The sequence below is a fragment of the Schistosoma haematobium genome, chromosome 6 (genome assembly GCF_000699445.3).
Source record: "Schistosoma haematobium chromosome 6, whole genome shotgun sequence".
Taxonomy (NCBI): domain Eukaryota; kingdom Metazoa; phylum Platyhelminthes; class Trematoda; order Strigeidida; family Schistosomatidae; genus Schistosoma; species Schistosoma haematobium.
In genome coordinates, this window is record NC_067201.1 from 17,411,426 (window position 1) to 17,555,604 (window position 144,179).

The following is a 144,179-nucleotide window of genomic DNA, read 5'->3' on the forward strand; positions in this document are numbered from 1 at the left end:
ACATTAACGGGAAGATTTAAGTAAACAATAACAAATGAATTTGACAAAAAATACTTATTCGAACTAATTTCAATAAATCTACTTTTATTATGAAATCGAGTGTTGTACAATTAAATCATTTCTATATCAGTAAATGGAACATTATGAAATCGAACAGGTTTTGTTATGTTGTACAATTTCATTAAGTCATGATAGTAAATTGAAATACACGTTAAAATTAGCCATATTCTTGAAAGAAACTTGGTTATTACTTGAGCATTCATTATATTTCGTGTGAATTAATACAAATGAATTATATACTTGAAATCAAAATTTCTTTAAAAAAGTTAAACGTCAAAGCATTAACTGATGATCTGATAAAAACAGTTTGAAGTAATTGGGAATCGCACAAATTATTTGATAATTTTGGCGAGACTATAATTAATGGACGAACCAATCAGATTTAGGATAATGGGTATTGGATTTTGGCACGAAATTCACTGATCCATCTGGCCAAATAGCATGTTGGCATTTTAGCTGATGTCAGTTCGTGATGAAAACCCTAAATCTAATTCCTAATCTTTACCATCAACTGTGATACATAATTCTTATTTTTCGAACCGCTTAGTAACCCTTATTTAGCCCTAGTAAGTAGGTAGACACTGTCAAAGTCACTTTGGCGTCACTCAAAGGTCGTTCATAAACTATAGTCTCACCATAATTTTAAATAAATTGACAGTTGAGCAAATTATTCAAATTAGAAATGAGTACAATCACCAACCTTTAATATTGTTTATTTTGGGAACCGAAACTTTTATAAGTCAATAAATGTTTGACTGCAAAAGTAAATGAATCGAAAATGAAGGGATTTAAACATACTACTGCTGAGTTAGTCAAAGTTTAATTCTCGTAATTAAACAACAAATATACATTTAAATTAAAACCCACCAATATACTCACTAATTAACATAAAATATCAGACACGTATAACAGTAGTAAGTTAAATCAAATTCTGTGACAAAGTGTTATACATTCAATAGTTGAGATCATGAGTCAATGGAAGCTGGACCAATATGGGAAACCTGAAAGCACGGTTTGACGGCTGTTTCGTCCTATTGTGGGACGCATCAGAAGTGCGCATCCACGATCCTACCTCACGGGATTCGAACTCAGGACCTATCGCTCTCACGCGCGAGCTCTTAACCACTAGTCCACTGAGATGGCTGGCATCAATCGGTGTCAAGGTCTAACACATTATATATTTCTTCGAGCGTTTATTTCATACATATCTTTATTTGTTTGTGTTTATCTGAGATTTTACAATAGTGTTTTAGTGCATCACTCAATTTTTAACATTTACAAAGATTTATCTTCAAATCACTAACTGTGTTTTTATATCACAAATCATGAATAAAATAATGAAAATGAATGTCCAATCCCTGTTAAACTTCAAAATATAAGACTTCAGATAACCTTCAATCCAATTAGTAACTGTACGCTCACTAAGGACTTAGTTGAAGATGAATTGCTGAATTCATAGTGAAAACCTATTAGTGGTTTTTTCCGTTTGGAAATATAACAATATATCAAAAGTGACACAAATATCGACGGTGCAAATGGATGGTGTCACGGAACGTGGAAAATTATATCCCGATAATATGGTTCAAAAATATCTCATTAACTAAATGATTCAAGTTCAATTTCATGAGTGGTCACTAAAAATGAAGAAATAAGTAGTTTATGTTTTACAGTAGTTTTTTTATCTGAAGTGAACCCGTGAAGTAAATTATCTTTAAACTGAGTTACTACCACAAATTACATGCTCCAGATAGATATATAAAGTTTCTGATATGGATCAGTTTGAAACAATATATTCAATTTGATCCTTAAATATCAATGTAATATAATTTATAGTTGTCATTCATTTTATTACGAATAGCATTTCTATCACTTACAATAAGCGGTAGCGTAGAAATAACTGTTACCAGTAAAATTAATTAACTACTCACATGTTTACATGAAGTATTTCTAAAACACTTATTCACTATATGAAAGGAAAAAAGAAATAGTTTCATGTGACGTCATTAATAACTAATTGTTAATAACGAAAGAATAGAATACTTGTTCTACTAGCATGTCAATTGTATTAATCAAATAAATATTGTGGGGTATGGTTTAACATTGAATTAGATAAATACTGATTCATCTGAATGATATCCTTCCTTTTTTTGGTAACTTTCTATAAATAAACAGATTCGGTCGATTTTGACATATAGTTGACTCTCAGGGACAAATGAATTTTATGTAATATTTTATGGTACTTTAACAGATGTTTGAATGCATGAATCGGCAAAACAAGAGCAGCATATTTACAACTGAAGAACATACGGAACTCAAAACAACTGTCTGTCAACCAACACCAAGGTCAGGATTTTCAATACAAATGTCAAGACAGTTCTACTGTATGGGGCAGAAACCTGGAGAACTTCGAAAGCCATCATCCAGAAGATACAAGTGTTTATTAACAGTTGTCTACGCAAAATACTTCGGATCCGTTGGGTCGATAAACGGAAGTAGACATGAGAACAATGCACAAAAATTGAACAGAACTGGAAAGGAAGGCCCCGGACAGAGTGGGTTAGAGAATGCTGGTCGGTGACCTATGCTCCATTGGGAGTAACAAGCGTAAGTGTAAGTGAAGTGAAGCTAAGAGATGTTCATAATTTTTAATGCTGTCATTAGTAAAACTGTACTGTGAAACTGTATTATCTAGCTTGAAAGAGAAATATGAACATCTATTAAACCCGTTTACTGAAAAAGGTTCTGGCAACTTGTAAATAAACTAAATACACTCATTATAAATAGAACAAGAATGAAGTTCAGAGAAAGGTTATCCTGTTACATGTATTGATGGATGTTTTCTATTTATTTAACAATGATTCATTATATAGGATAAATGTCTCTGACCATCAATATAACTTAACAACTGATTTGAATGAACATGAAAACATTGTGTTATGTGTAATAAAAAAACGTTTCTTATTGTTTTCGGCTAGAAAACATCGACAGATTTGTTCAAAAACTGACTGTTTTACACATGTCCGTAGTGTTTTACATTGCCATTTATGTTTATCGAACACTAAGTAGAAGCCACCGATATCATGTTTGTTTAAATTTTAGTTATAGATTCATTAGCTATCAGTCAGAGCAAGTGTTACAGTATTATCGGAAGTCAGTATCAACTGGAACCGCTCAGCGGATTGACTGCAAAAAATGGGCAATGGTGGTTTGAACCTCGAGGAAGACAATGATCACTTTAAAAGTGTAGACCCGATTTGCCGAAAATAACCAGAGGTTTATATCGATCGACTCCAACATAATTATTTACTAGCTGAAACTACCGAGAACAGTAAACACATAACACACTACATTTAATTACACCGACGTTGAGATAAACATCATTAATAGTACTGATTAAAATTCTGAATATGAACCATATGATTTTAAGTTAGTCATTTGAAAGCATTTTATACTTCGCCTGACCTGATGGTTTTGATTTCGATCCTGTTTGATATCGTAAGAACAAATAACTGAGAATTTATTCCTTTGTAATACACAATTTTTCAGAGGTCTATAATCCTAAATGGTTCTTTAGTTGAGGTCGATTTGGACAGAATACCAACTTCAAACGTATCATTCTCAAAAAAATCCTTCCTTTATGTCAATACTATTCTTGTTGTTTATCCAAATCTAAATAAGTCAATGTAGACAAGAGCGAATTTGAGTGTTTTGATTATTTTATATTACCCAATAACATTCAATAACTTGAATAAGTTAATAGTAACGATTGTCAAAATTTACTATGAGGTCAGTGGACTAGATTTATTAGAATATAATGTATTTATGCTGCTTAAAATTCCAAGACTGAATCACTAATTAATAGCTACTTTATTAGTGTCAAGTAGCATCATTATTTGGGTCAGATGAAAACATACTTATGAGAGGTGATTGAATGCTTTTTTGTATAAAAAGCTTTTAACTGGATTTTACATTTATCATCAATGACCTGTTATGATATCCTGCAACCCCAAGAAAACTGATGTTTTCTAAATGACACAAATATTTATGTCGTGGTATTGAATTCTCAAGAATGTTATCAATGAACTATATCAGCTGTCCTAAAATTCTCTTATTTTGCTAAGTTGAGAACGGTGTGTATGAATGGTGTAAGACTATTTCAACCTTATCGCAAATCTGCTTCGTATAAGCAAACTTTCTTACTATTAAGGTTAATCGGTAAAATAAACAAAATAGGGGAATTAGACGAAAATGGGTGGAAATAAACATTGCATTTTCAACAATTTGCATATTTTACTCAATCGATGACCTTATTGGTGTTTGCAAACTTTTGACTGATAGCCTCAGTTTAATTTTGTGAGTGAATGACTCAGTCTCAAGCTCGCTGTTTGTGCTTAGCATGATATCTAAAAAAAACTGAAACGAAGTATTCAACTCGTAAACAATCATATTTCAGGCAATATTCTGTATTTTGATCAGAGACATTTGTATTTAAGAAATGGAGATATATCAAAGAACATTAACAGAACTATCCGTTTTCATATCTGACAATCGAAAAACTTTCAGCTCAAATTCTATCAGCCATGGATTCCAGTCGAAGAATTTTGTCAAATTTTCCGAAATTTATGACCTATTAGTAGTTCATATGTACATTTTTTAGAGGCCACAAGCTGTTAGTTAAACAATAACAGTCCGTCTTCACCATAATTTGACGTAAATGTAAGTCGTAAATGTATATACCACCAGTTTGTTAGGTAGAAATAAGTAATCTTTCATTTGGTGTGTCTATAAACTCTCGATGGTGAATACCTTAAAACTTTTGACTAGAAGCTATGAAACCAGATCTATCGTCTATTAAATTTCACTAACAACATTAATTTTACTCTTGAATAAACTTACGTTACTTCTATGACTAAAACCTGTGACCTTCGGATGTGTAATCAAAAAACGCTGAAATCAAACAATTCAGATCTTAAGTGCTCTCATAGGGGTGTGGCAGAATATCCATTTATTCACTGGTTTATAACCATATGTATAACGTAGTACCATGAACAGTATTGTTTTATGTACCATAAAATCAATTTGTTGATTAGAGGATTGGGCAACAAGCACAAATATCAAAATCCATCGAGTGTCACTCATATGTTCAAGAAAACTAGACTACTTCATGATCAGCTACTTTAATTGAATTTTACTTCTTTTATTTACTTTATATTTGACCTGGTTTTTAGCCTATGAATAAATTCAGTGAATATTATTCAATAAATCCACATAGCTCACACTTATTTGACAACAATTTGCATATGTATCAGTTGTACAAACATAAATAAACTTGGTTTTCTCATAATCACCTTTTTTGTATTTTCACATGTGTGTATGAATAAAGAGACTAGATTGCTTCTACTATAGTATTTATTCTGATGTCACATATTACTTTCTTACAAACCTAATGTCAATAAAATTTATTCACTTGAATAAACTAATTAGTTCATATCACACCAAAATCCTAATCTGACTTATTCATCATATCAAACCGTTATACCAAGTTGCTCATTTCGTATGATATTTGTCATTAATTGTGGTAATCTCCATTCTCTCGTTCGTTGATACAAATGTAAATCCATCTAGTTACTTAATAAGTCACAAATAGAATTTAGCAAACATTCTGTTTGTCATTATAAATTACTACTGAAAAGGAATTGGACTTGAAAATCTAGGAAATATTCAGGTATCCATTTAAATACACTATATATCATCAAAGATGATAAATTAATTTTGTCTTGAGTGTAGAGAGCAAAAAAATATCATTTCTTATGAATATTCAGTAATCATTTTACTAATGAACATATTGCTTTCATACTAAATTACTTTTTCAAGACTGTTACTATGACATTTTATTGATTCGTATTCCAGATATTACAAATAACTGCCTTTAACTTATTGATTAGGCACTGATGTATAAGTAAACAATATCAACCAGAACGAATGGTAAATAATCCTTATAGAAAGAGGTAACCATTAATAGTCAGTTACAAAAAAAATAAAACAATTATATACAGTTGATGAAACCAGTGAAATATTACCAATTGTGTGTGAATAAGACTGAATATTTTCGTATATATTTAATGTTCAATCATAAATATACGCTTTAAATAAATGAACTATTCATCTGAGCGGCAAATAGTTGTAGAAACATTTGACCATCACAAGTATTAATCCCTGAATATCACTCAACCATTAACTCTTTTAATTACATCATACTGTTTAGAAAAATGTTTATATTAACACAATTCATGTAATAAGTGTTAGTGTTTAAAAATAGGGTTCTTAGCTATGTATATTGTTAGCACGACAGTTACAGTTTGCTCTTAAAAAGAATATATTTAAGACGATGGTCTGTTTTGATTTGAGTTATTTTGTCACTTATGTGTTTTCTAATGTTTTCAAAATATTGAATATTCCTTGTTTCATAATTCTTCTCCAGCTGACATGCATTCAACTGGTATACAGTATACAGTTCCTTAATGAACAAATAACTAACTATTCAACTACATTTTTATGTTCCACATGTTACCTCGAAATATTCATTACTTGGTTGTCAATGTGTGTATGTGACAAATAAATTTAAATGTTTCCTTTTAAAGTTAATTTTTTTTAGTTATAAATATAAATACTGTTTATTTCCTTATTTTCAGTACATAAAACAATTTGTAGATTAAATATCGCGGCAGGGTACTAGTTCACCTTACAAACTATTTTATACAATAATAAATATGAATTGAATAAACACAAAATGACATCACATGATAGTTGAAATTTCTAAAATCATCATTTAATAATACAGATTTGAAGGTAGTTATAATCAACTGAAATACCATTGAATGTTAGCTAGTCGTAAATAATGTTACATCCTAGTTTGTGACCATTTGCCAATAATCATTTACAAGTATATATGGAATTGAATTAAGAACATTTAGATTTTACAGTGATCCATATTTTTTGACATCAGACATTTCGCAATATATCGTGTTTCCAATATGATGAGTCTCTATAATATTCCGAAATATATACAGCATCTCTGTAAAAAAAAGACAGTTAAATTAATGAAAATGTAAATTTAGGGAATTGTTGGGATTATTTTTATTTGTATATGGTTTTCGTCCTAGACATACACAAAATAGAGAACCATTGAAAATCTACAATTACTGAGGACTTCAATCATTCTCGTTTGTTACTTTTCTTGAATGAAGTTATAGACTTTAATTACTGAGAAGAATCGAATTCGGATAAAACAACCATATAGTGTTTCCGCTAAACCAGTCACTGATGCAAAATGTTAGTGGTTAGCACTTATTTGGATATCGTTTTGTCAAAAAAAAGATTGTTAACTTTTATGGTGATTATATCAGTCACAATGGCTGAAATTAATCAGTTCTTTCTTTGAGTTATTAGTAGTTGATAAAATTTGAAATTATCAATGAGTCAATTAGAAACATTGATTTAGTGCCAAAAGATTAACGTGTGTCCGAATGATCACGATAATTTTAACCGAAAGCACAAGAAATTTGAATTATATTGATTATAGGTACTAAATAAGATATTCTATTGGAGTTTTTATGATGATTAGAAGTATTTGCACTAACTATGAATTCCCGAAACAGTGCAACTTAAACTAAACGGAACTAGATGAGCACAGACGAAAGTTATGTATTTGGAATTCGTAATCAGCTGGCAATCCAATACAAAAGAATCATTAGTCCATACAAATACTATAGTTTTCTAAAATAATATCACTAATAACTAGTTGTTTTTGTTATGGGTTGATAAAATTAAGTTTTGTGGAAATACTTCCATAGAATAATGATGGTTAACATATCAGCTAGTAAACCAATAAGAAATTTCTGTTTTATCCTATTTTGAAATTAATTCACAAATATACAAACTTCCAATAATCTAACTGGTTTTTTTTAACAACCACATATTACTCTCATCATTCACAAATTTCTCATTCTACATCGTTTGGTAAAAATGAACAAATATACATTGAAATCTATGGACATAAATCTAAACACAAAAGCTGTACAGTAAATTATCTTACCCAGCATATGTACTGTACAAAAAGAAAAGTTCCATGAAAACTACACTGTATAAATGTTATTACCATTCATATCTGATTTATTTTGCAAAACAAATAGTATATGTACCAGCAAGTTGATTGTATGTACCATTCATTCACCGGTTATGTTAGTCTGTTTTGATTAAAATGTTGTTCAGTTTTCTAATGAGATTTTTATAGCTTGTTCATATAAGTACTTTAATAAATAAAATTAAGCTGATATTTTCATCATAGAAATATTTATTGAATGAATAATAGTGAACATAGTCTGCCTATTCAAATCTAACCAAAGGTTAACTGTTGACATTAATGAAATATCAGATATTATTTTGTTATCAACTTTAGGTTAATTAAAATAAACTCAACCCAGACAATTGTGGTGTTTGCATGAACTAATGATTCCTTTGTATTTGATGACTGTCTGATTTTGAAGTCCAAATACAACATGTTCGTTCGTGCTCATCTAAGTACTCTTTGGTTAGATTACGTTATTTCTGGGATTCCTAGTTTGTACTGTAATTCAAATGCTTCAAATCATCAGAACAGTACACAAATCAGTATATAACTCATAATGTTATGTATTATGATGTAAACACATTTGTTCCATATGAAATGTTGACTTGTATTTCTTAAACGAGTAAAACATCTTTTATACAGTCAATATCTTTGATATACATCAGCAACAAAAGTAAGAAAGAACAAAGAAACATCAATATGTTGCTTCTTTTTAAGTTCGATCTTTACAATAAGATAAGAACTTCATTCTGCACAGATTCAATTCAAACATTTAAAACATTTTCGACAATCACAATAACATTTTCAGGATCATATTTTTTTATTCATAGTGCAACGTAACTACCATACAATTTAGAATTCACTTTGGGGATAACTAGGAATACAGAAAACATTAAACTTAAAAATTGCATCGCTGTCAAGTGTAACCTTACAATTTGCCTAGTTTTGTTAACTTGTAATTAGTCATCTGATTGTTTTTATATTTCCTTACTTTTCAAAGATTTTAATCATGAGATACGAACACTGGTCTAGATCTAGTGAAGACTGATCATGTACGTTTAGTACAAAGCATCATTTTGTTTTGTTTTGTCTAGAATAAATTGATTTTAAAATGTTTTTCTTTTACCAGACAAGTTGTTCATTATGAACTTAAAGGTAATCAATATCCTAATTACATGAATCACTTGTTGAATACAGAAACATTATCATATTTTCCATCCGACAGGTTTGAACAAACAATAACTTATAGCTATACAGATCTGACACTGAGATAACCAAGACGCTCTACAGAATGAATAGGTCCGCAGTACCTTTTTTGGTTGTGATATTGGCTGTGATGAAGATTTCAAATGTATTCCTTCTACTTTGTAGTCAGGCATTATAATCTTTCTTACCGTTAATTTAACGGTTTAACTAAACGAATGCTTACGACTGCTAACTATTTACATCAGTATATTTTAATTCTGGTGAATGCACATGGTTTGTCTCTTTTATTATTTACCTTTTTGGATATTCTTAATCGTCTGACAAATGACGGACAATCCTGCCTTCCACAAACTTGATTCGGTTAGTGTTAAAAGGCTTTCTGTATCATTTTATAGACTAAGACCTGATTTCAAATGATTCTATAGTAGCCCTGTTACATAGATCATTGAATGAATCTTTAGTCTTTAACAACTACACTTGCAGTGTCGTTTATATGTACAAGAATGACTGAACATATCCTACATTACTTCCTTAATTTGTTGAACTCTGTCGATGTTGATTCAGGTTTTATTGTCTACTGTATTCTCTTGAAAAACAATCTGTAAACAGCTCACATTTTCAACCTTATTTGATTATATCATAAGTTTTAGTTGGGAATATCCAATTAAGTCTGAGAAATGCTAGTGAACCAGTGAATTATGTATTTATAACACCAAGTCAGATAATTCTAGTAGCAGTACCCTTTGATTTTGTTTCTCTGAAAGGTAATAAATAAATAAATAATTAGTTGTACTTTTTGTCGATATCATTATGAGTAATATTAATCCATAAAAAAGGATCTGTTATGTTCTGCTTCGTAATTTCTTCATTACATCTAATATCCTACTGAGTATTTAACCCGTTATTATTGCAATTAAAGTGAAATATGAAAGTTAATACCTCGATGACTTACGCAAGCACTCGTAAAAAGTAAACGAAATATATTAACGTGTAAAATATATACTTGCGGTGTGATCTGTCAAAAAATATATTTCAAATTTCATTAGAGTTGCTTCGTAAACATAAGAAGGAATACAGAAGTCCAGAACTTGCTTTTCCTACCATTTAGGGCTCATCAGAAGGATGTTCCCATTTTCCTGCACCTCATCTAGTTATATAGATGCAATACAGATCTTCAACTCATCATTAGTAATGTGTCATATCATATGCATAAGATTTATAACTAATAAACATTAATGCGCCAGTTTCATACTCAACGCTCTCCTAGAAAACTTAACAACATTCTCGTCAAACAGACCGTTACAAGTGATCGCTAGACAATTTTGTGAAGAATTAACCAATAGCTTGGACGACCGATAATAGTATAATGTAAGATTTTATTATATGTCTAATCTTCCATTCTTTTTGAATCACAAGTTGTCATTTCATTCACTCATTCTTGTTCTAATTTTGTCCCATTGTCTAATTATTCTGACTACATAAATCCCCCCTACCCCTCCCTCCACTAACCAAATTAAAAAGCCAGAGAAAGCGAGAAGAGGGGATAAAATTACAATCCAAGTTGTCTATCACTGGAACTACTGAAGCCGAGTGTCTAGACAATACCCATTAAACTCAACCAAAGATTTGAAGCCGTTCCTTAAAATCGGGAGTTGATCTCAAAGAAATTAACTGTCCTAAAGTTGATTCTCACAAAAATATTAAATGTCTCTAATAGCAGCACTTGCAACGGGTGCTTGTTCATACTGAAGGTATTAAAATGGAACATGCACCTAGTGGATTAACTTATCTTACTGAACCTAAAGAGTCCAAGTTTGTGACACCGAAGAAAGCCGTTCGAAACCTTCAACGGTTACTCATGTTTATACATGACCTTGTAGTGACTCACATTTATCACGAGAACACGACTGGTTTAATAAAAACAATCATTATTATAACCAACTGTACCAGTGTTTGTTTTAATGTGCTTTTGTTTGACTGTGCTAATGACAGCTATTTCGTGCTTCCATTCTTATTCTCACACTTTGTAACTTCGCGCGAATTCGGTTATGTTCTGTAACCAAGCTTGTATCCTGGCACGATCTCGGTATCCTTTCGATACCACGAGATCGCCAGCAAATATATATCTCGATTTGGTCCATTAATTGCCTTCTGGTATTTGGCTTCTCGGAGATTTTATGGGTTTCTTTGGTTACGTTCAACCCTCGCCTTCTGATTTATTTGGCACGTGTTTATTTGTAGCGGTGTTCATAGTCAACCGCGACTCGACGCCACGCTACAACCTCTTAGGAACTTCCAGTTCATGGGTCCTTCTCTATGCGGATGAAATATTACTGTATTAAGGCGGATGGATGTAAGCTCTAAAAAGATCTGGAGCACTGGTTACATAATTAATTTGAAATTAAGTACTCTATGATGTCGAACGACGTTATCTAGCACAACTGTAAGGCACAGAACTACCTTTTACTCAGACTAAGTTGGGAGAGAAAAGAAATCGATTTGAACGGAACACACCAGAAGCGTATCGTCTTGACAATTTACTCCTTTGAACCTATTACGAAAATATTAATAACACTGAATGTTACATAGGCCTAAACTAGCATAAAATAACACACAAAAATAATAGAAAAAGAGGATCCTCACTACAGTCTATAAAGGGGGAGACAGGAAATATCCTGCCTGTGATAGACCAGTCAATACTGGAAATCATTCGGAAGTGTGTTATTGGAATAAATCGTCATTCCTTTCTACTTGAGCCCTGTTTCGTATTTAAACTTTTACACAGAACCCTTGTATTCATGTTTTATGTTCATCAGCCATCCTTGATCGAAACTTTATTGTTTGACTTTGATTAATATTCACACTTATTATTTCATTTTTCATTGCACGTTGCTGGTCCATTGATAATAAAGTCGTGTTCGACAAAAATCAAGGTTACGGCGTAGTTCGACCGATGATTGTTGATCTTCGAATATCTTCTGTAAATAATTACTCATGTCCTTGGAGGTAGATATTTGATTCCATCTTGGTCGGAGTACCCTTATTGACCCTCAGACGCCGAACGCTTAATTTTTAACCATCCCTTTAGCTACTTAGCACTCCATTTCTTGCTAGAGAACTTTTTTGCCGCATAGCGCAGGTTGTACCGTTTGAGATATTTTGTACTTATGATATAATTTATTTCGTCAAACTCGGAGTATCCGTGGCATTTTTATAACCAATGGAGAGCATAATTTGGTCTAATCGAATAAGCGCTAATTCGTTAGCTGTGTTAAGATCAAATACAGGAACTTTGGTCGTTTCACTTTTCGATATCATCTGTGAAAAGTCCACTCAGTAGTCAGTCAGGACAGTATATGTACACATCAATCTTGAGATGAATTTAACAATGACAGGCTATTGGAGTCTAGTCTCTCCGTAACATTAGGCGTATGGACAACTTTTCAGGATTTTAACTTCTTCAGACTTTAAAAAACAACCTCCCGGACAACCGTGGTTAACCAGGCCTCATCTATATCACTGATATATGAAGGTCCACGAAAACGAACCCGTTAGAGCTACAAACATACCATACGTTACTGAGGAACTAGGTGGAAGATAACTTTCAAATTCATCCTATCTATGAATGAACGTCGAACCATATGTGACATTGATAAACTATGGTCTGTGTAATCATCCTCCACAAGTTACCACCTCAGTTGATGATCCAAACGCACTAACCTCATAGAGCTTAGGTGCTGGTGGAAAATACAGTGGAGACGAAATAAAAAGATATCCGCCTAGTAGAGGCAAATAATTCCTTGTAAGAACTTGCCATTTTGTGGTGTTTGTATAAACTAATGATTCCTCTCTACTTGATGACTTTCTGATTTTGAATTCAATATACAATAAGTTTTTTTTGGGCTCACCTCGCTATATTTGATCTAAATTGTGCTATTTAGGATAATACTCATTGGTATAATTCAAATGCATTTGAATTATAGAAGCATGCTTCTATTCATCGCATTGGCGTAACGATGGAGTCCATGGTGGAACAGTTAAATATACATTCAAATTATGTAGCATTCTGTGGTGCATTTCTTCGCATCCACTGGAAGAGAAGCCCATAGTTCTATAGTGTGGCGTCGAGTCGCGATTGACTCTGATCATCACTACAGGAAGACTACGTGCCAGTTAACCGACAAGATCCCCCGTAAGCCAAATATCAGAAAGCAGTTCATGGCTGTAATCGAAATGTATTTGTTGGCGATCTCGTGGTACCAAAAGAATACCGAGATCGTGCCAGGTTACAATTGTGGTTACTGAGCGTAACCGAATTCGTGCTAGGTCACAAGCAACGGAAGAATGTATGTGTTTTGGTACAGTTAAACAATCAAGTACGGTAAAACAATCCTCGGTACAATTGGTTATAATAATAATTGTTTCCATAACACCAATCGCGTTCTCTTGATAAACGTAGGTCACTACAGTTCATTGAAACCATTTGCACTTCCAGGACAGCCTATCTCACTTCCTCATGCAACTTCTAAGAAACTATTATTAGATCATTTAAAGTGCACGAGTTTTGAATGTGGTAAGAGAGTGAAATTTCATTAAATTATTATTCAGAATAACCAGAAGGTTTGGGAATTCGCCTTTGAATTGCAAAAACAATCTGCCAAATGCGATTTCGGCGACCAACTTCATGTGCAGCTGCGAGATCTATTGGTTACAAGAATTAGCATACCGAGTCTGGAAAGAGAGCTGTTAAAAATGCCAAACCGTTCTTTTCAAGATGCTGGGACTGCATATACCAACTATGAGGCAGTTAAGGAACTTGATTTCTAGTTAGTGAAATTTTCTAACACTTTACTCAGTCGTCATGATGAAATACACTCTTAGAGTCTAGCAAACTCGAGCTTGTCAAGCAATAGTTCCTATTCTCGAGGGATCATGAAAGGTGATTCAACGCGGAAATGCAAAGCAGATCACAAAGATCGGAATAAGGCATCACGTTTTTTTATTGGATCTGTTTTATCTGAAACTGTTGAAGTGTCGGTTATTATGTTAAGCCTATATACCTTATTCTAGCTTGCGGAAAGTCCATTCTATTCATTCTACTTGAGTCACATTTTGACTTTTTTAATTATTCGCTTATCAATCTTGACTGTTTTTATTTGAGCGTATGTGAGTCTGCACTTCTTATCCCATTACTCCACATGTCTGTAACTTACTTTTGTGCAACCATAAATATTGATTAACGCTCGACCAAATGGAGATGGCTTACCCGCAATCTCCACTGCGCGTCGTTTTGCTTCATATATAAAATATATGTATTCAAAAGTTCATTCTCGTTATTTGACTTACATGATTCCGTTATTGACTAACGCGATTTAAGTCGATGATTATATACAAGGATAGACGATATATATATTTCGAGAGCAATCGTTCATACGATCTACTTGGAGTCACATCTCGGGCCACTAAACTGGAGAGCCCCTCAACAAACACCATATGATCTAAGTGATGACGAAACGAAGAGCCCCACACTATCTTCCCGATGAAATGACTAAATCTCCACAATAGTCAGTTTTAAAATACAACTTGTCAATCATTTATGCACACAGAACTTCAGTTTGTTTACTTGGGTGGCTAAAAATAAAAGTTCAAGGCATGGAAAGATGTTTTTGCACCCATTATTTGATTTCACTTTCTTGTCTTAACACACTCATCTGATATATTTGTTGTTTTTTTGCTTATCTCGATTTATGTTCTTTCTCTGCACCTTAGGGTTCTAATTTTACAATTTTCATACTTCAACCAACGTACGTCTACTCCGTGATGTGATAGACGCTGTTTTCAGTATTCATATTGCCTTACAACAAATGCATACACTTGAACGAAAGGTAGGCCGGTCCACAATTAACTGCTGTATTCACTCGCACTACAGCCATCTAAAAGCTTGACTACCTTCAATAGACTAAACCAAAGACCGAAAAGAGCGTTGTACTACTAAAAGTGAACTGAAAGATGCAATTTCGGTTTTCATTAGAAAGTCATGAAGATATTGCATTCGAGATGTTGAGTGCTTGCGAACATTGATTCTGCAGAGTTCTGGTGAACCGAGAACTTAGTATAAGAAGATGCAAAATATTGGTCCCTCAACCATTTGCAATTCTAGAAGATTGTGTGAAGAGAAACTTGTCATGGAGTCTGTAAAATGCCCTGAACGCTTAAATTTATACATGAAACAAAAAACTAAGAGAAGAAAAAATATCCTAGCAGAATGAGTGAACAGTATCGATATATCCTTATGGCAAACTATGGTATTCTCAAATTAATTTAGTGACGTATATACTGTGAAGATCCCTTCCCCTTCAGTTCATATAAACCTACTCATGCACACTCTGGACACTGTGACTATTGAGGAAATCGATATATTCTGCCTGCTAGCTAAGCTTCATATGGATAAATCCGTGAGATCCGATGAAATTCAACCAAGATTAATAAAGCAACTTGCGAATTTCGACACAAACCCCTCAATCATATGTTCTAGTCTGTCTGTAAACCAAGGTAGATTAATGGAAGACTAAGGGAACGCCATTGTTAATCCTGAAGAGTTAAAAGACGCAAACGTAGGAACTACTGACCCATAGGCTTAACCAGTTTAGCTGTTAAAATCTGGAAAATATTATTCGGAAGTTATCTAAGTGTCCAGAGGAAAGCCGGTTTCTTTCAAAAAGGCAGAATGGTCTTAGAGCAAGCTATTCATGTCCCATACATTTGATTGTGGGTCATGAGAGCTGACGCGCTCTTAAAGATGAAAAGTTACCTACAGACATATCTTACATTGACTTCAGTAAGGCTTTTGACAAAGGTCCTCTTAACTGTCCGATATCCAAGTTAAGCGCTATCGGGATAGGAGGCAACTTACTTGTGTGGAAAGAGGAATTCATAGTTGGGCATCAGCAAGGAGTACGGGTAAACTCGAAGTTGTCCATCCGGCAATCTGTGTCTGGTGGAGTGCTTCAGAGGACAGTTCTGAGTCTGGTGTTGTTTCCTCTGTAGGTCATTGATCTTCCTAGTCTCCTATCATGACTGGTTTCGCTATATGCTGATGTCATGATATGGAGAGCGGTAAAAAGTGAACGTGAAAGTTTGGAGATTCAAAATGACCCTGCAGAAATTATTGGAATGGTCTAGAATTGGACAGTTGCTAATAGATGTTTCCGAATACAGTGTAATGCATACTGGCCACCAAAATACATATAAATACACGCTGAATAAAAATGGGCCACCTGTTGCCCGGACACATAATGAGCTAAGAGCCATCGTTAACTGAGACTTAAAAATTGCTCAACACCTGCAAAGGGTTTAGATTATGTGGTTCACACATAGAGGCACTAGACATGTAGATACCAAAACCTTTTCCATCTCGTGTAGTGTTTAGTAGTTCCAAACTTGAGTATTGGATACAAGAGGTTACCCCCTGCCTAAAAAGAGACAGTGAGTGGTTGTAAAATGTTCAAATAACCACAAGAAAGCTGTTTTCCAGAACTTTTATATCCTGTATGAAGACCAGTGGTGATTTGATCTCAGCCTTTAAAATACTTGATGATAAACGTGCATCTGGTATGCCTTCGTCTTTTGGCTTTACGAAAAAGAGTTAGTGAAAACGATTGCCAGCTGACTATCAACCTTAACGTCGATTCACCAACAAATGTAACTCACTACCTTAACGCGCGTTTGGAAGTCCTTCTTTCGACGTTTCCTTAGGCAAGTTGGATCAACTAAGAGACTGTCACCGCCAATACTAATAAAGACTATTAAGCTTACTGTCCTTTTTACAAAGTGAAGCTGAAACTGAAACTGAATCAAGTCGCCCGTTTTAAAAATGACCTTGAATTGAATGGATAACTATATCCAAGCCGGTCGACGTCTTCAGTCTTCAGATGATCACGAGGACGCGATTAGCAGTACTGATGACGGGTCCCAGCCGATATCTCAAAGCGTCCAAGACTTGGCAAATGATATATATAAGGAGTTCGAGTCCCTGATCAAATTATATGGGAATGGCTTTCTTCATAATTTAATGCCGTTGGTCATCCGTGCACTAGAGAACCTCGATAGCTTGCATTCCGAAAACTCTGACCTCCATCTAAAGTCACTTGTGTTAAGCGATGACCATAGACTACTTTCGGGTGAATATGAAAAAGAGAAGAAACTAAGAAAGGCTGCTGAGAATGTTAGTTGCTGTTGTTATATAAATATTCACTTTATAAATATAGAGGTTATTCCGCTTGGAAGATGATCTGGAAGAGGAACGTAGACAGCACGAAGAAAAAACTGTGTCGTACGATGCTAATGTCCGTATACTTGAAAACAGAGTGAAAAGCCTGAATGAACAAAGTGAGTCACACACCATCTGTTGATACCATGTCAAGTTTCGAAGTTTGAAGAACAAGAGGCGGAAATGAAAGGAGAGTATCAACGTCTACATGATTTATACACCAATCTTTTGCGTGTGTACCTTGAATATGTAGAACGTGTTAGGTCAATGTTTATCAAAAGCAAATTAGACAGTCATTGTCTTCCTGACTGTCCCTATCCCGGTGATAATGCTTGCTTTGAAGTTGGATTGGCTACTCAAACACCTGACCACAATACAGGGGTTGACCAGTTGAACCGACTGGGAAATATGCTGAATTCAGAAAGTTTGACTCATTGAATGTTTTTACCTGCTTAATCACAGCTTTAGAGACAGAACGACAGAGAATTATGAGGATTATCATGGAAACAACACCTGAGCTTTATAGTGGCGGGAGAATTTTCAATAATCCATCGTTTGTTTGTTGTTTTTAATTCTCATTTCCAGCAAAAAGGCTTTCAGAACCATGTTTCGATGAATTGTCGCAAGGTGATCTACCGGAAGACGAAGGGCACGATATAAAGAGTAAGCTCCTTCAACTATTATACAGCGTTCCAAAGTTGTCTTTTCAATATTTATAAGTTTAATTTAAAGCATATATATATCACTACACGTTATGAAGCGGGTGCATAGATTTTTCATAGTTTATCCTATTAAGTGGTCTTCCAGTACTTGACTGTGAGAATTTGTTACTAATTTGTTTGTAATAAGTCAGGCCAATCGGGACTGGAGAAGTAAGTGCTTTATTACGATATTTCACCTCGCTTTTGACATTTTTACAGTTGGTTCTCACTAACATACTTGACATTGTTTATTTCCAGGTCATGATGGCTCATGTACTACTCCACAACCACAATCTAGTGAGCCGTTAGGCAGCGAGTTTGCTGGTAAGTTCGTTCGTATGTTATATTCCGAGAATATGTTAGAACCACATCCTTGCTCCCCTATCATCGCTACTGCCTTAAGATAGTGATTGGGCTTGCATGTTCTCAGGACCCAACCGAGTTGTACTTGCTAAGACACTTTCCTTGAAGTCTCCACCTTTCAAGCAGTTTGGTTGTATAGGAGTGAGACTAGAGGCGCCAAGTTTGATATTATAAAGGCGAAGGTGTACTACCGAAGGTACGTGGATGTAGTTGTAGCGAAGCGTTTTTAACGGATAACCAGTGTTTCTGATAATGGTACGTTACCGCAACCGAAATTGGATTTTAAAAGTCTAAGCCAAAGTAGCATTTTCTATTAGGTCACGAATTTCCAGAGCCGATTGTGAAGTCTTCAGTAGTGGAGTTAATAGGAAACAATCACTCACAAAAATGTGGCATATGGTCGACCTCAGGAAGTCTTCCTCTGGACTCTACAACCCTCTTCCAATTCGACAGGACCATCAGCGCTAATCCAGTTTTTTTCTCAGGTCTTTCATGAAGGAGTTTCATTTTGTGTTATGGGCAGTTAGGTGATTTCTATCCTCCATACGCTTAACAGCGCTCGGAGTAACAATAATCGAAATTCAACCTCTTCCCTGCTTCCTAAAACTTCTGTTCCCATAGCATACTGTCGCCCCAGTCGTTTTTGTCCACCTCCACTGACTGCGGCTTAGATAATGTAAACGATTATTTCTATGGGATTTTCTGACTTAAAATCTGGACTCTCAGATCTATTAATCGTGAATGGTGAATTTTATTTCCGAGTGGGCATGTTGATATAGATAATCCTTAACAGTGAAGTACCTGATACAAATGTTCATTGGTTTGAATTGTTACACTACGTCAGCACAGCCGGATTAAATTATTGAAATTATTACTTAAGTAGTAGTGATGGTATATAGTCTCAACGTTGCTCACCTGGTAATCCTAACACTTAAGCAATGCTTTGAAGGCATTTATAATCAAACACTTGCAGATATCCTCCATTTTTAAAGGACACATATCACATCTACCTAGTAGAACCTAAAGAACTGGTGCACAATATATTTGTCCTTTGGTTGGGATACAGATAACGCAAATTATCAAGTGTCAAACAAGATTTCTTCGGACACTGGCCCATCAAGTTTGACACGACTTCTTAAATAATTGTAACGTGTTTACTTGGAACTTGTTCACTCCTCGTGGTTAGACTAGGCACCGACGTAGAATTATCTTGAATTAACACCAAACAAACTTAGATTCTTCCTCAAGGTGGTTAGAGGACTCAGGATTTCGCCTATCAGAACTATATTGTCTTCATATTTTGAGTCGCTAAATTAATCTCCTAGCAGGAGATCAGTGCCTTAAAAGTTGGATGATAAGAATGTGGTCCCTAAGTGAATATCTGCGTCAAATTTATATAATGATCCAGAAAGTGGACAACACTAACGAATACAACTTGATCTTTCCAATTCGACTGACAGTTCTCCAAAAGCTCTGTTTGGTGTTGTAGCGTTCGAATAAAGACTCTTCACAAGGTTTATGTACTTTTTCGGTATGCATTTTAGTTTAAAAAAACACTGCCGCAAAACGTCTGTCGATTAAGTCGAATGATCCCTCGAAGTTGAAAGATACCACTATTGTTGCGCTTCAGTAAGCATGGCTGTGCATCCACACCATTATATGAAACCGATCTGATTTTCCTGGGTCACTACATTGAACTACTCCAATAAATATGTGTGAGGAAGTTCAACACAGACTTTAACTTTCTAAATTAGCAATAAATCTAGAAGTTTTTTCAAACCATAATCTTTACACACTACTCATACTTACGACTCGTATGATATTCAGTGTGATTAGTATTTATATCAGTTGGCGTTGAAGTGTACATGGCTTTAACTTCTCTCATGTACTTGAGCACTTAGACGGCTAGTTGGGAATATACTTTTGTGGACTGATGAACTTCAGCAAGTAATGTCTCCGACTCCCCTCTTAGTTACCGTTCTTGCCCACATTTTTCTTATACATAGCTAAGAAAACCATATTTAATCCCAACTAGTGATGATATTCTTTAGCTGAGAAACTTATCATCTTTGACCATCTAGAAGAAGTAGTCCTGATGAGCAGAGACATTGATAAACACAAGATCTTTTAAACATTCTAGGGGAAAAATGAAGTTAAACCGGTTAGATGTACTAAACACATCCATATTCGGTTACTGGGCAGTTAGAAGTTATCCCTATTTTTTTCCAATACTACTAAGCCCTACCTTTTAATTTTAAGTATTTTCATTACAAATATTCTCTCGTTTAATCGAATATCAGTCTCCCTCTAATTTATTTGTTGCACCCCAAACAGTTTCTCAAATAACTATTAATTAACGGTTAATTAATGGTTAAGAAACTGACTTAGATGGACAGCAATTTGATAAACATATCTAACTCTACCTGTTATGGATCGATAATAATACACTTACGTTTAGGTTTACTTCGAAAGAAAACAGAACCATCCTTTATTCATTTACAAACCCAACAATTATTATCAACACGAATGAATGAATCATGTCTTTGCATTAACACAGTGGTATTTCCACACTAAGATAGTACAATAAATATGTTGTTGTCCATTCAACTCGTGGTCTGTTCGATAGTTTTGGTAAGGTTCCAATGGTTTATCGGCATTGGCTAGTTTATATAAATTTTGCTTAGATACTAAGGCTTCCAATGAAATAAATTCTTCTGTAGTATAAACACTAAAACCAGTTTCATGGACTTCGTAGTTGTTTGCTGTTTCAATTTTCTAGTGTCATTTTGTTGAAAATCCGCCATAAATTCACATTTTTAACTTCATTATTCATCATGCAGTTGATGCACTGTGTAGTCTGATTTTTCTTTTTTCTTAAGTTGTCTGTTTGAAAATTTCAAAACAAGTAGATGCAATGAGACCTGTGATTAATAGATAGGTTGCATTATCAATCGTTATTTATATTACGACCTGAATATTTTATTTCGAAAGTATTACTGTATGACACTATACTAAAGAGTAATATCAGATTACTTCTGTATAGTTGTACTAGCACTTTTAAACTTCATTGATTAGTGTTACGTTTTCCACATCACCAACACTGAATACATCAACTCCGCTACTGCGTTTTTTCGTACATTTGTAGGCCACATGATTTCCCACTTTTCTAAACCTTCAAATAAAACACCGAAAGGTCATATCAGAGGGTTACAAGTGCCTTTTACCAATCTAATTCATAATTGTTATGGTTATCCAAGTAAAATACTAAACCACAGGTACATCCAACCGACGAGCCTTAAATAGAGCAGAACGCGTGTCATGGATTCTACTTCTAGCTACCATCCATCTTTACTAGATTACCTCGTTCCGCTATTTATAAACCTCAACAGGTAATTAAGACGAATTTACAAAGTTGATTAACTCCTCTAGTAGCTAGCAAAATTAAGGTAAATCAGACAGCTTATTCAAAAACAAAAATAGTCATCACAGTTTACTCCCAACTCAATATTTGCTTTCAAATGATACTTTAAGTGAACAGACGTTAGTTACTTTTTGCTAATATTCATACTTTGGCCATTTTTAACAAAACTTTAGTTTCCGGTATATTGCTCATTCACACAACTTAAGTCGGTTAGTTCTGAATAATGATGTAGTATTTATATGAGCATTGGAGTTAGTCATTTTTACATAATTTCTATAGAACCTGTTGAACTGGAGGTAGATGGTGACCTTACCGATTATGCTGGTGAGTATTCAAATGTCTCGTTGTCTTTGTTTTTTTCAATGTGAACATCTAGATGTATTTTGTCTGGTGCGTTACAGTTTAATGCATGTTTGTTTATCAGGTTTTCGTGACCATATCCCCCCTTCTTTTTGGTTATCACCGAGTCCATCTAATTTTGTTGATTTGATGTTTGTCCATCATATATGTATTTTGAAATGGTGTACTTTTTGTTCATTCGTGCATGTATAATTTTTTTTAGAAATGTAGCTTTCTTTTCTGCCTTTTTTTTGTTAGTTATATTAACATAGCTATGTGTAGTGGTCATCTGTTGTCTCTACGTGTGACTTCCGTTGTACTAGTTTTCTATTTTCAAAATTTGTTTATCAAATGTATTAGCTATATCAATGTAACTTTCGTTAATAAACCTCATTAGTACATAATCTAGATATTATATAGTCATTTTTGCTTACCGTTTTATAAAATTTCTAGTTGATGAGGTTATTTATTTAGTCTGAATGCAGGTAACTAATATAAAGTTTTTCTGTGGCACATATGTGTCTGGTGCCCCCTTGTACCAATATTTATGTGTTCAAATAAATAAAATGTCAAATTTATCGAATGGTGAATTTCTGTATGAATATGATTAGTTTGCAATTTGTTTCGTTTCCCATGAATCGCATACAAGTTCATTAATTCACATGGATTGGATCTTTCAGTTTCAATAAGTAAAGTAAATAATTTCGAAATTTTTCATTCAGGAACTGATCCTAACTAGACCACTATTAAAAACCTGAAAGCCCTGGGTAACCTCCTTACCATAGTACAGAACTCGCCAGCGGTGGACATCCATGATTCCGCATTCGGAGATCGAACCTGGGACTTTCGATCTCGCGAACGCCTAACCACTAAACAGGTATTCCACGATGTTAATGTTTAACTCCGATCAATTAACGATATAACCCGACCCTCATCCATTGCTTGAGGCGGACAACTGTTTCACAACTGACATAGTCGGGTATGGGCACTGCTTGAAAATCCCACACTGGAACGAAATGGCCGTCCATTGCTCCCAGGTTCTCCGTGGTGGTCTAGCTAAGATCAGTATGTAATTTAGACCTTAAAAATTCTACCATCACATAATCCCTCTATTAAATACTTTTAATTCACTAGATATATTTTTAACCAATACAAGGGTGCGTTCATTCGTACTAGAATAAAACATGTATTTAATGCCCAACAATTTTTATCCGAGTTTGGAATTACAGAAATTCACACCCATAAATCTACAGATCTCATACGGAGCGCATTTCATCCTCAATCTTTGATTTAAGATCGAGCTGCTCACATTTATAACTTTTAACACTTTGAGTTTGTGCAAAATATTCATAGCTGGTGGGATTCAACCATGTTAGGAATAAGACAAGTAGATGTTATCGCAATATATCACGAATTTAAACCGTAAAAACACGAATTTATTGTCTGACTGTACAATCGTGTATACACTTGCTCATCATCTTAGGTTTTCACTTCCCACCTGCATACCGAATTAAATACCAAAGTAGTAGAAACATCAGTATCTATAGAAGTAGAAAACATCAGATACAGATAGTGCGATTTGGTAAGAATGGATGAATTGGTAGTTTAAATGTATAAACACAGGTTCTAAGGGATATAGTGAGTATATACATCTGCACCAGTACTACCGATTTCGAGCCATATCGTCCAACGTCTGCCGCTACTGGTCAATATAATCGCACAGGTTAAAGCAAGGTAACCTGTATTTAACAACATGGCTCAGTCCGATGGTTAATGACTTCATGTGTTGATGGCGCGTTGTGCTTTTACCGCTCGTTCATTCGACTGAAATTGTCTCGAGAAACGCGTTGTTCAACTTTCGTTTTTAAAAGTTTGAACCTATCGACAATAATAACGTCTTTATAGATTACATTGGCTAATGTGATTAATCGTAAAAACGCTCACAGCGGTTAACAGCTGTTGATGGGCAGTGTTTATAACATCAATTTATTGATTTATCTTTGCCGAACTTATTTATCGGGAAAATTTGCTTAGTTCAGACAGTGAATTACTGTTAAAGAATTTGTTCAACTAATAGTATTTCCAACTTTAATATGAATTGTTTAAACAGTAAAGTTCTTTAAACTGTGTGACTCCTAAAATATGATTTAAAAAAGTATTGAAACGTGAATAAACATTTTTCGTCATATCTCAATGAGCGGAAAAATAGTATTTCTGACGTTTCGTAACCTAATGTAAGCCTTTTCTTCGGAATAAATAAATAACCGAGATTAAATTAACACAAGTTTACATAGTACAAAAGAAACAATGCAGAATATTTTCAGTAGTGTTTCGTTTGCATCATTCGAACTTGTGTTAATTCCGGTTATTTATTTACTCTGAAGTGGCTTACATTAAGTCACAAAACGTCAGAAATACATTTATTATTAGCTCTCTACCCAATCCTCAATTTATTTGAAACTATCAACCTTAACCCTACCTTGGCATTGAGGCCTATCGAAACGTTTTCTTTGTTTGTAGTGCAACTAACGAAAACAACGTATTTGCTTTTGATTGATTTTTAATAATATCAACTAAACAATCTTTTTCATAACATGATGATAGTATTTAACCTCACTTGATAGACTCTTAAAGCATTTAGTTATTTATTTCAGATATCCATCATAGACAAGATGTTTTTACTTTTACTATTCAGTTAGGAAGTTTAAAATAGGTACTCTCGTTTCGCTCAGTTGATATTTGCGGCCATAAAACCTCAGTACAACCCTGTCTACGTACTAAGACTTTAATGGACATTTAATATTTTACTGTTAAAACAGAAACATGGTCATCACAATCAAATAAACATGAGAATTAATCAAATCTGGAACCTGGTGGTTAGGTTATGTATTTGTAAATTATTGAGACCGATTCACACAGACATTTTAATAATAATAATAATTTCACCAACTATAGACAGTTGTTAGTTCAATCCGAAAATGTAAATCTTATACCTAAATTCAATAGTTCAATATTAAACAGTTGCTTACAAATAATTATCAAGCGTTTTATAAGAACATCTATTACTTTATTTACACGTGTTTGTATGCTTTAGATAATTTTATCTGTCTATATCGATTCTTATATTTACTGTTACTAAATAAATAACGTCTGTTTTGTGATGATTATGTTCACTATCGATTAGAGCGAGATCGAAATCCGTTTTACAAAGCACATGATTAGTTGATCACGTGATTGGTTAAGGCTTCCCTTTATGAAGTAAAGGTTCAATGAAATAATGATATGACAACTACTTGAAAGCAGTCATTTTATGCCTTACTAAATTATCTCTATTTAATCCAGTAGCACCAATATAGATTGAATTTAGTTACTTATGTATTAGTTGCGTCACTCAATACAGAATGAATAGGTTAAACTATATTTTTATGGGTGTTTTCTTAGTAAGTTTGACTGATTTTTGGAACTGTCATTGCGCGCCATGCTAACATTCTTTGCACACTTCTGATGGGTACAAAACATGTCCAATGGTCTTTACTTTTTCTTGCTTCTGCAGTTGCTGTCATTATCCGATATAGACTGGTTCTGCAAGCTTGTAATGGCTTATAGTTGACTCGATACTCTGAGAACGTACTTTGCAAATGTTTAAACTGCAGGTTAACGTTTGCCTTACATCCATATATTAGTGACTGATTACATTTTTAGCAACCAGTGGAATACACTAGTCTTTGAATCTTCATTTGCTTGAAGCTATCGCAACTCATAAATATTTATGACATTGCAATATATAGTAATCAGAATTTCTGACGTTTTGTAACATGTCATTTACATACTTAGACCTATTTTTTATTTGTACTGGTTGCTTGAATCTTCCAATTGATGTATAGGAGTGCAATCGATCATCCTGCACGGATCGCCCCGACATTTCCATTAGGTAGCAAGCATTATAAGCAGGGCTGTATGGTGTTTAGCAGTGAAATCCAAGATGCATGTTTTGGATTTTGTGGTCTGGACTTACCTCCAATACTGTCCTTTTAGTTCAACAACATATATGGTATGTTTTTCTGGGTATGAAAAAGTACTTAACTCCTGTGCAATGAAAATCAAGTCTGACGGTTATATTATAGGCCAACTTTAGGGTCGAATATGTGAATCTGACTCACAATGCATATATAACTCTAACAGCAGCTAGAACATTATTTACATAGTTATCTGATATCGCACAGAGTAGTCGAAAATTAATTTCAGGTATAATTAAGTAACAAGTAAAACTAGTGAACGAAAACACAAGTGGGGACAATCGAATGTATTTAAATACATCATTGCAGAATGTCTTAGTAAAATCTGAGAACCATACAATAAATAATTCATTTGCAAAATTTCAATCAATCGTCCCAGACTTTATTGTTTCTTCATTCTTACACCAATTCTCTGTTCTCGTTCTCTTTTCGATCTTCTTAACCTTGTGCTGACAGGTGTTTCTTTCTCGATTGATGACACATACTACTTATATCTGTCGACATCAGTAGTACAAACCGCGAAACGACTAAGAAAGTGATAGTGCTGTAAGTTCTGGGAATTTAGTTAATAAGTGTGACTCACTCTGAGATACACTGACATCATTGTTGATTTATTTACAGTTCGTTTCCTCAGTCGACATGTATGGTTAGCGTATCAGATTGGACATGTTGAATGTTTGTCAAACTTAGTCAATAGGCTGCCTCTGGGGATATTCACACTTTATAGTTTTTGAGATGGTGGAGAAAATTTGTAGCTCAGGTGGATGATTTTGGTGGAGTTTTGTTCTCTGAGCTGCATCCAGCTCAGAGAACAAAACTCCACCAAAAACACTTTATAGTTAAATTACTATACCATAACTACTTAACTTCCAGACATGTCTACCTGAATAGCTCGTTTACTCTTCTTCTTCCTGATGAACCTTGACATGTACTACCAGTGATTTAACGTTAGGTAGTCATTCAGTTTATACAGAACTATAAAAATGTCATGTACTGACTTGACTACTAATCAAACCCTTGTCTTTCTTTAACATCCGGCTTGGCTGTTTTTGTTGGGATTTGTGTATGTTAAGTTCTCATCTAGATTGTACCGAAAGTGTAAGATGTGCCTTCGTTTGCACACCTGCTGTATAAATACGAATTTAAACTGTCTTTACATGGGAAAGTAGTAGAAATAATTACGAAATTACTTACACCATAACTTAATTTTCTGAAATGACGAAATGGATAGCGATTTTGTGGCACGTTTCTAAAATAAACGCGTTGATTCAAATCGTTTCTAATAATAATCAACAATGTAGTTGACAGGCTCCCTAAACCATTAGCTAAATATTTAATTACTCAATAGGATGTCCAAGAGTCATTTGCCAGTTGGTTACCGATCACTGATAGTCACTACTGTATTACACAGTGAGTCGTGTGTCATTCACATCTTAGTTGGGCATAAAATTTATCGTCAATAATAATGATTTATAAAAGTATCTGATCACTGTTCTTTCTTTAATGATATTTCATCATAATTTTGCCGCATTTCCTAGGTGTGCGGAGAGAAATACAGAACTTAATAAAAGAGAATCAAGAATTAATCCAAACAAAGTAAGAATGAAAATTCATTTTTTTATTTAAAAATTGATAAATGAATAGTTTTTCCATTATACTTTCTAAATCAAACTAATCTTTCGAACGAATATTGTACAAGTTTCACGACTGATTATTACATTTATTACCTGTCGTGCTGTATTTTATGCCTCCAGCTGTTTCGCTACAATTTAGGACCACAATTATATATTACATCTAAACAATCCGGGCTGTCCACTGCATGATAGCCTAAACGTTCATGTGTGACTTAGTTTTCATTTGAGATTATTATTGGAAGTTAATTTCTGAACCTAAAAGAAAATATATCTGCCCACGTTAGTGAGCCATCTGTATTGTTATGATCCTCGAAAATGTGGGAGGTACTTTTGTAGTGAACAGAACACGAGTGGGGACAATCGAATGTATTTGACACAAAATTACAGGACTTGTTAATAAAATCTAACAATCAAATAGTAAATACGTAATTTGCAAAATGTCCATCAGTTGTCTCATAATGACTCAAACTTCATTGTTCTTGTATTTTCATTCTGCTTCCATTCTTTACTGTTCGATCCTCTTGTCTCTGCTGCCAGACATTCTGTTCACGACTAACATCATCTACTACTTATGTCAATATAAGTAGCACACACCACACTTTGTGTAGTGTTAAACCCATACTAAATGAACAAATTTTTTGTCTAAATTCAGTAGTGATTTGTAGTAACAATTGTTATCAATTTGTGTTAAGCTGTATTGATAAGCGTAATAAACTGGCTTCTGCTATTACAAAAAGCACATTTTCACTTTCATCTCTTTATTGATTTGTTAATTAAGTACTGCACTATTAGTGTTTAATTAATGTTGATTTACTGAATATTGGCTCCGGAAATCCTTTCCGGTAATAATTTTGATAATTCTTTTTGAATATTTTACATAATTCGCACTATGGTACGCCTTGTTGATTGAAAGTAAGATCATTTTAATTTATGTACTTAGAGCTGAACTCTGTTATTACAACATCCATTGACTGGTAATATTAGTAAGCATTTTGTGCAACATTTTTATGCTGAACTTATATTTTTAGACTAGAAATTTAGAGTAATCTGTTTTTATTCGATTGATTCACACGTAGAATGACACTGTAATTACTGGTGTGTCGAGCGCATAACTTGGTTATTTGAAAATTCCTCTCTAATTTCCTGGTTAAACCACTACTCTGTTTAAAATAAATCCTTAATAACTTTAATATTATGTGCATTAGTTCTATCGCACAAACTTTTCTCAAAACTAAAAAATCAAGCAAATAATGAACACAGTACCAGGAAATCTCCCCCAATATTGAACTTCTTTAGGTTATCATATCCCATACGACCACTGGAGGTAAAGTGAAAATCAGGGAATGGTCACAAAAACAAAGGAAAGGATGTTCTATATACTTGTTATTATTTATTTTTTATTTATTTTAACACATGGATATTGGTATAAGCAGGCACCAAATACATATGCGCCACGCAAATCTCATATGATATGTGAGAGCTGTGGTACTGTCCGGGTGCCCAAACCGAAGCAGGTGGTCTTCTTGGGGGACCACACCTAGAGCCCATGACCTAAGGGTCTGATCCACAAGGTAGTGGAGCAACGTAAGGAGATGCATTCCCATGGTAACCGCTTACCAACGATTGGTTCATACGCCATTTGTTCCTTTAGGATACTGGAGCCCATGTACACCATTGGTCTGGAATCAGGGTTTTCCAACTCCCCTAGGTGGACTCTCCATGTCCACCAACCCGGGTAAAGCCCTGGACATTCGCTTTTCGTCCTCTCAATTTCGTAAACAACAATAATGCCACGAGAAGGCAGTGAGTAGGACTTCCCTGGCATTGGTTGTATGCATGTGGTCATGTGAGAGCATTTCGAGAGGGAGAGCGAACTCTCCCCACTCTCGGCCGTACCAGGGCCATTATTTTGTTACCAGACCAATTTTATTAAAAGTGTTTTTCATTGTAACTCTAAATTCATAAATGTTTTTTAGTATTTCATGAATACAGTAAACGGCCAGGTGATGTCTTAAGTTCCGATTCTAATACATGAATGAATCCTGGTCAATATTTGTACCGCTACTTTACTAAGTATTGTTTAAAGTTGTATTATGTAGATAATTCTCTAACTGAACAGATGAAAACTGAATATTGTGGGGCTTCTTATCCTGCATATACGTTAGTCGTGAAGTAAATACAGCTGAATATGACTTTTTTCAGATAAATCATGCATGTCTTAAACTTACTACCCTGGGTGACACTTCACTATCTGCTTACTAGATTTAAAAGATTACTTGAAAAAATTTTTTCCAACAAATTCTCTATTTCGTAAATTTAAAAAACCATTCAGTAGCAGTTTTGTTATAATTTGTTTGTTCACCAGTTATCAGTATTTATTCCTCGTCTTTCTATGTTTACTATATTGCTCATTCATTTTAGAAATGCACTTAAAATAGTTACAAATGACCTAATCGGACGGATTGATGAACTTTCATGGTTAGTGAAATATTGATTTTGTTTTTTTTATTTTTATCGTAAAAAATGTAATCATTTTAGTTCTGCACCGTAGATGTCGTATATATTCATTCATAAACCGGTAATTTATTTAATAAAGCACTCTAGTTTTAACAATTAAGTTGTCCGGTGCAGACCCCTGAACATTTGCTTTGGATTAGCCAACCGAGTAGTATCATTAGTTTTCACATAAAAAGTATGATTCATATTAATTGCATAAACCTTGTGCTTGGTAAATGAATTATCTTGAGTTAGGATAATCTCACTGATACTTGCTGTCTTTTCATGGATTAATTTATTATGGTGTTTGTATGGGATCAATATGAGCATTGTACAATGAAATGACTTATGAAGAATGATCTATACATTTGTTTGTACTATCCAGTTGTTAACATGTTCTAAATTTTTCCTATAACTTGAGAAGTAATAGTTAAAACCCAAAATTATATTTCTTGTAGTGTGTTTTAAATCATTATTACTAAAGGGAAAATTGATTAGTTCACACGTTTCAGCCTAACTGAAGGCAGTCAGTTATGTCAGTTTTAGATCCAATTAGTGGAAAAAACATCACTAGCTAATATACGTCAATGAGTTCCAACGAGCACTCAACTTTTGGAATACGGAGTACATGTCATTCACATAGTGAGATAGGCGAGATGTTTGAAGGTAATCGATCTGATGTCCTCCTTGACTAAATATGATTCCTATTTACTTAAAGCCATTGATGTTTTTCACGAAGTGTGAACAATCTTTACTCAAAGCCTCAAGTAGATAAATATAGTCATTTGGCTTTTTCTGTAGTTCCGAAAAGTTTTTCTTACTTGTGTTATGACCAAATTAACATAATCACTTGACGTTCAGCATACAACATGATTAAATCTTTGTACACATAAGTTGGGGAATTTAACCCGTTTCACCTTATGTCGATATCTCAATCTAATAACAAAACAATCTATATGGATAATTGTTAACTCGTTCACAATCTCATCGCTTCACCTCCTTATGATGTTATAAACGCATTCATGGTGATAAATAATTAAATCAATAAATTACTTGATGTTACAGTATGTACTTATTTCTAGCCTCGTCATTCTGTAATCCTTTGATTGAAAGCCTATCGAAAGAAGTTCCAAACGAAAAAATGTGACTTTATTTTCAGGTTTGTGAGCGTTTCATGGAATAAGATAGTAAACTTGAAAATGAGATTAGTTAATTGGAGTCTTTCTTATATCCAGTTGACATTGTCCCCAGCTGTAATAAAGTGTAATGAGTATAGCAGGTTATCCGACCTTCTATATCTATAAACTTGAATGCTTTAGATCGATAGATATTTTTTTCACATTTAAGCGCGTTTTATAACAGCAAATAAATCAATACTTCTATTTTATCTCTCTACTTTTATACCATTTGTGAGCGATTTTTTTTTGTATTGATTTTATTTTTCAGCCAAAATTTTCAGTTCTCATCTGAACTGAACGCTTTGATTACAAATCGTGCAAGTATGCTATTACGTATAAAAGATTTAGAACAAGAAAATGGTCAATTACGTCGAGAATTTGAAAATTCTGATTTGTACGGAAGTTTACCTGGTGATGAAATATCTGACAGTGAAGTAGGTCTTTTATTCCAAGAACTTTTTTCACCATAAAGTTATTCTTCGTTTACACGATATGATGCTTGTTTTCCCTACATTTTCTCATTTCAATATAAACTATCACAGAACATAATTTTGTAAGAGCTTTTACATATAATACTCGCAATATATATTACTCAAGTGTATACAAGTAGCTGATATTTGGCTGTTATTATGATTCATTTCAAAGACGGTTTTGCCATGCAACACTGACCGGTTTAAGTTGTCAACATCACCACTGTTTTCAGTTTAATGAATTATTCATTTTATAAATGACAACCAACATTAGCTTAATTAGTAGTTTTTTGTGCATTTTTAGTAATCCCTACATTGATAGCATTACCTACCAATGATCCATATAGACTGAATCAAACCAAATAATTTATTCTGAAAATAAAGACTGGTATATTGCTAAACATTTATGGGATATATATATATATATATATATATATATATATATATATATATATATATAATACACGGAGAAAGAAATGTATAAATTAATTTTAAACTCACAGTTTAAGGAAGGGAAGCTGGTCCAGATGGGTTGGCTCCAGAGATCTTTAAGAATTAGGTTAACTAATATTTTAGCTAAAATCTGGGAGTTGGACGTAATCCCATCTGACTGGTCACAATCACCTATCGTCCCAATATATATGAGAGGGTCAAAATCATACTGTTACAACCATAGAGGGATTAGTTTAACTAATATAGCATCTAAAATACTAGCCTCCATAATTATCGGACACCTAAGACTCGTGAACTGCAAACATGAGAGAATGAAGCTAGCTTCAAACCTGGTCGTGGCTGCATCGACCACATCGGCCGGTAACAACGTAGAACGTAGTGTCAAATGTTAATAGTTATGTTGCTCTTTGAAATTTTGGTGGTTGTTTTTTGTTATTGATATATACGTCCATTAATTATTCAATAGTTGAATATGTTCATATTCAATGTACACTGTTTTTTTTATATTTCACCTAATATTTTCCTGTAAACAAAAAAAATCAATCGATATTTTGTACTCATCTCTTATTATATGTATTTCAAGTTTTCCCTTTTTTTATTTTATCTTTTCAGCATCTTCCATTATCTATGCGTTTTCGATTTTCACGTGTAGAAATGGCACGTGTTTTGCTAGAAAGAAATCAATATAAAGAACAATTATTAGAATTACAAGAAGCTGTTCATTCAACGCATAATTTAAAAGTTCAACAAACATCAAAACTGGCAAATACCATTCATGGTACTAAACGTGGACGTATTAGAGCCTTGTAAATTGTTTGTTTTTTTTTTACATTTTTAAAAATTAATTTGTATATATTTATCTTCCTTTTTTTTGAAATCTAGTTTTGCTAAACTATTCAACTCACAACAATCATCTAGTAAATCATTTAATCTATCAACATCTATGAACACTTCTCAATCAACAATACAATCTATGCATAATTCAATATCCAGATTAAGTACACCAAATGAATTTACAATATCTTCATCACTATCACAGATAAATGAAACAAATAATCCAAATACATCTATGTCAATTCAAAAGACTACAAGTGATAGTGATTTAAATCAACATCTAACAAATTGGAAAATTTCGATGAAACAAACATGTATTAGGTGAGTACCTTTGATTGGATAATAAAAGTTTAATACTTTTTTATAAAAAATACTATCGTTATATTTTACAACTCATCATTTATATTTACCATGACCTATCAGGTTTGTTGTTTGCCACTAAAATTCACTTTTAATTCATCAAGATAGTCATGGACGTTTTCAACTGCTATTGGTAAGGTGAATAATTATAGTCATTGTTCAACTAGGAATGATACTTTCCAAAAATGCTTTATAATTGAACTTTTGGATTTTATATGTTATATTACTACACAAATATTTTATGAGTTATTCTAGAAATTTTTTGGGAGATCTTATTTATCATCAACCATGAAACACTTCATTTGTACTGCCTATGAGAATGATCGGTAACTAGAAGCACTTAAGACTTTCATATTTGAGTCATCCGAGCTGTTTGTTCTGGACCATCATACATTAGAAATTTTCGGAGCAGCCCATCTAATTCTACTTCTCATGACCATGACTACTGGTCTTTACCTCTAACATGTAGTAAATTCATGTCCATATATTATTCGACCCTTTCTAATAATATTTAGTTATTATGATTGACATTAGAATCGATAGGTATGCTTCCTGTCCTCGTCAAAACTTATCAGCTAGCAACATAGATCCATGAATTACGCGATCAGTTTGGGACACTACTTTATCATTGTTCTATCGGTAACCGTTTCACTTACATAAATTATTGTTGATCGGCGTTAGTTAATGTCTATTCTCAGATTACTGGCGTTATATGCCTTTTTTCCTGTCAAAATATATATTTCATTATTTAGTTGAGCAGCTGGTAGACATTGATTCCATTCGAAGATAGTTTACCTTACAGTTTAATATATCACCTGGCAAACTATTGAAAATAAGATAGTGGGTTTTACATTCTAATTTGGGATTCTTCAATATGTCCACTCAAGAACTTCAGGTCTTGTTGTAAACCCAAAAGACTTAAGTCCTTCACATGAACCATCTTCATAAGTTTTCACTATGGATTACATAAAATTTATTCTCAACTAAATCCAGTGTATTTATATAGGGATTTAAATGATTCTACTGAGTCATCTCAAAGGAGGCATCAACGATGTACCTCTCCTATCCAGTGGTACTCGCACAGAAATGAACATACGTTGGACCGAAGAAATTTAAAAGTTGCCTACGTTTATCCATTGAATGATTATCCTGGCAGTGTAGAGGTAAGTGTATGCTATTCTTTATACTACCATTTACATCGCTCTACGTAATATCTGAGTATCACTCCTCTTTGATGACTGACTTACTAGGTTTTAGTAAAAATCAAAACATTTTTTCATCATGCTTAGCTACCATTTGTCATAATGCATAATGTTAGTTGGGATTAAACTGACTTCTATAAAGCTTCAGAAGAAAAAGAAAAAGAAATGGCATTAATACACAACCTATTATATCGATAACGGTAGGCCAAATGCTTTTAACTATGCTTCATCACTTTATTACTGATCCGGTCTGTTGGCTATGTGCACTACTTCCGTTGCGTCTCAAGATTTTTACACCCTATCTAAAATTATATCATTTCATCAGCTAATTGTTTCAATGTATCATTTTAAAAATGGAACAAAATGCCTTCCTAAGTAAAAACCAAGAAAACTATATAAGCATAACTAAGTATGAGCATTCTACTTATCATTAATATGAATTTACTATACCATATGAGACTAATATAAATACATTATTGTTACTGATCTGTGTTATATAACTTATCAGCATCTGATTACTAAATTTTGGCATATATATATATATATATATATATATATGCTTGTTTGGATGCCCTTAAATTTTTGTTGTCCAATAAATGCGTTTTACTGTACTATAACATACTATTTAATTCTATCCTATTTCCAAAAATCAAATTCTGAATTGTTTTATCGTCGAATGTTTATTGTATAGATAAACTAGTGGATTCTAGTTGTGAGCGAATCGCTCATCGTATTTATCCCATTTTATAATGAACGTTGCAATATTTTCCACAGGATAACTGCATTTTTATCTATGGAATTTTCATTTATTATGAAACTCATTATCAATAATTATCGATGAGTAGTGGAGAACATTTGCTCTATTATGTAGGAAGTTACCAAGTGTTTCTTTAATGTTCAATCAGTTAACATTGGGTTGTTTGATATATTTGAACCAACAACTTCCTTATAACTAACTTCTGTGGATATCCGGTGCTTTAACCGGGTTGGTGCCACGGAGAGTACACCTAGGGGAGTTGGAAAACCCTGATTCCAACCCAATAGTGTACATGAAGTCCAGGATCCTGAAGGAACAAATGGCGTATGAACCAATCGTCGGTCACCGGCTACCATGGGACTGCATCTTCTGACGTTGCTCCACTACCTTGTGGATCAGACCTTTAGGTCATGGGCTCTAGGTGTGGCCTCCTAAGAAAACCACCTGCTTCGGTTTGGGCACCCGGGAAGTATCCCAGCCCTCAAATAAATCGAATGATTTATGTGGCGCATATGTATTTGGTGCCTCCTTGTACCAATGTTTATGTGTTTAAATAATAATAAATATGCAGGTTCGGACTCTGCTACCTCTACTGCGGTGTAGACATCCTAGTAATATGATAATTGTGACTTGAAGTCAATCGCATATGCCTGTACTTCGTAAATCAATTACCTAGGCAGGTAAATCATTATTTCTTACAGGCAGTTTGATCAACGTTGTCCAAAACGTGATTCATCACAGAATTTGAACCAACAACTTGCTTATAACTAACTTCAGACTCCTAGTACGTTACCATCAAACAGGCTCAACAGTTTTGTAAATGCAATCTAAACTGATTAAAATATCACTGAAGTCTGCAAATTGTTGATAAAACAAACTGTTTACGATCTTGTAAAAGGTTCCAAAATAAATTGAGCTCCTGTACCAAGATTATCTTTGTATTGAAATTGAGACGCCTGATTATGATCCTTGAAAAAATTATTTCAACATATAAACTAGAACACTGTTTATTGTATGTTTCGGTGTTATTTTGATGTGAGGTTCTCAGATAACCTATCTATATGTTTACTAGTTAGTGAGGAATATCGAAACCTCAAGGTGATTTTAAGAGTTATTCATGTCCTTCAGTTCAGTACAATTACAATTACACGAGTTTTTCAGTCTTCTACATATTATTACATTTCTCATTTTGCTTCAAGCTACGTTGCGCAGCAGTCACATATCCATATCACTCTACGTCTCACTCATCTGCTTCATCACCTACCATGAACAATTTACTTTTCACTGCTTACTTCAGAAATCAATTAGAATCCTCTAAAGATGACGATTATGTCAACACTACCGTATTGTCTACATACAGTAATTCAGATCAATTAGAACATCCTAAATCACACGAACAACAACAGTCAAAAGTGGGAATTTTCAAACAATCGATGTATAATCATTCCATTGGTAATTTATCCAGTGATCATGATTCTCTTGATTTTTCAGCGGTAATCGACGATCAAGTAAATTTTGTTCATCTTCGTGTTTGTATAATTGTTAAACTCTTGTACTTATGAATTCCATGTGATTTAATCGGAATTGTTTGTAGTGATATTAATCTAATTAAAAAATAGATTTTTTTATGAGCTTGCATCACTGAGAGAACCATTGTAACTAATAGTAATAAGATACCGATTCAATAGTTTTAATTTATCACCCCCTTCATGAAACCTAAATTTCATAGGGTGGATTTTTGTGAGGTTTTTCAGTGCGCACTGCTACTGAAGTGTCCCGAATCAGGACGGTTTAATAGATGTTTGGTGGACCATAGTTTTCAGTAGTTATCTAGCTTCTTTCGGCTCGTGATCAAAAATAATAATCGACATTCTTATAAAATTTGCAAAATATATTGGAAATCCCTATCTTGTTGTTCTAACTACATGTCTGTATTGATTTGCTAAGTACATTAAAATTCTGAACAGTCTCAAAAAGCTCATTTAAGTTAAATGCATGACTATCACTTGAGTTCTAGGGTATATATCATATCATATCTTTAGCTAAGTCTATATTTTCTATAGAGTGTGTTGCCTTACTATTCGTAAATAATCGAAGTTGTACCCGAAATATGGTAACTGATTACTCAACGACAAACACTATTATATTGTCTAGGCCTTAGTACTGATTAAGTTCTATGAATCAGGTTTCAGTGACTCAAAGTTATGATAAACGTTTTATGACATAAAGAAGCTGGAGCCATTTAATAAGACCATAAATTTAAGCTTTATATTAATTGACACATGTAAGTGTGTATCTGCGTTTTTTAGAACACTATATCAATCGGTGTAAACGTTTCGGTTCTACAGAAAGCAAGTCACAGATAAAGTATATATGTTAATTCCTGTAAATGTAATACCTGGTGACTTGTATTTAAATCACATCATAGTACTGGTTTCCTAAATGCACTTTGTTGATGAATAGCAACTAGCATGAGACCTAGGTCTAGGACGTTGTTTTGGATTGTTTCTAATGACCTGAAACCTTCCAATCTTTCTCATCATGTTACCAAATCTGATTTTTCTTAAATAACCAACTCAGAATTTTGATTCTTATATTGCTAAATCACTTTGGTTTCAATCTTTAGTTTTCAGATGTTCAATCAAATATTATCTGGTTAAGTTCTTTCTCTTTGAAACATGACTTAACAGCAATAAAAGCTCCGTCTTCTTCTTCATCAACATCATCGTCATCATCTACAGCGTTCACCAGTTCAGATTATTCTGGGAGAATAAAAAGTTTAATCACTATTGTACATGTAGATTATAAATCATGTCAGTCGGTTGATTCATTTGCTATCTGTAGTTCGACAGTTTTATGCATATGCAGTGTCCCAGGTGGGTGAATGATCTCCTCTTTCAAAATTTCCTCGTATTTTATCCCACTTTTTCTTCCCGTAATTTCTAACGGTTGAGAGATTTACAAATTTTCCCTTCTGTACAAGAAAGATTAATCAATTACATTAACAGTTCAGAGTTAATTCACATCTTCAACCATCAAAATTATGCCATTTGATAAGTTTGTTTACATATGTATACTTGAGCTAACAAAAAAGGTTGTCTTCATGGAATACTAACATCGTATTATGATGAACAATCGTATTTTTCTCGTTCAAATAAAATCAATTATCAGTAGTTGTTTGGCGATTGTTAATAATCCTTTGTTTAAGTAATGAATATGGGAATTCTTGAATGTATATTTTGTGAAGCAGATGATACATTGGTGGTGATCGTAACACTGGAAATAGAACTATGCATCAATAACCAATAAATATTGTGTTACAGAAGATTTGATGAGTGAGATCTATATAAATCCATGGTCTTAATCTTTCAGTAGATATAATAATAGCTAAATTCTTTACTAGTTATTACTCACATTAAATATTGATTTCAGTGGGTAATAATAATTATGTTTAGATAATTTTGGCAAACTTTATTTATTAATGAAACTGTTTTAGCTCATGTGTATCAACTATTTATTAAAGTGTGTTATAATACAAAAAATTAATAAACATTTGAACTTTTGTTATACTACGTGATAAAGAAAAGGTTATCTAATTCAAACTTAATTTTCTAAATATATCATGTCTTATCGTGAGATCTATAGGTCTCAGATTCGCTCTCATAAGTCATCGCGTGCGCTCACTACTGAGTATTCCGTTCAATTGGACGAAAGAGCTGTGGAGTTTTCACCAATTTTCAACGATCCCGGTACTGTATACCATCTTGCAAAAAAGCCGTTTGCATTAAACCTCATTTTTATGTGTGTATTGGATTTCAGAAGCATCAGTCGAAGATTTAACCTGCTTGGAAAATACAGACCATTATTGGAAAATGTTGCCAATGGATTCATTTTCTGGTGATTTAGAAACTGGTCAGTCTTTGACTGCGGATATGTTAGAAACGAAAACAAAAAAGTACGATGTGAATGCCCCTTGTTCATTAAATGAATGTACAGAATTTAAATTCCTTGATTGTGACAATACTAACAACAACACTCCACAGAAAATAAATAAAATTGTACAAGAAAGTAAATATCATAGAACGTCAACACCAACATCATCATCGTCATCACATTTTTCATCTATTAAACAAGCGATTGATCATTTATCATCTACACGACGATTGGTTAATGCACTTGGAATTATTGGTTCAGTGAATGATGTTGATGAAGTGACAATGTCTTATGTAGCGACAAGAAGACGTTTTCTTATACATCATGTAGATTGTGACTCCTGTATTAGTAATAATGGTGATTGTGCTGTTCAGCCTTCCAAGGAAATGTTTAGTAGTAAGTGCTTATCATTCTTTCAAATGAGCCATTTTGTATCATCCGTAACTCAACAATACTTACATGCAGACAACTCCGTATATTTAACATTTATTCAACGATAAAAAAATATTCACAGTGAAATTTAAAGTTGGTTAAAACCCGTAACTATCTAAACACTGTTAACATAACCGGTGACGTTTACCTCGAATGCTCATTTTCACACTTGTGATGAAACCAGCATACAACCTTGTTAATTATTGTTATTTTGATTGATGAATTCATTTTTTGATAGGTTCCAGATGTAAACGTCCACTGATAGAAATTTTCAGATTTCTGACACTTAATTTTATAAATTATTCAGCTAATATATTATGAAAGTGAAAACTCTATCCGAAGAATTTATCAATTCACTAAAAACTGTTGTCATGATGTCATCATTTTTCCAAACATCCATGTGTTTTATAAGAAAACGTTTTTTCCTGTTATTGATGTTAAAGATTGCAAGTGACCAGCCTCTATCGGCATATATTAACCTTAAACCGATCGCCTTGATAAAGCCTTTAGTCAAAAGTTTGGCATGTAGGTAGCACTGAAATCGAGGAGGCCTATTTCATACTATTTCGGGCTCGTTAGCTAGATGCATATGCTTTCCATTGTTGATGTTCGTACTGAGACTCGGACCTAGCATCTTTCGGTTCAAGCACTAACGCGGTATTTGCTTAGTTATGAGGATGTATTTTATGTGTGAGGGTTCATATTTTTCCGTTCTTACATGTCCCAAACCGTACAAAATGTTCGTTCTAAATCCCACAGATAACCACATACCAAATTTGCTTTAGAAAAGCTTTGAAATTTGTCCAAGTTAGTTAATTATGTCTGTTAACCTCACGTGCTTACACACCTTCGTAAATAGCTTGCTACGTACTACAAATCTAATTATGTAGAAACTACCACAAAGGTAGTTCGTATATTCCCTTCTTTCTCTGTCTTATGGAGAAACAAGAAGAGATTACAACGGAATTCATACGCTGAATATATTCATTTATGGAAAGAGATATCACTGAGGATGGAATAGTCGTAAACATTTACATATTAATATGAAAGAGAGCTAATTACTGTTTAAAAACGTTTTATAAATATTTTTTGTGTATTTTTGCCCATAAAACGAGAATTATGTAGTCATTCTGCATATTTTGTGCTGAGATTTCTTTACTGAGATATAGCGAGTATTGCTATTGTTCGCTCATTTACTCCTCTATTAAGTTGCCCCCTCATTCAGAATTCGGTTAATACACTTTACTATTGATTAACTTACAAATAATATACTTTTTACTTGCATTTCCAATTTACTTATAGGTTTTTCTTGATTGTTATAATCCTTTGAAAAACTGTAATATTCAGCCAAATTTTTGTAATTGAATGAAGTTTCTACTAGTTGAATCTAGTAGAAATTATATGATATAACGGATATTTAAAATATTTTTTCCTCGCTCACGTATATTACGATAATACATTAATAAGACTAATCACGTTATATCAGAACCTGATTAATACAAGATAATATTTTATTGATTACAATTACAAGCAGTCACACTCAGTGAGTCCGGAGCAGAAATCAATGACAGAAAGGGAAATCACATATTTAATAGTCCGTAAGCTGTGGTTTTTTGTCCACGCCTAACGATTTACTGTATTTTACTTACACTACCACACATCATTATATGAAATAACTAAATAACTTTGATCACAGTGACTTAGCTAACACTAAGTTATAACGTATGTTGTTAAATCACTTTAAATAGTGATGAGTGGTGAAATCTAGTACTTGTAATTGATATAACTTGGAATACCTTAAGTAGTTCTATTCTCATTTTTGTGTTGATATTTGCACAAAACTGGGTTCAATAAGATATTGACAATATAGATGCATCTAATTAGGTATTTCGTATATCATCGAACTCATCAGAATCGGAAAGATTGAAACTTAAGCACTAAAAAGCCTTATTTTCAATAGTACATGTGTTCTCTGGTAAATTATTGGAATCCACTGTCTGTTATTAACATTCTACATTTCTACTTCTTCCATAGGTCATTCGTCTACTACTAATGACAATTTGGTGACACAATATCCTTGTTCATCATCTACACAGCATAGTCACTATCAATATTCTTCTAGAAAATGTTATTCCAGATGTTCTGCATCACCTACCAGTGCTCAACCAACTGTTTGGTTAGGTTGTCAAAATGGTGATTTATATGTTCATTCATCTGTATCTGATTGGCGTAAATGTTTACATGCAATACGTTTACCTGATTCGGTAACACAAATCTGGTGTGTTTTAAGTTTGTGATGTTTAACGCGGTTAATTTTGCTGTTTTATGTGTAATATTTGGGTTCTGCACTTCATGACCGTGTTAAGCTATTTATTTTATCGACACATTGATATCTTGTTACACTTGTTAGTAAACACCAATAGCCACTAAGAGAATTCTGTCAATTAGTTAATGTTGGAAATGAGTGATGAAACGGCATCTTTTACCGAAATATAGTTGTCTCAAGTCAATTACTGATCGGAATTCGTACAGCTCAGTGACTACTTAAGATAGTATCAGATGTAGCCTAGAATAAAGTCCAATAAGCATTCTCCCTTTAGTTTCCATTTGTATTTCTCTGAGATAGTGAAATGCGCTTTCCAACTGAATGAATTCTCCCATAGATGTGTTCTAAACTCGATTTAACTAAATTAATCCTTACTATTCGTGTATTTTCGTAAACGGTTTTTTCTCATCTTTTTCTTTATAATATTATCATTTTGATTTGTGTGACACATTTCTAGCAATTGCATTATATTATCGGTCATGTTTATGTGTTATGATGAAATATTTTGTTAAGCTAATCTATCTCCTTTCTTCTCTCAAATAATTTCCTCTGTTTTACCAATCGAATTTATTCTATTTATATCGATTTATAATTTTACCTTGTTATATGGTTTATAATAATTTTTCCAATTATACATTCCCTTTGTCTATCATTATCATTCGACAGAAATTAATTTCATCTATATACATTTCACAAAAATATGTTGAAACTGAAGTTAATTGTTATTTATTATAAGGTCGCGCACACACGCTCGTGCATGTATAATTTACCTGATGAAGTTCTAGTGTTTCACCACTGGCATCGATTTTTTATCATGCTAGATAAAACGATATAATAATAAGACCGTTTTAATGTACGAATAAACATTAATCAAACCACGTAACAGAGAAATTCACTTTTTTTCTATACATTTCGTTTCCATAATAGCATACAACTGTCATAATAGTAATAATAAAAGGTTAGTAGTAAACATAACTAATGTAAATCAACCATGTTGTAGTGAACTTTATGACTTTCATGTTTCCAGGGTTTTCACAGCTATTTTCATCTCTCTCTTGATATTGTTTCTATTTCTCAGTTAGAAAACAAAGTTTATAAACCTTTAATTGGTGATGTCCGTTATAATAAAAGTTACTTTAATTTAAGCAAGTTTGGTTAATAATGGTGAATATAAATTGTCACAGACAGCATTGTATGTTATCAATTTAGCAGACGAAATAACTGGAGACTCCACATGACATAACTCACAGACAAGCAAAATCAAGATGGTTTCATTTCCTACTATGTTTGTTTAAATCTTAAACACTTCGTTACTCGATGTCCATACATAAATTGTTTATTTTCTACTATGGTTATCTTTTTCGTTGATTCCTTTTCCTGTGTTGTTGTTAAATGTACCAGCAAACTTCACGTTATTTGGTTTCGCCAAATTTATGTATTAGCTAACCTCACAATGTTTCATATTAAGCTTCCCAGTTTTTTCCTATATCATTTCGTATAAAACTTCATTTTAGTTTTTTACTTCCTTCTGTGGTTAAGTTGACCGTCTAGGCGTTGATGACTCATTTTCTTCATACATTTGCATCTATTATCTTCACCATTCATGAATGGTATTTTTTATTTCTATCCCTGTATACAAATAATTGCTGATGTGAAAAGGATTGTATTTTCATCTGTCTTCAACATACAATCTATTTGATTTAGAAGATTCAATTTTATGCTGCGTGTATTATTATAAATATTCAATGATCGGAATGGGATCACGCTTTGTTCAGTGATTTGAGTAGTTTAACTGATAGCATTTATTAGCTTTATCAACAAATCTGTGTTCTCATTTGTATCACGAACCGATCTAAGTCAGACAACCATCTAGAACCTAAAAGCACTGAATGGCCGTTCCATTGTAGTATGGGGTTTCTCAGCTGTGCGAACCTGTGACCCCTCAACCGCAAGTCGAGTTCAGGACCTTCGGCCTCGTACTCAAACGCTTAACCTGTAAACCAATGATCTGTTATTGAATGGTGCACATGACTAACTTTAATTAATCCACGATATTGCGTGACCATTTGTGTGTAATGGTCCAAGAATAAACTTTCACCTTTATACTGATCTGTCACCTTGATGTGCTAAATTACACAACATTGAGTTAAATACGAAGCTACCGTTTGTAAACTAAGCCTGACAACTCATCTTGCTAACAATTGTAAGCTCTAAACTGTAATCTGATTAGCGTTCTAGTTTCTTCTTCCTATTACTTCATCTGCTTTCCTTTACATGCTGTTGCCGAATTGCTTTTAAGTTGATTAAGATTTTTATTGTATTTCACAGTCATCTTGCCGGACGAGTATTTGTCAGCTTAGCGAATGGTCAAATAGTCGTTTTTCGGCGTCATCGTTTTCATCGAACTAATAATGGTAATTCATGTCTAGGTCATTCATTGTCTAGTCTGTCAATTAAGCAAGAACCAATTGTCAGTTCAACATCTATGTCATCGTCATTATCTAATTTACCGGATAATCATATTACATCTACTGACCAATGCAATACTCTTCACAACTCTAATCTGAATTCATCTAATGATAATAATAATAATACAATATTGGGATCATGGGATTTTACTGAAGCATGTGTTATTACGTGTGGACGTCCTCAATGTTCTGTTAGTTGTACAATAACTGTACCATCAACAAATTCTTTATGGGCTGCTTATCGTAATCGTATCTTAGTTATTAATGCATTTACGCTTCAATTAGTTGACTGGTAAGTTTAATACATTTTTCGAATGTTTATTTGTAGTAAACTTTTTGTTTGTTCAACAGTTCATAATTTTTAATTCATTAATTTTTTAATAATTAAAAAGAAAGTCTTCAATAGTAAAGTTTTAGCTAAAAATTGAAAGTGATATTCACCAACTTCACCAACTTATTTTTAGAGTTAAAATTCTTCATTAATTTTAATATACTCAATTGAATAATAAAAACAAAACTGTTACAATATAGTTCCGTTAGGATTTTTTGTCAGATGAATACTGATTAATGTCTTTTTGTCTTCTTGTTTTTCCTTTAAAATGAAATAGTTTTAAAGTTCATGCAATTCAAGATGCACAAATACAAACAATGTCTTGGTACAAAGATGGTGTATGGATCTCAATAAGACGTGAATCTATCTTACGTTTGTATCATGTTATTAGCCATGAATTAATACAAACGTTGGATTTAAATCAAGTGATTATGAATTTATTATGTAAGTTTGTTATTCTTTTGAAATAACCTCTTGACTGATAATTTCATGTTTTCTTTTGTTTCTAAAGTTAAACACTCATTAATACAAAAATTGATGTAGATATGTTATAATCCAAGTTACCACACTTCATGTTAACACAGAAAGATAAAATTAATGAAAGAAATAGTTTCTAGTGGCATAAATAATAGTAAGTGAAGCTGAAAGGTATACTTTATTGACACTTCAATGGGCTTGAGAATGCAAAGCCAGTTTTTACACCAATCAAAATACTGACGAATTAATTGAATAATTTACCATATGAAAATCCGAGAATATGCTACGATCATGAGTTTGGGTCAAAAATTTGATCAAGATTGAAATTTTATCACACACATACTTAGTAAAGCACTATATATGAAGTAAATAAAAGACCAGTCAGACAAATTAACAGATAAGAAAAAAGCAAAGTACAAAATATGAAAACGAGGCTGGATAATAAATGATTATTACGAGAGTGAAAACACATAGACGAAGTTACAGTTTTCGTATGGTTAATGCTTCAATAAACCTTAGTATATATATAGAAAGGGGAATGCGTTTGAGAGGTTAATGGAGTAGTCGTCAGTAGTCCTTTATGATCATTATTGGTTGATGTGTTCGTAGCATATGTGGAAAACGTAGTTCATGATTTAATTCAACAGATATGTCAGCGAAGACGGTTTGTGGGCGACATTATAATCATAAATGGTAAATGTGAATATGTGAACCTCTTGTTAGAGGAATTCAACACACTTCAAAAGCGTATTTGTTTTATATGTAATGAAGGGATGAATAACCAACTCCCCTTTCTAGACATAGTGATTAGAAGAGAAAGATTTATGTAAGTATACTGTAATACTACTTCACACTAATAAGTACTATAGATCAAAGTAACAGATATTTTTTTTTATTTTTAGCTAACATAAATTCATCAGATTGTGGTAATATTTCAAAACTTAAATCATCTAGTTTAGCTATTACTACTTTAAAGTCGATGAATGACCGTCTATGGATTGGAACTAGTGCTGGGCTCATCATTACAATCCAGTTTCAAGACTCTTTATTTAACAGAACATTTCAACAAACATCATGTGAGCGTCAAAAAGGTAAATGACTTAGTGTTCCCTCAGATTTGTTTTCACTTGAGATATATGATAAGTTGTTACTCAGATTATCTTTCGATCAAACCTTATATTGCTTTCACGCACTTTGAGTGAACAAAGTCTTCAATAAGTTAACTTTTGGGTATTTTAGTTAAATGATTATCTTAAAAAACGAAACATACCTTGTACCTGTTCTAAATTCAATCTGATTACAATGATAAAATATCTATTCCTCTATTGTTTGCAATTTAAAATTGATATTGTCAATGAACTTTTATAATAGCTTTTATCTAGACTAGTTCCTGTGGGAAATACAAGCATATGTATCATCCAATAAGATAGGTCAATATTCAGGTATTTTCATATCTACCACTACAATTCATTAAGCTAATCAGAAGTTGTATATTAGTTTATTTGATAAATACATACTCATGTAGTTAATACAAACCATCAAACCGATATGGATGTAGCATTCAGAGTTATCTGTTTTATCCCATCCAACAAGCTTTATGCTTCCAGATGTCGTGTCGCACACATAGTGAAGCCCACCTAAATAAACCTAATAATTGCTTTTCAGGAAATGTTTGTGCACCCTTTATCTTTGTATTTAATTAATCCTACACTTGCGGTTACATCTTTCATATATTTTCCCTATCTATTATGTAATCAATGAATCCTAAATCCAAACTTACACTTACATTTCCCTTTCATTCTCATTTCTAAATAATCAGTTTCACGTTATCCTACGTTAAATAACATAAGTAAACACGATGAGGAGGACTTATCAGGATGTTATGATGATAGGTCAGGGAATTCCAGACTAACCGTTTCTGTCTCTACACCACATGATTTCTGAGAGGCCCAAATGTAGGTGGGCCATTCCGAGTTATTCATCTACACATGGTTGTTCCCCACATATCGCTGTTTTGATTAGTCTTGTTACTTATTTACCCACGCGTTGTGTACATTATTATTTGGTCTTTGGTTAAAAGCTTCCTACTGATCATTCACCCTCACAGCGCTCAGCTTATTTAGCATGTGTGTCTTGTAGCTGAATAAGACCAGAACACAACACACTGTTCCAAGAAAATTTAGGGTTGAAACCAAGGAAAGTATTCGGTGCAAAAAACGTGTTCACTTGTTATTTTCAGTTTCTACAAACCGACTGGTCATTATTATTGTGCATTATGTGATGTACTACTTTCACACCATTTCATCTTTGATCTCTTATGTAACGCATTGCGCAATAAACAAAGTAAATGTTATGACCGCTTATTATTGTTATCCGCACTATTTTGATCTCTATTATATCTTATACTTAGTCGGGCTAACCTTTATGGATTTTTTATTTTATGTATAATCCTATTCGAATATACTGTTAGTTACAGAATTTATCTACTCCCGTTGCTTGGCTCTTACGTCGAATTTCAAGTGACTGTCTGAATTTTCTGACTGATTACAGCATTAAGTAGCAGCTAACAGTAAAATTGAAACCATGTCGATTTATCCATATGTGATGTTTTTTTAAATCAAACAAAACACATCTTGGATTCCACTCCAGGTCACTTACTTATCATGTATGTCATCATTCACAAGTACATAAATCCTAACGCTCAGGAGATAAGTATGGCTGAAAAGCTACTGGTAAGATTTGTACTTTGGTATCAATCTGCATTGAGACGGCATATAAGAATTGTCGTATGATTAGGTTAGTAAGATTTCAGTTTTGTACATACCGTTCAATATGATGTTGTGTTAAATTAACTCATATTGTTACATTTTTTATTGCACAATTGATAGACTCCGCGAATTTATCAAAACGTATTTGTAAGGCCATCTTAGATTGCTCGTCTGCACAGGTATGTTGTTATTGTTTTCATGTATTTATTATTTTAATTTATCTATTCATTTGCGATAAAACGATTTTGTACTTGCGGACCAATCGGTTCCATAAAAGCGAATTTTAATTTTTGACGTTAAATTCAAAAATGATTGTCAGCTAATATTCACCTCATGAGAAGTTCTATACACTAATACCTTTATATGATATTTAAATTTCGTTGACGTTCTGGTGAATCTACTCAAAAACGCAATGAAGACTATGAGAGATCTTTTAAAAAAATATTTATGGTGTTATAAATAACCAAAAGAATACTTGAATTTTAAGATTGAACGAACTGATTACAAAGCGTGGAATAAAATCTTATAACTATTAGATGAATTATTTTTCTAGCAATATATTTCTTGATTTGGTCAATGTATTTATGGACTATTTATGGTATAATCCTATTCTGGCTACCTTTGTTCAGACTTGATTTTTCTAATATTTTAAGAGCTTTTTTATGTAACAAAAAACCGATGTGAACGAACAAAAAAACTATTAGAAATTTCAAGGTAACTTATGCTTATTTCTTTCTACACATTGACGACAATAAGCCTTTTATTATAATTGCAATTATATATATATATATATATATATATATATAATAACAGAATACATGGCGGTTTGCAGACATGATCAACTTTTAATTCTTTTTAAGTGGACATCCTGTTTATCGATAAACAATGTACTCAAAATCATTTTCTGCGCTTCAACGAGTCAATTAAAATAATCTACAACTAGAGAAAATAAAACTGAAAAGGGAGAGCGCGATACAACTACCATAATACATGTGCCAGGTTATTTTATGATACAGTTCGTGTTAGATATCATTCAAATTAGTTAAGGCCATCAGGGTCGGTGTTAGTGTAAAGTAACAAAATATAAGGAAGTTTACTTAGTGGGTTTAGTAGTAAAAAATAAACATTTAAAGTTCCTATTGATGTCGCTTGCGGGACGAGATATACTTACAGGTGTAAGAACAGTCAAAGCATTTTCAGAGAAGCAAGCATCGGTGCATCGAATAAAGGCTGTAAGTGAATTTATCTCATGGAAATATTGTGGTAAATTATTCCAGAGTCTGAAAAATTTACTGACAAAGTGATTGATGCAGAGAGAAGGCTTAGAATGCAATTGTTTCACTAATGACAAAGAATTACTGATGTTGTAACTACGAGCTTCTACATATTGAATTGCTTCATCTGATATAAAATATTAGATTTAACCTAATTCTCTTCCGGAAAAGATCGAGTCCAAAATTATTTCATCTGAAATTATAATTCAAGATACAATCAGTCTCAAAAAAGCGAAGTATGAATCGTCTGTGAACGGATTCCAGCCTTAATTCATTCTTTATGCGAACACTCGGAAGAATAAATGTGCAATTGGGGTTAAGCTAATGGTGCATAGCCTAGTAGTCAATCTTGTTCATCAGGAAAGTAACGAAAAATTCATATCTTACAGACTCAGTATATAAAAATTTTGGGTGCAACCGTGGGACATGTTTGTTTCTTGTAGCCTGCCTGACATTAGGTCTGCTTAGACCGAGGTTGTGTTAGTCGTTTCGTGCGTCAGTTGCGAAAACTATATTTCATCGATTTGGAAAGTGGTGTTTCGACTAGTCACCTATTGTATGTAGCTTCAGTTGGGATGAAGAAATGGTGGATCAACCAGTTCTTGTCCATGTACCCATATAACTATCCGTATGGTTAGAAGGGTCAAACCTGATGTTGGGAGTATATTCTTGTTTGGTTGAGCCTTTATAATATTTTTGGTACTGGTTTCGGAACCACAGACTTCTGTATATACGTTCTTCTTATGTGGTTTGAACTTGCTAATCGTAACAGTGTTTCGAAGAACTTTCACGTTAGGACTAGACGTCTGAGTATGCCCCTTCACCGCTATATTGGAAAATATCAGATCAGGAGGCATTAGATCTACGTCTACATTTGGTATACACTGGTTATCTGGGGTACCCATAGGCTTAAGTGGCAAGATAACTTTCTTCATTGATAAGTCACTTCACTTTATAACGCATATTGCTTAGTTGCAATATATACTGTCTACTTCACTTTGTATTATTTATGCTATTGCATCTTCATGTGGAACTCCTAATTAAATTAGATAGAGTTAACCAGCGCCATGTGTGGCTCAAGTCTCATCCAAAGATTATCGCTTGCAAAAGGAACCACTAGACATGAGGTGTTGTAGGTAATTACAGAGTTGCTATTATCAGAATGATTCGGGCTTTTCCAGACTCCCTTTTTTGATAGGTGACCCATTTCGATAATACAGTTAATCCTAATACAGTATATACGTTATGTACCAGAAGTAAATAATAACTATAGTTTTTTTCTATCAGAGAGCGCAACGATCAAAACTACCGCGATAAGATGTTGTAATTATATTATAAAAGAGAGCTACTATCCATTCAGGTGTATTCACAAAAGATGTTCATCTTCCACTATTTTTATTCGGCCTCATCATGAACTCAGTCATAAAATGAGTATTTGAGAAGTGTATCATTTTTATACAGAACAGATCAATTGTGATATTGTTCCGAATTTGCTTCAAGTGAAGCAATAAGAGCAAATGTGAAGTGCACTTGGCATTTATATATTTTAAAGTATTATATTAAGTGAAGTTGAATCAAAGCAGAGCTCTCCTCTCATTAATCATTTTAGAACATTGGTGTGAATTCTGTGACAATTGGTTTGTCTTTTGTCATTAAGTAGAGTACACTGAACGCTTGAAATACTGACTCTGTATCTGATTTCTGAACTCCCTAAAATGTTAACGTTTAAATTCCTAACAAAACTAGATGGGAATATGAACTTCCAAATTTATTTCATTTACAGAAAGTATGTTAGCACCAATATTTTTACGGATGACGTTGTAACCCTAAACGGTTTCAGATATAATAATAATATCAGCAATAAATATCATTCTGAACTATTCAGTGTAGTGGGCAATCATAACAACTTAATTTCTAGAATTTTTCGTCATTTATACAATTAAAAGTATTTACATGGAGACAATTATTTTAATGTCTAAGAAGTGTTCTTACTGAAAATGATTCAGTATAATCACCTATTGTTTTGCAGATCAGTGCACATCAGCATACAGCACCAGTGAGATTTTTTGTCACACCAACTGTTATACAACAGAATGAAGATAATGTGAATAATCAATGCGCTTCCACTTGTCAGACTACTGGTTCAATGAATAAACCTAAAAGGAGAGTCGAAAAACCAAGTTTTTTTATGGTTACCGGCGGTGAAGGTCACTTGATCGATTCGCATAAGGATAGTGGTAAGTTTTGTTGTTTATTGGAATTTTTGACTCCTACTGAATTACAATAGACTGATTTGTTTCATGGTTTGGAGTAAATATATTTTGTTGTCCACTTTTTAAAAATATTGTAATCTTACATCATAAACACTGAAAGTAACCTCATGTTAAAGTGTCTAGTTAATACAATTCTGTTAACTTGGTGACCATTTAGATTGAGTTAAGAACTTAATTTCTATATTATTTATGTATGAACATAATTGGTTAACACTGAATGATCTCGTCACCTTTGATGTAATTATATTCCTGTCTGATTTTCATTTACCTCCTTGGAAAATATTCAGTGTCTAAACTTTTAATTTATTGAGTTGTGTCGATGACCTCTAGATTCCTATGATTTTTATACATTCTAGTCAATTCGACTGTTTATTTCTTCCAATAACATAAATTTTAGTCCATGGATTCTACTTTTCATCATACAAATGAATACTGATAAAATAAGTTCATAAGCTTATTCACCATCACACTAATTATTTCACATATAAGTTTCGATAGTTTTGAGGTTAATTCTTCACCAAGTGGTTTGAAGATCATGTGTTCGATCCCTGAAGAGGTTCTTGCTTGTACACTGTTAAAGAGTTCCATACTAGTATGAAAAAGGTGTTCAGTGCTTCAGTGTTTTCAGAGTTAGTCTGTTATATGAAGTCTTCAATAGAACTTTCATTTGTGTATTACTTTTGAAAATGAAATTGTTTACAGATCAATTGATGATTAGTGCATGAATTGCATATGAAAACCTCAATTTGAGTTCAGTACTTATATAAGCCTGTTTAGATTTTAGATTAACGCTTTGATATATTTATGACAGTTTTATATCTATTTCTTCATGTTTAGTAATATCTACTATGGATTTTTTTTTACATGGACATTATGTAAATGAATGTGAAATCTTCTGACTTCAATCTATTATTTATAATGTAATTAAACTTGACATTTTCAAGTCCATCTGAAATAGATAAGCTAGTCATATATTGTTCAAACGAACTTCATATTAATAACAAATGTGGATTTTATGCAACTGATATTCTATATCTACTTAAAGTTATGTTAGTAGTATTTGTTAAGTGTATCTATCTTAACGACTGCTTCGTTTTTTCTTTACTTATTTAGCTTCGACGAATACGTTACACCAATCAGATAATCGCAGTTCAAACTGTAGTCATTTGATCATATGGCAGTTGTAATTGATCATCATAATCATTAAAACAGCTTTTCTTGTGATTTATCAATGTACAAAATTTCAGTCATATTCTATATATATATATATACTCAAATAATCTTCATCCATACAATTTCCTTTTATCTTTCCTCATTCCTGCTGTTCTCTTTCGTTAGAGCATATTAGAAATATTGACTTAATGTTTATCTAATTTGAACTAAATCAATTCGAACATGTAGTTCATTCAAATTTATGTTTTCTCTAAATTTACATAAATTATCTTTTCTTCTTTGTATATCATTAGATATTTCATCATTTCAACGTAAAATCGTACTTTTCTTTTCTTCTTATTTATATTTGTATATATATATATATATATATATATATATATATATATATATATATATAAGAAAATAATCAGTGATCCATGCATGTAAAGTACCAATCTAAAGTACATTCATTTTTTCCCTTTTAGGTTACGTTGATTAAAACAAATTTATACTTTTTCATCATTATGCAGTTAATTTAATTTGGTTTCTCCCCCCTCCCCTTCAAAAAAATTTCTTTTTCAATAACTCTTCAAAGAATTACTTTTTAAAATAAAATCAGTATTAATATGTACAACATGAAACATAATAAATATGTGTATGCAAGCACAGTTTATGTTAGTCAACCCTCCCCCTTCCTTGTAAATGAGTAAATGAATGATAAACTAAATCTATCGTTAACATGAGTTTTGCCAGCGATGCTTTTTCTCACTCTCTATCACCGTTTTGAATTGGTCAGACGGGTTAATCTCAATTGCACATATGTACATATTCGATCTTTATCCATCAACCTCAAAAGTTGTTTCAATCTACAGTTTGATACACTCTTATTAATATCACAGCGAAAGAAAATCGGCAAAGTACAAACAAAAGAACATTACTGAACTATATCAGTCAAGTTTTATCAGACAGATATCACCGTTAGAATTTAATAATCGTCTCGTGAAATCGTTAATTGATTGGTGTGAATAATGATATACTACCAAATACTAGTTTATCCACTCAGTTTTATGGCATGTTGTTTATGTAAATGATAGTGATAATACTCAGATCCTAAACTGAATTAGATAGTTCGGAGTTCTAACCTGTAACCTACTGGTTAGAAGTTGAGTCCCTTCGATTGTTCCAAAATTTTTAGTGGTATCGTTTTAATCCAAAGACCTGAAAGTCCGGAGCTCATTTTCTTATGACTTTGGTGAGCACTACAAAGATGTCACAGACAGGCGATACAACTTCACTGGTTCGAAAGCCTTTCCCTTGATACTTAAACTAGGCTCAAAACTGCTTATAACGTTTATTATAAATTGGTCGTAAGGAACTTGATCTAGGTACTTTAGTAACGTGATTTCATCTGGCATATTCTACACAAGTTTGTAAAGTAGAACTATGTTGACAATACCCCTGATCGATCATCGAATTATTTTTTTTAAGATTTAATGATGCACATCCACAACCTCATACAATGTCAAACCTGTGACATTCATTTCTCACGATAAAGGCAATGTCATTGAGTCCACTTAGCCAAAATCCAATAAACTGTGTTCTTAATCTCAACAGAATTCCGTTTAAATTTATGATGTACTTTGCTTTCATCCTGAGAATGCGCTTCTCTCAAATTAATATTTTCCAGGTATTTCATTTCTCAAGCTTAAATGCCTTAAACAATTTACTGAAAAGAGTTGATTTTTCAGTAATACTGTTCAAGATTCAATTATTAGTATCCAACTTCATTCATCCTGACTCAAATCTCAGTGATTAACAGTTTTAAAACTTCGATCACAAAGTGTCTAGATTTTAATATCATGTGTACATTGGCTCAATTCATCCAAAAAGCACCGTTTCTCCTATCTTTGGAAATTACGTTCATGTTCTAATTTGTGTCAGAAACATTCTACTAGAAAACCATACTAAACTTTTTTCAGAAAATATCATAATTCTTTAACTGCTCTAATGTTATTTTTTGTGAAAATAGCCTATTCTAAATGCTTTATTTTCTCTAGTTACCAAAGTGATCATTTATAAATATAAAAACAATGAAAGATATTACTTATTATTGTTATTATTATCCGTTTCCATTGTTCCACATTAGAATAATAGATTTCGATGTTTGTTAAACTTTTTATTTGGTTGGACTGGAAACAAACATGTATGTCACATGTAGCTATTGAAACAATGTCAGGAGTATTTGTTGATCAATCCTCTAAAGATGTTTATGAGAGAAATTTTTAGTTGGTTAACGGAACAATAAATATAGATCACATAATTTATATAAGTTCCTTTTTAAAACATACAACTTAATGTATGATTTCTTTCTAAATAACTTAAAAATGTAAGTTCTCTATACAATATTCCTCTTTTAAAGTTCCTTAACTATTTTTGTACTGTACTATCAGCATATTATTTTATAACTAACCCATAGTTTCAAATATTATATTTTTGAGACTCGCTTGAGTTTGATATTTTGATTCAACCAGTTTAAAGGTTTGTACCTAGTTGACACTTGTCAGTACGTTGTATCTATAATCATAAAGAGACTAATTTTTTCCATGATACTCGAATACGTGACATTAAATTATATTATCACTGAACTATTTGAACCACTAATGATCTCGTGTAGGATTCATTTTTACATTAACTAGTTATAGAGTAGTAATCCATGTTGTGTTCAGTAATCTTTAGTACTGATCAAGACTTATCACTCACACTTATCCTTAAACAACTAAGCATAATTATTATTAATAAAGCCTTCATTCCTTGTAAATATTCAAATTAATCAGAAATTTCACCTAACCGAATAACCTGAAAGTGTATCAATAATAAATTGCCTGGTCCACATAAGCTTGATAAAGTAAAGCGAAATGAATCGAATTCCCTTTTTTTCCTGATTGAAATAATAACATCTATTCAAAGCCATAATTGTTATTCAACTTAATAACTGTATTTTATTATTCGTTTTCTAAGTTTTCTCTGTCCACTCAACTCAGTCTCAATATATTGGTACATTATTTTGCAATTGAATCAACATAAAATGACAGTCATAAGTGAACTTATAAATTAAAGTGCTGGATATTGTTATGTGGTTTAGTTTGCTGAAAAATTAATTTACAATCTTGGTAATCATCACCTATAGTCTGTTCACGTTTATTCCAATTTAAGGAATCTTAAATAACAGGATCAATCTAACTTATTTTATAATCAGTTAATATAATCTCGGAAAACAGGCTCAAACGGTGCTGTAACCATCATTTCAATTTCTGAAGAAACTATTCTTGTTCACTTAGTTTCGTCTATACAGAAAGTATTACTACCATAAATTCATATAATTTATAATCGAATGATCATTTGTAAATCACTTTTATTTTCAAATGATATATTAACCCCCACATACTTTCAACTTTATTTCATTTCGATCTTATTTCTATAAGATGCAAAATGGGTTTTGATATATAATATAACGTACAAAGTATATCCAGTCCTACTTAGAGCCCATCGTTCTGTTATACCTACATTTCAATTAATGTTTTTACTGAAAGTAAAGCTTACTCTCTATCAGTTTTGATGTTAAAACTATGACCGTTAAGCTATTGACTGTTGATAAGAAATATTACATACTAGGACTTAAACGTGAAGTTTCCTTTTGATAACGTACATGATTTGATATGGCTCCATCAACTCGTTCTCTCCATTAAATAGCTATGCTGTGATCACTTATGACCATATCTTAATTAACATTTAACAACAGAACTCTTGATACATCTGATTACATTTTGATTTGTCACCCAGATAGAATCGAGTTATTCATACATGAAATTCATGTACCAAAAGTGGTTCGTTTCAATATATCCTACAGATTAAATAATTTATAAGTTTAAGTAAAAGCCATTCTAGTATTGTTTATATTTGTGCGAGGGCTGGGATACTGCCTGGGTACCCGAACCGAAGCAGGTGGTTTTCTTAGGGGGCCACACGCGGAGCCTTTGACCTGAAGGTCTGATCCACAAGGCAGTGGGGCAACGTAAGGAGATGCAGTCCCATGGTAGTTGGTGACCGACGATTGGTTCATACTCCATTTGTTACTTCAGGATCCTGGAGCCCATGTACACCACTGGTTTGGAATCAGGGTTTTCCAACTCCCCTAAGTGGACTCACCGGTCCGCTTAAAGCGCTGGACATTCGTTTTTCGTCCTCTCATTTTCGTAAACAACAGTAATGCCACGAGAAGGCAGTGAGTAGGACTTCCCTGGCATTGGTTGTATGCACGTGGTCATGTGAGTGCATTTCGAGAGAGAGACTACTCACCCCACTCTCGGCCGCACCAGGGCATTTGGGGACAACACAAAACGTAACGAAGTGATCATGCTCAACAGACAATAACTTGGATTCAACTCAATTCTTGTAATCATGATTTAACCATAATATTTATAAATCAAAGAATTCTAAATTTTAATTTAATAAAACTTAAATGTCAAACTTTGAATTGCTACCATAGTTTTCAGACTTGCATTAATCATGTAAATTGTTTAAAATCCACTAAAGAAATAGTTCAGAAGAAAACAATTGATTAGTGTGTATTTGAAAGACAATTACTTAGAAAACTGTATTCAGATTTAATGACAGTCTGAATATATTTTCTCCTAAGGCAGTAAGACGGTGCTTTTGTGGTGAGTATGGATAAATATCTTGTGTAGACTGTCCCCAAACATTTAATATTAGGTTTATATTATCTCGATTTATTTATTACATCATGTAATTTGACGAAGATACTCTAATTATCGTCTAAGACTGAACTGTGTTCTACCTAGTATTATCACAATCTTTTTATGTCATCACATTCATATTTCCTTAAAGAATATATATATATATATATATATATATATATATATATCCACTGAAAATAGGTTTCTTTAAGCTGAATTTCTTAGTTTATTAAACTATGTTTGATTAGAGCCCGTAGTGTCTCGTAAATATCCTACTTTATCAAGTAACTGTAGATTGTGAAAATATCCCATTGTTTATTGACAAATGCTAAAAGCTTTAAACGGTACAGCTATTCCACGTCATCTAAATTTAATGTAAACTTATATAGATCTCACTCATTTTAGAAATCTAAAGAACCTATGAATTACGTTGCTCTATTCCTTTTCTGTAATTAATTTTGAAAGATAAATAAAAATGGAGGACGTTGATTATTCTGTGAAAAATCGTAAATCACAAGTAACGAATTTGAACACAGTAAAGTTTGAAGATCAAGGTCAATTGAAGACAAATTCTAATATTCTAAATAATTCGAAAAACATAACAAATGAAAAGCTAAGAAAATCGTCAGTAGCAATTCTACGTAATCGATTTTTTCGCGGTAAGTGTTTGAAAATAAAGTCTCTGAATACATTCACATGAAACGATGAGAAAAATTCAACTGTTCAATTTTTAAAACGAGATTACAGTAAAGAACTTTTGATTTCCACCGTTACATTTTTATTTCACAGTTTCATGTTAGTTTGTAATTGCAAAATATTGATTACAGTTCTTCTAAGTACTATAAACTTATCTAACTCATGGTCAACATGAATTTAAGGAACCGTTTATGGTAAATCCAGATTCAAGTCACTATTAAACATACAAGTTATATCCTATAGAGAAATGTCTCGTTCTTCTCCAGCAATTTTCCTGCTAACACATTTAAAGATTTATTATTTCCAAATGGTTCCCAATAACGTTTTCTTTGCTTCAGATAAACACTTTTATACCAAAATATTGGCATGGATTATCAAAAATAGTATTATTAAGTACTAACTTTGTTCATTCGTAGACAATGAGGATTATTCAAACTAATTGTATTTAAACCATTAAATAATTAATTATCTTTTATTCATAAGGGATTATATTTTCCCATTGTTAATGTTTAAGATTATATGTGATTAGTCTTGGTTAATATGTGTGCATTTTGAATGGATTCTCTTATTATTACTTGGATTCACTAGTCAATAGTTAGCAATAGAATTTAAGGTGTATGCCTCATTCAATTCGGAACTCTAACTGTCAAAATCTTCATCCTACTTTTGATATTCAAGTACAATCAATCTAGTCGTACAACAAACATAGTTTATACTTGACTGACTTGAGATTTCAGGTAAACTACAAGAAAAGCTAAGTTAATTAACTGAAAAAACTTTTAAAAATGATTATATTGAGATATTGATGGAGCGTAATCTCCATTGATGTTCAAATTTTATTTAAAACATGTGAAACCGTAGGACTTGAGTTCATCAGGTCATTTATACGCTAGCGAAATCACGACTTTATTGTTGAACTTGATTCCAGTAAATTGTCATCAGAATGAAAATTATTTCTACTACTTCTATAGAATTCAGATTGGATGAACAATAGAATCACGTAAATGTATTTTGATAATTCTACTGAATAACTTTCTGATGATTTAAGTTACAGGTTTTAAACTTTAGTCTAGCCAGAAGAACAACATGATCTAAATAGCTATTCTTGGTCGCCACTTGATAACAGGAAAACCTAGGGGTAAATAGATTGAAAAATGATGTTAAAAATGGTTTAATTCGATACAAACTGTCCATTGAGCAGTAAGTCTTCGAAAATCAGGGACCCGGTTGATGTGGTTACAGCTTTGTTTTAGATTATTTTCGTGATATGTTTTTTCAATATTTCTTTCGTTTCGTTTTAAAAATTATTACAGCCATCTGGACAACGCGTAACACAGTCAATGCCACTGATCGAAGAGTATTCATAAGTACTACACTAAGAGAATTACTACTGTATATAGTGTTTTTGACATTACTACTGATAAGTAAGATTTGGTGCTATGGTTCATTTTTGTTTATTTGGTGGTTTCATTTATGATGTGTTTTTAAATATAATTTACTGCATTAATCCACTACCCTATGGCAATTGTGGGCTCGAAAAGAATTTCCTGTATTTCAAAAATGTGGACGATTGAATCCCAGCCTAGAGCTGAATGTTATAGGTTTGATCGTATACAGAGTATTAGTTACACATTGTTGAAGAGTTAAAAACTAAATATAATGGTACACCAACAGCCATGATTAGAATGAGCTTGACAAAATTATCTCTGATAATTGTTTATCCAATTAATGCTTACTTCCGTGGAATCAAGTGATACCGAGAGATCACTTGCTTATATACTCACTCATACTTATCAGTATTGATGACGACTTTACTATTCCTTCATACTTGAAAGTCGGTATATTTGAGTAAGATGACACATTTTCTTCATGACTGATGAACCAGAACAAAGACTAAATTAGATAATTTCGAATAAATTGAGCATTGGGTAGACTGTTATAAATAAATAGTATATTTGTAATATCCTAATGAGTAGAAAAATTAGATTTCTGACGTTTCGTGGCTTAGTGTAAGTCACTTCTTCAGAGAATAAGTAACCAAAATAAAATTACTTAAACTATTTAAACTTGGATTAATTTTAATTTAGTTATTTATTCTCTGAAGAAGTGACTTACACTAAGTCACGAAACGTCAGAAAATCTAATTTTCCACTCACTGGGATATTACAAATATATTATTTATTTATTTAAAGACTAAATTAGTTATCCATACTTGTTAGAATTTAAATGAAACTTCGTACCGACATTTACATTGTTTACTGAATCATCCGTGAACTATCTTAACACATGTAAAAATGAAATAAATCTGATGTCAAAAAATTCCAAATCCTGAAATTATATTTCGTTAATCAACTAGCATTATCTTTAACTGTTAAGCTTTTTATACTTTTTTTATAGAAGTAAACATTATCAATCAGTGTTACAGCCAAAGATATTTTGTGTAAACTGTTTACCTTGGGCTATTTATCATAAGATAAACGACTTTAGAACAAAAGATAATTTCTATCATGAAAAGATGCTAGTTAGATAAGTACTGAAATTTAACTAGTACTAAATAACCATTTGGTGCCTATCCAGGAATCCTTATAAGTGAGTACCCATAGATTCATATATGATTGGACCATAAATCCTTAGGTTTTCTGGTCAACGTCATACCATATGGTCAATGTATGAAAACCCGGAGGCCTATAATTTCAACTTCAGTTATTTTCTGATATACTAGAATCTTTGTTCAGTATAAAAGATGGAGTGCACTATTAAGATGTCTCAAAAGGTTTGGCAACACAGTTATCCAATGCTCTTAGTATTCGTAGTACATGATTAAACCTATCTTAGTATGAAGAGACTATTTGTTCAAGAATTTTACTTATAAGACTGATCCATACTGTTCAATGTTTACCATTATTAATAGGTGACTATTGATGAATAGTCACAAGAAGACAGGATTCTCATTTGAAGCCATTAAAGCTTCTTGATAGTCATTGGCAAAATCAGTTACATTTTCTTAGTTTTCGAAAGTTTAAAACAGCAAAAGGATGAAAATGGCAAATGATTTTTAAAATATATACATATGTCCATAAATATCGCTAAGGTGTAAGTTCATATATAAACGTGAAATGAGTAAGTTGTGAAAAATAACCCTACTCAAGTTAAATTTAGAAAACCTTAGTGTTGCTAACAAGCTAGTTCTATCATAGCCAAATGTTAAAGGTTGATTTTATCGAGTTTCGTTCTTAAATAAACTACCTTGGTAAGCGTAATGATACTTGACAGTTGAAATCACATGCCAATGAGCTCAGCCTTTCTAAGAATAGTAGTAAGGATTGTTAGGATATCCAGAGCTCCTGTTTACCCGACCTGATCTCAATAGCGGTGGATTTTAACTTACATCATTAATTCATACGATCTTGAATTTCTAAATAGATCAACGATTTGATGATTTCGATTTGCGGTCTTAAACGTTTTATTTTATTTTATCATTCTAGTTTACTTATTCATATTTTGCTACTCGAATTATATCTAATAAATGATCTTTAATGTAAGCACAGATACTGCATGTTTTAAACTATTATTCAACTTTGTTCTCAGTTGCTTTGACGACTTTAAATTCAATGACATATTTCTACAACACAAGTATTTACAATCGATTCGTAGTAACGGACGGTTCAACGACATCTGATAGTCCACAAGCATTTCAAAATATTCATGATCATACAGCTATGTGGAATGTAAGTTAGCGCTTTTAAATCTTGCAAACTTTTTATTCCTGAGAGTTTTCTATTTAAATTTATTGTATAGTTCAAACTGGGAAAGCTTAGATATCAACTATTAATTTAAATACATCTCATACATGGTTATATATTCATATCAAATGTTAGTTGTATGGATAAGTTTACTTCATTCTTAACACAGAAGACACCAGTTGTGTTTATTGTAGTAATAACTTCTCTAAAGTTTATATTCCATAAAAATTATTCAATAACTGTTCACGTTTTTGGTGCAATACCTTAAATATCCTATATTTATAAATTTAGTTACTAGTTTAGAAACAGGTCCGCTCATTATGATTTTAAAGGCCAGGTTCTATTATAATTTTCCTTACTCTAACTTCTAAATGAAATATGTTACACGAATATAGATTTTGTTAAGTGTGGAGATTTAAGTCATTTGACGGTAGTTTTTATCATGGAATAGAATCAATAGGAGAATCACTGTCAACTAGAACGTATGGGACAATGTTTTCGTCAAATTTGCTAATTCTGAACACCGATAAATGCTAAGAAAAGCTCAGATCATCTATTTTTTCCAATTAGTCAAGAACAAAGTGTAAGCAATTCAATGGCGATCTAAATTTCGTGATTACCGTCTCGACATTAATTATACTCTGTCTGGTCATTTTTTGTTATAGTTTACTATTTTATTATATGTTCTTAAGATCACCTTTGTTGTCATATAAAAAAGTTAGTTGTATTAGACTTTGACTGCTCGCTAGAATAACAACAGTTCTTTTACCAAGACCCGCCTTCTCCTATAGCGTATTGTGGTATTAGGGGGATCAAGGCTGAGGTGTTGTTATCACATTTTAAAAGCAACAACAAGGCGGAAATAAAAAGGAAACTTTCCGATATCTAACCAGTTGAAAACTGTATATTCCAACAATTCCAAACTCTACATGAACTCGAACCCAGGACCTTCATATCATACTACTTTTAGATCCATTGGTTTACATTTCTAACTTTAGTCAACTTGCGATAAGGTAGAACTGTCTTCCAATATCATCTGTGATATCTGTCTCACTTCAAACATAGCTGAAATTTACTGTTCACAACTTCTGATTAGAAGTTTTATAAATTAATCATTGGCAAGTATTCATTATCCATTTGATATGTTCCTGATGACTTATTTAATTTGAATAAAAACCATTATCGGTAAAAAAAACAAGCGAAAAAGATATCACTTAGAATATGAATATCTCTTTACAATACAAATTGGCTAATGGACCATTTGTTTTTGTCGTAGTAATCTAAAGACAACGCGCTCTTCATTAAAACCATATGTTCGGTATTCAAGTTCTAAGTAGTAGTTGTAAACTACTGTAATATGTCCACTTCATTTTGCCTTTCAATGATTCTTTTGTTGATTTCAATCAAAGATAAAAACTATATCTAAATCTAACAACTCGATAATCTTATTTATTTGGTTTTCCGTAATCTCTCTAATTATTCAAAAATAATTTTTCAGTATTATATACTCTTTTTAAAAAACAACGAATGTAGTATATAGTTCTTTACCATGAGACCTAAACTATAGCTCTACAACGATATATATGTATATTTTACAGTAAACAAATAATTGACGTCAATCAAACGTTAGATAAGAATGTGGTGGTCGGTATTCAATCCTTAACTTCGTATACAGTTCGTCCTGATAACCCTCACTAGATAATGCCCCAACGGTGTATTAATCAGAAGGCGAATATAAAGCGTTGAGTACGTTTATTATTGCAGCACACACATATATCCAAATTTACAGGTACACTAAGCAAGCATGAAATAGTAGTGCCAAGATGCAAGCAGGCAAGTGAGTGAACATGAGAATCAAATTGGCGAGTGTGCGAGCGAGTCAATGAGACAATGAACACGATTAAAATGTGCATATATATACATAGTGAAATGAATGAATAATCAAGTCAATTAAGCGACTAATAGTAAAGCTAGCAAAATGAATATAGCATAGGCAGTAAGCAAATGCTTAAGCATACATATTCATACAAGTGCAACAATAAGAAAGATAAAATGATATAGATAAGTTGTTATTGTACTCATGACTCTGTCCGTTAAATAAGTAAACAAAAAGGCTTGACCAAATTATATGTGAACAAACTCAATTACATGTGAGCTCCTGTAAGAACATTAAAAATTTAGTGGTATTCATGAAAATAATGATGTATAGTAATCACCATTATTGTAAAACTTATTTTTCAATGTACATCCATGATGGTATGGCTAGTTGGAACTTGTTTCCTTTATTTGTCGCTCTTTAAATGAGAATTTTAGTAAAACGGAGACAATTTATTTTTGTTTTCTATTTTAATAAGATTTGTTATTATCATTTTTAATAATTTTTTTTCTATTTTCAAACAATATTTATCCTGTCTCAAAGTATATCAATGGTCAATTATTGAATTCATTATATTGGGATGCATGGTATAATCGACTGAATGTATCATTCAATGAAAAAGATTTTATTGCTCATGATAATAAAGTTTTAGGTGTTGCACGTCTTCGACAGCTTAGAGTAGATCCATCACAATGTGATATACCTAAACAGATGAGAGGTGTTATAGAAAAATGCTATCCTGTTTACAGTACAAAAGCACGCTTTACAAAGTCAATACAAATACAAGGCAATATCACACCTATTTACACAAAAAATGCGTAAGTTTAAATTATTGTTGAACTATCGGATATTCGGAAAGTTACTGTCTTGTTAAATGTCCACTTTTTGAATGAATTATTATATCAGAAGGGGTTTGTGGAGATTTTTTAGAAATTTCACAGATTGAAATCATGAGTCAGTTGAAACCAGTAGGTCCTGGGTTCGAATCCTGCGGGGTGCGGGATCGTGAATGCGCACTGCTGAGGAGTCCCATACTAGGACAAAACGGCCGTCCAGTTCTTCCAGGTTTTCCATGGTGGTCTAGCTTCAACTGACTCATGATTTCAATCTGTGAATTATTATAGTTTGTTTTCGTTAATGTTGAAAATGTTATATGGCAGAGGTGATTATAAATACTCACATAATGTTTGTCTGAATTTAAAGAAGAAAAAACTTTTTCAGTAAACAATTGATCAGTCTGATCTGTATAAAGCCTTCTTTTAAAATATTTTTTTCAATATGAAATAAACTGAATTCCTTTAAAGAATATTTATTGAAGTTCAGAGGTATGTGAAGTAAGGTTACTGCAAATATCTTTTTGAAACAACAGAGACTTCTAAGCAAAGATGGATAGTGGCTAGCAGTGCAATCCAGGACGCGTGTTTCATCCTATTTGTGACTCGTCAGCTGGATATACCTGCATTTCAGAGTTGATGTTCACTCTTGAACTCGAACCCAGTACCGTTCGCTTCAAACGCCATCGCGTTATCCTTTTAGCTGCTGAGTTCTGATAGCCACTTGCTTGAGCAATGATCAATTGCTGTCCTAAACATCAATGGGAAGATTCAAGCAATCGATACCAAGCAGAAACTTCTGCTTCAGTATAAGTGACTAATAGTAACTGACTCACTACAAAGAATGTTAGACCGATAAACTTATTCAACTAGTTTATTTATTACGTGACGAAGGGTAACGAACTCAAAAAATTTGGATTCAAGCAACTACTCGATACACACACTTCAATACTGATGTAAAGGAGCAAATAAAAAAGAAGTGGTAGCTTTTGAAAGCATTTTTTGACCAATATTATTATTCAATTCTTGTCTTGTAATTGTTTGATAACCGAGCTATTGCATTTCTATATTCTTCTCAGTATGAGAGTTCGTTAGACGTTTTAACTATTGTTCTACATATTATTATTCCTAGATTACTGCTTTGTCTTGATACATTGTCAATCGGCAACTTGGTGTGCTTAATTGATAGTCAGCTTTTACTAATAGAACATCATATCCCTAACTTTCTTAAAATGACAAAGATGATTTAATACCGACTCTAAATGTCTAGAAGATTTCACTTTAATTTAAAAGTACGAGCATTAGACCTTCAGGATACTGAGACTAGATGTTTGGTAGTTACCTTCATTTGTTTATGAATACCTACCTCATTAACTGTTTCGCGCGTGAAACAAAGTCAACTAAACGAAAGTTTAAGTGCAATATAAAAATCTACTCTTGTTTTAAATTTTCATTGTAGCAACGGCTTGTAAGTTATATTAGTTTTAAAGGCAACTTATGTTGAAAACTGACATCACCAGAAAAACCATTGAAAACCAGTAAATACTGAACATCTATCTTGCAGTAATTTATGACGTCTTGGTAGTAATCATCCAATACCCAATATGGATCACCGATCTTATTATTTTTCTGATAATAGTTAAAACTCTTAGATTGTTACGACTGGAAGAAATCGTTTTAACAAATTATAATTATTAACTGAGATCATGAACTGACCAATGTAGGACCGCCACTGAAAATCTGGAGGCACTGGACAGCCGTATCGTCCTAGCATGAGACTCCTCAACAGTGCGCATTCACGAACTCGCACATGAGATTTGAATGTAGAACCGTCAGTCTCGCGCGCAAACCCTTAACCTCTATACCACTGACCTGGCATCCGACGGTGTTAGTGTCTAACTTCTACAAATCCACGATATTGCGCGATTGTCCTCGATTGTATTCAGTAAGTAAATGCCTCACACCTGACACAATTGGAACCCACTGGATTAGTTGAAGTTAGACACTAACACCGTCAGATGCCAGCTCAGTGGTAAATAGGTTAAGGGTTTGCGCACGATACCGACGGTTCTGGGTTCAAATCTCGTGTGCGGGATCGTGGATGCTCACTGTTGATGAGTCCCATACAAAAAGAGACGGCTGTACAATGCTTCCAGGTTTTCAATGGTGATCTGACATCAATCAGTTCGCGATCTCAATTAAAACTCAACAATCTCCACAACCCTATACTGAAAATTTTGATTACTTTGTAAGATGAGTCTGAAAAATTTAATACCTGGAATTCTCGAAAAGTTTCTAAAGATTATAATATATATCTTAAAAATGATTAAAAGATACACGCCAAACTATAGTATGATAATCAGGAGCAATTGAATTACAGTATAAACTAAGAATCTCAAAAAATAACCCAATTGAATTGATTAGAAAATGTTGTCTCGCAAAGATCCTGAGTTCCACTTGACTCTGTACTGCTATATGACTCTACACTGACTTTTGAAATCGTTGATAAGGATAAATGATCATTATAAATACTCAACTTAATAGAATTAGAATTCCAAGACTTAATTTTATTTGCAGCAAGATTAACAGTAGTATACAAACTGACTGAATATGTCCAATATCACCACATTTAAAGCACTTAGAATTACGAAATTTACGTGAATTAAAAGAGTGGAACCTGCCACAGGACAAACATTGACCAAACTTGTACCCATCTTCGTGAACTGCATCGCAACTCCTCAATGAAATGTCTGCATAACCTTGAGTATGCACTGGGTTGGGGTGACGTAATGTAGTGGAATTTTTTATATCCTTATGAATCATTTTACGGAATCTTCCTTTACAGCAATCGAAACTTGTATAATTAACATAGTCTAGAAGTAGTTCCTTGAGAGTTGTATGAGGAAGCGAAATGGGCTTCTCCGGTAAAGCCAGAGTTTTTAATGAGCTGTATGATTCCTTTCCGATGAATGTGAGGAAGTGTGCCACAATATTAACATCGTCAACATCTTCCTTGGTCACAGTCCAGATTTTAACCTTTCCAAGTAATCCTCAAAAGCATCGAAATATGATTGTATGTTCAACCGTTCCATCACAGGCTCAATCGCGGTGCCAATATGATAATTACGAGTATTTGGATTATAGTATAAACTAAGAATCTCAGGAATAACCCAATGGAATCAAGAAGTACTAGACAAGCACGAACGAATTTACTGTATTTGAAATTTGAAACCAAACATTCGACAAGTACAAGGGAATCATTAGTTCATTCAAACACCACATATAGCCATGATTATGTTTTGTACAAAATCAAAAACAACATTTTTCTTTGTATAAAAAAGCATTTAGTTTGGCTGTTATCGAAAAACATGCTCCGACAAGTTTCTGTACCTTAGGGAGATTAACACATGACAGTAACCAGCTCTGCAAGTGTCACCTTCATAGATGAAAAGCTGTTGTTCTGTGTCTTTAGTAATATTTCATAAATGTGAACAAATAAAACAACTTGTACACAACTAATCCATTGACTGTTGATGAAACGAAAACGATACCTTTAAAGTGAAAGTAATCACATGTTTCTTGATATTATTTTTACTAACCAAGTTTTCAACACTTATTCGGACGATGAACTTGTCGACGCTAAAGTTATTGGGCTAGTAGTCCAAAATAATGTCATTAAATTAAGTGTTTATCTGATGTTCTTTTATCTGTTAATGATTTTTTTCAACAAAGATGGAACTTTAGTGATTCTCACGTGACAGGAGCTACCAGTTATTCTGCACCATATGGTTATTATGATGGTTCCGGTTATATACAAGATTTGTCCAGATCAAATGATGAAACTGTAGCCATTTTAAATGAGTTATTTCAAGGTCAATGGATAGATCAATCAACTCGTGCATTGTTTATTGATTTTACAATATATAACGCAAATGTAAACATATTTGTTATAGTAAAGTAAGTAATGATGAGTTCGGTCTAAAACGATACAATAATATTAATATTTATATCCATTCCATTTTTGGCATCTGGCAAATCTCTTCCCTTATATTATCGACTTTCTAGTTTTAGCCGTCATGATTTTATTAAAAGTCTGACTAGTATTTCTTTTCGCTGAATTCAAATTTCACGGAAATCATGAACCGATCAAAGTTGGACAAAAATTGAAAAGCTGTAAGCACTGAATGGAAGTCTGACATTTCAGCAATATGCACCACGATACCTCAACTGGGAATCAAATCCAAGAACTTTGGTCTCACGTGCGAACGCTTGACCTCTAAATTACTGAACCGGGATCTAATGGTGTTAATGTCTTACTTCAATCAGTCGGCAACATTGCGTGACCATCTTTCATTGTCTCCTGTGAGTACCTCCACACACCCCGCATGGTTGAATTCAACTAGTTACGGCTTCTCGCTACGACTTCGAAAGTTTTCTCTTGTAGTCAGTCGCAGGTAATCACATAAAAATTGTTAAGTGTATTTTATCCCCGTATGCAGCGTCATGGATATACACTTCTGAGGAGTCTCATACTAAGACGAAACAACAATCCAGCGCCTCCAAGTTTTCAATGGTTATCTAACTCAGATGGGTTCATGATTTTAATGACATCCAACAATCTCCACAACCCCATACTGATAAATTTTATTGTTACAACTCTGAACGTAGTATCAATGGAAAAAAGTTAATTTGGATGTTAAGATTTTATAGATATTTTTTGAATCAATTACTAGACGTTTCACTTGGTCGCATTTAAAAGTTTGGAGCTTATAAGGATAAAAATGTCTGCGTTGGGCTTAGTTAGGAGGTATAAATACCGGCTCAGTGGTATCGAGGTTAAGCGTTCGAGCGCGAGACCGAAGGTCATGAGTTCGTGGATGCGCACTGTTGAAGAGTTCCATATTAGAACGAGACAAGCATACAATACTTCCAGGTTTTCAGTGGTGGTCTAGCTTAGATCGACTCATGAACTCGACCATTAAAATTTTATTGTTATGATCAAAGTTGAATATCATGCATTAAAATGTTATCATTAAATTATTGATCTCAATTAAAACTCAACGATTTCCACAATCCTATACTGACAAATAATTATTCCTTTTAGCTATGCAGCTCATCAATTAGCAACTAAACAGTTATAGAAAGATTAATAACTTCTACTAGTTTGACTAATTTTGTTTACTGATTTATTTATTTAATGGCCTTGATCTTCGACACTAACACTTCCAAATTCAATTACATTCTCATTCGCAATTTCGACGTTATAACTGGCCACCAAGCAAAATGAAGCGATTATTATTATTTGCACTATCGTAGTCCATGATAGCAGGCGTGTTTCATTCCATGTCGATTTTGCTTGCTAACGTTAAAGATGAAAAGTTATCTACGATTAAAATACTACTCTATCATGGTACATACGTTTCGCGTTTGGCGCAGTCAGTCATGATGGAACAGAAATTAAAATAGCAAAAGTCATACCTCCAATCGGTTCTATAATAGAAATGATTCCAAAATATCTACAACCGAGTGACTAAATAAATGAAAGTATAACGATAATTGCTGACTATGATATACTTGGATGACATGGCAACGTGGGATCAATGCCCGGCAAGCTTAACTATTCTTAATATGAATAGAATGTATCCTGGGACCATCGAGTAAGTAACGCAGTTGTTAGGAAACCGGTACTAGGTAAGGATGGCAAATCGATTGATGAAGTGATGAAACTTCATCAGTTGAGATGGCTGGGACACGTGCGTCGACGTGCGATGTTCAGTGGTATAGGAGTAGGTTTGAAGAAAGCTAGGGGCGGCCAGACCAAAACATCGCACAAGTCCATGAAGTCACTGACAAGTGGACTGAGTCATGTTGGTAGGTGTAGACTACCTGGTTGGGGACCGCGTGATGATAGCAACCGATGGTTAGAGACTCTGAATGATATGGCTCAAAATCGTTTGCAATGGCGCAGGTGCATCCACTCTCTATGTTCTCCCAAATTTCAATCCCCTGATTCCTCCTTGTCTCTTTTTTCTCTTCCCAAATTTATTTCACTGTATTATACTCTTTAAATAACATCTTCAAACCCTAATCTTCCCGATTACTGCTTATACTCTTACTACCTCTACCACTACGGGATTTGAATCGAAAAATGCTAATGTGGTGTGGCAACTCGAACTGATGTACGTACGTACGAAGTTCTACGTTGTAACTGACTGAGTAACTGACTTTTTATCCTTATTTTATTGCTAATATGTAAAATAATTGTAAATTGAAAATATTTTTACACTTTTTCCCTTTAAAAAACATTATAGAATCATATTTGAAATGCCTGAATCGGGTGGATTATTTGGTAGCACTATAGTTCAACCAGTCAGATTATTTCGTTATCAAACAGTGACTGATTACTTTGTTTTAGTATGTGAAATTGTGTATTTGGTTTTTCTTGCCTATTATATTATTGAAGAGATACTTGAGGTAAATATACAGAACTAATTTATCTTGCATATTTTTCATCTGGTTTAAATTATTTATTGTTTACATACATTACAGTTAGTGAAATCAGATTGAAATATCTAACAACTTTAAGATAGTTTTCATCAGTAAAGATCAACAAAATGTCGAAAAATACTAGCCATCTTTGTCAACCTTGTTTGAAATTTCTTAACAAGTGCACACCTAATTCATCATCATAGATCGAATTCAATTAATTTAATTATTGTTTGATTGTTGGGGTGATCCAGAAAACTTCCTTCAAAAGCCAAGAAATGTTCAGGAAACACTAAGAAGCATTTTGTCCAATCAGTGTTCACTAGCAGTTTAGCCAGAAACGTCAAGAAAGTGAAAAGTCACATGTAGAGTTTCTGATTAGCTGATTACTATGCTGCTACTATGTTTAGTAGCATTCCCGAATTTTCGGGAAACCCAAGGACATCTTAAATACTATAAAAACCCTATATTTTCTGTACTAAAACGAACATTTGCATTAAAGTGCTTTTCTCGTGCCCAGGTTGCTGTGTAGTTCTAGCTTGGGGGTTACGAGAGCAGCTTAGGGACCGAATATAGCGTTCAATTAGCAAGACTTATCATTGATAACTTAGACTATTAAGCTGTAATTCAGTAATCTTCATCCATGATTAGATGAATAATTTCATCTATAATACCTATTTCACTCCTTGGATAATTGACTCTCCAGTAGTCATGTAAGCTTGTCATGGTTATTTGTTTTCAATGTTTCATCACAAAATTATGTCATCTGAGAGTCATGGAAAATTGAAGGACCCCGGGGAGCTCTTCATTCTAGTTTGGGACTCCTCTACAGTGATCACACATGATTCTGAAAGGAATCAATACGAAGACCTTTAGGTCTCATAGATGGATGGATTGACTTGGAAAATTATTTGTTCCCATTAGATAGATGCAGCTCACAATCCAGTGTGTAAAACAAATTTTAATAGTATGTTTCATTTATCGTTTAATATTTTTAGAAAGAAAAGGGATAATTTCTTGTTTACCCATTTATAAAGTTAAAGCATATAGATATCCTAAAGCAATTCTAATTGAGGTGTTAAGTTCTTGAAGTAAGACTCAGTATTTTACAATGTAATCCCACAATAACTAACTGTTACTTTTAGTGCAGATGGATAAATGAGAATAAATGACTAGTTCCTAACCAAATTTATGGATCAATCAATCAGTTTACTGATAACTGTGGTTGACTATTGATACAGAATAGATAGAATGTGACTAGCAGTGGGATCAAAACGCGCGTATCGTTCTACTTGTAACTCTTCAGATGTTTGGCTGGTTAATTGTATTTCAATTTCTTCAGTACCTGGATCCAATTAGAAGACTGATAGACTACTGATAAATTAGTCTATTTTCTTCTGAGTCACTTTACATATGGTATACAAGCCAAAAACAAGTTCCTTTATTCTTGTAAGCTAGGTAATCACTGTGAATAGCGAAATTCAGCATTTCTGAAATTGACTTCCTTACATGTTTGCATTCAAGTAGAATCATACAAATCAATACGTTTAGTAAAAATATTTACACTATGTGATCACTATATCTGGTAACATGGAATAAGTTGTGTCGTGGATGCGGAGGAATAGACCAGTAATTATCATGTTAAGTCCAATGGTGTCCTTGGACTTTAAATGGACATTTCCTATTGGTCGATATCTGTTCACTTGTTCAATATTGTACAAAATGTTGTTTTCTATTTTATGGTACGATGTGGTATGCTTGGTTAGTATATAAATAGAGTATGTTTGAAATATAATGATTCATATCTCCGAGGCTGTGGCTTGTCTTCTGGACTTAACTGACTGGGCTAGACAGGGAAGCGAGACCAATCGAGACTCTAGGCCGTCCGTACGTGTTTACGTGTCACTGTAATCGGTCGATAAGTACGCTGCTCTCTAATTTTCCAGTCAAGGACACAACAATTAGCACAGGGTAAAAATCGACCCAACTTAAAGTCATAACAAGTTGACTGCTAAATATTTATTATTTGGCATTCATAGAAAATAACCTCCCTAATATGTATTATAATCTAGAGATTTGCACTAGATAGATTAAATTATTTATTCGCCAGATACTGAAAGCCATAATTTATTCAGACTTTACATCATTAAGCCAATCACTTCACTCTGACTCCTGAAACTGCTATAATTGTACATTACGTTAGCAGTAGTCTTTATAATCTAACAGACTAAATATTCGAAATTGAATTATAAACTGTGTAGAAATGAGTTCTAACGATATTTATTACTACTTATGATTGCCTTGTCGCTGCACCCTGAACACACAGATTTCAAAAACTTCCCGTATTCTTACCAAGTCTAGAAGGCGTTAGCATTTATTTTTAACTCATAAAAAAGTTTTACAGATTGAAATCATGAGTCAATTGAAGCTAGATCACCATGGAAAACCTGGAAGCACTGGACGGTGGCGCAACTTCGTGGATTGGTTGAAGTTAGACATTAACAACATTGGATGCCGGCTCAGTGGTCTAGTTGGTTAAGCGCCTGGCACAAGATTGATAGGTCCTGGGTTCGAATCCCGCGGGGTGCGGGATCGTGGATGTGCACTGCTGAGGAGTCTCATACTAAGACGAGACGGCCGTCCAGTGCTTCCAGGTTTTCAATGGTGGTCTAGCTTCAAATGACTCATGATTTCAATCTGTGAAATTTCTAAAGTCTCCACAAACCCATTCTGATCATAAAAAAGTCTTGATTGTAGAATACTAGCATTTAGAATCGATTACTTTGACATTTGAAGACAGTTTTTATCAAGACTGTTTGCTGAAAAGCATTGGAAAACATTTTCTTGTTAATTTTGAACTCCGAATTATCGGTAACTCCTAACCGCTCGTAACACTAAATGCATGAGTTTTAGAAACCACAACTGGCACAATATTATTCATTCTGTATCATTGTTTTTAATACAAACAATTTTTGTTATAAAGTAACTGTCATCTAATATCTTTCATTAATAACTGTCTCAATTTCAATTTGGTGAACTTTTACAGTCCGCTTCTAAAGTTTTGGGATATCTGTCTAGCAACAGATCATTAGTGAATGATATATTTTATTATTTCTAAAAAGTTCTACCGTTATAATTATAAGTAATAACTTATTTATCTCATTAGTTATATTTTAAGATTTATCAAATTTATTGAGTAGAAGATTTCTCATATATGGTTTCAATTTAACATAGAATTATTCTTGTCGGTTCCGTTGAGTTTAATGGGTTATCTTTGCTTCTTATTTTATTATATCAACCTTTTCAACCTTTGTAGGAATATTTCCTGCTGCATTTCAGAAGAGGATAACTTTATCATTTTAAATATATATCCACAATCAATTTAACTAAACTGTAATCATCTACTCAACTAATGATTTACTTCGAAATGAACGATAACCTGTGAAATCAGTTAAGTATGAAGTGTTGTAATCAATCATCAATGGTATATAACGATCATCGTGATGGAATACGAACTGCATGGAGTTAAGAAATGTGAATCATTTATTTCTGACTTGGTGCTTAAACTGTACACTGTGGTATATAAAAGATTTAAGTTTGATTCTACGAATTAATTCTTTCTTCCTGTACTATATCCTTATTGCAAACTTTTTTTATATATTACCACCTCTGAATTAACCACTTATATGAATCCGGTGTCCATCTTGTGTTAATGAGGTATGGCAACTTGGACCGATGCATATATGTGCCTGGTCCTACGTTGTGGCTGACTGACTGACTGACTGATTGTCTGGAAGCCCAACACTGAACAGTCCGTTAGTATTATTGAGCAAACAAACCGAATTGGTTTAGAGACTTATAAAGAATGGGTTTTTTTGAAATACTTCAGTGTTTAACAAGTTATATTAAATTATCTATAAATATTAGCTGAAGATTGTGTTCCTACACTTTCTTTCATTTTCATTTATTCCCTATTAGTTTTCAGTTAAACGTTGGAGATATTTTATAAATATTTGGAACTTAATGGATATTACAATGATTGTAGCCAGTATAATATGTGCAGCATTTTTAATATATAGTACTATTATTGTTTCAAACAATATGTCCTCATTAATTAGTGATGTTTCGTCTTATCCAAATTTCGATTATCTTGCTTATTGGTATAGTCACCATATAAGATCAATGGCAATTTGTGTATTTCTTGGAATAATCAAGGTTAGTTACATTCTGTTTCATTAAAATTAATTTGGTTTAGTAAAGAGATCGTTTTTGTTTATTAATTTGATTAAATGATGCATAATTTAACGTATTCAGATGTATTATGATGAAACTGTCAAAATCATGGTTCAGATGTATTCCATTTTATTTCGGTTAATTAACGACACGTTAGACAGTTAAGGGCTAAAGTTGTTATGTATAAGAAATATTTACTTGAACTGCTTCATAGTAGATTTTGATGATATTATCTGAAAAAAAGATTAAAGCTTCACAGTCCAATTTTGCAGTTCAAAGAACATAACACTTGCGTAATTCTCCTACCGAGATACAAATCTTCTGCATCTCAAGATCATACGTCGTTTTAAACATCCGTGTGCATCAAAAATAAGCCATTAACTGCTACTTAAAGTTCTTGTAAATAATCAGTTCATGTCGTTCTTAAGCTTTTAAACCGATCGATCAATTATTAAACATCGATTTCATGTTATCCTCAGTAATGATTGAACACTATCAGTCAGGTTGTAACATAACCACTAGTCCCAGTGACTCAATATTACAGTTTATTTAGATTTTTGCACCTGTAAATACAATCCATAACAGTTGGCACTAGTCAGAGTAGAATATTTGCAAGCATGAAAGAACTGACGCTCCATAAGGAGTATAAACATACACTTCCGAGTTTCAAAGTTAAAGAGATTACGACTGAGTAATTTGAACCGTAACTGACCTCTCATAGCACTAAGATATATCAATTTATCACTTAACAGTAACCAGTGCCATGTTCAACTACCTCTTAGTTTCTATCAAATTGCACCAATTAACTCTCCACATAACCCCTAGAATCAGTAACTTTATTCTTTTGAAGAGTTTTTTTTATTTCAAATGATTAAAGATAATTAGAAAGATATTACTATTATACTAAATGGAACTATAAAGTTTTTCAATCGATAAGTTTGATATGTACATTAATTGTGAATAACTTTATTGCTTATAAGCAAAGATGGATAGTGACCGGCAATGGAATCCAGAACTCACGTTTCGTTCTATTTGGGACTCGTCAGATGGATGTACCTGCATCTCAGAGTTGATGTTCACTCTGGGACTTGAACCCAGTACCGCTCGCTTCAAACGCCATCGCGTTATTCATTCCTGACCACTGTCCATCTTTGCTTAGAATGCTTTTGAATTAAGGCAATATCACACAGTATGCACATATGCCAATAATAAGAGACTGATCAATTGCAATCATAAACATCAATGGTAAGGTTCAAATTCATTCGAAATTCATTTCAATCTACTTTTTTCAAGGCAAATAGTTAGAAACATGTATGAATTATGAATGAGCTATTTTTATTAAATAAATATAAATGAAGTTTTCTCTAATTCTGTAAATAATCTTTTTCTGAATCTCCTTTTCCTTTCCTCTTCGAAAAAACAGATCTTCAAATATTTAACGATTGATCGTTCATTAAATCAATTAACAAGAACAATGAGTGTAGCTGCTTATGATTTACTGGGATTTTTAATTATGTTTTGTATTGTGTATTTCGCGTTTGCTCAATTGGGTTATTTAGCATTTAGTGCAAGAACATTAGCGTATAGTTCATTTACTCAAACAACGTAAGTATTATCATCACTATTATTATTATTATTATTATTATTATTATTATTATTATTCTAATAGAATTATGAATCACGATAAAACTGTAATTGATTCATTACATAATCTATAAACATTAAAACTTCACTATTAGATCACTGTTATATTTGTTTATCAAATATACCTATTAATTCAGATGGAATGTAACCATTAAGTTAAGTAGATGGAATAATATAATGGGTTTTTTAATGTCGATGTGACTATTATTTATGGACGAACCAATCAGATATAAGATTTTGGAGAGAAATTCATTCACCTATTTGGCTAAATAGAGTTTTGGCATTTTAGCTGATGTCAATTCGTGATGAAAATCCAAAATCTATTTCCCAACCTTGATCATCAACTGTACATCACAATTCTAATTCCTCACATTGCTTTGTAACTTTTATTTAGTCGTACTTAGTAGGTAGACATCCTCAGGGTCACTTTAGTGTTGCTCAAAGGTTGTCAATAAATTAGTCTCACCTTAGTATCTAGTTGGTTGAAAGGGATAGACAAACAATATTATAAATAGATTTTTCGTTAGTTAGCACTCCTATTGTTGAGAACAAAAACACGAGTGGGGACAACCAAAATGTATTTGACACAAAATTACAGAGCATTTCACTAAAATCTGAGAACCATATAGTAAGTCGTTAATTTGCAAAATATCAACCCATCGTCTCAAACTTGACTGTTTCTCTTGGAAATATCAGTCCATTGTCTCAGATTTCATTGTTCCTGCATTTTCATACCAATTGTGTTCCGTTCCCGTTCCTTCCTTATCGACCTTCTACTGAAATACATTCTATGCCTGACCACTGTTATATGCTACTTATGTGGATACAAGTAACCCACAACACAATATTAATAAGGTGTATTTGTAAATGATTTATTCTGAAATATACCTTAATGTTCTCATCTAAATAAATGAATACTGATCTTATATTAAGTCCTCATGGCAAATTTTAAAAAATGAACATTATGTAGTAATAGTAATAGTAATGTTATTCAAACTGAATATATAAAATTTGACAAAAGTTCTTTGTGATGTGATGTTCATATTTACAATATTCAAACAATACTACCACAATAAGAAAGCTGTTTATTCGTGGTCTGCCGATAGTTTTAACGAATAGTCTTAAACATATAATTTTGGAAGTTCTTTCACAATTCTTATTATTAACAGATTGTCTTTACAGTTTCAGATAAAATTTGTTGCATACAGATTAAATATTCATTTAATGAACTTAGCCTTCATTAGGACAATTCATTAAATTTAGGTGAAATACAGAATGATGAATACACTAATCATTGATTATATTTTCTGGAAATAATCATTTAATTACACTATAAAACATATTACTTAGTTTAAGTAAATAATCATTTATAAAATAAATGAGATAGGGATTTTAGTTTTGTGAATAACGAAAGTTGTTTTGATATTTAATTATTATCAGAAAGGGGTTTTGTGGAGATTGTAGTAATTTAATAGTTAAATTTGTGAGTTGATTAACGCTAAACCACCATTGTAAACCTGGTAGCAACGAACGGCCGTCTCGTTGGAGTATGAGACTCCCCAACAGTGCGCATCCACGATCCCAGTCGCGTGATTCGAACTCAGGATCTTCGGTTTCGCGCGCGAACGCTTAACCTGCAGACCACTGAGCCCGGCTTCCAACAGTTTTAGTGTCTAACTTCAACAAATCCACGAAATTGTGCCACCGTCCACCATAGTCTTCAGCGAGTTGCTATCTTACAATAAACATGGTTGGACTCCACTCGTCATGGCTTCTCGCTGTAACTCTAGGAAATACCTCTTGAAGCCAGTCACTAGTGAGTACATGATGTTTGTTATCAGAAAGAGGTTTTGTGGTGATTGTAATAACTTAAAAGTTGACTTCATGAGTCAATTAAAGCTAAACCATCATGGAGGAGTTGTATACTAGGACGAAACGTCCGTCCAGTGCTTCCAGGTCTTCCATGGTGGTCTAGCTTTATTCGACTCATGAATTCAACTATGATATCTAATTGTAATATGAGATAATTTATCAACTCGAAAGCTTTTTACAACAAATTCCATTTACGCAGAATTTTAAAAGTTCATCAATGGTAGGATTGTCAAGTATGTCTGACTATCCAATGAAATTAGTTGAACTTTCTTACCTCACCATACTAACTCGATAAGATGATAAATAACAAGACGAAAAACAAACTAATCTAAATAACGTTGTAGTAAGAAGAATTAGTAAATATTGGGATTATTGTTCTAAATGGTAATGTAAAAAAGTATACATGAAAGAATACTGAAATTCAATGTAGATTGAATGCATCTGTACGATTGTGAATGATTCTGAGTCATCCCGTTGAAAGTTTTCAATCACTGGTCCAAGTTATAACGAGCATTTCAACCAAAGAGTTTGAGTTTACCAATATTACTTAGACCACTAATCAATAGCTTCATGATCTCATATCAAATATTGGTTTGGCCGCGATTAACCCTCTTCTAACTTATTTTCATACAAGTAGGTGTCTTCCGTCGGTTTAGGTGGTAGTTAGGTAGACGTTAAGCATGTTCTTACCGTCTCAGTCTATGAAGACATACAACTTCATCAACTAGTCCCATAGTATCCCATGCCTAAACTCAATATTGATCACTTTGTCGTTCCACAATATAAAAACAAGATTTTTAAGGTTGTAATGATCAAACTCCTTTGGCGTACGCAAGTTTTCTAATTGCAAAGACCATATTTCACAACTGTAAAGTAACACAGAGAGGACGGTTGCTCATTAAACGTTCCCTTTTGTTAGCAAACGAACATCTCGCCTATTCCACATTTAACGCAAGTTAGTAAATGCTAACAAGCCCCCTTAAATTAGTGGTGAAATTTCTCCAGAATACAACTCACCAGAGCTGATGAAACTTCCAAGACACGTAAAGTGGTCAATACACTCAAATTAGTCTATATCTTTTAATTAATATCTGTTTATCATGAAAGTTACATTTTAAATTGAATTTGCGTAAAAGACCAATTAAAACAACAGTTTCTAGATAGATATATTAACCAACCTGTTAATATGATCTCCCTAAGTAGAAATCTCAATTTATGAACAATTTTATTCATATAGCTATACACTTAATAATTTAATGTTTAATAAATGTCTATCTCTTTATTTATTTATTTATTTCAGTTATTCATTATTTCGTATAATGGTTGGTGATATCGACTTTCCATCCATTCTAAAAGCTCATCCTGTTTTAGGACCAATATTTTTTGTGACTTTTGTTTTCTTTGTATTTTTTGTTTTATTAAATATGTTTCTTGCTATTATTGATGAATCGTATAAAACAACAAAAGCTGAATTAATTCAACAGAAAAATGATGTAACATTGGGGCATATACTTAAAAAAGTAAGAAATTATTCGATTAATTTAATTATGTAATAATACAATTATGTACGATTGGATACAATTTAATGTGATGTAATACAAAATTCAATGATAATAGGATTTAATATAATGATCAAAATAATTCATCAGTAAATAACACCGATAAATTGAATAAAGTAGAAACACGCAGAAAATCTTATATCACTTGTTGAGATCAACAGTCAATTGGAGCTTGATCATCATGGAAAACCTGGAAGCATTGGACGGCTGGTTCGTCCTATTGTAGGACTCCTGAGCAATACGCATCCACGACCCCACCTCGTGGGATTCGAACCCAGGACCTATCAGTATCACGCGTGAGCACTTAACCACTAGACCGCTGAAAATCTTATATTTACAGAAAGTTAATGAATTCATCTTTAACACTGAACTAAAAACTTGAAAATCTAACTTGTGTTTTTATCACTTAATGTCAAATTCATTTAAAGACCTACACATTTCATCAAATAGTTGAAACTAGTTATAGAAAACTTCATAGATTTATTCTATCACATACTCGGATAAAGTTAGTTACTTGTATATACTACCAAAGAAGACGTAATATACTTCCTAAAAACACTTAAACACTTGTTATGAATGAGTTCATAACGATTTCAGAGTAAAATATTTGACGATCAGTGTCCTCAATCTGCTATTTCTTATTAATCTGTATTGAGTAGCCTTGGAAATAAACATGTTTTAAAGGATTCTTCTTTATTAAATTCATTATTTTATTTATAAAGTACGTTCTGAAATTCTTCTCTAAAAATGATTTGTTTTTCAATTACGACTGATTAATGTACTTTTGCACAAATTGATTTTTGTCCAAATTCATTTTCTATTGATTATTAGAAAGCTAAAGATTTAGCTAAAAGAGTTCAAAAGAAACGATCTAAATCGATTGTTCGTATATTACGAGAATATGGATTGATGGGTAAAGAAAAATTACCCTATGAAGATTATCGTCAAGCATTAAAAAGGTACACCATAAAAATAAATTAATTAGTTAATGATTAACTATTCAGTTTTTGTTTGCCTGTTTAATCTTATTGGATAAAGTTAGTATAATAATAGTAATTTCGAATGTACGGTCTTTTTCATCAATGAAATTGATTATTTTTGAAAGGGGGTCACGAATTTCTTCTGTACACATAAATTGGGGTTAAATGTACGAATTCTTATGGCTTCAGCTATATGTAGGAGACAGGGATAAACTCTGTAGGGAAATGCTTCCAACTTATCTACATTATGACCGCTATCAATAAAATATGCCAAAATAGAACTTCGTATTGTTTTTATCCGGCCCCTTATATTTCTGAAAGGAAACATTCTGTTATCATCATTACAATTTAGTGATAATACGTATTGTAAATAGAAGATAAAAGAATTTCAAAGAAATTATGCTAGAATTCTGTATAATTCTGTCAATTGCATAGTCTTTTGGCTTTTGTGATAGAATAGAGCTTGAAGATTTAATTATAAGATCCAGATTTAAAGCAGTGAAGTGAAAAACAAAGCATTACCATAACTACCAAATTCAATCCAGACTGACATATTCATATTATTTTGGTTAGTAATCATGCATTATGTTTGTGACAAGATCTTATAGAACTTCTAAAATAAAACGAACTGCTCACTAAGGTACTGAATGTAACAGATTATTTCAATTTAGTAGATAACCAGAGCTGCTTACTTGAGCACGTTTTCTAAATTAAAATCATCATCAGAAATCTTACTAATAGGAAGTGGTTAAATCAGAATTCAATATTTTAGACTTTGATAAGTGAGATGAATATTTATCTATTTCACTTATTAATTTATCCTGCTACATTATATGAAAAGTCTTATTTGCTGTTTAGTTTAATCTATCAGAATAGACTATTCAGCCATCTTTATATTGCAATTTTATCTTAGTTGAGGATCTGTACAAATAGTCGTATATTCTCTGCGCAGTATTTCTTTAGTCACAGAAACACTACGATCTTTTAATAATCTTGTAACTTGGCGAGAATTAAGATAGAGCTTATTAGCTCACTCAATCATTATCATCTCGAAACTAAACGACAGATTATCTCAATACAATTTAAACTGAATAATACATTCAGATAATGTTGAAACCTAGTTATTATTCAATCTGATCAAATCTTTTTATTTATTAGCTCATACATTATCAAGTGTATTCTAAAAACAAAACACTTTCTGGAAATTGTAATTATTTGAACACTCCAAAAAACTGTTTAAATGGCAGTTAAGTCTTTAAAGTTTATTCTAATTGAATATTGTACTTTTCCATTCCCTTTTTTTCATTATCGTACAAATAAATCAATAAAGCCATGGATATAGTGAACCAGAAATTTTTACAACTTTTGTGAAATACGATGAAGATGGTGATAATAATTTAGATCTAACAGAACAACAACAATTAGCTTATGAAATTGACTTGGGTGTAAGTATGAATGTAATTATCATTACAATTTATTAGTTCAGTTTTTGGTTAGAGACTAAATATTAAAAAAGACATTTGATTACTACAGTTGAGAAAAATTTTACCGGTACTCAATAGGTTGATAATTAAATCAGAGTGAAATTTAGTTAGATGTAACGAACATGAACTCTAAAATTATAATACAAATTAGATCCGCAATCGTAGAAGCACCTTACTGATTAGCATTCCAAAGTTATCATACAATAGCTTATTGATTCTTGGCTTTCTAAAGGTTTACCGACTGATTTGTATCTTGATTAAATTTATCATAAAAATATATATAATAAGTGTTAAATGCTCACTGTTGTGAAATACTGACTTATTGTCTTTAATTAGTATGTAAGTAATGCATTCATATATGTATTTGATTTCTTCAAGTCTGAAGAGGTATTATTTCTTTCAAGTATAATTTCGAACTGACATCCATTCTAACAATGGTGAATCACATCAAATGCTATTCTTGATCGTCATATTATATTGAATGCATTTTCCTGAATTATAAATTATTCGATGATTCCCATCGCAAACTGCTGAAAACGAGGGAATATTTGATAGCTATTTCGTTCAAGAGTAAAAATCCCCAACAATACTCATCGACGACCATGTACAAGATTGAACCCATGACCTTTAATTACAGTGGTAAAAACAGCAATATGGAACTACTGAGCTGAAATCTAATGATTCAGATTTTTAACTTTAGCTACAGATTTCAGAATAATTTTCCAGAAGTTCCGATGGGGAAGTAACAGATGGAGTTAACCGTATAAATGAGTGAAACAATTTATCTACTGATGCCATTGTCTAATGTCCACATTATATCATTTCGAAACTTGAATTTCATGAGTTCAGTACCATGTGTTTCGTGAATGGTTACGATAGTGGGGTTTCGAATTAAGATAAAACAACTTTACAACTCTCCCCACTCTTTTGTGATTCCATAGTTGATGTCGATATTTGATGACAGTTATTTTCAGATTGTAAAAATGTTTCAACAATTTACTTTTGTAAATTATTTCTAATGAGGCTATAAAGCACTGTATGTTGACACACGCACAACTAGACACAAACATGCAACAATATCTGTTACGATGAACTGTATTACTATACTTAGTCTGTCTATAAATAATCTTAAGAAGTTGTTTCCTATTGTTTAATCATAGTTTCATATGAATCATCTTTTTACTTCAAAATCAAGGTAATCTATAAAATTGGAGAACCAGTTGATGAAGGGATTGGGACAGATGAAGATTCCAATGGAAATTCTGTTAAGGATGAAGATAATGTAGGTTGAAGATGATTTCATATTTACGTAGTCAGTATAGTTTTAAAAAGATGTAATCTAATTATGAGAAGTTGAGTGAAGATTCATCTTATACTATTCGTATACTCCCAAGATAGGTAAAGTGGCCGGTGTGTCCAACTACTTCACTCCCTATCACTAGTTTAGGCGGTGACGCAGGTCAGTCCTGAAATAGCATCTTTCATTTGAAGGAAAAGAACACTTCATTTCTACCTGAAGTTTGTGCTGATGATGTCGTCCAGAAGAACGATGAGAGCTCCACGACCAAACCATCCAGATCAGAGAACAAAACTCCATCAAAATGACCACTTTACAACGAAATAAATGCTTAAAAATAAACTAAATATTCAAAAGATTTAGTTTATCAATTTCCTTATTTATATTTTGATATAAATTGCAATTGAATAATCAATATTATTAAGTAAAATTATGTAATAATTATAAACTATTTCTAATTCAATTTAGTATGTTGATCCTGAAGACTATAATGAATTAATCCAAAATGTTGATCTTATGGAAGCTACACTTGTTTCAATTATTACACGTATAGATGAATTATTAGCTAGCCTAGAACAAATTGAGATAGCAAAACGTGAACATAGAATACAACTTAGTGGAATAATTAAAGATATGGTAAGTGATCAATGTATTTATTCATGAATGATTCCGTTTTTAATGACAATGTTTATTTGTATGGATACGCAAATTTGTATACTTTCCTAGATAATCATTGACTACAAAGTGATAAAGATTGTCATTTTATTTTAAACTACAGTGCTGACCAAACATTGTCAACTAATTTTGGAATGTGATCATTAGTCTAACTAAATTAATAGTTCTCAACTCCAATTTAAATGACAATTAATGAGGCTACTTTCTACTTCTTTCTTCTCTTTCCGCTAACTAGGGACAAAATTTGAAATAGTCCAGAACATCTATGCCCCTAACGAGAAGGAATAGTATCTAGAGTATAACTTTCACGTATACACATATATTTACGATGCCCTTAAGGACAGGGTAACAAAATGAGATACTAAAACATTAACAAACCAATGAGACAAATGAGTCCTTCTAAGCGGAGAAAACTGACAACGTAGGAAATTGCAAAGACGAGTTGTACAAGTTATTTTGAGAATCCAGTACACCTAACAAACTTTTGATATCCTATTTTTCGTGTTAGCGGTCAACGGTATTTGGAAAGAAACCTTTGATCTAGACTCTAAACAATGTATTCGTTCTTATTTAGAAATTCTATCTCAACGTTCAGGAAGAACAAAATCCTATTCTTTTAGCATGTAGAATACTCTAATTGGTCGTGCTCGCTGGGAGACCTGAAGTTCGTACCTTCGATACCTGGCTGAAGAGTCATGGATATAAACTGTTGGAAAGTAGCATCAGTACACTAATTCCCAATAGCTGTTTGGCTCAATTCACTTAGAGATGCACACTGCAAATATCATATAAAACGAAAAATAAACTGCTTATTTCTATTTTGATTATTTCTAAGTAAATGAAAGAGGAACTAGACCCTGGATTCAGCACTCAAACATCAGTAGAAATACTAACGGACCAAGACGTAGGTGGATCTAGTTGATGGTATCAAGAATGAACTGTTATATAGTATCATATATAGTGAAAATATGATCACAGGTGACAAGGATTCTGTAAAAAAAAACGTTGACAAATGGATAGATCAGTCATTCCAGTCTTATAAAAATATATAGGGAAGCAAAGATCCATCTTAACATTGATGGTGTACAACTCTAATAATTAAATCCAGAAAGTATGTATTTTTATATAAGGTACTAGTCAAGCTAACGAATCGATGCACTTACATTGTGGTCGGTTATAATTAAACCATCACTTATTACTTTAAATATCCAATCAGTGTTAATGAAGACATTAATTTCATTGCATACATTCTGAATTTAACATAATATTGATGTAAAAGAAAATACATTCTCACGATCTTATATCCATGAACAAGCTTATTATCAGACTATTCAAATAACTGAAGAAATATCACTTACCTAAGACAAAAATATAAAGAGTGTGATCGAGATAAATTAACTCCAAGAGTGAAAGTGGCTTAAAATAGATTATATTCTACTTAGTCTATTCAACTAATTCTTTGTGAGAAATCCAGATAAGGTGATACGCAACGTATTCAATATTGACTATGTTATAACTTTCGGTCATTTTTATGTCCATTTATTAGATAAGTAGTACATATTAGTGTAGTGTTTACTCCAAAAACAAGGATAACTAAACATCACAAATGTAAGATGTCTCATTACTAAAGATACAACATTGCTACTTACCAATAATGAAATAACACTTTATTTTTCATCTCAATTTATGATATACAAATTGAATGAATGATCACTGTCCTATATTTTTTCTTTCTACATTTTAGTCTCGAACACTCCAGTTTAAATAAACATATGGTTATAAACGAGTTTACTGATATTTATTTAGTACTCTTCATAATATAATCACTGGTAATATCACCATCATCATCACCATAATGAATGTCATTTATTATTGACTAATGTTAACGACTACTTCCTAAATAAACGCTTATCTAAAATTTAAAAGAACTTTAATTAAGATTGATTTGAATGCATTGAGTTGTGTTGTACTTTAATTTTTTGAAGTTTTAGTAAATCCTATCACCATGATCCTTATTATAAATTTCTAATTATATGACCAAGATTTGAATCTAACAATGAATCAATTAGATAAATAATATCCAAGTTTAAGTTACTTGGAGATTACAGACATTTTACCAACGTAATGAACATGTTACCACAATTTCATATTACTAAAAATAATATGGACATGAGTGAACACTAATCATTAATCTATCCTGTTTACGATAGAATTCTGAAATGCATAGAAAAGTCTACTTTAAACGACACTAGTTTAATTATGGCTCATAGTTCTGAAGACTATACAACAGTTCTTCAGCATGAAGATACCTTAAGTAGTCGTAAATATTGACGGTATAGGAAATGAATGTTAAGATGAACGTGAGGTTTGAACTAAGGTTGTCGTTGTTAGCTGTTTACTTAGCATGTCTAAAATAATCAGATGTGGTTCAAATTAGGCGTCTAAACACCAATGGAAAATACACTGTAACACTAGTTTTTTAAAACAAACACTGTTAAAAACCGCAAGTACATTTAGTAGTATTAATAATACAGCTTATTATTAAATGATATATGTACTATCATAGAACAATTATATCTAACAGTACAAACTAATTTGAAATCCTCGGACGACAGAATCTAATGATTAGGGGCTTTAGGGAAGATCAAAACTTGACAAATAAAAGCCAATCAATACTAAGATTAAGTACTGATGAATGTGAAATATTTGCAGCATAAAACATGTAATAATTCTTTAAGATCATCCAATCATCAGTTCTCACGTATGTACTGTAAAGTAATTTCCTCGAAAATTGTCAAAATACTTTGCCGTAAACCTGATGATTAAATGGTTATTAAGTGAACGAATTTTGACAGAATACAACATTCGAATACCATACAAATATCTTCATGCGCCGATCCATATGAATCAAACTCTCCAGACTTCATAATACTTTCTATTATTTTGTGCCATACAAGTGTGTAATCAGTTTTAGATTAAAAGATATACCAATTAGTAATGTCAGTATTTTTTTACAAGACCTTCAATATGGTGAAAAAACTACGAAATTTTATTATGCAAATCCATCTACTCTTAGTAGTGTGAGCAATTCTTAAAAATTTCATTCATTATTATTTTGTTCAACTCCGCCTGTAGCTCTTATAGGGTTACTGCCGGTCCCAAGCCCGGGTACTTAGATTCGATTTCATCTACAAACACTTTTGGGAATATACACACTTAGTAGCTGAATCGCTGAAAACAAACACGGACGTAATTCAGTTTGGTCGTTGTTTTGAAGTGTTCACCAATCATTTACTAATTTAAACAAAGACAAAGGTACAAAGAGGCACCAAAGTATGTATGCGACACATAAATCATTGGAATTTTTCATGGGCTGAGATACAGATTGGGTGCTCAAACCGCAGCAGGTGGTTTCCTTAGGGTACCAGCCCCGAGCCTTTGACCTAGTGGTCTTATCCACATGGCAGTGAGCCACTTTAGAAGATGCCGTCTCATGGTAGCCAGTAACCAAGGTCAGATCCACACCCTAATAGGTCACTCAATATCCCGAAGCCCAAGCGCACTATTCCAGTCACTGGGATAGTGTAACACAGTACTAGACGCCTCAGCGAAGTCCAGATATCGTAGATACATAGGCGCTCTACTCCTATAGCAACAGCTTACAGCCAAATGAGTATTGAAACAGGTCGGTTATTGAATAGCAAGAGGGTTCGGGTCATTATTTTAGTGCTATGGAGCGTATGTCCCTGCAACCTGCAAACTTCTTGGACCTACTTTTCAGCAACCTTTACAACGCTAGTCCTGGTTTTACCTATATATTGCTCCTCATCATTGTCATTGTTGGTATATCCGCTCAAACCCGTTGACTCGGCACCTGATTTCTAATTTTTTCAAAGTATGGGTCAAAGACCTGACTGGTCCCGAAATCCCCTGGTTCGTGATTCTTTTTGTGTGACATCAATTTATACAGGTGCTGTGTACCTACCTACTTCACTGCTAGGTTTATGTTGGGAAGACGTACCTCCCCCTCTTCCTTGCCCGTAGACTGCACCTGTCCCTTGATCTTATATATAGGTCAAGGTCTGAGTCTTTTAATGAAACCCTCCGTATGTTCCAAGCTTTCTCCTATGCTTGAGGCAGTCGTTCGGCGCACCATTTTATTCATGATATTATTATGTTAAGGACAATTATTTGAGTTAGGTACAACTACGTCAAATGTTTCATTAAACGACGGGATGTGTTTGGAATAGATTGGACTTGATTGGAAAACAAAGGGTTAGACAGATATATTTAGTCACAGATAAATGGACCTAACATGAATGTGGATCACTATGAAAGAAATTCACCCTACTAGATTACTGATGATACCTTAATTCACGAAAACGGACCAACGCTATGTCACTTCATGATGGCAGCAAGTAGTTGAGGATAATCTTACCATGAATATTATTTGATGTTGAAGTACTTTATGAGGTACTTTCTCACAAGAAACAAAAAATAAAAATAAATGCACCACCTAACATAAAAATGAGTATTGATGCAATACATCCCAGAATAGTGAGTGGAAATTAACAAATAAAGCACTAAGAGCCAAAAAGGCAGCGGAAAATGAACCCAAGTAATCAAAATTATGACATAATACTAATCAAGGTACAGAGGAAACAAAAAGCAAACTACTCTGCATTACAACCTGTTCTGGATTATGTACCTAAAAATTCCCAAATCCTGGTTATAGGGGGTTCTGAAGACTCAAACCCAACAAAAAACACCAGTCTGACCACTGCACCGATAAACTACTTCAGGGAATAGCATTCTATAAATGATACGACTTACTAACGTTGTAGTTGTATGGTAAACAAATTTTCAATGTAAATGATAGGTAGGAAAGCTACATTAGTTAGGGGTTTTGAATTTTGCGTGGGTAGGACAAAGTGAGTACTGGTCGGCTGATGGAGATTAACTTGTGGCAAAATATTTAGGAACCAAATAGTAAGTTCTGGCACATTTTTAGCAATCGAGAAATACAATGCAACTATAGGTTTTTCCAATTAAAGTGAATAATTAGTTAGATTTTTAGTGATTACGCATTAAAATAGTAGTTAGAAGTACGCAATATTTATTACAAAAAATTATGAAACAAACACAAAAACGCACTAACAACTTATATAATCGGGATAACATTTACATAGTAATAGAAAATGGAATAATAATGACAAAATTAGAAAATAACTGGCGGTTTGTGGCAAATGAGAAAGCTAAATTCTGACTGGTTTTAGTGACTAGCTAATTGACATATTAGTTTCGTGATTATCTGCCAACGGTGCCACATGGTGACTGGACTTGGAATTTACTGCACCTACTGTTTGATGAGCTTGCTTTTTGCAGTCAGCCAAATATTTCGCTGTAGGGATTGCTGCACTTCCCAATTGTACGGTATCAGGTTGGACGGCGATACATAAATTGCTAGTATTATTTTCTGTATCGTTGGAATTATGGTATACTTCACCGCCATCTGCTAGAAATATAGCAGCAACTTCACGGGGTAACTGGTCTAATGGCAAACCAATGTACTCTTCACCAGTTGCTGGCACAAGAGATTTGTCCAAGTCAGAAAAATAAGGATGCAAGAGAGCATCCCTTGCAGTAATACGTCGCGAAGGTTCATAGATCAGCATGGCCTGTAAAAGGAATCGATGACAAGGAAAAATAAGTTACGTGATATGTTCCATAAATACAAAACCACGGCGAGATATATGTAGTGTTAACCAAAATTAATGTACTTCACACCAAGTGTAAGTTTACAAACTTGAGTGAGTCAAGTGATTAAATTAAGCCGGTAGTGATCTAGTGCAGAACCGATTAGTGGGAAGGTGCTATTCCTGAATAATAGGATTTATTAATTATCTCATAATAATTACTTAGTAAACGTGTACACATTCGTTCACTAGTTTGAGAATAACATCTGGTTTGCGGGCTTGTGATACCATCTTTTTACACAAACTGAAGTGCAGGTAGAGCATAGCTCTAACTCCAGATACTTGATACAATTTAAAACCACAACACTGGTTTATATCGTGCTTGTTCAAAAAAATATCCACTTCACTGCTCTTAGCTCAGTTGAATACAAAAAATATGGCACAATTTCACAAAAAATTGATAAGCTAGTTTCTGTGTACGTGCTAAACTGAATGGGACTACGAAAACTATTCTTCTAAACTGCCAGAAATTATTAAACGTTGTTGTAAGGACTGATTTAAAAAGTAATTTACCTGAAGCAAATCAAGACCAGGACTGGTGAAGGCTTTAGCTATATTATCTTGAATAGACAACTTTGAATTGCGCCAAACAGGAAAACTTTTCTTTTGATATTCCGGTAAACTTGAAACTCCTGGCCAAACTTCTTCTGATGGCGTACCAAGGAGCCGGAAAATGCGAAAAAGTTGATCTATTTCCGAATCTCCTCGAAATAAAGCTTCTTTTGTTGAAACCTCAGAAAAGATACAGCCCATAGACCAAATATCTACGGCACAAGAATACCTTTGAGCCCCAAGCAAGATTTCTGGAGCTCGATACCATAAAGTAACAACCTGTTAAGATAAGTAGTATGGAAATAAAACGTTCACTGAAATGCAGCAAACACCAAATCATTTTAGGATGTTGAACTCATATTCTACAGAACGCCGAATAACCAATAACTAATCACATGGGCGAGCCTGTTACGAGAGATCCTGGGATGGTAGCTGAGCGTTCGTATGGCTTTGGCAAACATGCACTACCTGTGAGCCTGTTTGCTTTTCGCCTGGCTGATTTCCAAAGCTGTGATAAATGTGACTTGTTCTGAGCCAGATGTATGCCAAGTTTTGTGCTTTTCATGTGTAGATGACATGTCCAAATCACCACAGTATGTATAATAGTTCGTGATCTTACTTTTAAACACCTCCGGGAGAAGATTATGCAACTATATTATTCTTTTCTACGTCATCCTTGTATTAACTTCTGTAAAATAAATAGATGATATCCAAAGAGCAATAAAGGTTAAGTTGACTATTTTCTAGTCTTGAAGATATCCCATACACCTGCTTTGGAAGGTTTTAACTGGTTTATACCAATAAGATTGTTAAGCGCTACCTCCGAACCAAACTTTTACTAAGACTTTTGCACAGTCAGTAGGAAGCATGTCTAACATTTGCGACATACCTGGAACTTAAATGCCATTCAATACAGCGATTTTTAGATTTGCCAGGAAAAGATGCTTCAATGAATCTGAGCTTTAGTACTGTTCATCGGCAAATTATACGCCAAGATCGGTCGGATGACAAACATCGGGACCGCCTTAATCATAGCTCAAAGACGACATTTCGCACTATCTTAATCACTTTTGACATCACCTTTTGAACCCAGGTGCTTGTGCCACCAGAATTTATGACACTAACCAATGTCCCAATAAAACAAGATAAGAAAATATTTTCTCATCAAGATGGAACCATAGTTAGTATACAATTTGGATACTTGACTTAAATCCAAGTTAACTGAAAGTATGCCTACACAAATGCATACCTCATGAGTTAGTACACGAACAGGAATTCCAAAAGCACGAGCCAAACCGAAATCTGCAAGTTTGACAATTTTTCTTCCAATATCAACCAGGATATTTTGGGGCTTTAGATCCCTGTGAATAACTCGCCTGCCGTGACAAAACAATAGACCTTGCAGCATTTGATACATGAAGCTCTAGAAAGTCAACTGCTGTAGCATTTTACCTTAACAATACCAGGTTCGAGTAAGTTTTTTCTTCCACTGTCATCCAAGTAGCGTTTTAAATCCAAATTTAGGTACTCAAAAACTAAGTATAGTCTTCCATTCTCCATGATTACCTGCTCGAGACTTAAGAGCATAAACGGATACCCGTGAATACTTACTTCACAATGTTAGGATGTTGTAATTCTTTTAGGAGTGATATTTCCCGAATAGCCGTCGAAGGAACACCCTCTTCGTCATTTTCGAGACGTATCTTTTTAAGTGCAGCAAATTTACCGTTGACTTTGTTTTTACATTTATACACCACTCCGTATGTTCCTAGACAAGGCGGTTACGAGAACCTAGGAATACCTTCGCCGATTTTCTCCAGTCTTATAAAGTCGGACAAGGCGTAATTACCGCGTGTCGACATTATTTAGGAGAAAAATGTGCTGTATTTTTAGAGAAGTTTGCTGAGCACTGCACTGATTTAGTAAGAAAACAAACCTAAAGAATTCAAAGTCCGAGAAATCACAGCTTGTCTCAGTAATCACGCGACAAAACAATGAAGGTCAGCTTGGAAGCTTCGGATAAACTATATATGGGTCACGATATTAATTCACCTAAGAAAACACATTTCGTCCTATTCAAACGTGTTGGAAGAAGAGGTAAAACACAATACTTGATATCTTGTCGTCCAACATAAAATAGCTTTTGTGCATTTTTGTTTTAACACCCAATATATCTATCATTATTTCGAAGAACTAGTGTAAACCAGACGACTTGGGTCGTTATGTTAATCTATGATTCCGGAGCCATGGTACTATCCATTATGAACAATCTAGTTACTTGACCGTACTAGTTCTAGTGAATTTGATGTATATTAATAGGTTAGGGAATTGGGTATAAGTGGATTTGCTTGTCTTAGAGCAATGGAATTTATGGAACTGGTAGCTATCGTGTTATGAGATAGTCGACTACATGGCAACAATAAAAAAATCATAAGGTTAGGATCCCAAGTAGAGATAATTTTCGATATCTTTATAGTGATGGAGTATAAAAGCATTGGTTTCTCTTCCCTCGCTTCTTGATGTTACGGTGCTATTCCACGTATTTGGCACCATCCAGTGTGAGTAGTTCAACAAGTAAAAATAAATAAATCCTCGAAATGAACAGCTCTGTAAGTCCCCGACGTTGATCTTGACCTCAATGGTTTCAATGGACACACCATAGCTGAAGGCACTCAGTCACGTATCCACATCAGATCACAACCTCATACGTAGTGCTACGTATCCCTCACAGCGACTAGCCAGATTGGATCAAACGTTTCTCAACATATCGATAACCTTCTTAATATATCTCCGGACTCCTGCAATCCTGACTCCTGATTTTACTGGGTTTTGGATTTACCAATTAAGAAGAGGCTACAGACAAAAGCTTTGTCAAAGCCCGAATATCCGTGGCATCTTTAAGCCGGTCAACCGCAGTCATTTGGGCGGTGGTTTATATTTCATATGTTATAAAAGGTGAATTTTTGAGGGTAGACTTGTGAGAATCGGCAGCCTTTTCATTATCCAACAGGAAATTAGTGGGTTGAAATAGGAAAGACTATGAAATGTGCACACTGATGGTATGCATGGACAATATAAACAAACGAATGTTTACGAACAACAGGGAGGCGTAGGTGACAGTCGCTAAGGTGATAAGAGATGTGCCAATAATCCTGGAAGCAAAACCCGACTCAAAGCCTCTACATGGCGGTACGTGGCAGCAAGGGCAACCTTGCTAGTTAGTTTGGGTGATCGGTGGAAATCGAATTAATCTTCCTCTCTTCTGTGTTAAACTTTGATTACTCGAAGTTCGTTTTTTGAGGCTCCAAAAATCGTGATGGATTACCCAATGTGTATGCTTATGTATATGAATCCCATGAGTCTTGGCTGATGTAACCTATGCATGTAAACATATGGAATGGGTACCCGCGTCGGTCACCACTAGGAATATAAGCTGAAAAAATGTCAGCCCTTTGTCTAATAAAATCAACGACCTAATTCTGCAGGCTGAAATCATAATGAAAAAATGTAGCAGCAGATACCAAACGGAGGTGAACATCAACTCTCCTTGAGAAAGTGCCTATGCCTATGTCTATGTCACAAGGTGCAGAGGAGAAAGCCTTCATACCAGTGATATGCACGCAATCTATAAAAAACAGTCAATCACAGCGAACACGTTCAGATGTAGGGATATCCATTTACACTCTCTGACAGGTGAATACACTTATGTGGATGCCATGGGATGAGTAAGTTAATACCTGTTTTACTTGTATTCACGTCGACTGTACGTGATCTGGTGCAACACTAAAGAACCAAAACAAGGGTTGCCAACGATTTCTTCACGTAATCAAGTCTATTTGAGTGGTTCAAAGCCAAAGAAAGCGAACTTTGACGCTCGGATCACCGTGGGATGTCATATGAGAAACTATGCGCCGATTTGCGTATAGTGACTACGTTTAGGTGTTTGGAAGTGTTTGATATGCTGTACGCTATCGTCAAGTAACGTCATGTATTCGTGTAGTCTAGGCAGCGAAATCCAAGGTGATAAAACTGATCTCCAGGAAGTCTATCACTCAATCCTCCGTTACAATTTCAAACACGTCATTGTACCTCATTCAGGAGTTTCATATTCCTTTTGTGTTGAGGGTTTGCAATAATGCTGTGCATCTCGAGATGTGAACAGATGTTGGCGTTGGATAGTGTAAGAAAGAAACAGCAGTCAACATTTCTGGGTGACTTTGGATAAAGTGTAGTGTGGTCCAAGCTTCGACTGAGCTCGACAGATAGTCAGAAGCAAACCTAGATAGCGCCTTGTCAAGGTTAAAAAGAATCATCTACCACAAAGGAGGTAGAACACCCGTCAATTATCTGTAGCTCGAAGTTTCTTCATTTGGAAATTTCGAATGCTGCATAATAAACTGTAGCCTTTTTCCACTTCTCCTAGCATTACTGGATCCCTGCTCTAAGGGACTAAGGTACCAAGACTCTTAGATCATTTTAAAATTAGGATACCTTTAAGAGGGAGTTGCCTAAGTTGTATGCGTGGTCTGTAACATGTCTCGGACTATTTTACACTTTGAAGCGTTAAAAGTAAGTCTTTTGTTATCTGCCCAACTTTGAAGTCGAGTCAGATCCTCCTGAAGTGCCAGCTTATCATCTTATTTGCAAACGTCTCTCCAAAGTTTCACATCATCAGCAAAAAATGACATGTCAGACGATACCTGCTGTGGGAGATCGTTTATGTGTATCAAGAAAAAAGGAGGTCCTAGTAGTGAACCCTGACGGACCCCACATGAACATTCCGTAGTTTGAGGAATGTGAAGTTTACTCTGACCCTAAGAAGTTGGTTATTTAGATGTGAAGTAAGCCAATAATACATAATAATTTGAGTTTATTGATAAGGTACATTTAATTTATCTTATCAAAAGCTTTTGAGAAGTCAAGGTATGTAACATCAAACTTCCCGTGCGATCACGGATGGTTGTCTATCTGTCTGCAGTGACTCACATTTATCACGAGAACACGACTGGTTTAATAAAAACAATTATTATTATAACCAACTGTACCAGTGTTTGTTTTAATGTGCTTTTGTTTGACTGTGCTAATGACAGCTATTTTGTGCTTCCATTCTTATACTTACACTTTGATTGTAACTTCGCGCGAATTCGGTTACGGTCTGTAACCAAGCTTGTATCCTGGCACGATCTCGGTATCCTTTCGATGCCACGAGATCGCCAGCAAATAAACCTCGACTTGGTCCATTAACTGCCTTCTGGTATTCGGCTTCTCGGGGATTTTATGGAGTCATTTGGAACGAGCTTCTTACGCCTTTTGATCTATTTGGCACGTGTTTCTTGGTAGCGTTGTTCATAGTTAATCACAACTCGACACCACGCTACATGTCTACCACGGTCTGCAGGTTGGTCTTAAAGAAGTGAGTCTTCCTGAAACCGCGCTGTGGGGGGACGTTTGTGGGTAATAAGTGGCCACGTAGACCGTCGCATATCAGGGACTCCATAAATCTGAACGTATTAAGAGAAGTGCTTGAAAGTTTGTTGTGTTGACCTTCTTTGAAAATTGATGACCGATTTTCCGGTAGCATTCTTAGGCTTAGCCGACGTGAGAAAATCACACACAGCCGTTTGACAAGATTGAAGGGGCTTCCCACAGTTTAACAGAGTGAACCATGTCCGAGACAGGGAAGAATCCTTGTCTAGGTACTGCAGTTTCCGACACGTCACTCGGCACTCATGTTCGCTTCTGAGGATCTTTTTGAGTTGCAGGTGTGGCCCATGTCGATGAAGTTAGTACGGTATGGTTGAAATGTTTTAAGACACTGTTCTATCAGAAGATCCGCAGTGTCACTGTCTTTGCCGGTTGAGACCTAGGAGTTGAGAAACCCCGGTTTGGCTTGCCGAAGAGTGGCTGCATAGCAGTATAAAATTCTCGGGCTTGGAATAAATTTATCGGTAAGCTTTATCTGATGCTGAAACCTGTCTTCCCTAGTCGTCTTCGTGCATTTTTTTCTTGGTTGTTTTAACTTGTATTCTGTCTAGTGGTGTCTTTTGTGTCTTGGCATTGGAAAATTAAGGTTCTTTTTAACTGTACGTTGCTTGCAACTTGTGGGCTGTGTAAAAGACACACTGTTTTATTTCACACGGGATCGTGTGTGGTGAAAAATCCCAATGAGCGTCCAAATCCAGTTGAGCGTGGGCTTCCCATTCCACCTGCTGTAGATTGTTCTGTAAGGCTGGCACATTCAACCGTTTGAAATTCCAACGTCTGTCGTTGGTAGGGTGTTCCAGCTCAGTTTTGTTGATAGAACTAAAGGCTATGACAGGATAATTACTTTTACCCAGAAGATCAAGGATTGGGAGGTTGCCAATTACGAATTCTTTGTTTGTTAATACGCAGTATGGGCGTGACAGCGTCTGGTTATTCCTCCAATGAGTTGCTAGCTTCACATTTTCAGAAAGCACCAGGTCTTCAGTGAGGTTGAAGAACCTAGCTTCAGTAGAGTGGTCACCTCCTATGTACATGTATTCTGCGAAATTAACTCTGAGAATATTGTAGTCTGTTGGAATCACTATATGAAAGCGTTTGAGACGGATAAAGGAGGATAATACCCCCAGCATACGATTTTCACGATTAGTATCAGCAGTGGGCTTCATGTAAATGACTTCAACCAGACGCCTCGAGGAGTTAGGCAAACTTACTGAGGAACATACGCATTCATTAAGACTGACAAACTCTTGAGTTTACACTTGATTAGCTACCAAACAAGATCATAGGTACATGGCTAAAACGTCCCTCATTTCTGCTTTTCCGTCTCTGTGAAACAAAGACATGTCAGATATTGTTAGCTTCTGGCCCTTAAATTAAAACGTCCATTTATCGGATGTTCCTATGAGATGAGTATTACTAACATTATTTAGTTCACACATCTCATCCACTATGTTCAATAAACTGGCGGAGTTCATAAATAGACAGTCCATACTTTCGACTTGAAACTCGTGAGCCTCCCCATCCTGTTTGTCTGAGTGGGCCTTATGTGAATGGACAGGCAACCTAATTACACAGGGTAGTCAGTATCCCTTACAAGTTTTATCCTCATTTCTAGTAGCCAATAAGTGGAATAATTCACTCAACTCTGACTTTAAGGTTAATCATCGCATCATGTGACCTACTCGGATGAATGTGTATTCCAGTTGATAGCCGGCGTCTGTTGACAAGAGATGATCCGAAGATGTCAGCCGTCCTTGAGAGGATGGGGAGGTTAACTTTACAAGCCAGGGTCCGAAATCCTCGTCGTCCTTGGCTAGTCGCATCACTTGTTGGGTCAATAGGTTCATGAACTTTAAAGTCTGCTTTATGAATTTACAGCCTAGAATATCTTAGTCGGCATAATCAGGGTCCGCTTCTTCTGAGACACTTTTCACAATGATATTTCTTCTGAGAAAGAATGTCTCCCGAGATTCCTTAGGGGTATTCCTGACGATATTACGCCCAGAATATGGTATATCAGGCAGTATTCTCATGTGACTTGATTTTAGCAAGCGACTGGCCAACAGAACACCCTCTACATCACCAGCGTTTGTAAACATTACACGGAATAATCTTGTGTATGTTTCATGAAACCAGCCTCTGCATTGGTCCCGATGCATACCATAGGTGACGGCAAAACGGCATCCAGGTCGCTTACATATATTCTTCATGATCTTGGTGAAACTTAAATTGTTAAATAAGTCATAGAGAAAGCTTACGACTGTGAAAAAAACAGAACGCTCAAAATGAATAGAACTGATTAAAACTGGTGGTATAACAAGTTGAGATATACTAAAACAAGCATCAACGTGGAAAACTGTAAAAGCTGAATAGTAAGCTAAGGCGAAAACACAGGAAACTATTAACTTGGAAAAATCCAAAAAGAAAGGCAATCTACCGAACATTAGGGTAATAATAAATTATTTGGGTAAAATATGGTACGTTAGTTGCGTAGAGACACAACAAAGTTTTGGAAATGTAAGCCACGTTAGGACTAAACTTTTCGTTCGTGAAGCGCGCCTTGTGGGTATGGTGACCGTAGCGATTAGTAGATAGCCTCGGTAGGCTTAAAAACCATGGATTTGGCCATGGCTTGTCACCTCCCACCTAAACAGTCTGTCTGTGATACATGTCTCGTGACTTACCTACCATCATTATCACCACCACAGACTAATGGTCCATTCCAGTCCATTTCGTTTTTGGTCACCCTCATTTACCCGTCGTTCATATTGCTCTTGTAGTTAATTGCTTCATTAGTTTCATAGTACCATGGTCTTTTCTTAACCCTTATGCATTCGAATTTCAACATTATCCTGTTGTACTAGTCACTATCCTGCCTGGTAATGTGATGGCTGCTGGATCCCTACTGCCCTGAGACAGACCGACTCAATTGAACTTCGAGATACACAAACCCACAAAATACTTGCTATTGATATTGCAATCCATCATAATCATTTATTTTGTGTATAACCCTCAGAGCCTTTTCGATTGCTAGTAACTACTCTTTCTTAACAGAGAAAATAAACTTTAACTAAATCCTCAGCTGGGATTACCCAAGACTCACCAAGACTAATGCGATCAGGGGGCCAAACTACCCACACTAGACCCCGCCAAACGTCATGGGTCACACCGAAACAAAAGGAGCCGGGTGCTAGGAAAGTATCTAGTTAACACTAGCTCACCACGAAGTTTATACAGATGACTGCACTTGGGTTACCGTAAATTTTTGATCGCGAAATTATCTACTGGTGGGATGTGTATACAAACCACTCCGTGCAGATAATAACTCTGATAAGTTGTCAACAAACATGCTTTCCATTGATTCACGTCAACCGCTCACGTTTAAAGTAATGGGAAGTAATTTCAATCTGCCAAACATTACATGGAATTTGATTTCGAGACCGTGACGATTTAAGGAAGTTGAAACAATAGAACTTTTTGGGTGGGTCCGACAAGTCCGAAAGCTGACCAGGAGGAACAATATGCTTGACTTAATATTTGCGATCAACATCAACCCCATTTTAGCGCATGCCAGTCATGAGTTTCTATGAATGATCACATGATCGTATTGAGTATATTTCATTGTCAAAACACTAGGCTAAGGAACTTTGAAGCCTCAACAATGTACCAGAGTAGGCAGTTTAATTAAGAAACGTCCTGAAGCTCTTATTTGATGCTTAACATCGGAGTCAAACTTCACCAAAAATAACATTGACACTGCGTTTTCCGGCTTCTCTGAACGTATCTCCGCCAAGGCATCTAAAACGTGAAATTGTTAGGCTCCATGCTTTGTAACTTCTTTCTGAATTAATCTAGAATATTTATTCACGAGATTTGTGTGGGACCTTTCGTTGAATGCTGTTCGTTCTTATTTTCTCACTTACGCATACTCAATATATTGAAGACGACAAGAATACAACGGGATTTCAATCACAAAATGATTGAAACTGATTCACCCATTTCCATCGTTCCTGATGCCATAACCTAGGACTCGAACACCTTTGGAAATGAATACCCAAGTCTAGTTTCATTCGCTTCCTGAGGCTCGAAAATAGTCCCACTTACTCCATTATTATAGTTCTTACCCAAGGCCCACACATATGATCACATTCCCATCCAGATTTCTACTCCTAGCAAGGTTAGTAAGCAAAGAAGAAATGGGAGAAAAGACCGTCCAAAACTATTTGTTATACATCGCTCTGCAGACGAAAAATATAGTCGTGATAACTGCGCCGCATTCTTGTCGTTATTAAAATCCAGGAACTCAGCTCTTAAATGTAATTTCCACGGTATCTGAATTCATTGTCACTGTGACACTGCAGTACTATAGTAGAACTATGGGTTCATGTTCATAAACCATGTCAGTGGTTCTGGTATGTATGCCTTTATTGTTGGAAAATTATACCAACGGAACTCATGAAAGAAAAGCATAATAATACACTGAAAACAACAGCCTGGTCAGTTTTTCAACACAGACTCGGCCAAAAACGCAATCATGAGAACTACAATTCGGGCTCACACACCAATGGAACTACCGAATGTCGCGATTACTTCTTACCTGTTTACAATAAGGCGTAATGGGTATGCGTTTGGAAGGGAAATAACAAGGGCACGGCTCCCAAAACTTCGAAAGTGATGGACTAAGACGTTAAGGAAAGCCCCTTAATTTTATTTAATGCTTCTGTGACGAGGGTAGCTTACTAAAATACAGGGAAGTTCTTGATAAACGACACGGAGAAAAGTATTTTTCGTGTGTTTGGAATCAATAATGTTACACCAAAACTGTACAGCTTGTGTAAGAGCCAAAGTGTAACTAAATTTATATCCTCTGCATTAAAAGTAGCTCATAACATTTTATGTATGCTAAGTCGCTCGAACAGGAGCATATTATCAGGACTTCACCGTCACGCTCCACGAGGCAGCCAGCGAAAATTTACACCTCAAAGAGCAAAATCCCAGGTACACTCACACTTGGCTCGTTAACAGTTGCTACCATTTGTAATGTTCTTTCGGACGAACTGGCCACAGCCTCTTCAGTGGATTGATTCAGGAGGAGTTTCAGCAAACACGCGCCCGCCCGTGGATTACAACTCCCTCCCTAGTCAGCTGTGTCTGATGCGTGTCTCCCGAATTGCCAGTTGTCATTACCACTTATCAGCACCTACTTTCTATCTCTCTTATTTTCATCTCACTTTCCCCTTTTATTAATAATAATAATAATATTCTTATATTTCGGTCCGCCCATTATGTTTGGATTACTAATAAACTAATTTGTTCGTTTCTTCAGACAATCATTTTCGATTACCCTTATGAAGCAAATGTAAACTGTGAAATTGCAGTTTTTCAAAAGGTTTGACATACAGCTGTTCACTGAAATCTCACTTGAAAGCCTGAAAGCAAAACTGAGATGTAAATACTCTGATAGTTTGATTTGAAGCACAAACTAATATGTTGGGTTGTGCACTTTCACGTGCTTCGAATGATGTGACGTGATAATGATCGGTTAATAACCGATTTAGATGAAGATAATTAGAATTACTATTTTGGTATTTTCAGTATTTTTAAGCAAACAACGGGCTTCTCTACCAGTAGCAGTAATAAAATTAGTTGAAATATTAAATTTTCTGGGAGTTATTTGACCAACAACAAGCGTGAAAATACTAATTAATCCCCAAATTTCATAGTTCATGGATTAACAGGTATATCTCAAAGTTCTCGAAGTATGTGTGTATTATGGCGCCAAGCGTGAATTGAACATTACCTAATATAATACTACGAAGCCCAATAAATTTAGAACCTCAGCAAGACAAAGGCAAGAACTTGAATATAAATCTGTAGTGGCATTGAAAAATAACCGCACAATCCACAAAGCTGAACACGAGACTACTCAGAAAATAGATATTCAATATTTAACGCGGATAAATACCTAACGATGGAGAAGGCGCGAAGAATGAATTGAATGGACTGGAGTTGATCGAGTGGCATGGCTCGGCCATGCAGGCGTGGTCTCTGCCGAATGTTACCTTATATCTTCTATTCATATTAAATATATTGTTCTTTCTCTAGCCTAACCTTGTTCTACATCATGTATTGGTAATTGATACGATACAGTGAGTTGGTGTAGTCGATGGTGTGACTTCCACGTAAGATCTTATGGATTAGGCAGTTATATCATGACAAATCTACAAATTTAGGATTAGGTCTATTATTAGAGCAGTACTAATATCATAGTAGACCATAATTCTACATTGGTGAGCCCAACTAAAGAAACGCAACCTATTATTATTAATCCTTATTTCCACTTCAACTTTCTCGATCGATTTTATATTTATGTTAACCCTGTATTCTAATAGTCCTCTGATTAATGCTCACATGCATTATCGTAATGTTATATTGATTAGTCCTCATGACAAACTAGCTCAATCGATAATAAAAACTGGTCGTCTATATTAACTAATTAGCTTTGATGGTTTGTTAACAAGCTGTAATAGCATTTACATGCTTCAGCGACATAGTCTTGTTTAAACATCAAGCTCTAGCAAATATGACCTGTAAATAGCGTAAATATACATTGACTAACAATGCGATTAAGGACTAAATAGTTATCTGGATCTAATTCTCAGTGTTCCTTCACTTAACACCTCATCCTGTTTTAAACGATGCACTATCCTGTAATATCTTTTCTTCTGACCACTGCCTGCCTAATTTCATATTCTCGAGTTCCATTGCCAAACAACGAGGATGACTACTCCAAAAACATACGGTGAGTTTCAGCTATAAGTTTCCTGCAATCATTTTTAGATGGTTCGTTCAATGACAACCATACAATTATCTGGATTCATTCGATTGTTCTGATCCGAGCGAGTGTCAAAAACCTCAACAGCATCACGCACCCTGGAATTAATTGCCATACTGCATGTTTTATTCTGGATGCTTTTGGATCAATACTACTCACGAATGGCGTTATATATTTCGTCCACTGAATAATCTAATTTTCAAAAATAACCCAGGCGAGTTCAACTATTTTACTTAATGGTTTTTTTACTTAACATGTATATGTTTTCCGGTTCCTTTTGCCATATATTTGTAAGTGTCCCTAGGCTAAATGCAGTAACTTCTTATGGAATGTTTATAACGCATCATATTCCTGCCTCAAGTTTCACAAGCAGTCTAAACTTTAAAATTATTTTCTGGTCATGTTCATTATTTTTAAATCGTCATATACGTCAACAACCTGCTTGTTAACCTGGCCCGTACATACGTCACACTATATCTCCATGTCTTCTAAATTTAGAAATCATCTGGATCGCCTTTAACATTTATCAATAAACCCATCATAGTCGTTGTTGCTAATCGTATTTGGGTTTATGGATTGGTTTATCATATTAGCAGCCTAAAATGCGAACATAGTTTAGATAATTAGATTACAAATTTAGGTACTATCAACTGCACTAGTAAAATAACTAAATCCCTAGGTAGCTGTTGGCTAAACAAACGTTTAAAATCAAAACTCCGTAGCCTACTAGAATTAACACTAAACGAATATTTCTGAATTGAAATTTCTAATTAAATTAGGTGTCTCGGATTCTTTAACGTTATAAATTTCTGATAATTTCGAATCACCTAAAGCAACAATACCTATTTTTCCACTGACTAATCCTCATTCAACACTATAACTAGTTAAATTTAATAGTTTCAGGATATCGTCATAAAGCATTGTCATGACTTGACAATCACGTAATATGACTGATAAAATTAATGAAACTATTAACGAAATCGGTCAACAAATTGACTTATAATTACCGTTAAATGGTGTTGTTTTCTTGGTATCTTCATTCACTACAGATGATTACAGTATGTTTCTCTATCAGTTGCTCACCCAGTAAATATCTCAAAATCTTGTCAGCCTAATTGAAGGTTTAGCGACACAATCATGCATGCAAATAATCAGTATAAGCAGTCGAGCAAATCTCCTGCAAACTGAAAACATTAATGTCGAATTTACCCCAACACTGACTAAGGTTCAAGCCATTATCATAGACATGAGTTGGGAGTGTACTCCCCTGGTTACAACTTATGTTCTCTCTGATAATCACATGAGCATCACTCACTATTAATCGTCTTGTAAAAACTTATTTAGCTAAATACATCTTGCAGCACCACATCACTTCGTAATATGACACATAAGCTTAACTGATTTCAATAACTTAATCACTATATCTCAATTAACTCGTATTTCGCCTTATGATAAACTGCATACTTGCAACTAACTTGTATGCACCATCAACCGGTAGGTATAAATATAAATAAATATTCTATGGCAGATCGGAACATTGAGTCTGAACCATGTCTCATACGAATACAATCATGTTTAACGAATCGCTCTTAGTTACCTGTCCAAAATTCATACAATTATCATTCACGTATTTAAATTTTGTTGTGATAACCATTCATGCGTATTAGTAGTATTACTAAATTCTATCACGGTCAAGTAAAAATGAGGTTGAGGAAATCTCCCCGTAACTAAATAAACCGTATCAAACTAACTGGAACACTAGTTGGAATTCTTCTCCACGGTAATACTTTTGTTCCTTCAGTTAGCCTACTAATACAGATGCAATTGGAATTCAACTCATATGGACAACTTACCGGCATAATCGTTATTTGATTTCATAATTTAAACCAAAACTAATATCAATATTAACATTTCTACAATATTCATTACTTTAATATTTCTAAACACAAAATACTTACTACCTATACGTTAAGTTATTAACCAACGGCTATTAACACGCATCGTTTCATTATTATTATTATTGTAATCCCATTTTTTTATAGCTCAAATAATCTCCACCCAAATTGTCATTTTAAGTGTGTTAAGCATGAAGGCAGATTTTTTTAAAAAAATTATTACATGTATTTCCCGACCAGATGCTGCCGCCTTCTTTTTGATTTATCTTTCAGCTTATCATTACCCGGGGGATTCTTCCTAGTCTTGGTAACTTTCGGAGCACGACGATCCCATCCAATTCGGTATGGAACCAACATCACGTTGATTCTGGTGGGAGAGTGTAGTGGCATTGAACAATAACCGCACAATCCACAAAGCTGAACACGAGACTACTCAGAAAATAGATATTCAATATTTAACGCGGATAAATACCTAACGATGGAGAAGGCGCGAAGAATGAATTGAATGGACTGGAGTTGATCGAGTGGCATGGCTCGGCCATGCAGGCGTGGTCTCTGCCGAATGTTACCTTATATCTTCTATTCATATTAAATATATTGTTCTTTCTCTAGCCTAACCTTGTTCTACATCATGTATTGGTAATTGATACGATACAGTGAGTTGGTGTAGTCGATGGTGTGACTTCCACGTAAGATCTTATGGATTAGGCAGTTATATCATGACAAATCTACAAATTTAGGATTAGGTCTATTATTAGAGCAGTACTAATATCATAGTAGACCATAATTCTACATTGGTGAGCCCAACTAAAGAAACGCAACCTATTATTATTAATCCTTATTTCCACTTCAACTTTCTCGATCGATTTTATATTTATGTTAACCCTGTATTCTAATAGTCCTCTGATTAATGCTCACATGCATTATCGTAATGTTATATTGATTAGTCCTCATGACAAACTAGCTCAATCGATAATAAAAACTGGTCGTCTATATTAACTAATTAGCTTTGATGGTTTGTTAACAAGCTGTAATAGCATTTACATGCTTCAGCGACATAGTCTTGTTTAAACATCAAGCTCTAGCAAATATGACCTGTAAATAGCGTAAATATACATTGACTAACAATGCGATTAAGGACTAAATAGTTATCTGGATCTAATTCTCAGTGTTCCTTCACTTAACACCTCATCCTGTTTTAAACGATGCACTATCCTGTAATATCTTTTCTTCTGACCACTGCCTGCCTAATTTCATATTCTCGAGTTCCATTGCCAAACAACGAGGATGACTACTCCAAAAACATACGGTGAGTTTCAGCTATAAGTTTCCTGCAATCATTTTTAGATGGTTCGTTCAATGACAACCATACAATTATCTGGATTCATTCGATTGTTCTGATCCGAGCGAGTGTCAAAAACCTCAACAGCATCACGCACCCTGGAATTAATTGCCATACTGCATGTTTTATTCTGGATGCTTTTGGATCAATACTACTCACGAATGGCGTTATATATTTCGTCCACTGAATAATCTAATTTTCAAAAATAACCCAGGCGAGTTCAACTATTTTACTTAATGGTTTTTTACTTAACATGTATATGTTTTCCGGTTCCTTTTGCCATATATTTGTAAGTGTCCCTAGGCTAAATGCAGTAACTTCTTATGGAATGTTTATAACGCATCATATTCCTGCCTCAAGTTTCACAAGCAGTCTAAACTTTAAAATTATTTTCTGGTCATGTTCATTATTTTTAAATCGTCATATACGTCAACAACCTGCTTGTTAACCTGGCCCGTACATACGTCACACTATATCTCCATGTCTTCTAAATTTAGAAATCATCTGGATCGCCTTTAACATTTATCAATAAACCCATCATAGTCGTTGTTGCTAATCGTATTTGGGTTTATGGATTGGTTTATCATATTAGCAGCCTAAAATGCGAACATAGTTTAGATAATTAGATTACAAATTTAGGTACTATCAACTGCACTAGTAAAATAACTAAATCCCTAGGTAGCTGTTGGCTAAACAAACGTTTAAAATCAAAACTCCGTAGCCTACTAGAATTAACACTAAACGAATATTTCTGAATTGAAATTTCTAATTAAATTAGGTGTCTCGGATTCTTTAACGTTATAAATTTCTGATAATTTCGAATCACCTAAAGCAACAATACCTATTTTTCCACTGACTAATCCTCATTCAACACTATAACTAGTTAAATTTAATAGTTTCAGGATATCGTCATAAAGCATTGTCATGACTTGACAATCACGTAATATGACTGATAAAATTAATGAAACTATTAACGAAATCGGTCAACAAATTGACTTATAATTACCGTTAAATGGTGTTGTTTTCTTGGTATCTTCATTCACTACAGATGATTACAGTATGTTTCTCTATCAGTTGCTCACCCAGTAAATATCTCAAAATCTTGTCAGCCTAATTGAAGGTTTAGCGACACAATCATGCATGCAAATAATCAGTATAAGCAGTCGAGCAAATCTCCTGCAAACTGAAAACATTAATGTCGAATTTACCCCAACACTGACTAAGGTTCAAGCCATTATCATAGACATGAGTTGGGAGTGTACTCCCCTGGTTACAACTTATGTTCTCTCTGATAATCACATGAGCATCACTCACTATTAATCGTCTTGTAAAAACTTATTTAGCTAAATACATCTTGCAGCACCACATCACTTCGTAATATGACACATAAGCTTAACTGATTTCAATAACTTAATCACTATATCTCAATTAACTCGTATTTCGCCTTATGATAAACTGCATACTTGCAACTAACTTGTATGCACCATCAACCGGTAGGTATAAATATAAATAAATATTCTATGGCAGATCGGAACATTGAGTCTGAACCATGTCTCATACGAATACAATCATGTTTAACGAATCGCTCTTAGTTACCTGTCCAAAATTCATACAATTATCATTCACGTATTTAAATTTTGTTGTGATAACCATTCATGCGTATTAGTAGTATTACTAAATTCTATCACGGTCAAGTAAAAATGAGGTTGAGGAAATCTCCCCGTAACTAAATAAACCGTATCAAACTAACTGGAACACTAGTTGGAATTCTTCTCCACGGTAATACTTTTGTTCCTTCAGTTAGCCTACTAATACAGATGCAATTGGAATTCAACTCATATGGACAACTTACCGGCATAATCGTTATTTGATTTCATAATTTAAACCAAAACTAATATCAATATTAACATTTCTACAATATTCATTACTTTAATATTTCTAAACACAAAATACTTACTACCTATACGTTAAGTTATTAACCAACGGCTATTAACACGCATCGTTTCATTATTATTATTATTGTAATCCCATTTTTTATAGCTCAAATAATCTCCACCCAAATTGTCATTTTAAGTGTGTTAAGCATGAAGGCAGATTTTTTAAAAAATTATTACATGTATTTCCCGACCAGATGCTGCCGCCTTCTTTTTGATTTATCTTTCAGCTTATCATTACCCGGGGGATTCTTCCTAGTCTTGGTAACTTTCGGAGCACGACGATCCCATCCATTCGGTATGGAACCAACATCACGTTGATTCTGGTGGGAGAGTGTAGTGGCATTGAACAATAACCGCACAATCCACAAAGCTGAACACGAGACTACTCAGAAAATAGATATTCAATATTTAACGCGGATAAATACCTAACGATGGAGAAGGCGCGAAGAATGAATTGAATGGACTGGAGTTGATCGAGTGGCATGGCTCGGCCATGCAGGCGTGGTCTCTGCCGAATGTTACCTTATATCTTCTATTCATATTAAATATATTGTTCTTTCTCTAGCCTAACCTTGTTCTACATCATGTATTGGTAATTGATACGATACAGTGAGTTGGTGTAGTCGATGGTGTGACTTCCACGTAAGATCTTATGGATTAGGCAGTTATATCATGACAAATCTACAAATTTAGGATTAGGTCTATTATTAGAGCAGTACTAATATCATAGTAGACCATAATTCTACATTGGTGAGCCCAACTAAAGAAACGCAACCTATTATTATTAATCCTTATTTCCACTTCAACTTTCTCGATCGATTTTATATTTATGTTAACCCTGTATTCTAATAGTCCTCTGATTAATGCTCACATGCATTATCGTAATGTTATATTGATTAGTCCTCATGACAAACTAGCTCAATCGATAATAAAAACTGGTCGTCTATATTAACTAATTAGCTTTGATGGTTTGTTAACAAGCTGTAATAGCATTTACATGCTTCAGCGACATAGTCTTGTTTAAACATCAAGCTCTAGCAAATATGACCTGTAAATAGCGTAAATATACATTGACTAACAATGCGATTAAGGACTAAATAGTTATCTGGATCTAATTCTCAGTGTTCCTTCACTTAACACCTCATCCTGTTTTAAACGATGCACTATCCTGTAATATCTTTTCTTCTGACCACTGCCTGCCTAATTTCATATTCTCGAGTTCCATTGCCAAACAACGAGGATGACTACTCCAAAAACATACGGTGAGTTTCAGCTATAAGTTTCCTGCAATCATTTTTAGATGGTTCGTTCAATGACAACCATACAATTATCTGGATTCATTCGATTGTTCTGATCCGAGCGAGTGTCAAAAACCTCAACAGCATCACGCACCCTGGAATTAATTGCCATACTGCATGTTTTATTCTGGATGCTTTTGGATCAATACTACTCACGAATGGCGTTATATATTTCGTCCACTGAATAATCTAATTTTCAAAAATAACCCAGGCGAGTTCAACTATTTTACTTAATGGTTTTTTTACTTAACATGTATATGTTTTCCGGTTCCTTTTGCCATATATTTGTAAGTGTCCCTAGGCTAAATGCAGTAACTTCTTATGGAATGTTTATAACGCATCATATTCCTGCCTCAAGTTTCACAAGCAGTCTAAACTTTAAAATTATTTTCTGGTCATGTTCATTATTTTTAAATCGTCATATACGTCAACAACCTGCTTGTTAACCTGGCCCGTACATACGTCACACTATATCTCCATGTCTTCTAAATTTAGAAATCATCTGGATCGCCTTTAACATTTATCAATAAACCCATCATAGTCGTTGTTGCTAATCGTATTTGGGTTTATGGATTGGTTTATCATATTAGCAGCCTAAAATGCGAACATAGTTTAGATAATTAGATTACAAATTTAGGTACTATCAACTGCACTAGTAAAATAACTAAATCCCTAGGTAGCTGTTGGCTAAACAAACGTTTAAAATCAAAACTCCGTAGCCTACTAGAATTAACACTAAACGAATATTTCTGAATTGAAATTTCTAATTAAATTAGGTGTCTCGGATTCTTTAACGTTATAAATTTCTGATAATTTCGAATCACCTAAAGCAACAATACCTATTTTTCCACTGACTAATCCTCATTCAACACTATAACTAGTTAAATTTAATAGTTTCAGGATATCGTCATAAAGCATTGTCATGACTTGACAATCACGTAATATGACTGATAAAATTAATGAAACTATTAACGAAATCGGTCAACAAATTGACTTATAATTACCGTTAAATGGTGTTGTTTTCTTGGTATCTTCATTCACTACAGATGATTACAGTATGTTTCTCTATCAGTTGCTCACCCAGTAAATATCTCAAAATCTTGTCAGCCTAATTGAAGGTTTAGCGACACAATCATGCATGCAAATAATCAGTATAAGCAGTCGAGCAAATCTCCTGCAAACTGAAAACATTAATGTCGAATTTACCCCAACACTGACTAAGGTTCAAGCCATTATCATAGACATGAGTTGGGAGTGTACTCCCCTGGTTACAACTTATGTTCTCTCTGATAATCACATGAGCATCACTCACTATTAATCGTCTTGTAAAAACTTATTTAGCTAAATACATCTTGCAGCACCACATCACTTCGTAATATGACACATAAGCTTAACTGATTTCAATAACTTAATCACTATATCTCAATTAACTCGTATTTCGCCTTATGATAAACTGCATACTTGCAACTAACTTGTATGCACCATCAACCGGTAGGTATAAATATAAATAAATATTCTATGGCAGATCGGAACATTGAGTCTGAACCATGTCTCATACGAATACAATCATGTTTAACGAATCGCTCTTAGTTACCTGTCCAAAATTCATACAATTATCATTCACGTATTTAAATTTTGTTGTGATAACCATTCATGCGTATTAGTAGTATTACTAAATTCTATCACGGTCAAGTAAAAATGAGGTTGAGGAAATCTCCCCGTAACTAAATAAACCGTATCAAACTAACTGGAACACTAGTTGGAATTCTTCTCCACGGTAATACTTTTGTTCCTTCAGTTAGCCTACTAATACAGATGCAATTGGAATTCAACTCATATGGACAACTTACCGGCATAATCGTTATTTGATTTCATAATTTAAACCAAAACTAATATCAATATTAACATTTCTACAATATTCATTACTTTAATATTTCTAAACACAAAATACTTACTACCTATACGTTAAGTTATTAACCAACGGCTATTAACACGCATCGTTTCATTATTATTATTATTGTAATCCCATTTTTTTATAGCTCAAATAATCTCCACCCAAATTGTCATTTTAAGTGTGTTAAGCATGAAGGCAGATTTTTTAAAAAATTATTACATGTATTTCCCGACCAGATGCTGCCGCCTTCTTTTGATTTATCTTTCAGCTTATCATTACCCGGGGATTCTTCCTAGTCTTGGTAACTTTCGGAGCACGACGATCCCATCCAATTCGGTATGGAACCAACATCACGTTGATTCTGGTGGGAGAGTGTAGTGGCATTGAACAATAACCGCACAATCCACAAAGCTGAACACGAGACTACTCAGAAAATAGATATTCAATATTTAACGCGGATAAATACCTAACGATGGAGAAGGCGCGAAGAATGAATTGAATGGACTGGAGTTGATCGAGTGGCATGGCTCGGCCATGCAGGCGTGGTCTCTGCCGAATGTTACCTTATATCTTCTATTCATATTAAATATATTGTTCTTTCTCTAGCCTAACCTTGTTCTACATCATGTATTGGTAATTGATACGATACAGTGAGTTGGTGTAGTCGATGGTGTGACTTCCACGTAAGATCTTATGGATTAGGCAGTTATATCATGACAAATCTACAAATTTAGGATTAGGTCTATTATTAGAGCAGTACTAATATCATAGTAGACCATAATTCTACATTGGTGAGCCCAACTAAAGAAACGCAACCTATTATTATTAATCCTTATTTCCACTTCAACTTTCTCGATCGATTTTATATTTATGTTAACCCTGTATTCTAATAGTCCTCTGATTAATGCTCACATGCATTATCGTAATGTTATATTGATTAGTCCTCATGACAAACTAGCTCAATCGATAATAAAAACTGGTCGTCTATATTAACTAATTAGCTTTGATGGTTTGTTAACAAGCTGTAATAGCATTTACATGCTTCAGCGACATAGTCTTGTTTAAACATCAAGCTCTAGCAAATATGACCTGTAAATAGCGTAAATATACATTGACTAACAATGCGATTAAGGACTAAATAGTTATCTGGATCTAATTCTCAGTGTTCCTTCACTTAACACCTCATCCTGTTTTAAACGATGCACTATCCTGTAATATCTTTTCTTCTGACCACTGCCTGCCTAATTTCATATTCTCGAGTTCCATTGCCAAACAACGAGGATGACTACTCCAAAAACATACGGTGAGTTTCAGCTATAAGTTTCCTGCAATCATTTTTAGATGGTTCGTTCAATGACAACCATACAATTATCTGGATTCATTCGATTGTTCTGATCCGAGCGAGTGTCAAAAACCTCAACAGCATCACGCACCCTGGAATTAATTGCCATACTGCATGTTTTATTCTGGATGCTTTTGGATCAATACTACTCACGAATGGCGTTATATATTTCATCCACTGAATAATCTAATTTTCAAAAATAACCCAGGCGAGTTCAACTATTTTACTTAATGGTTTTTTTACTTAACATGTATATGTTTTCCGGTTCCTTTTGCCATATATTTGTAAGTGTCCCTAGGCTAAATGCAGTAACTTCTTATGGAATGTTTATAACGCATCATATTCCTGCCTCAAGTTTCACAAGCAGTCTAAACTTTAAAATTATTTTCTGGTCATGTTCATTATTTTTAAATCGTCATATACGTCAACAACCTGCTTGTTAACCTGGCCCGTACATACGTCACACTATATCTCCATGTCTTCTAAATTTAGAAATCATCTGGATCGCCTTTAACATTTATCAATAAACCCATCATAGTCGTTGTTGCTAATCGTATTTGGGTTTATGGATTGGTTTATCATATTAGCAGCCTAAAATGCGAACATAGTTTAGATAATTAGATTACAAATTTAGGTACTATCAACTGCACTAGTAAAATAACTAAATCCCTAGGTAGCTGTTGGCTAAACAAACGTTTAAAATCAAAACTCCGTAGCCTACTAGAATTAACACTAAACGAATATTTCTGAATTGAAATTTCTAATTAAATTAGGTGTCTCGGATTCTTTAACGTTATAAATTTCTGATAATTTCGAATCACCTAAAGCAACAATACCTATTTTTCCACTGACTAATCCTCATTCAACACTATAACTAGTTAAATTTAATAGTTTCAGGATATCGTCATAAAGCATTGTCATGACTTGACAATCACGTAATATGACTGATAAAATTAATGAAACTATTAACGAAATCGGTCAACAAATTGACTTATAATTACCGTTAAATGGTGTTGTTTTCTTGGTATCTTCATTCACTACAGATGATTACAGTATGTTTCTCTATCAGTTGCTCACCCAGTAAATATCTCAAAATCTTGTCAGCCTAATTGAAGGTTTAGCGACACAATCATGCATGCAAATAATCAGTATAAGCAGTCGAGCAAATCTCCTGCAAACTGAAAACATTAATGTCGAATTTACCCCAACACTGACTAAGGTTCAAGCCATTATCATAGACATGAGTTGGGAGTGTACTCCCCTGGTTACAACTTATGTTCTCTCTGATAATCACATGAGCATCACTCACTATTAATCGTCTTGTAAAAACTTATTTAGCTAAATACATCTTGCAGCACCACATCACTTCGTAATATGACACATAAGCTTAACTGATTTCAATAACTTAATCACTATATCTCAATTAACTCGTATTTCGCCTTATGATAAACTGCATACTTGCAACTAACTTGTATGCACCATCAACCGGTAGGTATAAATATAAATAAATATTCTATGGCAGATCGGAACATTGAGTCTGAACCATGTCTCATACGAATACAATCATGTTTAACGAATCGCTCTTAGTTACCTGTCCAAAATTCATACAATTATCATTCACGTATTTAAATTTTGTTGTGATAACCATTCATGCGTATTAGTAGTATTACTAAATTCTATCACGGTCAAGTAAAAATGAGGTTGAGGAAATCTCCCCGTAACTAAATAAACCGTATCAAACTAACTGGAACACTAGTTGGAATTCTTCTCCACGGTAATACTTTTGTTCCTTCAGTTGGCCTACTAATACAGATGCAATTGGAATTCAACTCATATGGACAACTTACCGGCATAATCGTTATTTGATTTCATAATTTAAACCAAAACTAATACCAATATTAACATTTCTACAATATTCATTACTTTAATATTTCTAAACACAAAATACTTACTACCTATACGTTAAGTTATTAACCAACGGCTATTAACACGCATCGTTTCATTATTATTATTATTGTAATCCCATTTTTTTATAGCTCAAATAATCTCCACCCAAATTGTCATTTTAAGTGTGTTAAGCATGAAGGCAGATTTTTTTAAAAAAATTATTACATGTATTTCCCGACCAGATGCTGCCGCCTTCTTTTTGATTTATCTTTCAGCTTATCATTACCCGGGGGATTCTTCCTAGTCTTGGTAACTTTCGGAGCACGACGATCCCATCCAATTCGGTATGGAACCAACATCACGTTGATTCTGGTGGGAGAGTGTAGTGGCATTGAACAATAACCGCACAATCCACAAAGCTGAACACGAGACTACTCAGAAAATAGATATTCAATATTTAACGCGGATAAATACCTAACGATGGAGAAGGCGCGAAGAATGAATTGAATGGACTGGAGTTGATCGAGTGGCATGGCTCGGCCATGCAGGCGTGGTCTCTGCCGAATGTTACCTTATATCTTCTATTCATATTAAATATATTGTTCTTTCTCTAGCCTAACCTTGTTCTACATCATGTATTGGTAATTGATACGATACAGTGAGTTGGTGTAGTCGATGGTGTGACTTCCACGTAAGATCTTATGGATTAGGCAGTTATATCATGACAAATCTACAAATTTAGGATTAGGTCTATTATTAGAGCAGTACTAATATCATAGTAGACCATAATTCTACAAATTTTCTTGTTAGGAATGGCTTAGACACTATATAATAGGATTGATTACGCAGTAAATTTATCAGCTAATCACGACTCACTCCATGTAACTGTTTCATACATGCTCGTTGAATATTGAAATTTGTGTATGGGCTTGTAGAAAACAGAGTACGACGTTCGATTTGGAAGACGACACTTAGTAAACGCTGTACTTTTCTGCACTACAATTTTATTTCTACGTCTCATTTCGTGCCTTAAGGTAACCCTCGTGCTATCGATAGAAGAAACCAGACAAGTAATGAGTAGGTCTCTATTTCGATCTTCGCGCAGTCACAGTGGAGCGGGGATTTATTTACTTAGACAAACAAAGCCTCTCAACATTCAATATAAGATAATAGGAAATATAACGCCTATACAAAATAAGGAAGTGAATAAATATTTGAACTATATTGTTTTGGCATATGCTTGGCTGTTTGAGGTGAACTCTTAACCAACCAACCTAAGCTGTTACACTTACAGTGTTGAATGTTTGAATTAGTTCTGACTGTATTTGAAAAGCTATTTTTTGGTCCCAAGATCAAGTGAGAAACTGTTTTTTATTTTGCGGTACATGACATCGCAAAGTCCCTGAAAATTCACTATTCAGGTGCCCTTAGTACAATGTTTTTACAATCTCATAGCAGGCAAGCATTAATTTCCACTCATCTATACACTAAAACTAGACGGATGATTTGATTTTATGTGAAATGAGGTGAACAAATCATATATCGAGATAAGAACAGCATTGTTATCAAGGCTACTAAAACTTTTCGACAGGCAAAGATGACAGGTTTTTATTTTTGTTCCCGTTACCTCACAGGCTCTGTAGAATTTAGACAAATATTGAGTTGGATTTAAAGGAAAAACGAAGAAAGAAGTATGAACTATGCAAATAATCTGGCACTTTTTTGCAAAACAGTATGGGAATAAACGGTAATATATGTGTTACAAAATGAATCGAAAAAATAAGAACAATGGAAAAAAGATTTGATGGTAAAACAATAGATTGTTCAGTAAAAATTTGAAATGACGCAATAAAGTCTGAATTAATTGCAAAGAATAGTCGTCAAACATATGTACATAGTGAAGGTAAAGTGAATCAGAAACGTCGTCTTTAAGTTTTTGATTGAGGTCATGAACCGATTGATGTAAGACTACCGTAGGAAACCTGTAAGCACTGGACGGCCGTTTCGTCCTTTTGTGGGACTACTCAGCAGTGCGCGTCCACGATCCTGCTGGCGGTATTCGAACCCAGGGTTTTCAGTCTCGCACGCGAACACTGAACCTACTGGACCACTGAGCCGGCATCCAATGGTATCAATCAAAAACCTAATAATCTCTATAACCCCCATACATATAATCAACGTATTTAAGTATGGTACAAGGTCATGTGTTTTAATTATAAACTTAGGATGTCCAGAAAAACATTTGAACGGAAGGAAAAAAGGAGGGGGAAATGGGAAGTGACGAATATCTAATTTGTCAGTAAAACAATGGCAATAATATTAATCACAATAATAACGATAAATATGAACGTAAGCGGGCTTCGGATAATTAGATAAACAGAAAGGAAAACATAAAACAGACAGACAAAATTTCATGTTCTGATGCCTTTTATGGTCAATTGGACAAATATCGGACCTCGTTTGTATAAATCATTGACAATAACACTGATATTTGATAGGTGATACAAACCAATCTCGAATAGAAATTCATCAAGAAGGCTTTTGGGTGGGGTAATAGTACTGCCCCAACGAAGATTTGCTGGGAGTCTGTTTTTCATGGTTCAACAGAGAATAATGAAGAAATTCTGGCGTAATTTGTGTGGGATCTCGTAATCGGTAGTGTCCTCCTTACATCTCAGGGTGTAGGAATGTATTATGGAATACAAATGGATGGATACAGAAGAAGAGAATTACTATTTACAGACCAGTGGATAAACACGAGGATTGATCTAATTCGCCCGATCCAGAGAGGTTCCAACGTAAATTGCTGACATCTCGGGTGATATTCCTTGTAATCAGAATCTTTTCTGAACAAATCCAGTCACATTTCGGCTCTTATACAAGCTGTACAGTTCTGGTGTAACATTATTGATTCCAAACACACGAAAAATACTTTTCTCCGTGTCGTTTATCAAGAACTTCCCTGTATTTTAGTAAGCTACCCTCGTCACAGAAGCATTAAATAAAATTAAGGGGCTTTCCTTAACGTCTTAGTCCATCACTTTCGAAGTTTTGGGAGCCGTGCCCTTGTTATTTCCCTTCCAAACGCATACCCATTACGCCTTATTGTAAACAGGTAAGAAGTAATCGCGACATTCGGTAGTTCCATTGGTGTGTGAGCCCGAATTGTAGTTCTCATGATTGCGTTTTTGGCCGAGTCTGTGTTGAAAAACTGACCAGGCTGTTGTTTTCAGTGTATTATTATGCTTTTCTTTCATGAGTTCCGTTGGTATAATTTTCCAACAATAAAGGCATACATACCAGAACCACTGACATGGTTTATGAACATGAACCCATAGTTCTACTATAGTACTGCAGTGTCACAGTGACAATGAATTCAGATACCGTGGAAATTACATTTAAGAGCTGAGTTCCTGGATTTTAATAACGACAAGAATGCGGCGCAGTTATCACGACTATATTTTTCGTCTGCAGAGCGATGTATAACAAATAGTTTTGGACGGTCTTTTCTCCCATTTCTTCTTTGCTTACTAACCTTGCTAGGAGTAGAAATCTGGATGGGAATGTGATCATATGTGTGGGCCTTGGGTAAGAACTATAATAATGGAGTAAGTGGGACTATTTTCGAGCCTCAGGAAGCGAATGAAACTAGACTTGGGTATTCATTTCCAAAGGTGTTCGAGTCCTAGGTTATGGCATCAGGAACGATGGAAATGGGTGAATCAGTTTCAATCATTTTGTGATTGAAATCCCGTTGTATTCTTGTCGTCTTCAATATATTGAGTATGCGTAAGTGAGAAAATAAGAACGAACAGCATTCAACGAAAGGTCCCACACAAATCTCGTGAATAAATATTCTAGATTAATTCAGAAAGAAGTTACAAAGCATGGAGCCTAACAATTTCACGTTTTAGATGCCTTGGCGGAGATACGTTCAGAGAAGCCGGAAAACGCAGTGTCAATGTTATTTTTGGTGAAGTTTGACCCCGATGTTAAGCATCAAATAAGAGCTTCAGGACGTTTCTTAATTAAACTGCCTACTCTGGTACATTGTTGAGGCTTCAAAGTTCCTTAGCCTAGTGTTTTGACAATGAAATATACTCAATACGATCATGTGATCATTCATAGAAACTCATGACTGGCATGCGCTAAAATGGGGTTGATGTTGATCGCAAATATTAAGTCAAGCATATTGTTCCTCCTGGTCAGCTTTCGGACTTGTCGGACCCACCCAAAAGTTCTATTGTTTCAACTTCCTTAAATCGTCACGGTCTCGAAATCAAATTCCATGTAATGTTTGGCAGATTGAAATTACTTCCCATTACTTTAAACGTGAGCGGTTGACGTGAATCAATGGAAAGCATGTTTGTTGACAACTTATCAGAGTTATTATCTGCACGGAGTGGTTTGTATACACATCCCACCAGTAGATAATTTCGCGATCAAAAATTTACGGTAACCCAAGTGCAGTCATCTGTATAAACTTCGTGGTGAGCTAGTGTTAACTAGATACTTTCCTAGCACCCGGCTCCTTTTGTTTCGGTGTGACCCATGACGTTTGGCGGGGTCTAGTGTGGGTAGTTTGGCCCCCTGATCGCATTAGTCTTGGTGAGTCTTGGGTAATCCCAGCTGAGGATTTAGTTAAAGTTTATTTTCTCTGTTAAGAAAGAGTAGTTACTAGCAATCGAAAAGGCTCTGAGGGTTATACACAAAATAAATGATTATGATGGATTGCAATATCAATAGCAAGTATTTTGTGGGTTTGTGTATCTCGAAGTTCAATTGAGTCGGTCTGTCTCAGGGCAGTAGGGATCCAGCAGCCATCACATTACCAGGCAGGATAGTGACTAGTACAACAGGATAATGTTGAAATTCGAATGCATAAGGGTTAAGAAAAGACCATGGTACTATGAAACTAATGAAGCAATTAACTACAAGAGCAATATGAACAACGGGTAAATGAGGGTGACCAAAAACGAAATGGACTGGAATGGACCATTAGTCTGTGGTGGTGATAATGATGGTAGGTAAGTCACGAGACATGTATCACAGACAGACTGTTTAGGTGGGAGGTGACAAACCATGGCCAAATCCATGGTTTTTAAGCCTACCGAGGCTATCTACTAATCGCTACGGTCACCATACCCACAAGGCGCGCTTCACGAACGAAAAGTTTAGTCCTAACGTGGCTTACATTTCCAAAACTTTGTTGTGTCTCTACGCAACTAACGTACCATATTTTACCCAAATAATTTATTATTACCCTAATGTTCGGTAGATTGCCTTTCTTTTTGGATTTTTTCCAAGTTAATAGTTTCCTGTGTTTTCGCCTTAGCTTACTATTCAGCTTTTACAGTTTTCCACGTTGATGCTTGTTTTAGTATATCTCAACTTGTTATACCACCAGTTTTAATCAGTTCTATTCATTTTGAGCGTTCTGTTTTTTCACAGTCGTAAGCTTTCTCTATGACTTATTTAACAATTTAAGTTTCACCAAGATCATGAAGAATATATGTAAGCGACCTGGATGCCGTTTTGCCGTCACCTATGGTATGCATCGGGACCAATGCAGAGGCTGGTTTCATGAAACATACACAAGATTATTCCGTGTAATGTTTACAAACGCTGGTGATGTAGAGGGTGTTCTGTTGGCCAGTCGCTTGCTAAAATCAAGTCACATGAGAATACTGCCTGATATACCATATTCTGGGCGTAATATCGTCAGGAATACCCCTAAGGAATCTCGGGAGACATTCTTTCTCAGAAGAAATATCATTGTGAAAAGTGTCTCAGAAGAAGCGGACCCTGATTATGCCGACTAAGATATTCTAGGCTGTAAATTCATAAAGCAGACTTTAAAGTTCATGAACCTATTGACCCAACAAGTGATGCGACTAGCCAAGGACGACGAGGATTTCGGACCCTGGCTTGTAAAGTTAACCTCCCCATCCTCTCAAGGACGGCTGACATCTTCGGATCATCTCTTGTCAACAGACGCCGGCTATCAACTGGAATACACATTCATCCGAGTAGGTCACATGATGCGATGATTAACCTTAAAGTCAGAGTTGAGTGAATTATTCCACTTATTGGCTACTAGAAATGAGGATAAAACTTGTAAGGGATACTGACTACCCTGTGTAATTAGGTTGCCTGTCCATTCACATAAGGCCCACTCAGACAAACAGGATGGGGAGGCTCACGAGTTTCAAGTCGAAAGTATGGACTGTCTATTTATGAACTCCGCCAGTTTATTGAACATAGTGGATGAGATGTGTGAACTAAATAATGTTAGTAATACTCATCTCATAGGAACATCCGATAAATGGACGTTTTAATTTAAGGGCCAGAAGCTAACAATATCTGACATGTCTTTGTTTCACAGAGACGGAAAAGCAGAAATGAGGGACGTTTTAGCCATGTACCTATGATCTTGTTTGGTAGCTAATCAAGTGTAAACTCAAGAGTTTGTCAGTCTTAATGAATGCGTATGTTCCTCAGTAAGTTTGCCTAACTCCTCGAGGCGTCTGGTTGAAGTCATTTACATGAAGCCCACTGCTGATACTAATCGTGAAAATCGTATGCTGGGGGTATTATCCTCCTTTATCCGTCTCAAACGCTTTCATATAGTGATTCCAACAGACTACAATATTCTCAGAGTTAATTTCGCAGAATACATGTACATAGGAGGTGACCACTCTACTGAAGCTAGGTTCTTCAACCTCACTGAAGACCTGGTGCTTTCTGAAAATGTGAAGCTAGCAACTCATTGGAGGAATAACCAGACGCTGTCACGCCCATACTGCGTATTAACAAACAAAGAATTCGTAATTGGCAACCTCCCAATCCTTGATCTTCTGGGTAAAAGTAATTATCCTGTCATAGCCTTTAGTTCTATCAACAAAACTGAGCTGGAACACCCTACCAACGACAGACGTTGGAATTTCAAACGGTTGAATGTGCCAGCCTTACAGAACAATCTACAGCAGGTGGAATGGGAAGCCCACGCTCAACTGGATTTGGACGCTCATTGGGATTTTTCACCACACACGATCCCGTGTGAAATAAAACAGTGTGTCTTTTACACAGCCCACAAGTTGCAAGCAACGTACAGTTAAAAAGAACCTTAATTTTCCAATGCCAAGACACAAAAGACACCACTAGACAGAATACAAGTTAAAACAACCAAGAAAAAAATGCACGAAGACGACTAGGGAAGACAGGTTTCAGCATCAGATAAAGCTTACCGATAAATTTATTCCAAGCCCGAGAATTTTATACTGCTATGCAGCCACTCTTCGGCAAGCCAAACCGGGGTTTCTCAACTCCTAGGTCTCAACCGGCAAAGACAGTGACACTGCGGATCTTCTGATAGAACAGTGTCTTAAAACATTTCAACCATACCGTACTAACTTCATCGACATGGGCCACACCTGCAACTCAAAAAGATCCTCAGAAGCGAACATGAGTGCCGAGTGACGTGTCGGAAACTGCAGTACCTAGACAAGGATTCTTCCCTGTCTCGGACATGGTTCACTCTGTTAAACTGTGGGAAGCCCCTTCAATCTTGTCAAACGGCTGTGTGTGATTTTCTCACGTCGGCTAAGCCTAAGAATGCTACCGGAAAATCGGTCATCAATTTTCAAAGAAGGTCAACACAACAAACTTTCAAGCACTTCTCTTAATACGTTCAGATTTATGGAGTCCCTGATATGCGACGGTCTACGTGGCCACTTATTACCCACAAACGTCCCCCACAGCGCGGTTTCAGGAAGACTCACTTCTTTAAGACCAACCTGCAGACCGTGGTAGATATGTAGCGTGGTGTCGAGTTGTGATTAACTATGAACAACGCTACCAAGAAACACGTGCCAAATAGATCAAAAGGCGTAAGAAGCTCGTTCCAAATGACTCCATAAAATCCCCGAGAAGCCGAATACCAGAAGGCAGTTAATGGACCAAGTCGAGGTTTATTTGCTGGCGATCTCGTGGCATTGAAAGGATACCGAGATCGTGCCAGGATACAAGCTTGGTTACAGACCGTAACCGAATTCGCGCGAAGTTACAATCAAAGTGTAAGTATAAGAATGGAAGCACAAAATAGCTGTCATTAGCACAGTCAAACAAAAGCACATTAAAACAAACACTGGTACAGTTGGTTATAATAATAATTGTTTTTATTAAACCAGTCGTGTTCTCGTGATAAATGTGAGTCACTGCAGACAGATAGACAACCATCCGTGATCGCACGGGAAGTTTGATGTTACATACCTTGACTTCTCAAAAGCTTTTGATAAGATAAATTAAATGTACCTTATCAATAAACTCAAATTATTATGTATTATTGGCTTACTTCACATCTAAATAACCAACTTCTTAGGGTCAGAGTAAACTTCACATTCCTCAAACTACGGAATGTTCATGTGGGGTCCGTCAGGGTTCACTACTAGGACCTCCTTTTTTCTTGATACACATAAACGATCTCCCACAGCAGGTATCGTCTGACATGTCATTTTTTGCTGATGATGTGAAACTTTGGAGAGACGTTTGCAAATAAGATGATAAGCTGGCACTTCAGGAGGATCTGACTCGACTTCAAAGTTGGGCAGATAACAAAAGACTTACTTTTAACGCTTCAAAGTGTAAAATAGTCCGAGACATGTTACAGACCACGCATACAACTTAGGCAACTCCCTCTTAAAGGTATCCTAATTTTAAAATGATCTAAGAGTCTTGGTACCTTAGTCCCTTAGAGCAGGGATCCAGTAATGCTAGGAGAAGTGGAAAAAGGCTACAGTTTATTATGCAGCATTCGAAATTTCCAAATGAAGAAACTTCGAGCTACAGATAATTGACGGGTGTTCTACCTCCTTTGTGGTAGATGATTCTTTTTAACCTTGACAAGGCGCTATCTAGGTTTGCTTCTGACTATCTGTCGAGCTCAGTCGAAGCTTGGACCACACTACACTTTATCCAAAGTCACCCAGAAATGTTGACTGCTGTTTCTTTCTTACACTATCCAACGCCAACATCTGTTCACATCTCGAGATGCACAACATTATTGCAAACACTCAACACAAAAGGAATGTGGAACTCCTGGAGGAAGTACAGAGACGTGTTCATTCTGTCAAATTTTGGGAGTTGAATCAATCAAAAATAAACCTGCATGTACCTACGCTGGTGTAGGTCACCAACGTAGATGATCTATGTCGAAATGATTGGAGGCCTACTCGAGTTAGACGTGAATAGTGTGACGAACCAACTAACGTCGAAGTCACACCTCGTGGTCAGCACCTTACGTGGACTACCCCCATTGACGTAACAAGGTACTATAGATGCTTTGAAGACTGTACAACACAAAGGACGTTATTACAGAAATATATTAGTTAAAGTAGATACAAGCGAAAGTAAGACCACTGCCGCATGGGCCAGTCCATGGCGTATGATTAACTAATGCGCGTTTGTTGCACATGACCTTGGCAGGGAGCGACGATCTGTTCGACATTCAGTGATCCAACTGCCGGATGATTTGGCTAGGGCTCAGTGACATTTCACTGGCCCTACAATACTCCCCCACCAGATTCAACAGCCGTTTGAATCGGTACCAAACATGTTAGGAGCAGTCGCGCGCCGGAGAGTGCCAAACGAATATTATAAATCCTCCAGGTATTGTTTATCTGTAAAACAAATGGAAAGGAGGCGGCAGAAACTGGTCGGGAAACAGCGAGTCATAATATGTTAGTAGGACGTTGCTTAAACGTAAATTGATTAACCATAGAAATAATGAAAAGAACAAAACGTTTTATTGTTCTATCAAGTCGCGCTGAAATATATAGCCTTGACAAGTAATTCAGTTCCTCCGATGACAAACGTTAAGTTTGCCGCAAGAGTAATGATGCTATAGCGATAGTAGGATAAGTGTATTATCAATCGATGTCCTTGTTTGTACTGTCATTAGTTTAAAGTTGTAAGTCGGACAGTGTCGTTGACAGCTATTAATTAGTGTCAAACTCTAGTTATATCTATATCTAACAGACTAACCGTAAGTACAGAAGTATAACAGTGAAGAGTGGTCGTGATTTCATTGTGCGAATCTATTGACCAACTTGTAGTCACAGTTTGAAAAGTCGATGACTGCTGCTACAGTTAGTAAGGGTTGAAGGCTACAAATCGACAGCAAAGGTGGCACGATGAAGTCTCTAAAAGATGATAAACGGTGAATGCTGCGTGTTTGTTCGGTTAGTGAACAGAAAAATATCGAAAAGAACATAAGAAACCAAGAGTGTCACTCTGGACTCATGTCAATGATACCCGTGAAAAACGCTGTCAGTGTTGGGATAGAGGCGACAATATCGTTTTCAGTTTGCAGGAGATTCGCTCGACTGCATAAACTGATGATTCGCGCGAATGATATTGTCGTCAGACCACCAATTGAACTGGACAGGTTGTAAATCGTCCAGTAGTTGAACAGCCGATTGATGTACCGGAATCATCTGTTAAATAACAGCCACGAGGAAACAATACTTCATAAAATGAAGTACGACATCGAAGTAGAACAACTACAATAGTTCAGATGTGTTACAATGTCAAGTTTAAATAACATCGTTCTTACGTATACTAACAATTGCACTGAACGGTCGTTTAGGTATTATTAGCGTAACAGTTGGATGTGTGAATAAAAACATATACGAAAACTATGGTTGGGTTCGTGGAGAATTTTCGAGGACGTTTAGATATTTTCCAAACCCGTATTGTATACAAATATACCGAAAATGGAATTGGAATGACTGTCGTGTAATATGAAAATCGAGCCATGATTTACCGTGTGAAATAATGGCAAATACGAGGGGTATAGTAAACATTAATTAAAATGGTAACCACCAATGTAACTAAGGTTTAGAGGATCCAGGTAACGTGGCCATTTCGTAAAAGGCTGATACAAAGAGCTTATTACCTAGCGTTAAGTGACATATTAAGTACGACAACGTGTGTACTTGGGACATGGACTAAGCGTGCTCATGTACATGCAATATGTTTTACCATAGTAATGTCGACTAACGAGTCATAAATGTACATGATTTCGACTAAAACTTGACGGCAGTGACAGAATATATGACTAGTTTACGTGAAAGAAACTACGAAATGTTATCACGCATCATAAATATAGTACGAAATAATCTAATGAAATTATGAAACTCGCCTGGGTTACTCTTGCCTCTCAGTAATGAAGATATGAAGTAGGCAGTAGTTTGAATCTGGATTATGTACGAGGTACTGTTGATTAAATTTTTCGATTAACACAGCGTTGTAGACTGACGAACAGTCTAAACGAGATCTAAGATCGCAGGAAATTTATAGTTCAAACTCACCGTGAATTTCTAGCATTCGTATCCTCTGTCTGGCCATGGAACTCAGCAATTGGAAATTAGGCAGGCAGTGGTAAAAAAAGCAGAACATTCTAGTGGATAGTGGTTAAGCAGAAAGATGAATTTATAGTCGATAGTTAATCTTGTCTTATTTATACCAGTGGATAAGGTACAAAGAGATATGCGTTCGTGTTGCCTTGTGGCTATACTCACGAGTGGTTGATATTTTAACAGACATATTACACAGGAGCATTTACATGCTGCTAATGCTTGTTAAAGAACCACGATAGCCGATTATAATCGTAGTTGATTGGTTAGTTCTGTCGATTGAACGAATTATTTAGGTTTAAATGCTAATCAACATTGACATGAAGCAACGAAAGATCACAGTAACAGATTAACATAGGCGATGATAAAAATGAAAAAGAATAAGTATAGAATACAATAATAAATATTATAGTGATAGGTTGCGTTATTCGAAGTCTTGCTCACCAGTGTAAATCACCAACGTAAATGATCTATGTCGAAATGATTGGAGGCCTACTCGAGTTAGACGTGAATAGTGTGACGAACCAACTAACGTCGAAGTCACACCTCGTGGTCAGCACCTTACGTGGACTACCCCCATTGACGTAACAAGGTACTATAGATGCTTTGAAGACTGTACAACACAAAGGACGTTATTACAGAAATATATTAGTTAAAGTAGATACAAGCGAAAGTAAGACCACTGCCGCATGGGCCAGTCCATGGCGTATGATTAACTAATGCGCGTTTGTTGCACATGACCTTGGCAGGGAGCGACGATCTGTTCGACATTCAGTGATCCAACTGCCGGATGATTTGGCTAGGGCTCAGTGACATTTCACTGGCCCTACACTGGTATTATATCGACACTCACTAGCAATTTTAACAAAATCAAATGACATCAAGACAGGATGAGACTAATCGAAGTTGATTCTCCTTTATTGACGTTTTGGAAAAAACTGACATTGGCCTACGTTTGCGTCCATATGACGCTCTATAGGATTTGCAACGTTACCAAAAGCTTGAGGTAAAAAGTATAGTTAAATGTATCATTAATTCCTGTTTCCAAGGTCATTCCGAACTTTTTTAAATGAGTTCACAGCTTTCGCAGCTAAATCTTTAGCTGTAACTTATAAACGTTTTAGGAAAATGAGACACGAATTAATAGCAGGAGAATACATTCGCTGCTACGACAAGGGCATGATGTATGTTGTTGATAGTTCGCGTGCATGATGTGCTTGTGAACGTTCATATATATATAGGCACATTTTCATGACACTGACAATTGTCTGTAACATAATCAATTTGCATCGAGTGGCAGTACAGACTCAACAATATTAAGAATTGTTATTCTTAAGAGATAAAGTAAAGTTCAAATCATTGAACCTTCGGGTTTTCATTTTTAAACCTGCTAGCTGGCAGGTTTGAAAACACTATAGTGTTTTTAAACTCAACAAAATTTTGATTTCTGAATGTGAGTACATTTTAATAAGTTCGGAAATATTTTCAACGTATTACAGGACAAAACATGCTATGAATTTGAATCTTCTCACCTTATTTCACATAACTTCCTTTTTTGAAGTTCCAGTAGTAAGCAAATGATTTGTGATTACGAAAAGTAATTAGTTGTAAAGACCTTTCATCATAATTACATTTGCACTTTATTAGTAAGAGAGTGAATATTTTTATTGCTAAATAAAATACCAATTAACTTTTGAAGGACACGACCAAAATAAACGTCCGCATCAGATACTTCACAAAACTCTGAAACAAAATTTGTACAGTAAAGACAATAGCAATTCAATTGCACTTCAGTGTAGTTGCAACTACATGTTGCTGTGTCATCATATTTTGTACCGCACATTGTCTTCGAAGTATTCTAGTAGTCGTACGACGTCTTCGCGTTGTTCTTGCTTGCAAAGAGCATACATAACAGCGTGCCCTTGCCCAAGACTTCTAGTAACCACTGGCTAGAACAGTGGACAACTTCAACACAAAGTTGTTATTATTCATTACTTATCCAACTTTGTTGGTATGATGAGCCGAGTCAATACATACTACCTCTGTAAACGCATGATAAATAAGTGTTTGCTCCCTGTGACTGAAACGAATCATAGACGTGTCCTCATTTTTATCGAACACCTTTACTTCAGTGTTTGTCTGGACGCGTTGATATTTTTGGTGTCTAAACTTAATTATTCCGAACATGGGTTTGCCAACCTGGGTACAACTGTGATCGAATCCCGGCGATATTGTCCTTGATAAGCTGTTTGTAGAACATCCAAGAAACCTAGATGTCGCAAGCTACGAGTTGGCGTACTATTCAATAGAAACGGTCTTAAATATAATCGTTCACTTGACGTTAACTATTGTCTCGAAGGATCTACAGGAATGTATCCATCTGCGCAAGGATGGTTGTGAACGGCTTTAATAGTGGTGGCCTTCAACTCACCATTTACTTCACGGACCCGAATTCCAGATTGGCAGTGGCAATATTTAAACCTGAGGGGTAAATTCATTTGGAATGAAGCATACGTAGGTGACTGACGTCATCTTCTTTTGGGTTGTAGTAGTGAGTTAGAAGGTGGATTCTTTTCGGAACATTGCTGATCACTATCATCATCTACATCCTGAAACAAGCATCTGATTCTGACGAAAGGCATTTAGGTTCATAAGTACAGACATATCTGACGATAAAATGCTTTGGTGTTGGGTCATCACTGTTCTTTTTACATATTGAAATAACATAATTAGTGTGCGTATACTGTACAAAGAATTACTAATCACAGAATTTCTATTGCCTTATGTACTTCTTTCAGGTAGGTTTCAAAATTGTCACAACCGGTAAATCATCGCAATATCATAATATAACTGAAGACTCGTCCTTTATCATGCATCGTTACGATGGCATCACTTTCGCTACTTAAATGATGTAAGTTATCATACACTGTGTGGCTAAACTCAATTTAAATCTAAAGACGTATTGATTTGACCTCTTTTATAAAAGATTACGAGTAAGTTGAAAAACCGACTCCAAACCAATGGGGCACATGGGCTTCAGGATCGTGAGGTAACAAATAGCGTATCAACCAATTATTGGTCACCGGCTACCATGGGACTGCATCTCCCCACGTTGCTCCACTGCCTTGTGAACCTGACTTTCAAGTCGAAAGGCTCTGGGCGTAGCCCCCTAAAGAAACCACCTGTTTCGGTCTGGGGCACCTGGGAAGTATGACAACCCATACACAAATCAAGTCATTTGTGTGGTGCACGTTTTCGGTGCCCCTCTGTAACAATTACTAGGTGTTCAAATAAATAAATTTTTGGCAATGACCCATTATTATTTTTTTAGTTCAATTGTGTCCAGTCAGTTCTGCTTTACATTGTTTGTTAACATCATTTATTTTCCTGTAGATGTTGGTAATATAATTATAACTATGTTTGTTCAAGCATCTTAGACGGCATTTTTATATTAAACAGTCAACATGAATCTCTCAGCATTTGTCAATTACAGCACACGCAGGTGGGTTCGTGGTTATTAGAATTTTCATTTTATGGTTTACAATACGAATAAACATGGTGTATACACATGTATAATAATGATTTATTGATAATGTTGACTTATTATGGGCAGTGAAATCGAATTAATGGTCTTCTAGCCGTTTCTCTGATCTGCTACTTGTAGATACACGAGTAATATTTTTTCGTGTGCAGACCTTGTTTAATCTAAAAATCACTAGGAATTACATTACATATCTTTAGTGTGACTACTGAAACTGCGGTGATACATATTTATAATGTTAGACCTAAAAGTATTTCGAAAAACAATTTTCATCACGTTTATTAACTTGTTGATTATCATATGTAATGATATTGAAAAGGGCGATTAAATAAGCAACTACTAAGATTTACTGGAGTAACTGCAAGACAGCTGTGTTTTTATAAGGATGGCGGTTGTTAACAAAACATAATTCATGGACAAAAATAGGCGTCAGCCGTGTGGACATAACGTGAAGGTTTCGAGTAGAAACTTAGAGATCTCTGTAAATCCAGAATGATTCCCCAAGTTTAATAGAAATTTCTGGTTAAAATTAGTTTTTATTTCTTGCAAAAACCCAAACCTAAGTGAATTTTGGATTTCTTCTTATACTTAACACAACGTTTCCAATGAGACTATACAGAAATAAACCCCATAGCACGTCAATTTTTTCCCACTTCGTATCATTTATCCTTGTTGGCGATTTCTATGAATTTTCTGCTGATTCCAATGGTTCTCACCCAATCTTATGTTTTAATCTTATTAAGTGTAATTGTAGATTTCTTTTGTCTCTTTGTCGCCGAAACATAGTCTAGTTCCATACTCGTTCATATACTCTTCTAGAATCAGTGTTCACTAATAATGAAGAAATATATGCAACTTATAAATGCGCTCTGCGCGAAATATGTGGCAAGCCTAAAGTGATTGTACATTTCAGTAGGAGGAAAGTCAAATATGGGAACTGCCCATTCAAATCCACCCGAGCTCCAAAGTTTGGGGAAAATTTGGTTTATTTTGGGGAAACTCCTGAAGTCAAATGACCTTCACCAATGTTTGGGGGAATCCCCAAAGTCAAATTACCTTAAGCAAAGTCAAAGGGGAATTTCGGGGAAATATTGGGGAATTTCCCCAGGTTTGGGGAAATTTCGGGGTTTTTGTGCCATCACCTACACTATATAGTGTGGGTTCATTATATTTCGTTGTTCCCCATCAGCTACTCACAACCATATATATGTTGAAATTTAATACTTAGGTTATTCTGGCTTTATTCAAATTCATAAAGGGAACCAATTGTGCGTAGTGATTTTTCCTCTGGGCTAACTGAGTGTAGACTGCTTGTAATCTTATGGGATAATGTTTAGTCAATGCTGTGGTTCTATTTTTGGTCTTGAGTCGTGTATTTGCTGTGATATGATCCAGTCTGCATAATGCATATCGGTAGACTATCTAACCTAGTAGTAGTATGGACCTCAATCCCGGTCATATTATAGTATTGTAGTAGTATATCATGGCAACCGGCAAGTAGTTTTACTCGCTTGCTATATTGCATATTTTGAGTGACAAATCTGAATTTATTTATAAGTTCTTTGGAAGACAGTTGAGGTTATCACTTGTTTCAATAAATTCTGACCTGATGTTTGTTCTCCAGGTGAAACAATTCTTATAGAATTCAATCCACTTTCTCACATGCTGCTCTACAGTTTACACTTGACTTAGTTTACGGACGTGAACCGTGGCCTTTGGAAATAAACAATATTGTATCTCACTAGTATTTGATCACAGATCTCTTATATATTTTGAGACTACCAATTGGGCAGTGCGGAAGTTGGACTCAGGGTAGTAGGTAAGAATGGCAAAGCGATAGATAAGGTGGTGAATCCTTACAGATTAAGATATTTAAGTCGTGTCCAAGTACCACCGTTCTTGATCCGTCATGATGGATGGTATAAGTTAGTTGGAAAAACGTCAGGGACGACTAGACCAAATTATGTCATCATCCCGTAAATTCGTTTACTCTTGTACTGTGTTGTACAGGTGGATGCGCCGAACTACTTGGCTCAAGTCCGTGCAGTCGTTGTAGCCAATAGTTGGCGACTTTAGGCAACTTGGAATCGTTCACAAGGCACAAGTTCATTTACTTTCCGTTATTCCATTCTGTTTCCTAATTATTCAAAAAATAATTTTTACGAATAAAACGTCAAACATATTTTTGTCCTGTCTTTTCTGCTGTCTAACTCATGTGCGTTCTAATAGTTTAGTACCGATCCGTAACCTAAGATATCCCATCCAGACGTCGCTTAGGCTTTATGATGATTCACTGGGTCGAATAATTGAATTAAATACATATTCTACTGTTGAACTTAAATACGGTCCAGTATAAGCACCTAGATCCATATGTTTATCATGTAACAATAGTTCTATTCAATTGTGTTGTCACGGGTTTTGTATTGAAAGTATCTGAACAGATTCAGAAGTTCGTACTGCCTACAGTTTCCTGTTCATCTACACCACATAATTTAAGCTTGTTATGTGTAACTGATAGTCTAGAAGTGATAAAAGTTATGGTAGACGCTGTACCATATGGAATAATTTTCAATAGACAACCCTAATTTCACCCGTGATAGACGAAAAAAGTTAATTATATCCACTTTAAGCACAGGCTTGTTTTAATATATACATGTAGTAGCTAATTTTCGGGGCACAGGTCAACTTAAACGAAGTGATTGAGATATAAATGGAAATAATTAATGGACCTGAACAAATGTACTAGTGTTCGTTGCGGATATCCACTAAACAAAACAAAATATACAGAAAGTATGAATCTCGTAAGCAACAGTTGTGTTTATTGACTCAACTGTATAGCAACAAGAGTGACGATAATGAACCTGATTCCATAGACCATCACAATTTTTACTACTGTCCTGCGGTCGTATGGTGACTTAATTCTGTTTCATAGGTCAGAACTTTCTCTTCTCTTCCTGTTGAAGATGGCAAGATTAGAGAAGAGATTTTGTTTATGAGCGTTTGATTAAATCCGTGAATTTATTCTTCACATATCAAGAGCTGTTGGACAAAAACTATGTTTTTGGATGCTTAAAGCTTTGGCAGTGAATTGAAAAATAACTCACCATTTGAATACATCTGTACCCTACATTTCCGGGCTTGCGATTTCGTTTTAATAAGAGTCACGGATTCACCTAACCAAATAAAATATTCAAAAATACATTCGGACCTGAAGCCAACAGTTATTATTAGATAGTTTGTCACTTTGCAAATTAGACATTCAAAGGCCGTTCTCACGAACAGTGTTTGCATTTCTACGAATGTCAAGGTTTTTCTTCACTCGGCTGTACTGTTCAGTGTTACTGGTGGGAATCACTGAAGAGATGCGATCCAAAATGTTTATGTTCCTAATAGGCTTTTTTTAGCTTGCTGATTGCGCCACCGTCTTTCAATAAAAATCCTCTTCTAGGTATTTGTGGTTGGCCAAAACCTGTGTTTTGTGATTTCACTCACTTAATTCTCAAACTTGTGTAAATCCCTCAAACATTTTAACAGCTTTTGGGTAGCCCATGCTCATATCTCGTGGATTCAGGCGATTCCCATTTTATCACTTTTACGTTTTTAGGACACTTCCAACGTTTTCATATACGTGAAACATAATTATAGCATCCGTTATTGAAAGTAATCACACCCACCGATATTAGCTGTGCATTATTACATTGGTTGGTGGAGATTTGTAGCTCAGGTGGATGATCTTGATGGAGTTTTGTTCTCTGAACTGGATGGTTTGGTCGTGAAGCTTTCATCGTTCTTCTGAACGACATCATCAGCACAAACTTCAGATAGAAGTGGAGTATTCGAATTTCTCCATGTGTTTTACAGCTTGTTCTGTGCACCTCTACGTTGATTGATTCTCCATCCGGTCACTACGTTTTGTTACTTTGACAATAATCCCAGAAATAAAGTGAATTGAAGATATCCTGCTATAATTGTTTTTTTGCAAACCGTCCAAGTGCACAAAGCAACTGAATAGTACGGCATTGCAAATAGCCAACCCAATATGCGGCTTGAGTTGGCTTGGTAGTCAAGGCATTCAACTTTCAACCACTAATTAACAGGTCCAATGCGCGCTCCACCTACTTCGGTTGGACAGACGGGGTAATATCATCAGGCGTCTATGGTATTTCATACAGATATGTCAGATGAACATAATTGTATGTCCATTTTGAAATACAATAACTATCTGAGCATGTAATCGTTTAATGGACTAATTCAATTCTATTGGTTAACTTGTGCTCAGCTGTGTGATTAACGCAAATGCCTTTAATGTGAATCTTCCCATCATTTTTTGTCTGGTTGTCTGTCTATCAATTTGTTAGTTAGTCATATACCATTAACATATTGATGTGTAACTAATTGAGACGTGTTGATTAAATGATACTCTGGACAGTTTGTATTCATTTCGATTAAACCGGACTAATGCAGTCTTGGTTTTTTTTCTCAGTTCAATACAATTGCTGGACTTTCTATTACTAGTGTTATTTGTATTCTAATACAAGTCCTGGTGATTCTAAGAACCAGTGTCATTATCAGTCAAATTACAAAAAGGTCTAATTCTTGTGTTAATGTAATTTTACTATTATCCTAGGTCGGTTGTATCCATTAAATTCAATCATACGTTGATCGTGCATCACTGCTACAAATGATAATTTATGTAATCACTTAAATATAAATTCAGGAACATTTATATTCTAACCTTTACTTGGTTCATTTGCCTTCGGTCATCGATTACAAAGATACCGAATATGATACTATATCTAAGTATCCAGACAATTCGTCTGTTTCTATATTTGGATTATTCGGCAAACTCAATTTAGCACTGACATTATAGTTGTGGGACTCCAAATGACTTTGCTAAAACAATTGAAAACAAAAGTTGTCACACGTTATATTAATAAATAAACGAAAGATAATGAACTACCAACATGGACTAAGTGTATATTTCATCATATTATAGAGTAGAGAAGTACAGTATTAAGGAAGTTCGTTCAAATAACACTTATAAATATCCAATTACCGCTCTTTCCTGTATGGTTCATGTTTCTGTTTTGAAACCACAAATGCGATAACAGAAAAAATGGCGACGTGAGTACAGCGAAAGTTGTGAAGTAAATATTCATCATTGTTATTGCTATCGAACAGTCCATGACCATAACAGGGATCTCTGTATATTTTGTCTGATATAGGGATAAATTTCCAGTACGGTACAACCAAGGGATTTTTATTAGTAATTATTTCTTGTAAAAGTAGCGTACTATATCACACTGCAGAATTCCATGGAAAATACGAAGGACATGGCAAACTTGTATTAATGCTACAATGTATGTATGAAATGGACTTCCCATATCTTGTACTCTATATAATTCTGCTTCGCTTAACAACTCTACATATAGTTCTTTTATTAATTGCATGTATCTATTGAAAGAGAATATCAAATGGTGGGTTCTTGTGGTAAGTGATGTAATATTGATAATCTTCATTGCAGGTGTACCTCATGATATAGAAAGTAGGCTAGAATACGAAAGATACAGTTTAGCGGTCAATAAATAAATATCATCTAGTAAAGCCAGATCTTTCATATTAATTTATTGTGGAAGTTAACCTTTTCGATGGAGAATTTTCGGAAAATGTATAACCGCCGGAGAAAATCCACATAAAATGGATTTTGAAGACGAAAATTGACTGATCAAGTATAATTTCAGCAGTAAGAAACAACTTGACTCAGTGCGCAACACTCCTGGGAGTCTACTTATTTTAATTTTGCTAAGTATGGCATGAGAACTAAAGGGTTGCATTTAGCTCCTATAACTTTATTCGGAATACTAAGGTGCGAACGATTTCGGGACATGGAGAATAGATCATTCAGACCTTAGCTTACAGCAGTTCCCACATGTCCCGGTTGATCTATTTATAAAGAGAATATACACATGCTTATAAAACAGGCTGTCGTGCAAGTTAATCTCTGATAATAAAGATTAAACGATATTATCATTCACTATGGATACTCATGAATGTTCCCACATCTCCCAATGGGTATACCTCGTGACTCTCAACGTATAGTATGCTTAAAGCTCCCGAGACATTTACTACCTTTGCTAGCTGAATACTCTTCATTTGTGCGCACCTACCACAGCACAACTTTCTTAGTATATGCTATTTTGACATAACCCGTTGAGTGACTAATCATCATCTCTCCATCGACAACTTGATAGGTAGTTTATCAGGAAAGCTGCAATCTGTGGATTTAATCTGAACAGTGGAATCTATACCAATTACAGCAAAGAGATAATCAAAATACTTGGCGCTGATATTGTATAGTATCATCATATCAAAGCACGGATGCGATTCCGAGCGGATCTCGTGACCATGTAAAAATCGAACACCTTAAAGCACTTAGGCCATCGTTATAAATACCGGTTCCAGCATCTACATCTTGGGATTTCCCCTCTTAAACGTCACTTACTCGGCCGAAGCAGGGATTCCTAATAGCGTTATTAACTCGATCGGAATATGCTATACATCATGATACACATATTTAACTCTGACCACCGTATTTGTATGTCAATACCCGTAGCTACTTTGAGCAGCTGATGAGAACCTAGAGAAGTAAAGCGAGTTCGAAATACTACGCACCAATATTTGTTTTTGCTCCCACTAAGTATCTTAACTGGGAATGTTTACTCCATCCGCTGGTAAATTCCGAAGACGTCACACAGAGTCAAGCGATATAAACTAGGCGGACGTCAAGGCAATTAACCTGGGCTTTTGTAACAGAGAAGCTAGAAATCAAATCAACAGAGATTTATTTACACACCATTTATGCATGTACAGGTTGCGCTAAAACAAACGCATATGCTGACAAACCAAACAAACCTCAACGTGACCACATGGGAGTCGTCAGGCGAGCCAAATATGATCTGGAAACACAGAAAGTCAGAAACAAAAGTTAAGCTAAAATTCCCAGAAGACATTTTTTACATGTAGTGTATTCAATACAGGTCTGTGTAAATCATCACAAATAAAAACTTACCTGGTCTCTTGAGCGGAACCACACGATTGTCGCCAGTTCACTCAAACGTGAACATCCCCTGAAAACAGAAATCCAGTAATCATATGTAATTATATATAACCGGAACATTCAGAAAGTTTTTGTTACATGTAGTGTACTCAACACAGGTCTGTAAAATCATCACAACAATAAAACCTACTTACGTTGTGGCTCATCATAGCTTAACGACTGTATCGTCCGCGTACCACCACATGATCACAGATCATTACTACCCAGTTATCAGATGGGATGTATTGCTGGAGACCAAGCCCAACACAACATCAAGCTGCCATATATTTGCAACCCTAAACAACCATATTTATAGCCTGCAGATACACGAACGTCAGCCACGCAACGTCTCAAATGCACTAATGATCGAGACGAACAAAACAACTTCAATGAAGTTCAGCTTTCAATTTTATTTGAAAGAATTGTTGTGCCAAGTCATTTTACTTAATTGTTTGAATTCAGTTTGAATTCGTTCAGCATCATTATTTCAGTTCTGTGTGTTCAGGTTTTGTTTTTAAGGAATGTCACATATTTTCAGCCTCATCCTATGACATCGGATTCAAAATGGTTCAAATGGTTGTGAACGGAATAGAAGGTTAGGATCCCAAGTAGAGATAATTTTCGATATCTTTATAGTGATGGAGTATAAAAGCATTGGTTTCTCTTCCCTCGCTTCTTGATGTTACGGTGCTATTCCACGTATTTGGCACCATCCAGTGTGAGTAGTTCAACAAGTAAAAATAAATAAATCCTCGAAATGAACAGCTCTGTAAGTCCCCGACGTTGATCTTGACCTCAATGGTTTCAATGGACACACCATAGCTGAAGGCACTCAGTCACGTATCCACATCAGATCACAACCTCATACGTAGTGCTACGTATCCCTCACAGCGACTAGCCAGATTGGATCAAACGTTTCTCAACATATCGATAACCTTCCTAATATATCTTCGGACTCCTGCAATCCTGACTCCTGATTTTACTGGGTTTTGGATTTACCAATTAAGAAGAGGCTACAGACAAAAGCTTTGTCAAAGCCCGAATATCCGTGGCACCTTTGGCGATGAGCCCTACGTGATGTAGTACACAGTATTTTTACTTACCCTGATATCACATTTGTGTTTTCGGATTTTTTCGCCTGGTTACTGATCCTATTATTGTGGTGTCGGGACACGAATATGAGCTTTTAAGGATTAAATAAATTAATATATTTGTGGTATCTCAGTGAGTAGAAACATTAAATTTTCTGACGTTTCATAACTCAGTATAAGCTGCTTCTCTGAAGAATAAATAATGAGATCAAAATTAATCGAACTCTTCATAGTACAAACGAACAACGCAAGAATATTATGTGTGTTTTATCAAAAAACAAGTCTAAATATATCAATGTCACGTTATTTCGGCCAAGTTGATTCATAAGTGACATATGTGTAACTTTTTTCATGTGTATGTGTGCAAGGTCGAGGATAAATATATATGTGACCCTTATGGTGAGAAAGGATAGAGTTTAATTTGTAAGATAGTAGTGTGAATTGTGAATAATATCAGACTTGGTGGCTAGGATATATAGTTCAAGTAAGATGTATAGTAAAGCCTTTTTTCTGCTGACAGCAGTAGGATTCAGCATTATATTGAACGCTTCAGCTATTCCCCTTTCTTTGTAGTTGGAAAAGCCATTTTGTAACATTTTGATGTTTTTGAAATCGATTTGGAGGTCGTCGGGAACGTTGGGAACTGTTATTAACGACTTAACTTGAAGTCTATCCAGTTTTACGGGGTTGTTAGGTGGTTTCCTTGTGTACTTCAAATGTTCTTTGACTCGAGTCAAGGTTTCGCGAGATGACTCTTCAATATAAAAGACATCACAATCGACATATCCTAATTTGTAGACGCAATTCTGTGTTGACGTAAAGACGAGTTTTTCTTTTAAGCGAACTAAAGCATTTCGAAGTGTGTTCGTTTTTTTGTAATATACTTTAATTTTGCTCTGTTTTAAAATTCTTTGGAGTCCTTCCGTTGTACCATGACGGTATGGTAAACTGCAATACCACTTCATGCTATTTCATTAGAATTACTATTATTAAAGAACGAAACGTCTAGTTTTGAGGTACATTTGGTAATTTTCATAGGAAAGTTATTAAGTTGTAAGATGTAAATTACATTCTTTTGTTTTTTTTGTTTATCCTCTACTGATTTGATAATCCTATTAGCTCTTCCAAAAAGGTGTAGTGCTAGTGAGATCTTTGCACTGAATGGATGTGCTGAATTGAAGTTAATATAACGGTATGAGTCTGTACGTTTTCGGTAGATGGATAGATTTAGAATTCCACTTAGATTTCTTCTCACTAGGCAACCTAAAAATGATAGCTCACCATGTTCATTTTCATTTTCGTTCGAAAATTTGATGTGCGATGAAAGTGTTGTGATCCGTTTCGGAAAAGATCTTAGATTAGCCTTTTTTTATTACAAAAAAGGTATTGTAGCGGTAAATAAATCCCTAAAATAAATAGCTCTGTAAGTTTTCGACATTGGATGCTGACCATATGTTTTAGTGGACTCATCTAGCTGAAGGCGCTCGGTCAGGCAACTGCACCAGATCACGTGTGGTAACGCCGTGCTCAACATCAACCGCAATCGCTAGCCAGATTAAATCAGAGAATTCCAATATTTTGGTTATCGCCAAATACACTCTTCCGATCTCCTCGACTCTGTCTTTTGATTTCTCTGGGTGGTTACGAATTATATTAGGTGTTACTGGTAGAAGCGTTGTCAAACACTGAATACCTGTGTCATCTTCAGTATCATCTATATATCTGAGCTAAATACATGGTCTTATGTGATTGGTGAAGATATTTGATTCTGAGTGTGCCGTTAATAAGTTGGCTACAATCGGGGACAGCTGGATCTCATCGCTACACTGTTAGCTTTCTTGTATAAGGTCCCATTAGAAGAAAATAGTATTGGACTTAAGCAAAGTTTTAAGGATTTCATGATTAGACTAATACTTAAAAGACGTTTGTAAGAAGGAATTTTATCGTTTTTTAGTAAACCGCTAATGAATTCCAAGCATCTATCAATAGGAATACTAGTTTATAATGAAACCACATCATAGGTTACCATGATTTCATTCTTTTTGATAGTTAATTCAGATATTTTTGATTTAACGTCACATAGTGTAAGTTATATTGTAGTGGCTTTAAAGTTGTGCTAAGGTATCTCGAAAATGCATATTTTGATGTGTTCGTGAAGCCTACAATAGGTCTTAGAGGGATGCCTAGTTTATGAATTTTAGGTAAACTGTTAAAACGCCAAGTATTGCATGATTTATGAACTAGAGCAAACCATAGCGAGACACCAGTTAGTGGTTTTGATTCTTTCAAAAGTTGACTTGTCCCTGATTTGACTTTATTGCTGACCGATAGAGAATTCTGTGAATTGATCTTTTCATATAGCCCTGTAGAGAGATGTTTAAGACTTCTAAGACCCCTACTTTTCAAGTAACCCCATGCTGACCTGGTAACGTCGAAGCTCGGTTCTGATATGCAGAGAACAAATATATGTCTGTACCGATTTTACTGGCCAATTTGCGAATGTTTTTTGCGTTCGTAAGGTGGTGTTTCGACATAGTCGATAGGAATTCCTAGATCTAGGTTTTATATTATTTGACGCTTGCCAGCAAGTTGTATTTTTATTTTTGAGGAAAGTGATGCGCCCCGGAGGGTTTAATCTATAGTCACCTGGTTTTGCATTCAAAGACGTTATCATTGAGCTGCCTGAGTAGCAATTTTTCTTCCATAGGAATAAGGTTTCTTTAAAATTGAGTGTTCATTGGGCGATGTCCCGTGCTAAGCATGTCAAGTTATTCTCAGTGCAAATCGAGACTCAGTTGAACTCTTACGTTTTTGAACAGCATTCTTCCCAAATACAAATCAGGACCGAGAAACCTGGTCGGAAACTATGGACCTATAAATATCACTCTAGTTATATCACGCATAATGGAAAAAGTGATAAAAAAATCAACTCTCTGATCATTTACTTAAGGAAGATCTAATAGACCCGTCACAACACAGCTTCATTAGAACAAGGTCCTGCAGTACATGTCTAATGGACTTCTTTAACGAGGTTACTTGCATACGTGACCAAAAGAAACTAGTGTTTATACTATATTTCTATATTAATAAAGGCCTATCGTTGAATACTGTTCGTTCTTATTTTCAAACATACGCCTATCCCATATGCTTAAGGTGGAAGGAATACAACAAGATTTTACCCGGAAAATACTTATGAACGACTCACACACTGACTACCGTTCCCGATGCTATATTTTAGGACTAGAACCCCGCTGGAAAACAAGGCTTAGGTTCAATTTGATACTCTACCTCAATCCTTTCAAAAACCTTACTTATTCCACACGTAATATAGCTCTTGCTCAAGTCTCACATAAACACGACTTTCGAGACAATGTATCCACGGTCAAAGTTGAGAAATACAGATCAAACTCTCGGGAAAACTTCGTCCTCATCAACTATGCATCAATATGGAACAGTCTTCCCTCTGAAATACGCATGGCGGATGAATTATATACGTTTGTAAGATATTGATCAAGCCCTTACTTGCACAGATCTAGCACAAACGAACACATCTGCGACCCACACAGACATTGTAGGCTCTCTACATGTATAGACCAAATTGCCTTATCTTCCTACTTTGTAGTTGTATTAGGTACTTTTTCCCCCCTAATTTTTTACTCAAAGCAGACAGGTAACTCACTGGACCTATCGATACTCGGTCACTAAGAGACGCTCACCACTATCCTAAAACGTCAAAAGAACCGCACAACCGACTGCCTATTACAAGTGGCCTTGCATCTATGGAGCCTGTTACCCATCAACCGGCTAGGACAGAACGAAATAGCATCAACGCCAAGTTAATGTGAGTTCCTTTATGTCTATTCTTTATCAGCCTATTATTCTCCAATACACTATGTTGACTTGCCATTATTAATATTTCACCACTCGTTACCTTATCTATAACTCAGATATTTCTACACTTTTCGGTCTAATTTGGTAAACAACTATCCTGCAATATACCTTCCTTATAGCCTATACTCTGATTGGCAACCTATACTTTATACTTTAGTCAAATAAAGCATTGCATCGATGCCTTACTCACAGTCCATAATTTGTAACTGCCTGATAAGCTTGTAAAATGGTACTTATAGAAAGTGTTTTCCAACAGGGTGTGAAACACAAAGCATTGTGTGAGGTATGATATATATCCAAAAAGTAAGCTTAAATGAGCCTAACACCGTAAAAGGAAGGAGGATGTTGTTACTGGCCAGCAAGCATTGATGGTGAGGGCGAAGACTTTGTTCCACCCATATTTGTGGGGCACAACATTTTGTTTGTATCAGGCTCCTTATGATTGAGAAAAAGTCAATCAATCTGTGATATTGAGGTTGTTCTCCTACGCTAGTTATTAGTTTTCTTAACACTTCACTTTATATGCACTTTCTGTTCCAATAAACAGCCTTCCTTATTCCAACCCTGACTACCCTTCCTTCGTTTGAACTTCCTCCACCTTGGTAAATATCACAACTCATTGTTCGTTATTATTGCATTCTTGCATCTGGAGCCTCTTATCACATTCCATTCTAGCTACAAGAGCTAGTATGAATTTAATCTAATAATTTATCATACCTGTTTCTGTTCCAATGTAGTGACCTACTTTTATCTAGAGAACGCGTTTGGTGTAATGGAAACAATCACTATTATAACCAATTGTACCAGGGATTGTTTTACCGTACTTGTTTGTTTAACTATACCAAAACACACACATTCTTCCGTTGCTTGTGACCTTGCACGAATTCGGTTACACTCAGTAAACACAATTGTAACCTGGCACGATCTCGGTATTCTTTTGGTACCACGAGATCGCCAACAAATACATTTCGACTACAGCCATGAACTGCCTTCTGATATTTGGCTTACGGGGGATCTTGTCGGTTAACTGGCACGTAGTCTTCCTGTAGTGGTGGTCACAATCATTCGCGATTCGACGCCACACAACACCGCTACAAAATGTTAAGTATTTTTTATCGTTCATATCCGAGTGCCTTGCTGCTCCTCGATTTTTTTTAGAATATTGCTCTGAGGGCTCAGCACTGTAACTTCTGACGTTTAAAACGAACTCAGCGTGAGTGTTTTCCCTATGTCGTAGTTCACACCAAGCACTCTACAAATCTACTTTATAACAACTATGAACTTTAAAAGTTGCAGTGCATAAATGCTTAGCACGACCAAAATCCTATCACAATGATGCGGAGATTGGATCTCGTGTGTAACGTGTACGCGATGCCACTTTGGAAAATATTTTAAAGACTACTCAGTGTATCTGAAGGAATGAAATGATATTCACTCTTATAGACTATATTTATTTAACATGCATACTATG

The 144,179-nt window shown here is 34.6% G+C and overlaps 3 protein-coding genes across 4 annotated transcripts; 2 read left to right on the forward strand and 1 right to left on the reverse strand.

The window, feature by feature from the left end:
* The first annotated feature begins 17,107 nt into the window (after nt 1–17,107).
* SPAG9_4 (mitogen-activated protein kinase 8 interacting protein 3) lies at nt 17,108–55,349 on the forward strand. Its single transcript, XM_051217008.1, has 23 exons — nt 17,108–17,618; nt 17,662–17,782; nt 17,818–18,087; nt 18,126–18,216; nt 18,256–18,326; nt 18,623–18,688; nt 22,428–22,472; nt 28,042–28,099; nt 30,559–30,615; nt 32,080–32,245; nt 33,347–33,540; nt 33,617–33,889; nt 34,935–35,091; nt 37,087–37,395; nt 38,514–38,763; nt 39,707–40,216; nt 42,287–42,530; nt 44,907–45,338; nt 45,655–45,821; nt 46,757–46,945; nt 48,743–48,801; nt 51,926–52,133; nt 53,283–55,349. The coding sequence occupies exons 1-23, from the start codon at nt 17,283–17,285 to the stop codon at nt 53,354–53,356; spliced, it is 4,347 nt and encodes a 1,448-aa protein (XP_051065639.1). The 5' UTR covers nt 17,108–17,282; the 3' UTR covers nt 53,357–55,349.
* Nucleotides 55,350–55,427: 78 nt separating this feature from the next.
* On the forward strand, nt 55,428–87,918 carry PKD2_1 (TRP-like ion channel Pkd2). Its single transcript, XM_051217010.1, has 15 exons — nt 55,428–55,707; nt 58,541–58,734; nt 60,085–60,195; nt 62,360–62,499; nt 64,934–65,208; nt 68,956–69,180; nt 71,535–71,697; nt 75,688–75,924; nt 77,366–77,547; nt 80,759–80,978; nt 81,849–81,976; nt 83,328–83,442; nt 84,677–84,763; nt 85,247–85,414; nt 87,198–87,918. The coding sequence occupies exons 2-15, from the start codon at nt 58,551–58,553 to the stop codon at nt 87,219–87,221; spliced, it is 2,259 nt and encodes a 752-aa protein (XP_051065640.1). The 5' UTR covers nt 55,428–55,707; nt 58,541–58,550; the 3' UTR covers nt 87,222–87,918.
* Nucleotides 87,919–89,407: 1,489 nt separating this feature from the next.
* CDK1_1 (Cell division protein kinase 1) lies at nt 89,408–93,899 on the reverse strand. 2 transcript variants are annotated; one of them, XM_051217011.1, is made up of 7 exons: nt 93,698–93,899; nt 93,563–93,663; nt 93,373–93,529; nt 93,214–93,337; nt 93,011–93,184; nt 91,723–92,040; nt 89,408–91,131 (listed from the first exon to the last, which is right to left on the reverse strand). In XM_051217011.1, exons 2-7 carry the CDS (start codon nt 93,621–93,623, stop codon nt 90,733–90,735), a joined length of 1,233 nt encoding a protein of 410 aa, XP_051065641.1. In that variant the 5' UTR covers nt 93,624–93,663; nt 93,698–93,899; the 3' UTR covers nt 89,408–90,732. The 2 variants fall into 2 exon arrangements, with proteins under 2 accessions (XP_051065641.1, XP_051065642.1); XM_051217012.1 differs by having other exon boundaries at nt 90,553–91,131; nt 93,011–93,337; nt 93,563–93,899.
* Nucleotides 93,900–144,179: the final 50,280 nt, after the last annotated feature.

Bases quoted from the DNA above. Each gene is read 5' to 3' on its own strand.
- SPAG9_4 (XM_051217008.1), top strand. From the start codon at position 17,283: ATGGATAACTATATCCAAGCCGGTCGACGTCTTCAGTCTTCAGATGAT. The intron at 40,217-42,286 runs GTAAGTGCTTAT...CTTCTTCCATAG, and splicing joins TTCCAAGGAAATGTTTAGTA to GTCATTCGTCTACTACTAAT. The intron at 45,339-45,654 runs GTAAGTTTAATA...AAAATGAAATAG, and splicing joins ACGCTTCAATTAGTTGACTG to TTTTAAAGTTCATGCAATTC.
- PKD2_1 (XM_051217010.1), top strand. From the start codon at position 58,551: ATGGAGGACGTTGATTATTCTGTGAAAAATCGTAAATCACAAGTAACG. The intron at 60,196-62,359 runs GTAAGATTTGGT...CTTTGTTCTCAG, and splicing joins TTTGACATTACTACTGATAA to TTGCTTTGACGACTTTAAAT. The intron at 62,500-64,933 runs GTAAGTTAGCGC...CCTGTCTCAAAG, and splicing joins ATCATACAGCTATGTGGAAT to TATATCAATGGTCAATTATT.
- CDK1_1 (XM_051217011.1), bottom strand. From the start codon at position 93,623: ATGTCGACACGCGGTAATTACGCCTTGTCCGACTTTATAAGACTGGAG. The intron at 93,530-93,562 runs GTATTCCTAGGT...CGCCTTGTCTAG, and splicing joins ACTGGAGAAAATCGGCGAAG to GAACATACGGAGTGGTGTAT. The intron at 93,338-93,372 runs GTAAGTATTCAC...TATGCTCTTAAG, and splicing joins CAACATCCTAACATTGTGAA to TCTCGAGCAGGTAATCATGG.